This window comes from Styela clava, chromosome 2 (genome assembly GCF_964204865.1).
Source record: "Styela clava chromosome 2, kaStyClav1.hap1.2, whole genome shotgun sequence".
NCBI lineage: Eukaryota > Metazoa > Chordata > Ascidiacea > Stolidobranchia > Styelidae > Styela > Styela clava.
In genome coordinates this window covers 10,194,303-10,338,481 of record NC_135251.1, presented here as the reverse complement: position 1 = coordinate 10,338,481, position 144,179 = coordinate 10,194,303, and the positions used below count along the sequence as shown (strand labels likewise).

The 144,179-nt window shown below is 34.0% G+C and overlaps 8 protein-coding genes across 10 annotated transcripts; 4 read left to right on the top strand and 4 right to left on the bottom strand.

Moving 5' to 3' along the window:
- Window positions 1-1,445: 1,445 nt before the first annotated feature.
- LOC120336154 (uncharacterized) lies at window positions 1,446-5,794 on the bottom strand. Its single transcript, XM_039403764.2, has 4 exons — window positions 5,543-5,794; window positions 4,582-4,674; window positions 3,237-3,454; window positions 1,446-2,463 (listed from the first exon to the last, which is right to left on the bottom strand). The coding sequence occupies exons 1-4, from the start codon at window positions 5,730-5,732 to the stop codon at window positions 2,281-2,283; spliced, it is 684 nt and encodes a 227-aa protein (XP_039259698.1). The 5' UTR covers window positions 5,733-5,794; the 3' UTR covers window positions 1,446-2,280.
- A 5,222-nt stretch (window positions 5,795-11,016) lies between these two features.
- Window positions 11,017-16,984, top strand: LOC120336419 (uncharacterized). Its single transcript, XM_039404095.2, has 4 exons — window positions 11,017-11,481; window positions 12,884-13,028; window positions 14,830-14,939; window positions 16,685-16,984. Exons 1-4 carry the CDS (start codon window positions 11,158-11,160, stop codon window positions 16,928-16,930), a joined length of 825 nt encoding a protein of 274 aa, XP_039260029.1. The 5' UTR covers window positions 11,017-11,157; the 3' UTR covers window positions 16,931-16,984.
- A 7,628-nt stretch (window positions 16,985-24,612) lies between these two features.
- Window positions 24,613-29,107, bottom strand: LOC120335960 (uncharacterized). The gene is made up of 4 exons (XM_039403572.2): window positions 27,941-29,107; window positions 26,990-27,143; window positions 25,983-26,140; window positions 24,613-24,836 (listed from the first exon to the last, which is right to left on the bottom strand). Exons 1-4 carry the CDS (start codon window positions 29,064-29,066, stop codon window positions 24,736-24,738), a joined length of 1,539 nt encoding a protein of 512 aa, XP_039259506.2. The 5' UTR covers window positions 29,067-29,107; the 3' UTR covers window positions 24,613-24,735.
- Window positions 29,108-36,550: 7,443 nt separating this feature from the next.
- LOC120336240 (uncharacterized) lies at window positions 36,551-45,150 on the bottom strand. Its single transcript, XM_078110261.1, has 7 exons — window positions 44,476-45,150; window positions 43,578-43,799; window positions 42,912-43,103; window positions 41,392-41,595; window positions 40,582-40,710; window positions 40,155-40,296; window positions 36,551-39,601 (listed from the first exon to the last, which is right to left on the bottom strand). The coding sequence occupies exons 1-7, from the start codon at window positions 44,540-44,542 to the stop codon at window positions 39,424-39,426; spliced, it is 1,134 nt and encodes a 377-aa protein (XP_077966387.1). The 5' UTR covers window positions 44,543-45,150; the 3' UTR covers window positions 36,551-39,423.
- Window positions 45,151-47,251: 2,101 nt separating this feature from the next.
- On the bottom strand, window positions 47,252-56,661 carry LOC120336025 (hepatocyte growth factor-like). 2 transcript variants are annotated; one of them, XM_078110280.1, is made up of 7 exons: window positions 56,541-56,661; window positions 55,965-56,072; window positions 54,540-54,663; window positions 54,094-54,230; window positions 49,680-49,787; window positions 49,203-49,344; window positions 47,252-48,334 (listed from the first exon to the last, which is right to left on the bottom strand). In XM_078110280.1, exons 1-5 carry the CDS (start codon window positions 56,605-56,607, stop codon window positions 49,717-49,719), a joined length of 507 nt encoding a protein of 168 aa, XP_077966406.1. In that variant the 5' UTR covers window positions 56,608-56,661; the 3' UTR covers window positions 47,252-48,334; window positions 49,203-49,344; window positions 49,680-49,716. The 2 variants fall into 2 exon arrangements, with proteins under 2 accessions (XP_077966406.1, XP_077966405.1); XM_078110279.1 differs by having other exon boundaries at window positions 49,203-49,341.
- A 15,675-nt stretch (window positions 56,662-72,336) lies between these two features.
- On the top strand, window positions 72,337-86,714 carry LOC120336372 (X-linked interleukin-1 receptor accessory protein-like 2). Its single transcript, XM_039404042.2, has 14 exons — window positions 72,337-72,421; window positions 72,752-72,888; window positions 75,478-75,567; window positions 75,931-76,069; window positions 77,116-77,264; window positions 78,469-78,568; window positions 79,214-79,356; window positions 80,124-80,203; window positions 80,709-80,813; window positions 81,537-81,796; window positions 82,724-82,885; window positions 83,448-83,554; window positions 84,160-84,285; window positions 84,995-86,714. The coding sequence occupies exons 1-14, from the start codon at window positions 72,346-72,348 to the stop codon at window positions 85,217-85,219; spliced, it is 1,899 nt and encodes a 632-aa protein (XP_039259976.2). The 5' UTR covers window positions 72,337-72,345; the 3' UTR covers window positions 85,220-86,714.
- A 5,082-nt stretch (window positions 86,715-91,796) lies between these two features.
- LOC144419893 (uncharacterized) lies at window positions 91,797-142,126 on the top strand. Its single transcript, XM_078110072.1, has 15 exons — window positions 91,797-91,817; window positions 127,368-127,455; window positions 130,218-130,354; window positions 131,286-131,375; window positions 131,767-131,905; window positions 132,784-132,932; window positions 133,746-133,845; window positions 134,549-134,691; window positions 135,469-135,548; window positions 136,055-136,159; window positions 136,881-137,140; window positions 138,050-138,205; window positions 138,717-138,823; window positions 139,422-139,547; window positions 140,258-142,126. Exons 2-15 carry the CDS (start codon window positions 127,380-127,382, stop codon window positions 140,480-140,482), a joined length of 1,893 nt encoding a protein of 630 aa, XP_077966198.1. The 5' UTR covers window positions 91,797-91,817; window positions 127,368-127,379; the 3' UTR covers window positions 140,483-142,126.
- Window positions 96,556-114,583, top strand: LOC120336027 (uncharacterized). Of its 2 annotated transcripts, XM_078110078.1 has the most exons (15): window positions 96,556-98,481; window positions 99,179-99,266; window positions 102,021-102,157; window positions 103,089-103,178; window positions 103,562-103,700; window positions 104,811-104,959; window positions 105,833-105,932; window positions 106,637-106,779; window positions 107,559-107,638; window positions 108,145-108,249; window positions 108,972-109,231; window positions 110,141-110,296; window positions 110,809-110,915; window positions 111,514-111,639; window positions 112,349-114,583. In XM_078110078.1, the coding sequence occupies exons 2-15, from the start codon at window positions 99,191-99,193 to the stop codon at window positions 112,571-112,573; spliced, it is 1,893 nt and encodes a 630-aa protein (XP_077966204.1). In that variant the 5' UTR covers window positions 96,556-98,481; window positions 99,179-99,190; the 3' UTR covers window positions 112,574-114,583. The 2 variants fall into 2 exon arrangements, with proteins under 2 accessions (XP_077966204.1, XP_077966205.1); XM_078110079.1 differs by lacking the exons at window positions 96,556-98,481; window positions 99,179-99,266; window positions 102,021-102,157 and having other exon boundaries at window positions 103,113-103,178; window positions 103,562-103,633.
- Window positions 142,127-144,179: the final 2,053 nt, after the last annotated feature.

Genomic DNA, 144,179 nt, shown 5'->3' with positions numbered 1-144,179 from the left:
AATTATTACTAAAAATATTTTATAACCTATGTGTCCAAACTTTGCGAACACCATGTACATATAGCCTAAATATACATATATAGCCAGGCAAATATACATATACAGCCATTGAAGTAAGTTTCATTCAAAAGTCAATATCATATGCATATTCATTCAAATCAATATAAACAAACATCCGTTTAAAATATATTGGCTGTGTATGAACATAATCTGAGTTGACTGTGCAGTATGAGCATATTTTGGAATTGTATTCATATTTTTTACCAACCAAACTCATGACTGTATATGCATATTTGGTTTGCTGTATATGTAAACTCCTGGCTGTATATGTATACTTCTGGCGGTATATGTATACTCCTGGCTGTATATGTATACTTCAGGATGTATATGCATACTCCTGGTTGTATATGTATTGTATGTTACCAAACCTATGTGACAGTATTGAAAAAGAACCATGAACGTATGCTATTATCGATGACAACAATTCCATGTGATGTTGTATTACTTCAAACCGTAACTTTCAATTTCATTCTTAGTTAGATAATTTTCAATTTTTAATTTTATTTCAACATTAATTATGCTACCTCATTACCCGGTAATAAACAATTTAATAAGCTGATTGTAAATATAAAATGTATATGCCACATTGTCGAATGAATTTTTATAGAGCTTTTAGGAAACCGTTTTTGCCCTTTTCTGGTGACTAATGCCACAAATTGGAGAGTAGATTAATTTTACAAGTGATGTTTTTGTAAAGTGTATGTGGAGTATTCATGAGCTTTGCAGAAGTAGTACCACATGTATACTCAGGGCAAATTGAATAAGCAGTCTGTATTAAATATAAGAGTACATACAATAATAATAAACAAATTCAATTCAAGTCAAAATTGATAAATACGTTATAGCAAACATACATTTAGATAGTTTCGGTAAAATTAATTGATCAACAAATATTTTAGTAAGACTGCGAAAAGCGTGCATAATAATACGAATAGGAAAATCATATTTTGCTTACTCGTGTATAGGAAATGCACGGGGCGAGGTAAAGCTCATATCAATACGATACGAAGTGACAAATGGATTGTATTGCCAAATTTTTGTTGTTGTTGTTGAGGTGACATTTATTGTTGAGCAACAATCTCTTTGACCCCATAATGGATTAAGCGTTTTTGGATTTAAAGTGTTCAACAATTTTAATTCGCTAAAAGGCTATTAATATATATTATATTTTTCGAAATTTCTCTCGCAAAGTTCGTGCTCACGGCTTAGCTGTGGTCAATACCAGGGGTATGCGATTTTATTACGGAAGGGTCGTATACAAACACCGGGGTGAAACCACGGGCCACACACTTTTATTTAACGCAGGCTTTTTAGTCGTTGCACTTATGACATTCGATGTTCTCTTCGCTAAAGTTAGCTGTCAGGGCATTGAACGTCATAGGCATATAAATTGAACTCAGATATAGGGTTTTCAACGCAAATGGATTAAAATTACTCGCACCTACCATTACTATTAAGCTAAATTAAAAACTCGTTTTGCGGGCCACACAGCATTCAAAATTGGCACTTTTCCGCCGGCAGCACATTTTTTTTCTTGTGGGCGCATATGACCCTCGGGCCGCAAGTTACACACCCCTGGTCTATACGGTATCTATGTGAATTACTGCAGTGATGAGACTCAATTTGCCATTTTAATTTGAGCTTTTCAATGGCCAGATAGTAAGTAACAGGATCTATCTAGCCGCTAGCGGATTATACATCGGATATTTAGTTCGATTTGCTCTCTTGTTAGATTTCTGTTTTAAATAATAACCTTCTTTTTTCTGCCACTAGTTTCGTTGCTCTCCATCTTATTTATTTTATTATGTATTTTAGCAAAATTGCGTTTGGCGTGAATTTATGTTCATTTATATATTATAATTACATGTTATAGTCAAAATATGATCACCATCAAGACTATCGCATAGTTAATAGTCGTATCATATGCAGTTATTTTTACACCAAACCAGTAACAGCGCTATAGGTATTGCTGCTTGAAGACCTAACGAGGTCCCTCGCGACCTCTGCAGCAACTTTTGTGAATTTGTCTTTCGTGACGGCAAATAAATAATCGATTGACTGACTGACTTGTAATATGAAGTTTTGTCGCTTTTCACTGAACGAATGCTGAAATAATATTTCATGATTTTTAAAACAAAACCACATTCTTCAGTTGCACGTGAGATATCTTACAGAGAAATTATTTTTTGAAGTTGTTTTTGTGTTGAACTAAATGATATTTTAAAATTCACAAAGTACACCATTCGATCTCGCCATGTTCTCTGCAACATTGTTAAACATTCCCGAGAAAGTAGGCAAAATAGTGTATCTCAACATGCTGTGTTCTTTCAGGGGATATCCACCGTCAGGATACCAATGAACATATGGCGCTGGAGAACGATTGTACAGGAAAACATTCATGCTCTGGAAGAAAATAGATATGAGTTAATTCATATAAGTCAGCCCGGGACTTACTGTAAATTCAGAGAAAAGTAAAACCAAATTCCAAGTGGTTCAAGAAATTGACACTGACTCCGAATGCCGATTTTGGGTTGACAAACATACCGTAGAGAGAGAGAGAGAGAGAGAGAGAGAGAGAAATTTAATATTTGTCAACCAGAAAAACAAGCTTTGCAACTATAATACAAATATACAACAATATACGCAATGTTATTCGGTATAGACTGGAGAGAGCCATACGAACATACGGTCAACAGAGTCAACTCCCCCGTATAGTCGTCTTTAGCTTCTGACGCCAAAATATAACATTTTCGACTTCAAGAACTTTGGAAAAATTTATCCAAAGAATATTTTGCCACCAGTTACCGATTTTTAGAATGTCTCTTATTGTTACAAATCCGATTCTCAATTCCGACTCAAGATTTCGATTCTTGCTTCACAGAATTTAAAAATAAGCTCAAATAAATTAAAAACGTCAAACTCAAGTAGTAGACTTTTTTTTAGAATTTCTCGTTTTTTTACGTCATCTAATATATTCCCTTTACCAAGGAATGACTCGATTTTTTTTCTTAATAAGGATTTGAAAACACACCAATCGGAACATAAAATGTTTCTGTGATCTGTTTTCTATCCCATCCAAACAAATGATATTTCCAGAGAGTAGCATTATTTAAGTAATGCCAAATCTGATCTGATCTGATATATGTTCACTTGTTTGAAGTTAGAGGTATACTTACTTTCGTATCGATAGTCATTCCAATGAAGAAGAAAATAGGAGTCGCAGCATTTTTCTTGATATATTTCACAACTTGTTCTTCATGTGCTTTGTTGTAGATATTTCCGAGATGTCCACCAATATCTTCGCATCTCTTCTTCGCTTCACCATACGTCATTAGATTAGATTTGAAAAATGTGAAGCATTTCCTCACATATTTCAAATGACAGAATCGTTCATCTGTTAACATGTAATCCTAATTAAATTGTATATCTTATTTAAAGTCTTATTCTGATATAAGTAAAAATCCGAGCAATGAAGCAGTCGACCCGGAGACTTCATCTCATCGAATGTATGAAAAGTTGACTTAGATACGAAATAGTAAAATGTCCGCAATTTAGGTGACCCATTACTTCCAGTATAGCTGCCTTCATGTGAGATGTTGCTACTACAGAAACTTTTTCGGGCTAATAGTTTGTTTAGGACACATTATTCATGAAATTGCTGACAATATTAAAAAAGAATTGGAAATGCTTGTGGTGTACTTCGTGATTATAATTTAGTCTGTTCTTAACATATTTTTCCGTTTTTGATTTCTAACACGACTGCGGACTGGAAATGCAGATATTAAGATCATGGATTTCGTTAACGTCTTATATTGAAATGCTTTTCTTTGATAGGTAAATGTTAGCGCAGCTTCGAGTACTAACAGCGCCGTGAAGCAGTTGTGTGGCGAGTCTTTAGTTTCTAGTTTAATGAAGTCGAAAGACTCTTATCTGCCAGCTCAATTGACAAAAAATGACACATAGGTTCCAATAAAAGTTTGCCAAAAGTTTTTAAATTATATTTTTCCTGAATGTTTTAAAACTTTAAAGTAAGATACGAAGCGTTCACTTAATAAATTCACGTTTAGTTTGAGGTCAGTTCAAACTATTATTTCGATAGGTGTAAACTATGTGATAGAAACCATGTAAAGCTCGGACAGGAACCTTTCAGAGATACTGTTATCGTTGGATCCATTTGATATTGGTGACATCACATTTGCACTCACGTACATTTGCACCCATAAACTGCACCAACGACATTTGCACCTGCATACTTTCGAACCCACCGAAATTTGCTCCCACGGACATTTCCACCCATAGATTTTTCCACCCGCATATAGATTGCACCCGCGGACATTTGCACCCATGTACATTCGCACCCACGAACATTTGCACGCATAGACGTTTGCCCCAATGTGACTTTTTGTGAGGGGTATAAAAATCGCTTAGAACCATCAATTAGAACCATTAGACCAACCATTAGAACCACCAATTTTAAATTAAAAAATTTAAAGTTAAAAAATTAACATCCGATTTTAGTACCTTTAACCACTGTTTCTTCCACTGGTGCAGTCGTAGATTCAGTCTCATTCATAAATCTTTCCCAAAGTCTCTGTGACAATTTATCTTCAACTTCTGTAAATATAACAAACAAACAAAAAGTTATAAAATTTAACAAAACGATGCGTTCAGAAGATATTGGTGAATTCAATATTTTATGATATGTTTATACAAGGGGCTCTCTATTGGGGGTAAATTTTGGATAAAATTTACTCGCCCTTGGAGTAAATTTCACTTGGAAGTGAAAATTGGCTATAATATGGGCATTCACTGTATAATCGCAATCAAATATAGGTGTAAGCGTTATTATACATTTAATAATAATAATATAAAAAATTGAAATTGATTTTTCATTTGAAATTTGTATAGGAATAAATGAGAGAATAAGGATTGAGAACCCTCGGTTGTTATACCTTAAGGCTTATTCCGATAATATGTACACGTTGGTAATATCCCAATTTTGATTTGATATTTAAAACATTATACCATAATTATAGAGACAGCCTTCAGGAGAAAGGCAATTAATTTTCCAATCGACTCAAAATTATAAATATTATTTTTGTATTTGATGAAAATATAGTTCGCACCTAGTAGATTCAAAACTTGACTATTCAATGTTGTGCTGGGTCTATTGTAATTATTTGTTCGTGACTTATGAATGCATGCTTTCTAGCGTGCTTATTGGCCACAGGCTGATCAATAGCTGTTCTCTGCTCAAAAGTATACGTCAACCAATACTAAGTTGGACTGTATTGTGCGTAATCCATTACGCAAATCTATATAAATTCTGTATATATATTGAACTTGACTCGGGCGGAAGTGACTCAATCATTCACAAGTGTGAACTCGTGACCTTGCTTTGAGGAAAATTGTTAAAATATGTGACCAAAATCATTATATTTAACTAAAACACCGAATATATTTTTTAGTGAAAGCTACCCACCCTTCATTTTGACATCAATAAGTGAGTTTATTGCTTTGATCAAATCATCATTGATATCAATCGAGGCACTCTGCTGCTGTTCTTCATCCGATTCTGGTTTGCAAATGAGACGTTTTTCTTCGGCCCAGGTTAATTCAATGAAAAGTAAAAGACTGACAAGTGTAAAAACCTTGTATGTCCTACCAAGCATTGTGGTTGTTAAATTGTAATTCCACTGAAGATTTAGGTTACCAAGAGAATTGATTATATTTAATGATGAAGCTATTAGTATTATCAAATATATGGACACGAAAGCCTAACCGAAGGATCAGTCTAGGCTTAGCTTATACAGCACCTTACTTAGTCTACTGTATACGCACAGTCAAAAAATTCCGACTTTCGCGTAGCGCGAGAGAGGAGGCAGAACCGCTACAAATGATTTTTATTAGTTTTGAATTGGTCATCACACAAAATTTTGATATGCATAGGAGCCCACGGAAAGTTTTGAAATAAATAAAGATAATTGTATTTTCCAGCGAAAAATATAATCTTCAACCACTGAAAATTTGAAGCGATTGGTCCAGGAGATTTTTCATAACAACAAGAAGAAAAAACAAACAAAAACAACAACACGATCAATATGTACATTTTCTGTCCAAAAAACCTAAACGAACGTCAGCTACTTCAAAATTATTGCTGGTTTGTTTTATTGCAATAAAGTAAACTGTACATCATAAACTGGAATGGGCACTCGACATGGACTGGCTTACTTTTCTAACAGTGATAGGGTGCTTCCTTTTCTATATTTGCTACAATTTTTTTTGTTTGCCACACATTACGACATTGTTAAGGAATATAATGATAGAACAGACATCAAATTCAACATCGATTAAGCGTCCTAGACTCTTCATATTTACCGCATAGATATAAACTGTTTCTTCCGACCTTAACTGAACTCTGAAGCTCCAACTATGGCCATTATAGTGCTAAACTTGTTTCTGTCAGTAACTTTTTTGTAGTCACAATTATTTTTCAACGCGAGTTCTGTTTTGAAGTGTTTTCCATTGAACTACGCTTTTAAAATATATGTTTTCCATAACTGAAATTGCACTTCGTCAAAATCAATCGATAACGTAAATCTTGATATGTTGGTTTACGACTTTTAGGTAGACAATGTATGAATGACTCTATGACGTACTTCATGTGTAAAATGAGTTCATTCCTTATCAAAGTTTCTAAATGGCGCTCAATTACATATACATTAGGTGATTTCTACTACTAACTATCCAGCGTAATCAATCAGTCAAAAATTAGAAAACGTAACGCTATAGATTACATGAATAAGTGTCACGAAATAACCTTTGTGGAAACATACTGACCGACATTTAATATCGACTAGAAAATGGCCTTTTGGCATTTGCAAAAAAAAATTGTGACCTATTGTGTAATATTGCAAGTGGGGTAATTGTTTTGGAAATTGAAAATGTTGGACGCTTTTCAAAACTGTGGTTCCGTGATATTCCATATGTACACGTGTACAATAACTTACAATATTTCTGATCTCGCCTTCTGGGTGAAAAATCTTCATGAATTTGTGACTTGGCATGGTGTACATGAAACTCGAAATAAAACTGAAATATAGAAAATCGGAATCAAAATATGGCATAACCCTAACCTGGTACACATACTGCGTGAATACCTTTTTTGCTGTTTCGTATCTAAGTCAATTTTTATGCTTTGGATGAGATGAAGACTCCAAGTCGACTACTTCTTTACTAAGATTTTTACTTAAACTAGAATAAGACTTTTAACAGGACATACAATTTAATTGATCACTCATATTAACAGATGAACGATTCTGCCATTTGAAATACGTGAGAAAATGCTTCACATTTTTCAAATCTAATCTAATGACGTATGGTGAAGCAAAAAAGAGGTGTGAAGACATTGGTGGACATCTCGGAAATATCTACAACAGAGCACATGAAGAACAAGTTGTGAAATGGATTACAGCTGTAATTATACATGTGTTTTATGCGCATTTTGTATATCGTTGTTTGCTACAAACGTTTAGCTATGTACTGTTCTTATATGGCTGTTATTTATCCTTGATTATTTCATATTCATAGGTCAACTTTCAAGTAAAGTGCCTTCCTCTTTTTGGTACGATTCACTAACTATCCACTTTCTTGGTAGACAATTTGCTACAAAGCTAATCGATGCTCAAAATAGCCAAATAAATTTGGTTACAGCGTAACGCATGATTTATACCAAATAAAACTTGGCGCTAAAAATACTTAGGTTCGATGGAGATATTGGATTGTAAAAGGCAATCCTCTAACTCTCTTGAGGCTTGTAGTGATACCCAATGGCTATATAATAAGTAGAAAAAACTTGAATATTTGGGCTGTCACATTTTTTATATCATAATTTGGTAAAAGGTGTTTGTTCTAACAAATAAATCGTTATTAAACGCATCTTATTAATTTTATTCTTCAGGAATCATTGGCTTACAAATAACGATGAATATCAAATAAAATATTGAAACAACCTTATGTTATTTTGATATGCATTGTTTTGCGTTTATCTTATACTTCCGTTCTAATTACTATTCACAATCTTTCAAAATAATCTCACACATGAGCCTTGCAACGCGAAGACTAATTTCAGGAATGTCACTCCCTTTCATTTGCCAATAAACAAATCTTAACCCGGAATATTAACATGGTTCACCAAATTCTGAGCGGCATAATATTAATATTCAACCGATTACCCCTTCAGCTTTGAATTCACATTAAAAATTGTGTCACGCTAAAAGCTATTATAAAATACGTTGAATCAAGTGTTATTTTATGTTTAATCAATTGCGTTTATCGGTAAGTTTTGTATCCTGTAATAAATAAGTGTATCACGAACAAGAACTATTCCGTGTCCAGAGAATATTATACAGTAAATTCAGAAACTGGTTTTGTGACAGTTACTTTATCGTTTAATCCAAGAACATTTAAAGTAATGATCTAACGCTGCTCTACCAACGGGTTAATCCTCTTCCTACTTTGTTATTACGGTATCGATCGTGGTATAGTGAGAGTTATAAACACACACGGCTGCACGAGTTTTTACTCCGTTGCTTTCGTGTCAGGTTACTGAACTGCTTCACAGCACATTAGCCCAGATTACTATTAGTCATTTATAAGTTTTCTACATCGCAAGGGGCGCTGAATTATTTTTTATACGTTGAAAAGATTTATATTACAGTATTATGATTCAATATTTTTTAGTTGAGTTTGTAAAGCAGCTTGATCTAGTTTCTCGCTTTGAGGTGAAGACGATAATCGTCGAATTTGAGCAATAAATCCTGATTTTAGAATGATCTCTGTGGCTATTTTGAATACCAATCTGCAGTGCGACATGAACATGATCGATCAGCTTTGTCGGGAAATGTAGATATCTTGTTTTTTTCTGTTAGCTCAGGATTATATAATCAGGCCGTGTTTAGTCGCGGGTCGTGAAGTTGATTCATGTACTGCTGTATACGGGCCCTACTAAAAAGGTAGGTATCATAGGTATCACTCACTAAAAAGGTAGGTATCAGTAGTAAATGACTAAAAAGGTAGGTATCAGTAGTAAATAACTAAAAAGGTAGGTATCAGTAGTAAATGACTAAAAAGGTAGGTATCAGTAGTAAATGACTAAAAAGGTAGGTATCAGTAGTAGATGACTAAAAAGGTAGGTATCAGTAACAGGTTAGGGTTAGGCGACAATTTTTTTCCAATTTTCCTTATTTTGGTCCTATTATCAGTTCGAAGACTAGCCAAGGGCCTCCCGTAGTATTTATACCTAAAATTATGGCCTAACCCTAACCTAGTACACATATTACATTCCGATGTCCGCCATCTTGGTTCGCATACTTCGGGAGCCCCCTTTTTAGTCATCTACTACTGATACCTACCTTTTTAGTTATTTACTACTGATACCTACCTTTTTAGTCATCTACTACTGATACCTACCTTTTTAGTCATTTACTACTGATACCTACCTTTTTAGTCATTTACTACTGATACCTACCTTTTTAGTCATCTACTACTGATACCTATCTTTTTAGTTATTTACTACTGATACCTACCTTTTTAGTCATCTACTACTGATACCTACCTTTTTAGTCATTTATTACTGATACCTACCGGTATTTTTTTATGGAGTGATACCTGTGATACCTATGATACCTACCTTTTTAGTAGGGTCCCTGTATACATATATGGCCTCCATTAGTTTTAATAATATAAGTTACCAAATACCAGAATTTCAAGTCTGTGATACAAATATTATTAAAATTTCGCTAGAGCATAATCTAACTTTTTTAAACCAAATCCATACTTGATTAAGTTAAACCATATTTTAGCGACAGCTTGGAGCATCATTTTGATGGAAATCATTTGTTGTCACAGCCTATGATGACGGGTGATTTTCAAATTACTATTTCCAATAGCTTAATACATGGAATCCGGATTATATTCATTACTGACCTTCGCGGCCCCCTAGAAAGGGGGTCGCGACCTCCAGGTTGGGAACCACTGGTCTAGACTGACAAACGATCCTATAATAACTTCCACAGTATGCAAAAATTATTGTCTCACCCCAAGAGTAGTGCAATAAATTTTATTCGCAATGGTAGCTGTGGCATCAAAATGCCCAATTCGTTCTAATTCTGAGCAAGCGAAGAATCGCGTTTGGAGGAAATTGTAAATTGGATACTGAAGTTTGAGCAGTCATGTAACATTCATGGTTTGAGAATATTTATTTTACGCTGTTTGGATATTACTTGGCAAGGTTTCTTGAAGAATTTTCAACACTTGCAACTAAAAATTAGGCACGCCCTTTATTTGAATTGTATGATTTAAATAAATCTTAAATGAATAATGAAACGTTTACTCCGGGTACAATTAAATATTCAAATCAACAACTTGAATGGAACATATAAAATACAATTTTTGTGTCGATGCGATTTTTTTTCAAGCGTGTGTTCAGTAATCTGCACATTCAGTGTCCATTCGTTTTTGTGTAGGACCTTGTTATCGATCAGTCGATCGTGATCTATTTTGAAAATTTTAGTCGATCGCGGTCGGAAGCAGTTTGGCCACCCCTGGTATACTCTACTCCAGGGTGGTGCAAACCTAGCGAATAAGCATGTTGGAAACCACTCACATTTCAATAATTTTGTTTTTGAATTTAATATCTCTATAAATAAACGATTAAGATCTATCGAGAAGCTAAAAGTTAAACCCCCCCAACCCCATTTCAACTCAAACTAAAAATTTACCTTTCTTGTTTGGCCATCATAGCACAATCTATATATCCATGGCCAAGAGCGAACTAGCCCAATCAAAACCTCTTTAAATCTCAGTGTGATGTACTTAAACGAGAAATTTACCTCTCTTGTTTGGCCAACTATGAACCATCATAGAACAATCTATATATCTATGGCCAAGCGCGAACTAGCCCAATCAAAACCTCTTTAAATCTCAGTGTGATGTACTTACTATTCAGGGTGCTAATAGTCGGGTTGAATGGAAATCGACCGGCGATAAATAGCCCTAAGGGTTTATTTTCACGCCCGAACGAACACTGGAATACGAATGCTAGTTAGACATTATTCAGAGTGTTGGAATATACCGAGAAAGACCCATCTTGATTCAGTTTTAATAAGAATGAAAATTTTGATTGTTGGATTCTGTAAAACCGGGACAAAATCAGTTGAAAAAGCTCTGGAGTTTCTAGGATACAAGGTTGCAGATTATTGGTCTGTTAATGTGAAACATTACGAAGTATGGAAGAATTATACAACTGGAAAAGGTTGCCTCGATGACCTAAGATATATGTATGCTGGTGTGGATGTGGCAAGTGATCTACCTGCTTATATGTACTGGGAAGATTTTCTTAAAGCATTCCCAGGGATAAAGGTGAGACACTTAAAATTAAAACAGCCTCATGGTTTGGTTGATTTTGCTGTTTGTTTGGGTTTGTCATGATAGCTACACGCAATTTGCGTGACATTTTAGTTTGGATTTGAAGACCTGTAATGTACGGGATAATACTTGTTCGCATTCAGCACTTCTATCTATGTCATTCATAAGACTGGCTGTATACTAATACACATTCAGTTCCGTAACGTTTGGTCTCGTCAAGACCGTGATATGCGCATGGATCCATCGGCCCAAACTAACTTATATTCCATGTCAAAAGATGAGGTTGCCCGTGCAGTACTGTTATGTCTTATTTTAAAACTTCAGTTAAAGTTTTGAAATCTTTCCCGAGGTTTCGTCCCGTGTGTTTTTTTCTATATTGTGAATACTTTATACAACGGTAAGAAAATTACCTTAAAAACCGCGAGGCCCACTTCAGCACTACTTCTGTAATACTTGTATAATTAATTCACCCAATATAAGGTAATATCTGTTGATAGCATATCTTTAGCGTCATAATACTATATTAAGCGGGAATCCAGTCGTAATTGAATTTTAGTTTAGTCTTTTTTTAACAGTATACTTTATGCTTCAAATCTGTGTTACTAAAAACCATTTAAACCACCAATTTAAACTCAAGCTCATCGTGTATTTTGGTAACAGCAATACGTAGCTGTTTATGGGATAAAAAATCAATATAATTGTAAACGCCATATGTTAATTTACTGCGACCGTTGCTCGAGTAAAAATCTGATTTAATATTGCATAGCCTTGCGGGCCGACCGAGCGTCTCCACTCGTTTCCTTGCGAAAATTCGCTTCACGGATTGGTTTACCATAGAGGGCGCGTCAGAAAGGAGAGACTTCCCACGCATCCTACATGAAATTTTATCAATGGCTTCGGCAAATTGAAGTTCAACTGAAGTGCGCTGATCACGTTACTACCACGCGTGTACGGCGAAAGCACGGAGCATTGTTTTTATTTGCGTTCACGGAGAGGCCCAAAAAGTCTCAGTATCAATGTCACATATACATATAATACCACCATGATCTGCGCAATTGTATCGTATAGAAATTCAGTTAGAAGTCTGCATTGAAGATTATTCTTGGTGCTTAAAAGCTTATAACCCGAAGAGTGAAACCTCAAAAACAGTTTAGGAAAATATATCAGGTTATAAATAATATTGTGAAGCATATTAGAGCTCAAAGAAGGAATTTTCATACTTCTACGTAATGCAAGCTTCGAAGTCGAAATGTACCTATGCGGGTACATGTGCCCAATTTCGGTAACCCCTACTTTGGGGCGTACAAAGACAATGAATTATATTAGTTATAGATGTACTATATAAAATCTGCTTTGAAACACCCTATTTCATGTTCCCTATTCGCCTCCTTTTCAGCTTATATTTATGACTAGAGACGAAGACGGATGGCTGAAGAGCTGGCATAAGCATTGGAACGAACGCAACTCAGGAATCTTATCAATGCCTCTTGCTTTATTTTCACCAACGGCAAGGAAATGCATTAAGATGTTTCACCTCGAAGGTACGAATTATACAAGTCCGTTTAAACTACCACGTGTCTTACTTTGGGCTGGGCATTTTCGAATACCTTATGGTTTCAGAATCGAATCGAATATTTCTTTTCGAATCGATTTTCGAATACTTGGAAGATATATAATTGTATGCCACGTTTTTATTGTAATTGGTCCTGTCAATAAATTTATTACTGGAAACATAGAATACATCAATCAGACAGATTGCAGAGCGTTCACAAACAATGAAAAAAACGTTTTATAAATAACTCACTGCAGAAAATAGTTTTATGTCTGAATTGCGTTGAGAAAATATGGCTCCAGAAAAAGAAAATTGAGAAATTCATCTCGACTATTGTTTATTTTGTTCTTAACTTGAAAGATAGTGGTTTCATGCAATTTCGATTAACATTAAAACATTAAATTTTGCCACCTACGTCCTTGGAAAGCGAGGTATTACGAATAAATTTCAAATCTCCGACGCCATGTTATACTGGACTTACAAATAAGTTAAATTTCCTTTATTACTTATCGATCTTTAGATCGATAATTAATAGATATTTGTCAGTTTGTCTGTTTGTCTGTTAGATGCACGCGATATCTCGCGTGGTTGTCCAAATTTTGCATGTGAATTCATCATATCTTGAAATAGAAGCCTATTGATTTTGGATGAATTATGTCGTATAATTAGCGAGTTATTAATTTATTAGTGATGGGACACGCGGTGTCACTATAGAGGCATGAATCGAAACCGCAGTTTCGATCGATAAGTCTTCGGTCTCCGACCGATATCCTCGTTTTGACGTTGATTGAGGCCAGAAAGTGTGTTGGAGTTTAAATGTTCCATGTAACGTGCTCTAGAATTTTTACATAATTAAGCTATCGGGTTGCCATATGATACCATAAAGATTGACCAAAACGGCACGTTTTCAATTCAATAATTCGAAACTAACGACGACATTTTTAAAATGCCGGAAGTAGGTGTAGGGTTCAGAGATTAAATGAAAAGGCCCTCGTGCACCAGTGGCTTGTATTTGTTCCGACTGATTACAAACAGAAAACCATAAAAAGAATGTTGCTCATTTTTATTGCTAATATGATAAATACCTCGCATTAAAGCATTTTGTGCAGGATAGTCCAGTGTGCTCGATGCAAAATGAAACATTTTTATATGTTGACGCGCACTGGATCAGAAGTGTTGGAGATTGATGTCTAATCGATATTGAGCCTCACGACCACTGTAGAGCTAAGAGGCAAGAACCAAGAGCGTAGCGAGCCCCAAATCATTTCTGTATAATGACGTATTACGACGATCACTCGGGCTTTTTGCTCCGAACAAAACCGGATAAAAGCAGCCACGGTTATCTAACAATATCTTAAAGAATCTCTCTACAGACTTACTTTGCTGTCTAAGTTCTCCAAGCTATATAAGCACGCATTTTTATCTATCTCGGTTGGTTCATTTGATGAAACGATTATTGATAGCAAGCCAGGAAACGTCTGGTTTTCAGTAAATCGTCCAAGAATAATATAGACTGGTGTTCGAAAAGGCGTTACAATTACGTCTCACTGCAAATGCCGCAAAGTTGCATCAAAAATTTGAAAATTTTGGGAGATGCCATAGCACATCAGCATTCCCAGTCCCACCCCCCTGGGTCCCACGCTTATGGCAAGAGCTACCGAGACTGTAACGACTTAAAGTTGTGGACACTGGCCATTGCCTAAAAGTGGTTTTGAATCCTGACAGTGATTCTTTTATACTTATTTTTTCACATTCTTGATTTATTTCCTCCTTTGTTTTGATATATAAAGGTTACACATTTTTTAACGCTCCACCTCAATCATTTCGAAAGTCCTATGAAGGAATTCCAGATGAAGTTTTAAAGAAAGTTTACAGAGAACACAACAAGAATATATTAAAGGTATAACGAATAAATATGTTGAATCTTTCTTATCTTCTTTTATCCTTTTCTGATTCAAAATACAGGGTTGCGTAAAATCCCTTCACAACTTCAATTTTGTTACGAAGTCAGTCCTCAATATATCTTTACCAGGTTTGTCGTTTTTAATCAGTAATTGTTTAAGTATTTTTACTTCATTTGATACATTTGTGATGGCCAAAACAATATATGGTATCCATGAATTCCCGTTGCAATTTTAAAAAATTTTCAAGACTTGAACAACCTAATATTGGCTTAATTACACCAAAAGTAGCAGTTGATCGTTATGGAGTCGTATTTAGGTTCTTTTACAAATTGAAATACGTCTAAAATCATCATTCTGTGAGTTTATTTCGAAAATTATCGGGAAATTAACCAATTGATCCCTTTCAGTCAAATTTGTGAGCAAATTTATTCAAAGTCGTTATTAAACTCTCAAAGCAGTTAGCGCGTGCCCATGTTCATATAAAATCGAGTAATTTTAAAAATGGAATGAAATGTACCCCTGTATTCTATATGAGGCAATACTCTCATGAATAACGACTTAACTGATACACATCAGTATACGCACTACACAGTCTAATGGGAAACTTTGAACATCGTCCGGAGCCCACCGGCGCCCAGGTATTTTTGTTATGGAGCTCCTCTCTTGATTAATTTTAGAGTTATCGGTCGCTTTTGTTATTTTCGGTCATTATTCAGACTAAACTTAACCCAAACTTTTTGGGCGCCCCCTTTTTCGAATTTTTCAAATTGTACCCGGAGTAAATGTTTCATTATTTATTTAAGATTTATTTAAATCATACAATTCAGATATAGAGCGTGCCTAATTTTTAGTCATTAAAATTCTTGAAAAAACCTCGTCAAGTATTATCTAAACAGCGAAAAATAAATATTCCCAAACCATGAATGTTACATGACTGCCCAGTATCTAGTTTACAATTTCCTCCAAACGCGATTCTTCGCTTGATTAGAATTAGAACAAATTGGGAATTTTGATGCTATTGCGCATAAAATTTATCACACTACTCTTGGAGTGAGACAATAAATTTCGCATACTGCGGAAGTTGTTGTAGGATCGTCAATGTTTGTCAGTCTAGACACGCGATATTCGGCACTTCATTTTTAATCCTTGGCAGCGGAAAAAATTGCATTTGTTATACGTAATAACATGCTTTGCACTGCATGTGTATATTGTATTTTGCGTATGTAAAGTACTGTATTCTTCCTGTTGCAAAACAAACAACTGGTTCGAGGCAATTTTTTGGGGGTATTTCAATAAAACACACTCAACATCAGACGCGATCGACTGCTCGAGACGTGGCGAACGGCCAGTCGATCGCGATCGACGTGTTGGCCACCCCTGCTATATAGTATAAACAACAGATAGTATTAAGACGAAACTATGTTTTATTCTAAATGCATGTTCAAAATACCTGGATGGAACGTAAATATTGAAAAGGATAAAAAGTTTTGGAATGTAAATATCCAAAATAAGGCGGACAAGATCAAATCTAACGAATATTTTTAATTTTTAATTAGCTTCGCGCCCCCTCAAAAATTGTCTACGCCTCCCTTAAGGGGCCCGCCCCACATTGAGAACCACTGATTCAACCACTGTTCAACGATTTCGAACTAAATTTGCTCTAAGCTTGTAAATTAACAATTTACAAGCTGTCGCGCCCTGTACGCATATAAAATTTCAACTAAAATGTTAATAATTCCAGAATGCCCCTCGAGATCGCCTACTTGTCCTTGGATTGAAAGAAGGATGGAAACCATTGTGTTCATTTCTGGATAAGCCAATACCAGACATTGAATTTCCTCATTGCAACAAAAATGGTGGACTGATAAAAGATCAAGAAGCGAACCATCCTTTATTTAAACAAATGTATTTTGAAATGTACGTGACCTGGACAATTTTAGCAGTTGTTATAATTTTATTATTGTATTTTTTATTTGGAAATTGTTGATTTTATTATTTTTATTGTAATTTAGAAAAGTGAATAAAATATTCAATATGAATATGTGAATTTGCAATTGCATCGTTTCTTAATTCATTTCGTATTAAGTAAGGGACCAAAATTCACACAGGTTTCGCTGGTGTGTGGCAATACGAGGTGGCGTGAAAGATCATTTGTGCGATGTTACATTCCTAATTAAAAATCGTCGCATTAACAATCGGATTGCCCTTATTTCAGATTTTAAATTGCTTTATTCTTGAAAATATTGAAATAAGAAAAGGGAGCGGACGGAATGCACTTGTAAAACTCTTGAGTACTGACTGACATTGATCCTGACTGTGTCAAAAATGTTGACAGAAAATGTTCACAGTTACAGCACGGATTCGTGTACATAAATAACTAGAAGGAAATAATGTTTTCATCGGAATTGCGTTTTCAAATTTTTGTTTTTTGTGTATTCCTAAATCCACGAATGCCATATCAACTAGTTTACCGTCCCCCTTTCTCTTTTTCCTCTTCTTAACCCATTACCCCACCCGCCCCCATCAAAGTTTTTTTTAATTGTACATCGGCTTCGCAAAAACAGCTTTTGATGAATCTTGCATTTTTTTCCAATTTGAACTTCTTTATTAAAGGAGGAATATTGCACTGGTTCGACGCACCACGGAGCTGGTATCGGTAATGGTAGATACTGTCGGGGATGATCCAGAGCGCTATCCGCCACGGTAACGTAAGCGACCGGTCCGGTAGAAAGTTTTCGGTCTTGTGGTATTTAAAAGGTGGCACTTCTACAGGATGAGCTCACCTACGAATGTTGAAACAGAAACAGCATTGACCAACAGGATGAGATTTTTTTCGAAATTCATATAAATGTTCCCGGCGTATTTTTAATTCGTGGCATTCCTCTAGTATAGGATGATAACCCCTACTTTTAAGTATCTGAAGAGCATGAGTGATGGTTTGGCCGTCTCTGTCGTCGATTGACTTTTTGTTTTAAAATAAAATTATATATCCGCGAGGGTCACGCGCCACTTGCCGAGTGGCATGATTTAATTCTATTTCATTTCTCTTCCATTTCCTTGAGGAGGCTTTCCATGTTAGAAATACCGTAATTCTTTCTTTCTTTGACGTGTTTACATTTCAATACGTGGTCAATTAATTTCGCTTATTCAGGTTAAAATTTCAGTTATATATTCATTTTTATAAACACGGTTACATTTTTCGAGATTTGAGACTAAATCGTATATGAAATTTATCTGTGATTGAACACAAAAATAGAGGCATGAACACTCATCTATAATAATAATAATAAACATCCTAAATATATTTTATTTCTAATTCTTTCATAATGCAGATGTGGAAACTACTCAAACATCTACGAAAGTTGAAGCAACAATAATTTATTTGTAATTCTGCTTGAATTGACTTTAAAGACTTTAGGAGAAGTAACTTCATCATCATCTATTATTCAAACGGGTGTGCAAACAAGTGTTTGAAATTCATACAAGAATGACGAATGCGATTAAATTCGCATTAGAAACGCATCACGCTAGAATTGTAGTAAACTAATTGAGCTATACCAAGGTGCAATTTCGTAATTTCGATGCCAGAATGTTTTGAATTAGACACAATAGTCACGATGGGCCAACGCTTTTTCCAGAAAGAAAAGTTGCTGTTATTTTTCGATACATTTATCTCTTTTTGTTGTTGCAAGTTATTCATCATTATTTACAGACTTTCGTATCTGCTGTAAGTTCAAATTGCGTTCGTGTACTCAGCCCTGGAACCCAAGAACTGCAAGAAAATTCCATTCAAATGGGAAGTAAAAGTATTTCAGCGTAGATGATTTTACTGTCCAACATTTTTGCTATGAAATGGACATAGATTCAGTGCTGGGTGGCTGTTGTTTTAATTTTGACGACTTTGTGCAATAGGATTCTGTTGATAAAGTTGCTTGAATAAATATGCATCGGAGAAAATTTTTAAAAAATGAAATGAACCTATGGATATTTTTGTTATTTTGTTGTTGCTGATCATCATGTTAGTATTTCTTTACTTATTCTTCTTGTTGTGAAAAAAACATCGCTTTTTATATTAACTTGTGGACCAATTCATTTGTAAAGAGTGTATTTTTGCTAGAAGGCCATTACTTTTAATTATTTATTTCTGTGACCTCTATGAAATTCTTTTTTTGTATGCGATGACGTCATCAAATTTATTTATTTCGCTCTTTGTTTTATATCCAAATATTTTACAGCAATACTTATGTGTGGAGGTGGACTGCAAGTTATATTTTCTATTTATGCAATAGAGTGTGATTGATGAGGTTGTTTATTCAGCCAAGGAATATATTTTTTTAATTTTCAAATATTTTACAGCGAACTCATGAAGCGAATTCGAAATTGCCTAATTTAATATAGAAATAACTCATTTTCACGATACTTTGTTGATTGCTACTTTTCAATCAACGGCTCAGAGTGGGATTTAAAATTGATAGTGCGTTGAGGAAATAAATAAACGTAAATTGCTTGGAATACTAGAAAATTATACCTGCCCCCAGGCAAAATTGTTTATCCAAATCTGCGAAAATGGCCCAAATTATAAGATTGTCGTAAAATAAACCAATTATGTTACAAAGCGTAGCAAAGTTGTTTGAATTTTGTCTTCCATTTGAAGTTATTTTGTGCAATTTGTGAGTTTTAAACATATGCAGTTTATATGAACGAAGCTGAAAATGGATACTTGAGCCAATTTTTTTTAAAAAGATAAATAAATAAATAAGCAACATATATTCATGAGAAATAGTTAGATAAAAATCGGAAAAAAATACAGCAAAAACGTAAACTCTGTTCACATATATGACTGTGGCAACTGATTTTGAGCTGCATTTCTTTGCTCGCTCGTACACTGAGTAATCTTGATTTTTTACTATACCTATTATATTGTAGATTGTTATAATAAAAGCACAAGGTGCTACAATTGTATCCTAGGTGATATTTTTAAAAAGAAAAAGGTTTAGTAAGCTGAGTTTTTAGAGACAGAGGGTAAATAAGGTTACAGCGACCTTAAAGTGATGAAACCTCTTAAATTCTTCCATTTCATGTTGCTTCAGTACAAATGTATTCAATAGGTGCTATAGGGAAGGATAAACAGTTTATATGATCATATAATCAGAAGTTCTAACTTTTCACTGTATATTCAAATTCTGTTCAGCAGTATGTCTATTTATTTATAAAGTTCTACAATATTTTATATGTGACTAAGGTTTCAGATTGCCGTTGTGATGGTCATAACATGCATGCGATACGATTTTTCATACGTATACGATTTTTATTTACTCCACAGAAATTTGGTTGAATTTATTTCGATGTTTTTTTATTTCAAGATTTATTAGGAATCTTGTCGGTAACTCTAAAAAAAGTCTTCTTTTATTTAATTCAGATCAGCACTTTGTGCAATATTATTTCTATTGTATCGGTATTTTTAAGTTTATATTGCACCGAATTTGGATAATTTGTGTTTTGTTATGGTAAATGCGTTGGATTGCTTTTCAAAGTTCAATATAATGATTTTGTTTTTCATTTTTGTGAAATATTAACAGTGTGAAAAAATAGAGTTAAACAATGAATTCAATTGTCATTCAAAGAGATGGAAATACTGCGACGCTTATGAACAGTTCTGATCATTATCAGCATGCATCAAATTCAAGCGAACACAAAATTCATCCTTATAAAACCGCACAGTGGATTATATGTCAATCAATTTATGTGTGTGTGTTTGTTCTCACATTCATAGCTTTCATTGCCATGATAAAGTATGGTTTAAATAAAAGAAATTTCTTCCGCGGAAAGCGACGAAAAACATTAGTGTTTTACGTTCTGATATTTTGTACAATGTTTTTAACTGTGATGAGATGTGGAACAATGCAATCCATGTTGCTTACGATGTTTGTGACGACAAATGACTTCGTATGTTCCGCCATGATTTTTACAAATGCGTCATTATACGTCATCAATATTTTTATCTGTTATTTCACCTTGTGGTTTCGACAATACATGCTCTACTCAAAACCTAACATGCAAAGGCTAGTTCCAAATTGTTTTCACAAATTAAGCTTTGTGTGTTTGTCTTTAATTGTAATCAGCAATGTATACAGTTTATGTACAGTGTATACATTAACAAAGACAGTGTCTATAAATGGCAAGTGCGTTGAAGACGCGAGCAAAAATTCATTACTTGGAGTGATATATGCAGTACAAATTATCATATCGTCAGCAAGTCAAGGAATCCTTCTATTTCTGTTTATATTCCCTCTTTGGCGACAGATGTTAAAGCAGAGATCATGCCCACAAGTCAAAGAAAATATTGCAACAATATTTCAAACAAGAACAGTGGAAAACATAGTGGAAATCCGCAGAAGTTCTTCATCATCGGAGGACATAATCGCGCGCCCGACAAGTGAACACGGGACTATACAACAGCAACGCAAACAAAGTCTGAAACCGCCGAGATCAATTATTTCAGTACTCAAGAAAGCTGCGATTTTGTCTACAATTTGCGTTGCATCAGATATTTTTATTTGCATCTTTTTCATATTTTTCAAAAATCATCCTGATGATCCAGATCTCTTAATAGAAAACTACGTTTATGGAATGGTCTTTGAACTGAACGCATTTGTGAATAATTTTGCTATATTTTTTATGTTAAAGGATTGGAAATTAATTTTTAAATGTTTGTTTAACTGTTAGATTTGAATATATAATATGTCAATACAATTCAACGAAATAACCTTTTGATTGGATTATAGATAGTGTAAGTTGCCAAATATTTATTTGGTGATGCACAAGTTCCACTTAGTAATAATAATTAGGTCTTTGTTGGGCGCGATGTGAACATGAATATCATCTACTGGACCGAAGCTTTTATTTTTGCTAGAAGGCTATCACTTATTTTAAAAATTATTGTTGGCTTTAAGGAATTTGTTCCTTATGAGCGATGACGTCATTAAAATTAATTCAAAATTCGCACCTTGTGGTGGTTACGCGTTCGCGATCTGGTGGTCAGGCGAAGTCGCGAAGGTTGCGGTGTCATATTCTCGAAAACATGATTATTTTTGATATTTTTTTCACATTAGGCATTTCCACACGTAGACTGAGACAGGGCTCTTTACAGGTCAAGATCATACTTCCTTGAACACTGATAATTATATAAGGGTCTCTTCAGAGTTTTTGATAAATCTGACGCTCATGTATAACGCATCGCCGATGCTGTTTTCATCACCAAGAACCGAGATTTATGTCACAACAATATCCAAATCAATATCTTGTTCAATGCGCCGTGAATTCATCGCTCAAGTCACGATATCTCAGTTAGATGTGTGGGTTGCAAGAATCGGTACAAAACAGGCGTAGCGGCAAACCACTGTGTAATAGATTGGATATGCGATGTCTGGTTTGAAAGGTTCCGATTTTTCCAAGAACATTCCCCCCATGCATAACAGTGGCTGCATATACAGTTCGGAGATACCGTGTGGTAAATCCATACGAAAATAATTTATCTTTTCCCAAAACGCATTGCATGCTTTGAATCAGTGAAGGTGCGCGTGACCAAGTCTAAAGAGCTTGATGAGCGATAAGATATGAAATAAATTTTTGTTCTTAGAAGGATTTTGACAGATAGCAATTAAACCAGTGATTAGGGATTCAAATCGTTAAAAACAGCTTCACTTTTATTTTGACCTCAGTAACAATGGATTTTGCTGATTTCAGAAACTTTATATATGTCACTACGCAAACTACATTAGAATTACACGTTTTACATATATCTAATTTATAACCGGCTAGTATAACGCCAGTCCTCAGCTGCGGTGGACGTTAATTATTCTCTGCGGTCGTCTGGCGTCTAAAATAAAACCAAGAACGGGTTCGCTGATTATCGCCACATTTTGAGAACGGTTCGCATTACTGCAGTTTTTCCCATCCCATGGGTCGAAACCCAAAAATGGGCCGCCTGAAAATTTCATTGGGACGCTTGTTTTTTTAACAGGAATTTATAGTTACTATAGTTACTACTATAGTTACTTTATTAAGTTAGCGACACCACGATTTCAAAACTCGTTTATGGCAAATAAGCGCAGCTTTTTCGTTGAGTTAAATTTTGGGGAAATAAATTTTATGTAACAACATTTTTTTTGTATTAGTTAATTAATTTTGTGACCATGTAAGGGATGCATTACATACCGTCCAGTATTTCAGTATATCCTTGGATTTTAGATATTTTAAATATTTCCTGTCACTTGGAAAAAGGTTCGGAATACTGCACTACTGCATGAAACCCACCACCAAAAAAAACCCAAAAAACTACAGAATAAACATGTGTTAGCTTGTTTAGCAACGGGACTGAAAATAGGGTTTCATCACTGGTAATCTACAACACACATGTCATTAAGCTTGTTCACCTGATATCTGGGAATTAACTGTGACGCCTGATCCTTAGCTTATCTCCACTTGAACTCGTGATGAGAGTAATTAGGAATATTACTGTTTAATTGAGAAAGTTATAGGAGATGGAATTTAAACGTTGTTTTGGTGGCGTATACAGAACTTGGTACTCCTGAAGTATACGCACCAAGATGTCGCACAACCTGAACCCTGATCTGGTACACAACCTGAGTTCAAGTTCAGGTGCGCATACTCCAGGAGGTCCCAGAACTTTGTAGAGTCAGAGTCATGGCTTTGACTGATATATTGCCCAATGAGTCAGAATTGGCTATTCATGTTTGATTCCGAGCACCTCTGCTCGAGTGACCGTGTTTTTACACGCCGTTTTATCTTCTTGGTTTGATTTCCGTCAAGGTAGGACGCATTTTCGTTATTTAATATTTTATGTTTAATCCATGAATTTCTGTTATGAAATTAAGTTTTTTTACGTGTTTCATGAGAGTATCGCAGCTTACAGCACACAGAATGAATATTTTGAGGGTTTTAGAGACTTGGCGAGCATACTTATTTGTGAAACCGGCCGTTGCAATGGAAGTATCGATAATGCAACTGCAGGGCGTAATGGCTGACTTTTTGCGACGGTGTGTTACCATAGTGACCAAGATAGCTACACGGTGATATGCTACCGTTACAGCCATGCAACATATCTCATTGAAGCTGGTTGTGTCGAATAACACTGTTTACACGCTATATTACGAAAATAAAAGTTATAACGGCAATTATGATAACTTGCGGCTCATGAACAATTGTTTTTTAGGTTGCGGACCTTTCGTTCATTTGAGTTGTGCAGGCCACTCGTCATGCCACTGGTAATTTGTTTCAATTTAATGGACTTGATGGTGGAATAAGCCGTAACGCACCAGCGATTGATTTGAACCACCCTAATGCGGCGTGGATTCCATTCGAACCTGAGAAATTCGGAGTAATCAAAAACTGCTTATTTATTCCAAACATTTTGCATGATTTTTGTATTTTTTTTATATATTTTTCTGAGTAAGAGTACACCGTATTTTTCTTGCACAAGTGCTTGGCTCTAAAGAAAACGTAAATTTTTCCCGTTTCGAAACGATTCGAATGACCAGTACTACTGAAACTGATTTCTGTATTTTTTTTTATATATTTTTCTGAGTAAGAGTACACCGTATTTTTCTTGCACAAGTACTTGGCTTTAAAGAAAACGTAAATTTTCCCTGTCCCCAGGGTGCTGAAAAATAGAAATTGGGGAAATATATAAATCAAAAATGTACACAATATTACAAAATTAGGATTTATTACAACATGACATCAATTCATTTTACATTCGATTAGAAATGTTTAAAAGTAGTTATATATTTCATATAAATCGAACTGGTCTTCTTCAGCAATCGTGTCCACATCGTCTAAACCGTAATAAAGAGCTGTCGTTTCATCGGAATCTAAAAGAATATTAATATTCCATATTCAGGTTGATTTAACTTATCTATAATATGGCATATTATATACAATAGTGATACATGTAAGAGAAGAAAGCAGACCATGAGATGCACGGATTTGGGCACTCCAGGTGTGTGTGTACCAATATGGAGGTAATTAATTTTGTTCGCCTACTTTACATCAAGTTATGTGAATGAACAGAAGCCTATGGGCAGGCGATATATTCACTTGGCTAACACAGACAGTCCCCGAACTCGCAATAGAACTATAATAAGGAAATCGAAATAAAATTGTGGCCTAACCCTAACCTGGTACACACACTATGGGAGTATCCGGATTTTTATTACAATCGTCATCTAAATTTTATCATCTGGAGATGAGTATTGGGCAGATATTTAACAACAATTGGTCAATGAGAAATAGTGCTTACTATCAATCATGTGCAAGCAAATTACGAAACTTGTTCTTGTTGTAACGAATCCAAGTTTCATCGATTACACTGACACGTTTCACATAAGTCAAGCCAAGTATATTTTTTCCCAACCAGTTGAAAAAACGAATCGTACACAAATAAAAAAGAATTGAACAGAATTACTGGGGAAGCCACTAGGCCAAAACTGGTTATCAAGCAGAGACACCCAAGGTTCTAACCTATGAATTAACAAAATTGGAAATTTCAGAGAATAATTTTGTACCCGGAAGGCCCCATCTAGCGGTGGGATATTTCGTAGACATTTTGCTTCCCAATTTCTATCAAACCTAGTCAGGTTAATTTCTTCCAATCAGTAAAAATCGAACGTACACAAATGCGGGAAAACAAGTTTGGACATGGTCTTGCTGGACAACCAAAGCCGCTATGAGCAAGCGCTGGTTTTCGCGATCGGACTTTCCAAGTTCTAATTGTATGTTAGAAGATCGGGCACTTTAGCTTCGTATTACTGTTGTTGTCCGTGAGTATGGCTTTGGCGAATCAACCGACCAGCATAGTAAGTTTCCACTTTTTAATCACATTTAGATTTCATTTTCAAAGTTTATTTATCATCATTTATATATACTCATATATTCTCATATTTGTTCACAATAATGATAATAGCGGTTTGATCGACGTATTTAAAGTGTCTCGCATTGTAAAGTCTTGACTCCCAAACCTTCGTAATAAAAATCCTCAGAATCTCCATGACTCTCATTTCCCAGTTCATCCCCGATTCCACGATCTCCTCCATCATCATCGTTGTCATCGTCATAGAATCCTCCAATTCCTTGCATTGTGTCTTCTATTTCCATCACCTCCTCCTCGTAGGCTGAACTGCAGAACGTAGAATGAACAAATCATGACACGGGCCAAGAGCGTAATATGAGGCCAAGAGCCTAATATGACGCTTAATCGTCTTATTTGCCCCGAACAATGTTAGATAATAGCGGCCACTTATATCTAACAATTTCTTAAAGAATCTCTGTTTCATATAACTCGATTCGCTCATTAGATGAAAAGATTATTCATAGCAAGCCAGGAAAAGTAATGTTTTCAGTAAATCGTTTAAGAATAGCAGAATAGCAAAAAATGGTACTGAGAAGGCGTAAGAATTTATGGAGGGCATGTCCAGGCTATGCGTCTTAGCGATTGAATCTTAAGAGTTGGCATTGCAGATTTCACATTTCGTAATCAAATCTCTTTCCCGCTAATTCACCCAGGATGTTTTGGAAAAATTCCCGTTTTCTCAACGATTTTATTGAATCCCTAAATATATATTAAAGACTGCCTGCAATGCTACTTGTTCGAAACAAAGGCCGTGAGAGTCGTATAATCAAGAGCTCACAGATATGGACACGAAGTCTAAAACAGAGTATTTTTCGTACCGTCCATACCGATATCTCCGGGTTTGGTTTGATTCAACGGTTTCGCGGTTTGGTTTCGCGATTTATAACTTGAAAGCAAATTTGTGATTTTTCAGTCAGCGTTTTTAATTAATTGCTTTTTAGAATTACGCATGGCATAACAAAAGATGAGTTTTAAATGTTTTCTCCAATGCAAATGATATACTAAACATTGGAAAAAAGTCGATTGTCAGTAAAAACTCCGTCTCGCTCAGCTGTTCTGTAAGAAAATTTTGTGCTTTAACGCGTGCTAATGCAATTAGATGTGAGTAGCCCAAACCTAGCAAAGCTTTCTCCGTCAAACTCTTCCGAACCCGAATCAGAATCATCTCCGCCATCACTGCCGTTTTGAGCACTTGGCGTTGAAGCGACACTGTCGCCCAGTTTGCTGTCTGTCTCTGATATATCGTCGTCTAGGTCTGTGTCGCTGCCACCTGAAAGTCAGATTTATAAGGAATTATTCATAATTAGGTTCTTGAGACAACACTTTCGAATTTTGCTTCAAGAGATAGTGAGATAAATATAAAACGGCTACTGCTTACGACAATGAAGAAATTAAATTTATCTATTCTCTGACTTATGTAATAATTGAAAAATTTATGCACTCATGTTTATATTGAATTGAAACGCGTGTTCTTCATATGAAAACATAGCATATTGGTTTCACAGAGAATAGTTGATAAAATATTCTTATTTCATTGCTATTATATACCTAAATATTCATTTAATTCCATCATTACTAGCGTTATTATTAGCTATCATTATTTATCGTTTTACAGACGGAAAACATAAATTCTGGAGCAATTCTTGTTCCTGTTGCAAGTCATAGGCATGGCTGCATGTCAAAGTCAGAGCGGAGAAATGGCAAACAGGAACTTATAAAAAATCGAGGGTTGTTATTATAGCTCTATTAGGATTTACATATTTATCCCGGGATAATATGGCGAACCACGGCCTCTCGTCTGTTCACCAGTCCAGGTCGGTTATGGGATTAGTCAGCCAGTTATTTGTTTTCGGAAGCATGGGCTTGATGGTGGAGGAAGCCGTAACCGACCAGCGGTTACGTAAACCACCCTACGGCGGCGAGGAGTCCATCAATCCTCTCGCACATAACCGCCCCCGCATGGGATTCGAAACTGCGAACCCCACGCAGGGTAATTAGAGATGCGGTGGCGAGCGTATTCCTAACGCTTAGCACGATGCTAAGCTAGCTACATGTTTTTCTGCCTACCGTCGTCATCGCTTGAAGTGTCTCGAGCCTTTTGTGTTCCCTTCGCTCTTGACGTTTGCGCATTTTCCGTTTCTTCGTCCTCGCTATCGGAATCATCAGAATCGTTGTCCAAACAAAAACAAATTCCAAGAGTTACCCAAGGATCGAACAAAGACTTTGTTGATGTATTTGACCGCTTCAGTCTTACCGGAGAAGCTGATCTTGCTTTTATAGCTCGTCGTTGATGTCCATTTGAAATTTCGTATATCCTTCGATTCATTGGTTGTTGAATATAATCCTTACGACATTCGTTCAATAATTTTGGTTTTGAATTAATGTTTACTCTGCACTGAGAGACAGTGTTAAGTGGATATTTATTGTGAATGGGTTGTCTGTCCAAGACTCGAAACCTATTTATTTCACGAGGTTGCAAAGAAGATATATATCTTGTTCTTTCAGCGTAATACTTGCGAGACTGTTTATATAGCATTTCGTTACGTGTTGGCAATGACCTATGGACCACATCAACTCTGTTATGTGTGTGTAGGTAAGTGCCCTGAGAATCAGAGGGAAAGTTTTTGGTACATAGTTCTTTTATTATTTTTGGAAGTTGGTTGTCTTGGGCGTCACTGGTTCTCTCCTTTGGCAGCCTCCAAATATATTTATCAATATGTTTGTTATTATTATTATTAAAATCAGTTTGGCTTTTAACCCATTGTCCTGTCGATTCCATTCTCTTCGGGTTTGATTTTCCTTTCTCGCTACAACTTTGTCTCTTTTCACAATTCCGTTCATTTGCAAAACTACTTGTGGCAGATGGACAGGATTCACTTGATTTTGTAATACACATTTTATGGAACATTTCGATTGGAACGAGTTCGACTTTTATTGTTTGTAAAGTTCTATCATGTTTGTTAATATTTTTGGATATTATGGCATCTGGATTGTGGCTAAAATACCGTTCTTTACATATATCCGATATAGTTTCTTTGTCTATCCCGTTTGTCATATCACGGCCGTCGCTCTTCGGAAGCACGTGTTGCGCTTCTCGTTGGTTTATGTTCGTTATCTTTTTTTCTTGAGGTTTTTTCCAAAGTTTGTTTGCCTCGATGCATATTTTGTCTCCCGCAAATGAACTTAGATACATTAATGATAGATAGAGTTTATAATAGTATCTATTTACTTTAAAAAAGATTGTAATAAAGGCGTTTTGATTAAGAATTAGTTTGTTATTTGAGCAAAAAGAAGATTTCGATTTTGTGCTAAATAAATGTAAGTCAAATCAAATATACGGATAAGGGAAGTATTTGGAGAATGTGTATAAAACTGCAGGTCATTTCTCCTTGTCTACTTTATACTTCGAGAATCCGTATCTGGCAATTATTCGTATTATTCAAATCAAATAATTATTCGATATATATATTGCTAACAATTAAATGCTTCATAAAATAAAAATACTTTTTTCTTATATAGTTCCGCTACAATAAAATACAAATAAATATTTCTAGATGGATTTTCTATTTGTACTAGCATATTTGTTCTTGCTCAAGGCATGAATATAAACATGATGAAGCCAAACTACAGTATTTAAATATCAAGTCTATATGAAATGACTCAATGAGACAATTACCAATTATTTTTACTTCTAACTTTAATCAATTATAAGCATAATTGATGACCCCTATTTATTTATTTTCAAAGTTTGTACAACAAGATACTATGAGAATAACAAGATACCTGGAGAAAGAATAGAAATTTATTTGCTTCCTCTGTGTACCACTGTGCGTGAAAGTCAATTATTTAATTGCATTCTACCCAATTATTTCCAAAGAGAACTAAAAAATTCCTGTCTCTGGTTCCCACTTGTGAAACTACTTCAATATAACTCCATTATAAGCATACTTGGTACATATTACAATTATTTCATTCATACAAAAGGATACACCGAGAATAATAGATAATTTACCATAATATTTTTCCTATTTCTGTCCCCCCACCTAAAAGTTCCAACAACGCCAAATGGTTGCCAAGTATCAGTTTGTTGTATTTTATTCTGTCATTCACTATCAAGCTAATAAAATCGTGAACCTCCTACGAGTCGGCTCAATATTGTGCAGCACACAAGGGACGTATTGTATCATTAGGCCACATTGAAAAGTTATAAGAAAACTGCAATTCCATTAAGTGATAATCAATATCATTTGAAAGGTTACTGTTCGTTTCATAATCCGTTAACGCATACAATAGCAAAAAGGTTTGTATGGAGTATGGACCAGTGGTTCCCAAGCTTTTTATTCGTGGCTCATAGAGGTTGACCTTTACTGCTATTGGGAAATCAAAAATTTGACTTTGGTAACATTGGTAATATATTACCTATTTGTATTGCCGGTTAATTCAAAATAATTAAAATGGTCGTGGTTATTATTATGGCCAATAATATTGGGGTTACTAAATCAATGGAGGCGAAATAACTGGAAATGTTACATATTCATTATGATGAACATAGCACAAACACTCACTTATTTTTCGATTTCAATGCTACTAGGTATGAACGTTCTCTGAGCGTCCTCGTCTTAAAATGTTAAGAATTAAAATTCAACAATTTTCCCAACTCAAGATAGTTATACATTGATCTACAATATTTTGTTTATCTCTCATATATTATGAAGACCTTGATTGTTCGGCTATTTCGAAGCATATAAAACAGTATGGAGATAACTAATTTTGTTCACTTACTTTACATCAAGTCGTATAAAGGTACTGAAATCTATGGGCAGGGGGTATATTCACTTGGCTAACACAGACAGTCCCCGATCTTGTAATAGAACTAAAATATTCTCAGTTCAACCGGAAAGCTTACGAAAAATCGTAACCAAACTATGGCCTGAACCTAACCTGGTACATATACTACGGGAGTACCGATTTTTCTATAAACTAAATACTCAACTCTGCAATATATTAACTATTTGCATAGATAGGTAATTCTAAATATTTAATGTCTTAGTTATTAATATGGCCGACAATATTGGTTTTACTTCATCGATCGAATCGCGAAAGAACAGCCAAGGCCAATTCATCACAACCAGCACTATTTTTCGATTTCGGTAAGAATAGGCAAGAAACACTTCCTGGTAGTTTTTGTATTTAAATTTGAAGAACTGAAGACAACTTGCTAAAATACGAGTCTTTCGTTATTTATATTTAATATACTAGATATACTAAAAATTTGGACAATCAAAATACAACTTCCTAGCATACGAGTGTTCCATTGAATAAAAAATATACTATAAATGATTACAGTTTCCATTTTGAAAGTAATACTAAATTTCTACAATTTTTTATATTCTATCGACGGATCTACAGTTATAACAATATCTTGAATTGATCTTTTAAAAATTGTGTAAAAACTTTAACGTTTAGGCCAAAAATAACGCGTTGAAATTTTTTGCATCATTGCATTTACCATAAAAACGACTGCCTTACTTTCCGCATTTTTCATTGTAAACAAGATCAACAGCTTTTCGTAAAGTCAGAATCAATATTAACTTTTATTAAACCTCTTGCGACAAACGTCTTTTTGTTAATTGTAATCCTGATTTAATCTTTAACAGATTAACTTTAGTTAATCAAACGAGCATCTTAACGCGCGTTACAATCGATCGATACTATTTAAGGGAACCACTTTCGGATAATTGATTGACTATTGTTTTTAATTGAGGTGCGTTTCCTCTAGGAAGGAGATTCGGCGATGCACAACGAGTAAGTGAACAATAAAGTGCAACTAATGTACAACGTATATCATTGTCAACAGGTATATTCATGTTGAGAATATATAAAGCCGGACTGGTGTTGGCAAAACGGTGTAATATTCCGACATTTCTACTTCCACACAAGAACTTCATCGAGGCATTGAATACAAATTAAAAGTCACTCTAATTATTTATTTGCATGGAACCTATACTATAAATGAAACTAAATCTTTCAATAACCATAGAAATTTTTGATAGGTTGTTGCCCACCCAAATATGTCTCTGTGGCCCAGCAGTGGTACATGCCCATCGGTTAGGAACAGGTGGCATAGACATTCAAAACATTGACTAAACTGGGTCTTTTGCTTAGTACCAGTCAGTTGTGTGCATGCATTACTATCAAATAAGCCTGTGAACAAACACTATATCACTGTAGCCATTTTGCCTCTTTTATGTCTCCTACTTAAATCGTATCGATTTTTCAAATTTAAATATTATTTTTGCTAAGTAGGGTACTGCTGATATTGATACTTGTTGATCAATACATTATCGCGCCAACGTGGCTTAACTTTGTTTACGAATCATTATCAAAAAATTGTTGTGAATTAGCTTTACAGTTTATCCCGAATAAATATTTAATTGTGACGTATAAATTACGTAACAAAACGGCTTTAAACAATTTCTAATAATTCAAGGTTTTTAATCTTAATCATCAGGTTAATATTTTTTCTTTTTGATATTTCAAGACAAAAACACTTCAAAAATTAAGACAATTTTGTTGTCTATTGATTGGATTGTAAACTATTGATTGGAAATGCTTAATACTCCTCACAAGTAAATCTCGTTGTTCATCAATTGTATGAAATGCAAACCTGATAAGGTAGATTACATTCCAGTTCATACGTGAATATCCGTCTAACAATGTTGCTGCTTGTGACACGCGCTGCTTTTGGTTGTTTAATTAACGGTCTTATTTCCAGCAACATTTAATGAATGAATATAAATTGGTTCACAATATGGGTGAAATATTCCTTCAAACACAGCTGAAAGAGGTAAGTATTACAAGCGTTCATTAGTTGAATCACTTTTGCGAAGAAAAAAGACGCTAGCACCATTTTAATTGTTACTAAAAGAGTACTCCCGTAGTATATGCACCATTTTAGGGTTAAGCCATGATTTTTTCCATTTTCCTTAAGCTTTCCTTAGCTGAGAATATTTTAGTTCTATTACGAGTTCGGTTTCTGTATGTGTTAGCCAAATGAATATACCCTGCCCATAGGTTTCAGTTCCTGTATACCACTTGGTTATACCAAGTTATAGAGTAGGCGAAAAAAATTAGTTACCTCCATATTGGTACATACACTTCTGAAGCGCCATTTTGCAAAAGTGTTCATTGATCCATTAAATGGATGTGGATGTCAAATTTTGACATTGTCAACAACTTTTTCATTCAATTGTGCTGAATAATACAAAATGCATCTGTTAACCTACTGACTTACTTCCTGTTTGACTTCCTGATTAATTTTATAATCTATCTTTAAAGGCGGAAAACTTACAGAATATTTAGAAGGTTCGGCGTACTAAAATAGAACCTTCAATTGTATCACTTTGATCCTCAGATTCCCGTGAAACATACAATTTGACGCTCGTAACATTTATGCGTAGAATTTGTTGTGTCAGGAATTCCCAAAGAACGTTTCACGGGTATCGAAATTTTCGTTTGAATTTTAAATTGTCTTTCATGGTTTTCAAAAATTTGTTTTTGCATTAAACGTATTTATATTACCTAGCTTTTTGAAGTAATTCAATACGAACTCATCTCATATAAAAATTACCGCTTATCAATGTTACACCACGGGGGAATTCTAAATAGTATTGTCCGTGTAGTGAAGCCTTGAATTTGAGGTTTGATCCAATGAACTATGTTTTAAATTGTATTTGTATATACTTGATATGATATATTTCCCACTTAAGATTTAATCAAAATTGTGACAAGAAATATGTTTGGTCATTAGCGTAAATTACTATTAATTTAATGTTTATGCCAAGCTTATAGTGAAAATTATAAACTAAAATTCAGTCGGCACCTATGATCTTTATAACAATGTTTAACTCAATTGCGAGTAAGACATAGCCACCTGTCACAGTTTGAAACCAGCCATATAGGCCTATATACTAAACTACGCCCATCTGCATTTTCTGAAAATGATGCGAAGACCCTGTTTGGTTTTTACTGTACGAATTATTTATTCTCTTGCACGATATATTCAGTTAATATTGTTTCATGAGGAAAATCACATTGTAACCGTCTTGAGGCAATTTTTTTTTAAAAACAGTGCTATTTTATTCAAATCAAATAATTTATAACTTTAAAATAAATAATATTTTTTACAAAAATATATAAATATATAATAATTTTGACAATCCCGTTGTGTTAAACAATTTTATTCTAATATACGGTGATTAAGCTTTGGAGGTACTGTAGTAAAAATAGACTTCGTACTGCTTAGAGAAACATCAAAAAACGAAAAGAAAAGAACTGATACGTTATGAGGTAAACATCAATAATTAAGTGATTATATCAATCAGTTGAATGGTTTAGCTTGCATGCCGTAGTGTTCTCGACGTATGATTGATATCATTGGGGACAACTCTAAAATGTTTACCTCTAACAATTTTATAACGCTGTGCTACTCTTTTGCTTTGCTAATGCAATGACCAGACTTTGTTTCGTTAAAAACTTCGGATCTTAGATCTATTAAATGAAACGAATACGACTTTTTAATTTGGATTGTCAAAATGATAACCTTCGTTGATCTCTCACAAAACTCATTTTGTTATACATAACTCTCTTCGTCTAATTCAAAGTAACTATCACTTGGGTTTACACAAGACTAACTACCATCTTTTCTTGCTCTTGCCTTTGCGCTATTGGATCCGTATGCGAATAATGCACGGATGCTGTAGCAAAAAATAAAGACGACTATTCTATTTAATCAAGCACAAAAGATTTGATCAACATGTATTTTTGTAACGTTGTGCCTGACCGAAGTTAGACTTCTTCAAACCAGCAGCATCTAATATGGAACTTTTAAACCATGTACTATACATAAATCTCTGTCATCTATAAAGGACACTATTTGTAATTCAGCAATCCTCCATGTGCTACTCTTCCTTCTACCAGGCTGCGGGGACTGCTAATTTTAATTTATTCAATCGTTGTCGCATTATCAATTGCGGTGGGTAAGCCAGATTTTAGGTGTCAGCTTTCAATCAATAACACTCGTTTTATTAGTACGGTGTTACGATGCTAACAAAAACCAGCAAAATTACCCAATACATAAAAGTACATTTTGCAAATTTAGGGATTTTCAAACGATCAAAAATGAGCAATGAAATGGCAATTTTTTTCTACTTTCTGGAGTAAAGCATATCTAAATTTCAGATTTTATTATCATACATACCTAAAAAGGTAACTAACTGGATCTATTATGACAGTACATAGCAAACCGCTATGAACAGACTATGTAATTGGCCAGTTAGTAATAAAAAAAAACTATCTACAATAATGAACTTTCCGTAACGGATAAAATATATAAATACTGTCATACTTAAATACATGAAACATTTACCTATTTTTAAAAGCATCGATTCTTGATAGGAAAAATCAATAGTAACAAGCACACTATTAAGAGTTTACGGTAATGTAAAACAATTTTGAGGTAAGTTGTGCGATTTATATTTACTCTATTTATCTGAAAACTTGAGAGACGTGGCAAGGTTTAAAAAGTGAGCGTTATAGAATCAAGTCTGTGAAGTCGTAATCGGAGCTTACAATGACGATAAAATAGTCAAAATATTCTACAGAAACCCAAAAGAGCGATTAGTTTACTGAGCATTTTAAACGCTTGCAGCGCTAAAATTTGATGTTTTTGATATGATAAAAGTGTAATAGTACCATTTAATTTTTTATGTGATCTCGTAGGGTATATATATAAATATGGAAGAGATAAGACAAGCAATAATGGCTTATTAAAAAGCCATGTGAGTGAGTGGCATGGATGCTTTTTCAATTGTGATTGAGTCTACAAGAATACTATATTGGTATTACGCAAAGTTTTCAAAAGGAATGAATTCCTTACGTATTAGGTAATTATATCATGATTCAATTTCAGTGCACAAAATCTAGCAAAGTTTTAGTCTCGAAATCTCTGGCGGATTCCTGCAATCCAATTTGAGCTTACTTTAGAAAAATTTTGACATTTTCAAGAAATTCCCAATACTCGAAAAAGGAGTTATTCCAACATCCATCCAGCAAATAGCGCCAAATATAACTAAACGACAAACTCATCTCTAATTCTATTTTGATGGAAAATGGAAACATGTTAATTCGCGAAACAACAGTGTACGTAAGCCCCGATACAATTTCAGTTTAATATGTTAGTACATTCCCGAGCTGTGTCCAACAAGAAAATTCATTAAAACACATGGGGGAAGTGAATAAGAAATTTTCGATTAAATTAATAACTTGTTGGCTTGTCCTAAAATAGACGGGAACGAACAAACAACACCACAATTCAATATACCGGAAAAGTTGTTTCATGTCCAAAGGTATTTTAATATTATAAGTCAGCAGATAGAATGAATATTAGTCGAAGCAGTCATTTCCTTGTTTTCACATAAATTTAGATGATGATGTTCACCTACCCTATATATGCCAATAGACAAAGAGTCTAAATACCTAATTTCCCAGAACCTGCTGCATTCAGATTTACTATAAAATGACTAGTTTGCATATGTTCATCACCATTTAATATTTTATCGATATGTTATCTAACTATATTTTCTGAATTTTTATTGAGTAATTGTGAGTAGCATAATAATAGTGTAGGCATCATGCTGGGTGCAACATTGTGAAATACCAAAATAAAAAAAACGATAAATTTATTACGAATTACATCTGATAAACTGAAAAGCACATAAATTGATATCATATCAGAGTATTACACATTTTGAAATTTCAAATGCAAAATTGTCAATGTAAATTTGCCATACACATTTGATCCACCTTTAGAGTATATAGTTTTGCGGAGTAATAGGCTATATATTTCACTTCAAAAAAAGGTTATTGTACACTTTAACAAGTGTGGCTTTTTCGTTCAAAGTTTAAGTGAAAATCGCTCCGCACGACATGAAAGTAAATGCTTATAGCAAAAAGATCGAATAACGTAAACAGCCAAATATATAGGGTACTATTGAAATAATAGTATTCGTTGAGCATTTTATTTCCTCTCGGGGGATTTTCAAACCCGGTTTTGCTTTCATGAAAACATGATATTTACATTGATATAAGCCGCGAATGTCTAAATATGACATTATGAATAATTTATTTTTATACACTTCAGAAAAAAAGATGTGAAATAAATGCCTTTTCATCAATTCCATTTCGGTGCTCTAGAAGTGTACCGTGTACCAATATGGAGATAAGTAATTCTGTTCGTCTACTTTACATTGAGTAGCGTAAAGGGATTGAAACCTATAGGCAGGGGATATATTCACTTGGCTAACACAGACATTCTCCGAACTCGTAACATATTTAAAATAAGAGAAAATCGGAAAAAAATTATGGCCTAACCCTATCCTGGTACAAACACTACGAGAGTACCTTCATTTCAGTGACAGATACACAAAACGAAACAAAAAATGATTCGGATTTATTAAATATTTAATGTTAGACCCATCAAATAAAAAAAGCACAAAAAAAAAAATTTTCTAATACTTTTCCTCGAGTAAATTTGTTTTGCCAAAGGAAGCAAAAGTCAGTTGACATCGTGTTGACAATTCAACACTTGCATAGAATCAAACTTTACCACTTTACCTCAATCATCAATTTTTTTGAACATTAAAAAAACAATAAAAAGTGGAATCACAATAAAAAATGCATATGGTGCATTTGTAATAACATGAGAATATTTTTTTGTGGAGACGAAAGGAAGCTTTTCTAGAATCAAAATAATTAAAGTAGATTACATATCAAATAATCACAAGTATGTTGGAAATTAGATAGTCTTTCGCATGGCGGCATTTCTTGTTTACAAACCAACTACCCATGGCCTGTTTTTTTTTAATTCAAATATATTTAAATCTAAATTCGAACTAATAGAAAAAAACAATTTTCTCACTCTCGTTTGAAGGCGGTAACAATACAACGTCAACTTTTTGGCATATACACATGAAAAGCTTCGAAATTGCCAGTAACCACCATGCATATACTCGGTACAATACTTGCATAAAAAGCGTTTCTCAAAAAATGAAACAGTCAAATTAATGTGAATATTACTGCAACAGTGCCAACCAATGTTATAGATTTCCTCCAAATTGTTAAAACCAAAAAATTAAATCGTTTTTCACCCCATCCCGAGAGAATGCTTCAAATTTTTTAGGTAAGTCCAAGTAAAAATTCCTTTTCTCAATAAATGGTGGTTTCCAGGCGGGATTTAGACGATGAGAGGCCTAAGCCGTGCCATTTGTGAGGTCCATTTTGACGTTATTTACATACATTATGACCTCATTATGAGTTCTTAAATCAAATTGGCCTAATTTTTGTTAAATAAATAAAAACTGATAAATAAAATTTTTATTCCATTTTTGAAATAATCATTAACATATTTTATTTTTTAGGACTAAGGAAGTGGAGTTTTTCAAATTCATTTGTACGACGGTATTTGAGGATTTGATCTGAAAAACGGTAAATAGTGAGGAAAAAGAATTATTAATCTGATTAAAACATCAAACAAATATCAGTTTTATAATTCAAACCGGTTTTATTCTGGAACAAGCCTTTACGATTTAGAAACTACTCAAATTGAATGAAGTTCAAAATTGAATGTCGAGACCCCTAAGGCTTGAGACTCATAGGCTTCAGTCTACTCTACATCATGGTAAATCCGGCACTGGTGGTTTCGTAGTTCCAACAAGTGCAATAAAATTGTGGTTGGAGGTTGGATAAAAAAATTCCAAACTCCATTTCCTGCTAGCGAATGTGATAATATGGTAACCCATTAATGCTCATTAATTTTAGCATATATAGATTTTCATGATTACGGTTATTATTCAGTTTAAAATTTGTCTAATAGACAATGCCATGAAGGTCTAAATCAGGGGTGTGCAACCTGCAGCCTGCAGCCCGTGAGGAAAAACTGTGTGGCCCGCGTAGAAGTGCCAATTTTGAATGGTGTGCGGCCCGCGAAACTAGTTTTTATTCACTTTAAACTGGTACTACGAGTAATTTCAATTACTTTGAGTCTTATTCATTATCTATGCCTATGACGGACGTTATAATCCCGAAAAATCTAGCTTGTGAAAAACGAACAGAGCATGTCATAAGATTACTCAACAATATTTTTGTGCTTGCAACTACTAGAATGCCTATGTTATTATTGTATTTGACTCTTCTGTATTATAGGTTGCACACCTCTGGTCCAAATGATTACACTCCACATTGCTCCACTTGCCTTGTCACTCATGTTCTAGGTAGTTATATATTGCGGGACAAGTGGTCAAAGTGAACAAGCAAATCAGAATACATAATATGTCCTTGGTCAGGATAAATAAATTATTTTGACAGACAGGCAGTTTTTCTTGTTTCATTCATGATCATCTTTTCATTCAGTTTGCTAAATATTGCCCTTAATGCCGACACTCGTAAAACATCAAATCTTCAATATAAATTTTTATGTCCTCGAGTTGGAGTGATCACGCACTTCCATACAATTCATTTTCAACTTCTATTTTTTCATTCTGTTGTTGTAGTGAATCGTACAATATATTATCAACCATTTCTGGACTTGTTTCTGCTTGATCGAAATTAGTTTGTTCATACGCGTTGTTAACCGTCGTCTTTGCACTCGATAATGCATTCAGATGTCTCCTTCTGTGACATAAATTAAAAAGTTATTATGAAAGTAAAGAGTATGTTCTACCTCCTAGGAGGAAAAACTATTGAAATAACATCAGGCATAGCTCATGAATTTACGTGAAAAAGGATGAGTCACCGTTTTGTGCCTGTATACTCGTCACTGAGTAATGCTTAGGTCAAAAACGTCATCGCAATTCAAACACGGTATTTTATTTTCGAGGCCAGGAAAGTACAGGAAACTTAAAGCACATCAGGTATATATAAACAAAATTCAATACTGAATCCAACATCGAATGAAATCATTTTCGGTTTAAATTTTAGCAATATTGGAAATCAAAACGCGCTAATATATTTAGAACATACTGGGGAAGTAACCTGAACCCTAACCTGGTACACATACTATGTATGGTATGTCAGTGGTCGAACGGTTGCATGGGTTGCAAATAATACTGAAATACATGTCAATTAGAACTTTTCTATCGCTCAATTAATAGTCGGTGCGGGGGTGGGTCCATCACCAATCCCAAAATTTAAATTCGATATTTTAATTACAGAAAAAAATGCTCACCGTTTAATCACAATAACTGCCACTATGATGAGCAATATAATCAGTATTGCCCCAATGATTGGTAAGACGATGGTTAGTGTTTTATTCCCTGTTTGCTTTCCGGCGTCCATGTCTGCTGCGGTCCCGGTAGGTGGCGTAGTCGCTATCAAGAATAAAAATATATTGATATACAAAAAATATGCTAAAATCTAGTGAAGCTCATAAAATTAGGTAACAAAGATTTTGTAAAGATTTTACAAGAATTTTTAATTTTCTGAATAAATAATAGTTGAGTAAAATTTTATAAATGTAAGAAATTTTATCGTGAAATTTAATACTGGCGCTGTTGGTAGACATTCATGTACCGAAAATATTGGGAGAATTATTCCAAATAACTTGCCATGACAGCAGTGATAGAATAATGGAGGTAGTATTCAAATTTGTTCACCTTCCTGTGAACTCTTCGTTTCTGTTGAATGCTCTGAAATTGTTTGTTGAGTCAACGAGGTTATATTTTCATGAACCGCAGTCTCTTGTGTTATCGTTGTGTCAATGGTAGTTTTCGCGGCCGTTGTAGCTTAAATTAGGAAACGACATGAGTTACAATGTGTGTAAGAATAGCTTGTAGATATATGATAAATAATTTCGCTTTTCGAACGCGTACCGCAGCACTTATACTTTCCTTTGCTTATTACTCAGGGTTACTGTATTTAAATCAAGGTGTACTATACAAGCGACGGAAGCTCAAACTACATCAACGCTGAATTTGTTTAAATGTTTTAAGACATAATTAAATGTTGTTATAATTATCACTCAAAGATGAAAAAAACTAGTAAAACTCTATGTAGGCTAATTACACTACTGGAATAAAAAAATACCCATTATTGATACTTACCATACATGCTAATCAAGTGATAACTATGAGTTATCGTTGAAAAAATTATTCAACAACTTCACTGATTTTCAACCAAATTACTCTTTCTTACTAATTATCATTTTATCATGAATTCAGTGTCATTCATAGATAAATAGTAATTCAACTCAACGCACTAGAACTAATTCGTCACGCTATTCCAAAGGATTAATAACCTTTTCTACTATGTGACTCCCTTTGTCAGGGTTTCGTCAAAGGTTAACATCCGGTCCAGAAAATGGATATTTTCAACAACAAAACTTAGATATCTTAAAATATTTTGAAAAAATTTCCCAAAAAGAAATTCAGACTGTTTTAGGTTTGGGAAGAAGGCTGAAAAATCACCTGTGGATATAACTGAGTCGCTTTTCGCACACGGTATTATATTGTACGTTATATTAAATGAATTTTCCAAATTGGTGTTGCTGTACATAATAAACGCATCAACATTTCTTTGTTTTAGTTCCTCATCACAATTTTCACTTGATTCAAACTCTGCTCCACAATTGTTATAGCAATACTTTTTTCCGTGTTTGAGATTCGTTGAACCTGCAAGCAACATAAAATGAAATTAGTCTTTGAAAATTTACAAATAGAATGTTGCATTCTCACTCGTGAAATTCAACGATATTCTCCAACTTTCCTACACCAGGGAGAATTCGAGCCGGTGGTGATTTTCGATGTGCTCGGGGAGAAATTTTGCCCTGTATTTGCATTTGTATCACTAATATTCCTTTGTTCTTTGGTATTACTAATATGTGTGTGTTACATTCTACAAAAGGTATTGGAGCTTAAAAAACACTAGCTTAGGATCTATATAAGATTGAACAAATATCGGAAGCATAATTTTATAGTGTTAGAGCAACATGTGGTACGCGGGAGCTTTTCAAGTGGTACGCGAGCAGATTTGAACTATTGCAAGTTGCAATTAGCCTTTCAGTTGGCTAAAATATGCCGGCAACGTTTTATCTTCCCTGCTGTATGTATTCGCTGAGCGTTTATGGATGTTTTCCCAAGCTTCAGTTTCTTTGTTTATTTTCGTAACTATAACCAATCAGCAATAAGTCAATAATGACGCAACAGGGAACAATTGCAATTTTTGCAACCAGCCGCTCAGACACTTTTGTCGCCCAAACAGATATTCAAGCATGGTTGCAAACATTGCCTCGGTTTTGTAGTTTTGGGTGATATTGTCAGTTTTCAGTTGTGTTTCAAAAAAAGAATTGTGAATTCATTAACTTAGTTGTCATTATGTCTTCCGCGGAGCTTTAATTTAGTTGCAGTAATTAAAAATGAATCTCGCAAATGCTGCGATAAACAAGGCTAAACTTAGCTATATATATCAGTACCTGCAAACGGCACATGGTTGATTAATTTCAATACAAATGATGGTTTCAAACACGTAAACCGGTTTATATGCGCCAACACATCAAAACACTCTCAGAATAAGTATAAAGTTTGCAATAGTAAAGTATAGGGATAATTTTTCCGGGGTTAATGGTCGGGGAAACGTCTATAGCGCTGGTGCGCTACCAGTCCTTGACTTTAGAGATCGCCCTCGCCCGCTATTGCCCACCTTAAATGAAGCGATATGGGCATGTTTTTGTCCGTTTTGCATGTTACGCCACAAGGGATGTAGTGCCACATTATAAAATACTCCCATAGCACGTTTCTGGTGTCTTTTTCTCACTCCAAAAAAGGGGCTTTGTCGGTGGTACGCGGCCATAGTAAAAAAACAGTAAAGTGGTACGCGGTCTGTAACAGGTTGAGAACCACTGTGTCAGAGGAACAAAGAGTTCCAAAATAGGCCAAATTAGGATGATTTTTAAAAAGATTGGGAACCGCTGATATAATCAATAACTTACCACTACCCTCACATGGGATACATCTCGACTTTTTCGACGTTCCATCTACTAAACAGTATTCGCGCGTCCAGTACCGCCAAATAAGCCATGACCATTCTCTAAAGCAGATACCATGATATTGTTTGTCTTTGTATTCGTAGTACTCTGAGCAATAGCCATCTTCTGCACATGCAGTTTCTCTAATTTCTTGATCTGTTTAAAGTAGTGAATAGATGGAACAATAGTAAATAAATATTTCAGTCGATAATAGGGCTTTATTATGTGGAAAATCACATCCAATCTGTCTGCAAGCCTCGGATATCTGGTTATCTAATCGGTTATCTAACAGCCATAGACAGATTGGAAACTCATCCGCAATGGACAAAATGGTGGGAGAAGTGTAGAAGACAGGCATTTAAGTGAACCGTATTACATTAACAGTATAAGTCCAATAAGCTAATTATTCTCACAAAATTCGTAACTGCGAATTCACGATTGGGTAATTAGTAGCACACTTTCATTATTTTAAAATAATCACTTTTGAATCTTCAAATTTTTTACCTACTTAGAAAATCTCGATGTAACTTGCATAGAATAGTAGAAGTGTGCATAGTACAGCAGAATAGTAAAACTAAAACATTATTTGGTCCTGTCTGTACGTGTTCTTATTCTAAAATAAGCTCTCACCTATGAGATCTATTTTAACTTCCCCTTGACCGTCGTCTATATCCACTGATAGCTCAACACCATAGGTTTTATTAACCGGCTCAAACCGCCAATAACAAGCTTTATTTGTTTGATCGTTCTCAGGTACATATATGCTCGGGACATGTATTGTTCCTAGAGTGTCATTAATCACAACTGATGTTCCATTTTCTGAGCAGATATTTTGTCCGCCTGTAAAGCTGCCTGTTATTGACGTACAAATAGGTTATATTTTGTGTCGAACTCACTAACAACAAATTTTTTCATTTAAAAAAAAAACCTTTCCAGGCTTACAAGCTCTGAAAAATTACATCAGGTTCGCTGATATCACGTTATTCCAAGAACGGGTTCGCTCGACCCCATGAATCCCTCCATCATATATAATATTAATCACATAACTATAATTTGAAATTATATAAAAGTTTGCTCAAAGCACTAGCAATTTACTAAAAAGAGAGCGATGTTCAAATATTTGAAATAACTCATGACCTTCTGACGAAAAATACAATCTTTAACCACTCAAGAAATTGGTATCATAAAGACTGAGATGCCAATTGACAACGATTGATAAGTAACATTTTTACATTTCAAATCAATCCTGAATGGTAAAAATGCACCTTATACCCGCGAACTAGCGATTAATCTCAATATTAGATTCTAATTGAACAACCAATAACCCTTTTGGTGGAAACGAGGGACGAACAACTTAGTAAGGTCCCATTCCGTTGATACTAAATATTAAACATGAGCCTGGTTATATTTACAATTTTCTTTTGAATTCTATCACGCAAATTAAGTTCTGAAGTATTTTAAACTTTTTTGTTATATTTTTCGAATATCTTTATCAACTGATATTACGAGAAAAAAAATTTTTTCTTACCTTTTTGGCTGATTAGAAGAAATAATGTAGTCAATACCAATGTAATTTTTGCCATCATCATGTACATGCTTACCACCGATAACTTCCACAAAATCAGTAGACTTTCTTTGGTGTGTACGTTACCCTTGCGTTAATAGCTATTATAATATGTGAATGTATTAATCATCGAGCATCGACTTCCTTGATTACTTCCCTAATATTGACTAATGAGCAAAATATCAACGAGGACGTGACAACAAAATTTTAGCAACCGTTAACAAACTTCATCATTCAGACCAATTTTCTGGTTGTATTCATCGTATGGACTTGAACAAATTAGTACTGCCTAGTATTAGTCCTAGCGCTGCCTTATTCCATTTTTCTTAATATTGTGTTTCTCCGCCTCACATTTTAAATGGTCCAAATTTTTTCCACTCACGTTTGACAAACTTTGCATAACATGCCTTAACATAAATGCGATATCTTTTGCCTCAGCCTTAGGGAGAAAAACACTGACTACTATACCTTACGATGGTCGAAGACCTTTGAATGTAGAATGAGGACAGCATACTAGCTAATCACACCATAACCTTTTAGAAAGTTTTTATATATTGAATAGAACATGATAAACTTACTGATCTGGTTGTGATATAATATTACTCAATAATGAATCAATATATAACGAAACAGCCTCGACGGACATGACACAGCGCCACGACGAAAAGCAAGAATGAATGATGCTTCTATCGATATATTGTTACTATAATATGAGCTTTCGTCAGCACTTCCTACACTGAACATCTATCATAGTATATTTCGATATTACTCATCAAGCGATTGTGGTACTGTAGTTGTGGTATTAGTCAAGGCCCGGTTAAAAATCGACAGAAATCGAAATGCTCCACATCAGGGACGTGCAATTGTTTAGCGCAATGGGCAACAAACTACAATTATAGTGATACCGGGGGCCAGACCATCGAAAAACTCATTATTTTTATGAATAATTTATTAAATGGAAGAGCACGTACAATCAATTTATTAATTAGGTAGGTGATTACTGAGATATCTGATATCTTGCGCCTTTCATATTCATATTTCCTTTTCTTAGACATTTGGTAGACATTTGAACTTTGTTAAGCTTTTTCGCATAATAACCTGCAGCCATAAAGTAAGATCACGTACCACTGCCAGAACAAGGCAGTTTTCATACAATGCAAAATATGCTGCAGCAATGGGGGGTTTGTCACAATACCGGTACTGTTGACGAAATTGAATCGCAGTGTGATGAAGTCTTATAGACTTACACCGTAGTCAAAAATGCCAATGATGCCGTTACAATTCAGAAGAAGTTTTTGAATTATTAGGATATGAAGTCAGTGGCGGGCCACGTAAATAGGTACCGCGGGCCGTGCTGTGGCCCGCGGGCCGTATGTTGCACGCCTCTGCTCTACATTGACAGACTTGATAACTACAATTTATTCTTTTTGACGAAAATTTATTGATATGACTAAAAAAATTGTTTGCACTCAGAGTAATATAACGAACAGAAATAATTTACATATGAGGCACTGAGAATTTTAGTTAGTACCGACGTTTCAAATCGACAAGAATTGAAAAATACAAAATGAATTATATTGCTTGCCGACTTGGTAATAACAAATTATATTTTTTGAGCAAAATTTATTTGTATGATTAAAAAAATTATTGGCACTTAAAGTATTATAACGCACAGAAATAATTTACCTATAGGTCATTGAAAATTTTAGTTTTTTTTATTTCAATTCTTCTTTTAATTCAATTTTTTTTATACGACAAGGATCAAAAATACAAATTGCACTACATTACTGGTCGACTTACAATTATGGCTTGATACTGCGCCAGAATCACGCGGCGGAATCATATTGTCAGCTCACGCACGACTGGTGTAATGTATTCTTATTAAATGTCAAATTAATTTGAAACAAGTAGTTTTTTATTCCAACCTTTACCAGCAAACTGGGTTTGCTTTTTTTTTGCTTTATTAATACTAATATCTTTAGTTTTTTGTTACTATTAAAGTACTTATTTATGCACATATTATCAATATTTGAAATATTTGAACTGTACAAAAGCGGGAGAGCGACTTGTGCATAACAATATAGCTAAGAATGCATGAAAGATTAAATAAATAATTAAAGTAGATTTAACGCATAGTGAGCCAAAGGGAAGCATATGTTCATCACGATTTAAGGTATTCTAATAATGTTTTCTAAATTTTTATTGACGAATTGTGAATAGCATAAGAATAGTGTAAGCTTCATGCCGGGTGCAATATTGTAGAACACAAAAATACCAAAAAGATAAATTCAAATTACTATGAGTTTCAGTTGATAAACTAAGAAGCACATAAATTAAAAATACATATCAAAGTAATACACATCTTGAAGTTTCAAATGTAAATCCGCCATACACACTCCAACTATTTTTGGAGCAATCAAATAGTATCACATGTACTAAGTTATATGGGGCTTGTAAAATCACAAATAATCTCAAGTATGCAAGAAGTTAGGTAGTCTTTCCCCTGATAGTATTTTTTGTTTACGAACCATGGATTTTATTCGTCCTAAAATATGTATATATATATATACAGAGAGAGCCATCTTATAGCCAAATGATATAACATTGGATTAGCTGAATAAGATAAATGGTCTTTTCATTGACCAAGTGAACCACTGTCTAATATAAAATTAAATTCAAAAATTATATTATTTTAAATATATATATTCGTGATATTTGATCAGTGTTTTTTTCTAAATTTCAGATCTCAACCCAGCATATTACAATGTCAAAGTTCAACAATTCTTTCAAATCGTTTATCACGCCAGCCGAGGTAATGCTTTGATTTATTTAAGTGAGTTTTGGTAAAAATTCATTATCTCCCATGTGGATTCAGACGCTGAGAGGCCTAAGATGTGCCATTTGTGAGGTCTCTTTTATCGATGACGTAATTTGAACATATTATGACTAAAATTATCCCTATTCATGATAAGTAAACAAACACTGATAAATAAAACTATCATTCCATTTTTAAATAAACTGGTTTACGACACAAAAACAATCTGAAATCGTGAGAAATAATAATCATTCTTTGATTCGTTGTGCCTAAATAGATTTGTGTAATACCGATATTTTCTGATCTTTTTAAAAAAAAAAAACGAAGGCATTATTACACTGTTATCATAATTTGTATTAGCATATTTTATTTGTTAAGACTAAAGAAGTGAAGTTATTCAAATATATTTGCACAATCTTATTTCATGCTTTAATCTTTTGAACGGTGAATATTTGAGAAAAAGAATTATTAATCTGACAAATATCAGTTTCATGATTCAAACCGGTTTTATTTTGGAAGAAGCCTTTACAATTTTGAAACTACTTTAAATGAATCAAGCTCAAAATTGAATGTCGAGAACCCTAAGGCTGATGGCCCATTGGCCCAAATTAGGAACTGCTTATCCTGGCAAGCGGTATAAGTAGTCAAAGTGAACAAGCGAGTCAGGATACATGCTATGTTCTTAGTTAGAATAAATATAAAATATTTGGACAGGAAATTATGCAGTTTTTCATGTTCATCTTTTAATTTAGTAGCTAAATATTGGATTTAATTGCGCCACTTCAAAATCAAATCTTCACTGAGAATTCTTATGTACCCGAGCGGAAATGTTCATGCACTTCCATACAATTCCTTTTCAACTTCTATTTTTTTATTCTGTTTTTGTAGTGAATCGTACAATATATTATCAATCATTATGGACTTGTTCCTGCTTGATCAAAGTTAGTTTGTTCATATGCGTTGTTAACCGTCGTCTTTGCACTTGATAATGTATTCAGACCTCTCCTTCTGTGACATAAATTAGAACGTTGTTTGAAAAAAGTAAAGAGTATTTTCTAGGAGGGAAAATCTATGGATTAACATCAGGCATGGCTCGTGAATTCACGGAAAAAGGATGAGTCACCTATTTGTTTATGTAAACTTGGCACCAAGATCAATAAAAGGTCATAAAAGCTGAATAAAGTGAAATTGAAATCGCATCACAATTCAAACACATTGAATTTCTTGAGGCCATAAAAATCGAAAAACTTAAAGACCATCAGGTATATACAAAATTCAATACCGAATCCAACATCGAATGAAATCCTTTTCGGTTTAAATTTTGGCAATATTGGAAATCAAGACGCGCTAAGATATTTAGAACATTAATTAGCACGAGTCAATGAAATATAAAACATGGGATCTAGTTACAAAACGTGACGTCATCATTGATTGCTCACGTGGTTATTACGTTGATCCTAGCTAAGTGTGCATGTAGCTGGGTTTGTATCATGAATTGTAATACAATTTCTACAAAATGAGCGTTCTATCATCCTGTTACAATGCCATACAAAGCATACAAGAATGTAAAGATAGTATTCGTTTATTTATTCGAGTGTGACGAATTGTCTCACCCTTCCCTAAATATAGTAGCCGTGCTCCCTTTTCAAGTCTCGTTGATGAAATTAAAACAACCCACTACATATAAGATATACCATCACAACATACTATTTATGAGAGGTTTATCATTCAAATATTAGGTATACCAGTGGTCGAACGGTTGCATTGGAATACGTTACAATTAGTACGTTTAAGAGCCTGGTGTGGGGTCGGGTCCATCACTAATTCCAAAATATAACTTCGATATTTTAATTGCTTCAATCCAAAAATTGTTTACCTTTTAATCACAATAACTGCCAGTAGAATGATTAAAATAATCAGTATTGCCCCAATGATTGGTAAGACGATGGTTAGTGTTTTATCCCCTGTTTGCTTTTCTGCGTCGCTGGCTTCTGCGGATCCGGTAGGTGGAGTAGCTGCTATCACAAAAAGAAAAATAGTAATAATATAGAAAACTTGCCAAAAAGAATAAATGAAGTCCATAAAATTTAGTTACAAAAATTACTCCAAAATTATTGTTTTGTCTGTAAATTCAGATAAAATGGTAGTTGAGTAAAAAGTTAATAAATGTATGCAATTTTATCGTGAAATATATACCTACGCTGTTGGTAGACAGTCATGTACTGAAAGTATTGGGAGAATCTTACAAGGGGTTTTCAATTCATAAATTATTTTTTATCTTCCGAAAAACTTGACATGACATCAGTGATATAATACTAGGAGCAGTATTCAAATTATTTTCAATTTTTTTTACCTTTCTTTATTTTTGTTGCATGGGCAAAAATTGTTTTTTAAGTCAACGAGGTTATATTTTCATGAACCGCAGTCGTTTGGTGAGTGGTAGTTTTTGCAGCCGTTGTAGCTTGAATCAGAAAATGCCATAAGTTACAATGTGATAAGAATAGTTTATAGATATGATAAATAATGATTTCGCTTGTCGAACGCGTACCACAGCACTCATTCTTTCTTTATTACTAAGTGTTCGTTTATTTGAATCAAGGGTATATTATACAAGCACCAAAACCGCAAACACAGGTGTTCAAACGGTAATCGTACATTTGCACCCATGTACATTTGAACCCATACATTTGCATCCGTATATCCGCGGGTTCAATCTATATGCGGATGCTAAAACTCATGGGTTAGGGTTAGTATGGGTTCAAATATCCGAATAAAAAAAAATTCATAGGTGCAATTGTATGCAGGTGAATTCTCGTGGGTTCAAATTGCGGCTGCAAATGTCCGAGGGTGCAAATGTAATGGAACCGTTCAAACATGCGACACACCGGCTAAATTTGTTGTATGGATTTTAGGTGACAGTACATTTGAACCCATACATTTGCACCCATAAACTGCACCCAAGACATTTGAACCTCCATACGTTTGCACCCACCTACATTTGCACCTACGGACATTTGAACCCACACATTTCCACCCATGGATTTTAGCACCCGCATATAGATTGAACCCGCGGACATTTGAACCCATGTACATTTGAACCCACGTACATTTGCACCCTGGAAATTTGCACCCGCGCACATTTGAATCCATGTACATTTGCACCCACGTATATTTGAACCCGCAAACATTTGAACCCATGTACATTTGAACCCACGAACATTTGCACCCGCGGACATTTGAACCCACGAACATTTGCACCCGCGGACATTTGAAACCACGAACATTTGCACCCTTCTCATTTGCACCCTGGACATTTGCACCCGCGGACATTTGAACCCATGTACATTTGAACCCACGAACATTTGCACCCGCGGACATTTGAACCCACGAACATTTGCACCCGCGGACATTTGAACCCGCGAACATTTGCAGCCGCGGACATTTAAACCCACGTACGTTTGCACCCACGTACATTTGAAACCACGTACATTTGAACCCGCGTACATTTGAACCCAGGTACATTTGCATCCGCTTACATTTGAACCCGCGTACATTTGAATCCACGTACATTTGAACCCGCGTACATTTGAATTTTGAACCCACGTACATTTGCACCCATGTATATTTGAACCACGTACATTTTCACAAAAACTCACGTGGGTGATCTCCAAAACAGACGATGACCTAGAAAGCGGTATTTCGTAGAGGAAATTACCTGAAACCGGGGCGAATATGGAACGAATATGTTATCGCTGTTTATTCTCCAAAATTCACAGACCCATGAAGTCTCAAATGAGGGCCTTACTAAAACTAGTCTTACAGTAAGATTTTTAGTGGTCAACTCCTATAAATTTGTTCTGAAATTATTGTCCTGAAAGCGCCTACTATGGAATCACGCCCAGCATGAGATTTGGGAACTCTGTGTCCATTTCATGTTTTTCTTGCTAGCCTTCATATTACAAAATTGTAATATGAAGGCATACACGACCACGCTTTAATGTTGAAAATGAGTGTTGTCTCAAATCAGGTTTTGCCATTTTTCTGAAACCAATCTATAAATTGAATACTATTGTCGGTGTATAAATAAATAAGCGCACAGATTCTTCGTTTCTAAGAAAATATAGAATTAAGATATTGAAACTATGCCATTTTTGTAACAACATGTTCATAGCCAAATGCCAGTTTTATTAAAATATTGTTTCATTAGAATGTCAGAATAAAACAATACATAGAAATCGTAAGTCATGTAAATATGTTGAATATTCGAAAGCGAAGAAATTTTAAAAATATTAAAATCATTATCGTGACCAAAAATTGTTTTTGATGTTTACGCTATTTAGAGTAGATCGAACATAATCAGCAAATAGGGTCTGCCAAATACGATACCAAAGTCATAATCAAAAAGACTGCATTTTAGCTATTGAGTGGAGATACCTCAGCCTGTCTGTTTCAGTTCCATACGAAGAAACTTTAACTGATAACCTAACAGCAAGTTGTACATACTTTGATCTTTGGTGGGCCGTAACTCCTACATGAGCATTTGCCGCAATCAGTTTGTGGACTGCAATGTCTTTTCGTAGGCCATTCAGCAAACCACATATACTCGGATGTTTGCATTGGAACATTCCTTGTAAGGCGTTGTGAAATCCTTCTACAGCGTTTGTTGTTCTTGGAGCTGAAGGCATCATTTCAATCTCATCAGCATAGTTCCACAATCGAGGGGGAAATCTTGCTTCTCTTGGACGTGAACCCACTTGAGGTCCACGAATGTAGGTGGATTCGAAATATTGCAAAAGTTGATTGCATTCGGGCGAATCTTCGAAGCTGTCGAAAAGCAAGGTGAAGACTTCGGCAACCTCGGTAATGGGAACAAAGGCCAGAGCCGCCAAACTTTTGATTTTAAGATTGAAAAAGGGTAGACAATTAAACTTCTCTTTTAATTCGATAGAACCAACTTTTCGAAGTATAGCTTGTGACAGGTGAAAATAACATCGTTTAATTTCGGCCCTCGGAAATTGTGCATGGAATGCATTGATAGCTGCTATTTCAAAATCAACAATGATTTTGATGGGGTTAGCATTTGGGAAAATGATTTTCAATACTTCCAACATCTGAACGTATATTTCTTGTCGCTTGTCACGTAATAGGAAATATGCGCAGGGAGGATAGGATGCCCCCGCTTCACAGTGAATTGTATACAACTGGAAGAAAATATTGGGCACCACATCAAATGTACCGTCGCCAATATATGTGATACTATCTAGATGTGCAAGTAGTGAACGATCTCCAATGGCAATTATTCGATGACGATCCTCCGGGCCAGTGTCATGCAGCATGATATCTAAATATTCGGTCGGAATATTAGAGCTAGCACTTGTAGGATTCGTACGAGAACAATTTTTCTGTCGTCTTACTCTTCGTATATTTGCCTCCAGGGTCGACTTGCTTGGCAAGCGCATGAGTACATCTGTTGATCTATTATTCAATATTTCTCCTAAAATATATCTTGTCGATGTATTTGATGGTGTTGATGCTGCTACTTTTAATGTTGCACGAATGATCCCAACTTCTGTGAATGACTGTGATATCCTAGTTCTTTTATTACATTTTCACCGATCGTAACAACAGTCGATTTACATCGAAATTTCCTAAACTGACGGCAGCGTCAATGAATAGCATCTAAAACCCGATCATTTCGCCCGCAATATTCGTGTCCTTTGTAAATCGGTAAGTCGTTTCCTCTTGGAAATCTTGGAAAATTCAGGCGCAAAGGGACTTGTCATGTTTGCATTGCATTGGTGCGAGGAAAACCTTTGCGCGGGATCGAAATAACACATCAAATAAAATCCCTACTCGATTGGCACCGCGCAAGAGTTGTCGACCGTTCAAAGCACAAATCATAATAATCCCAAATTTGGCTCGCATTTTCCCGTGGAAGATTTTGTCGATTGAGTCTTATAATATTGACAATTGCGATGACAATGACAGACGGAGTATAATATAAATATATAAGACCAGAAAATAGTTTTAATAAAGCATTCGAGTATATAATCGAGAATTCCATGGTTATAATAATTGTTTTCGCAACGTATACATTGGGAGAAAGAATACTAGGTAGCATGGATGAATAAGGATGTATATGTAAATACGCTAATATCTGTAAATGCAAATGCCCATGGGTATAGATGTTCATGGGTGCAAATGTCTGTGGGTGTAATTGTACGTGGGTGTAAAAGTACGCGGGTGCAAATGTATGCGGGTTCAAATGTCCGTGGGTGCAAATGTAAATGGGTTGAAATGTCCGCGGGTGCAAATGTCCAGGGTGCAAATGTTCGTGGGTGCAAAAGTCCATGGGTTCAAATGTCCGCGGGTGCAAATGTCCAGGATGCAAATGTCCGGGGTGCAAATGTTAGTGGATTCAAATGTACATGGGTTCAAATGTTCGCGGGTGCAAATGTACATTGGTTCAAATGTACGCGGGTGCAAATGTACATGGGTTCAAATGTCCGCGGGTTCAATCTATATGTAGGTGCTAATATCCATGGGTGAAAATGTATGGGTTCCAATGTCAAATGTTCAAAATGTGTAAATGTATGAACACTTTTGATAAGTACAATACATTTCAATCAAGTGATAACTATGCGTAATAGTGCAGAAAAATATTCAAATTCGACCAACTTCCGAGGCTTTCGAACTTATTTTATAGTATTTTATTTGTATATTTTATTATTATATCTATGAATAAATTATATTTAAACTCAACTCACTTGAACTGCATTCGGAAACGTTACAATATTGCCATCGTTCTTCCTCGTCTGTTGTATAACACCACGGGCCATCCTCCCCGTCGGGGTTTCGGCAGAAGTTAGCATCTAGCCCAGCAAAAAGATACACTTCTGCAGTTCTAAAATGTAAAATTGAGAATAAAATAATTTTAATTGTCTCAGTATTTTGTGACTATTTTCATAATATATAAATTTGTTTGTTATTTAAAGACATCTTTTATAAAATTTGAATACCGAACCCCAACATCATTCGAATATGAAAAGTTAGAAAAAGTTGTTGTCAATTAATATTTTAGTAAGTGTAAGATAAAATAGTCATCAAAAATTATCTATGAAAAGCATTTTCGTTCATCAAGAAACAATCCAATAGCATGTAAATTTTATGACATAGTCACTTTGTCTTCAACCGTCAGCAACAACGGTCTCACCTTGTATGTTCGTGGGGATGCTGCTCGTTCCATCGCTGACACTCTATTCCAGATTTTGTTACCGTAATCTTTCCACGGTAACTTCCACCTTTATCTTCTTTAGTGAAACATTCCGATTCTTTTCCTAGAATCGTACACCAAAACATATATATTTTTTAATACACTCCCAAAAAATAATAGTTAATAGTAATAAAAAAAATTAATACCTATTTCAGTGTTTATGCTGGTAAAGGGAGTTGGAAAAATACCTGTGGATACATAAGCCTTATCTCCGTTGCATGTAATTATTTTGTACGTTATATTAAATGATTTGTCCAACTTGGTGTTGCTGTAATTAATATATGCATCAACCTTTCTGTTTGGATGCATTCATGTACCGAAAGTACTGATAGAATCTTACTAGGGGTTTTTAATTTATAAATTATTTTTTATCTTCCGAAAAACTTGCCAAGACAGCATTTATATCCCCTTCAGTCACGCACATATATCCAATTCAGAAAAAAATTATTTTTTATTACAAATTGACTCATTTTTGGTCATCTTTGACAAAAATATTGAAAAAAAAATTTTTCTCCCCCCCATATGCAAATTAGGGGATGTGTACAAATGTACACTTTGTGTCAAAGTCAAGAAAAAGTTGCTGAAAATTGAAAGAAATCAACAAATGAAAATTCTTGAAAAAACATCGAGTTAATTTGCAATCGTCTTAAAATTGTCTTTTGTTGCACAAAAGTTGTGAAAACGACCAAAATAAATGATATCTTGATTGAAAAATCAAGTTTCTAGAGCACAGATCTGTTAAGATTTTTTTCAAATTTTTTCTTTTCAAAAGTTCACTTGTTATGAAAACTCAAAAAGCAATTCTTCTCTTTTGTGAGGCACAAAAAGACGTTGCACTTGTTGCATTTAACTCTACTTCTTCCATTGTAACCCTCGTATTTGCATCTCTGGCCTAATCCATTGATGCAAGATGGAAAATGCATAAAACCATCATATCTAACATCTCCAACAGGTCGCTCTGATGATTTGCGCCTCTTAGCCAAATGTGGCACTTGTCTTTCTGTTTGAACTTGTTGTGAAGTAGAACGCGGTCTTCCGACAGTGGGACTCTTCACCAATACCGTGGTAAACACGTTAGCTTTGAGCAAAGCAAATGCAACCTCGCTTCTGTATTCCAGTAGGTCCATAATGCGTGACCTTGGAGTTCCATTTGCTCGTTCAATATCGCGATATTCTAGCCACGAGTTCGCTAGCGCAAAATCCATGAAGTGGAAAATTACTCTAACTGGCCACTTCTTTGTTTTAGCTTTGGTCCTGTACAGCGAAATGAGGAAATCTAGTTTATCGACTCCTCCCAGAATATCGTTGTACACCTGAAGTAGAAGCAGTAGAAGCAGTATTCAAATTATTTTTAAATTTTTTTACCTTTTTTTGTGTTTGTTGAATGGGCAAAAATTGTTTTTTGAGTCAACGAGGTTATATTTTCATGAACCGCAGTCATTGTGTGAGTGGTAGTTTTTGCGGCCGTTGTAGCTTCAATCAGAAAATGGCATAAGTTACAATGTGGTAAGAATAGTTTATAGATATGATAAATAATGATTTCGCTTGTCGAACGCGTACCGCAGCACTTATTTTTATATTTTATCATAAAGACTAAGATGGCAATAGACAAGGATTGACAAGTAACATTTTAACATTTCGAGTCGACTCTGAATAGGAAACCTGCAGCTTATACCTGAGAACTAGCGGATAATCTTATTATTAGATTCAAATAGACCAACTAGAAACTATTTTGGCGGGAACGGGAGACGAACAATATAAACTTAGTAAAGTCGCATTCTGTCGATATGAAATATTTTACAAACATGATTCTGGTTAAATTTACAATTTCTTTGGAATTCTATCAGGCAAATTAAGACCTGAAGTTTTATAAACTTTTTTGTGTACATTTGGATATTTTTAAATATCCTAATCATCTGATATTGGGAAATATACATATACCTTTTTGGCCAATTAGAAGAAATAATCCCGTTAACACATATGTAATTTTTGCCACCATCATGTACATGCTACCCACCGATAACTTTCATAAAATCAGCAGGCTTGCGTTGGTGTGTTAAGTACGCTACCTCTGTGTTAATTGCTATTATATTAAATGAATGTATTAATCATCGATCATCGACTTCTTTGATTACTTCCCTAAGATTGAGTAATGAGCAAAATATCAACGGTGACATGACAATCCTGGTATGGTCGTATTCATTGGCTAGCTTTTGTGGTTAAGCTATATATTTATCAGTTATTAGTGATCTACCTGAAATTTAAGTTTAAATCAAACAATTCAATGGTCAATTAGTTGCAATATTAAAATAGTAATCGCGAAAAAGCGGTGATATTTTTAACCGGCTGGCGGTTAATTATTTTATATTAATATGATTATTTGGAATATACGAAGCAGTTTGTAAGCCCAAATTCGCTAAAACACCATCAAAATAATGGAATGGTAAAATATAGGGAATTTTTTTAGGGGGCAATGTTCGGTGAAATAATATATATCAATATATATATAAATAAATGAATCAGTCTCTTCCTATAGGTATGCCAAATATTTGGAAATTGTTTATGTAATTTTGTTACGAATTAAATACATAGTGAAATTTCGAATTTAATAATTACATGTTTACATATCTGTCCCTTTATAGCTCCAACCTATTACCTCGGGTATATATTGCTTGGGGTAAAATGAATATAACATGACTTGAACAAATTGATGCTTTCTTGTCGTAAATTATTTGGTTTGATACATTTGCCTTATTCCTTTTCTTGTTTTTTATAGATTGTGTTCCTCCATCGCACATTTTGAATGAACCAACTTTTTACAACTCACGTTTGACAAACTTTGCATAACAGTCTTAACATAAATGCACCAAATTGGCAATCTATATCTTTTGTCTATGCCTCAAGGAGAAAAACACTGGCTTCTATAGATTATTACGGTAGCATCCTTTGAATGTAGATTGAGGACAACATACTAGCTAATCCCAAATCACAACATGAGGCTTTAGAAAGTTTCTATATATTGAATAGAACATTGAATAGAACAAACCAATTTGAACAAAACTGACAGGATACACACCAAAGCACGAATGCTCTTATCAATATACTGTTACTACTGGAATGAGTTTCCGTTAGCACTTCCTACACTGAACATCTATCAAAGTATATTTCGATATTACTCATCAAGCGATTGTGGTACTGTAGTTGTGGTATTAGTCAAGGTCCGGTTTAAAATCGGCAGAAAACGAAATCCATTACATTGCTGTCCGACTTGATAATTACAATTTATTATTTTTAAGCAAAATTTATTCATAGGACTAAAAATATTGTTTGCACTTCGAGCATTATTATCCACAGAAATAATTAACATATAGGTCATTGAAAATTTTAGTTTGTACTGATGTTTCAATGCTAGAAGAATCAAAAATAACCGTTCAGATATATTATTTAGTTTATTTCCCCTGAATACTACATATACACTGACATCAATTAAATATAAACTAGCAATAAATACGTTCGTGGGGCATATCCTGACTCTATTCAACACTACAACACTACATTCTGGCATTCCAAATCGAATTCCCATTTGATACTAATACGTGTGGTCTGGGTCGGCTCTCGCTAAGTGAATCATTCAATATCATGAAATTAGAATTGTTTAACAAAATTTTACCCACATTCCAATAAGCCGCTGTAACGTATACTGCCGCTCGTAGTATCTGTAAGAGTGGTAGCAAATCGGTATAATGCTATATTTTTAATAGTTTCGTGTTGATTCCACGCTTGTCCAGTGTCGTCTTGATCAGCGGTGCCCAACCCTCGACCCGCGGGCCACCTGTGACCCAACGGTGCAATTTGTGCGTTCCGCGGAAATTTGTTTTGCTGATGCCTAATCAACTGTTTAAGACTGAAGGACAGACAGCAAACGGGGAGGAATTCCTTTTAGGGGAGAAATCTCGCTTTGACTTTGTATTTGCTTTAGGAATACTAATATTTCAAGGTTTTTTATCATTACTATAGCACTTATTTATGCCCATATTGTTACTACTTGAACTGTACCAAAGAGAGCGACTTGTGCCTAACACTATAGCTGAGGATGCGTGAAAGATTAAATAAATAATTTAAGTAGATTTAACGCATAGTGAGCCAAAGGGAAGAGTTTAACGAGAGAGTTTGGAAAGCTCTGCTTTATCCCATGTGTACTGTAAACAGCTCCGGAATATTTACAATTTGAACTCATCGATCTCCAGGCAACTATAGATTTGAGGTGCTAATTCCTGATAGAGAGAGAGAAAGAAAGAGAGAGAATTGGGTGGTAATTTGGTATACGATCTCAGCGGTTGTGTGAGTATGATCCTAGAGATTTAGTTAGGGTTAGAAACTTATATGAGAGTGTCTTCATGCGATTGAGAAAACGTTAAACAAGTGAGATCGCATACCAGAGTAGCACCGAATTTTTTTATCAAACTCATGTTGTTGGGGATAAGGAAAATAAGTAAAATAACAATGCATGTTGCGGGGGCCATAGAGACAAACCTATTAATTGTGAACCGTTCTTCTTAAGAGTGAAAATTTGCATATCACAGTCTCAGGACGTGGTAATTACGTTGCACAGTATCAAAGATGCTAGTAAATATTGAAATGTTGAGAAATTACATTCCAAAACGCTCTAATTATTCTAAACATATTCTTTCTATATTCTATTGCTGCTTGAAATCACCTATTATTTATTACATTTGCCGTATTCCATAACATTTACCTGTAATTAATGATGAGTGACAATTTATTTAATGCGCGACCCGCGATAAGACTAAAAAATAATTTGTGGCAATAGAATGTTTTTGAGTTATATAAGGCTGGACTTGATAACGTTTTCCAAGAATATTTGGATCTTTTATGGCGCTCCTGAAGTACATGAACCAAGATGGTGTACATCCTGAACCCTAACCTGTTACACATACTATGTTCAGGTTGTGCGCCATGTAATTCAATTTCTTAAATCATTCCCAACCCCAAGTGAATACTAATTTGTTATTAAAAACGTGACGATGGTGTTTTTCTCAAATATCACATTTTTCCGTTAGTGACGGGGGCTTTGTACAAGCGATCCAAATAATTTTTCGGTTAGAAAGTCAGTGCAATTACTATTTATAATTCCAGGAGCTAGAACTGAGCAATCCCGTATGCCATACGATACGTATCACATGTTTTCTGAAGCAGTTTAGAAACTCCCCATAGAAAGACGTAGCTACTTTCCTTGTTTATTTCATTCTCTCTCATTTTGACTCTCTTTTTTATGGTATGACGTCACAGGCCCACTCGTGCGTAAAGCGAACCTACGTATTTATCACGAAGTTCAGCTCGCAGTGCGTAAGCGATACAGCAGGCTGGTACAGTGTTCGAGTTGGCTTTTTACCAATAGATTGATTTTTAGTTACAGGTTAGTAGCGGAAAAGGCTGATTATATTGACTAGGTTGAATCTGTTATAAAGATGTTATTGTAAAGCTGTTTAGTCGATGAGTAGGCCTGACAAATATCTCGTTGTTTAGTTGTAGTGCTGTCAGACTGTACAGCTGTTTTAGTTCAGCTTGAGATACGGCCAACTTGATACTTCAAGCTGGTGAAATCGTCTTCGCAAAGATACAGCGAGTTAGATGTATAGCAGAAATACTCTGTCATATCCATTAGGTTTATAATACAAGACGGAGTTAAAATACTGAAACATTTTTTATTTGGTAAAAATAAACTTTTGCCTCAACGAGTTGTGTGAATTGTTTCAGTTTTAACTGTTCACTAAAGCAGTTACCAGATTTCTTAGCGCGAAGTAGTTGAGCCTCGAGGCAAAATTCATTAATGGTCGCGCCTGAAATTTGAGGTAAGTGACTAAGGCATAAGAAATACCGAAAGTAAAAGGCTGTATTTTCATGGCTGGTAAAACTGCAATTTCTATCAAGTTTGATCTTCCGTGCTATGTTGAATTTGTAGTGCGGTGTAGACATGGCCTCTTTACGAAATAGCGGTTATATCCGATAAACAGTTGAGTCTCAGCAGGTCATCAAGTCCGTGTTGATTAAGACTTGGTGTCACATCAAGTAATTGTTCGTTGAATTATATTTGAAGATTTCGTTAATACTATTATTCCTTAACAAATTACTCAGTGAGATTCGACTATCTGACTGTTATTCAAATAATAATCATTATTGTATATAAGAATTGGCACTTGCGAACCTACTTAGCCAAATTCAAAAGAGTGTAACAAATAATGTTGATTTATTATTGACTATTTGATTACAAAGTGTTCCTGATGTGCGTGAAATGGCCAACTGTGACCACTGTGTTGGTAATATAATGGACTTCCGCTCATTCACTATAGGCGTATTACTTATTCTTTTCCAATCAAATGTTACTGCTTTTGAACACTCATATACAATAAATTAAGTACCGATTTACCGACTGGGTTAGTGGAATGTAACCTTAAAAAGTCTCTATTTTTTTCTTAAATGATTTTTATTCACATCTCTATTACAGCAAGTTTTTATGAGGTTTTTAACGTTCCCCTTCGGTTATTAGTATTTAGACACCAAACTGCTAAAATATATGCAGTATACAAACATCGTATGCTTTAATTCTGAGGTTATCAGGCAGAAACATATGAAATTGATAAATTAACAGGCGATAAAAAACAATAATTACAATGAAGTTTAAAGTTTATGTGAATTGACAAATTTTGATGACAGTGTAGGTAATTATAATCGATTCTTTTCTGGCGTATGCCCATTCGCTATAAACGTATTACTTTTTTCCAATCAAATGTTACCGCTTTTGAACATACTCGTATACAATAAATTAATCAATGCAAACTTTGAATTTCTACATTTTTTCTAGTTTTATTTTAATTGCATCTCTGTCACAACAAGTTTTTTTTACAACTCTCTTCCGTTAATGGAATATAAGCTGCTAAAATATACGCATGATTGTAGTTATGTAAATCATTTTTTTCAAAAAATCAGATTAGCAACCTCATAGACACAAAACTGAAAAAAATGGAATAACGTAAAATATCCCTTTACAGGGGTGATTTTCAAATTGACATCAAATCCATTTTCACAATATGACCTTCAAATCATTTCGAATTCAATAGATGTAGCAGTTCCAGCAGATTTCTAGCTATCCTCGTACATAGGGATGGGCAATATAGAATAATTTACTATTCTAGAATATTCTAGAATAGTTAAATCGAATCCAGAATACCGAATCCTATTCTATTTTCATACCCATTCAAATAGTGGGAATTTCCACAATTGTAAATGTATTACTATGAATTATCTTTTATTTGGAAATGTCCTGAACATTTGTTTCCATTTGATATTAAACAGGCATTTCCCAGGACAATAAAATTTAGGAATACTACAATATTTTTTCCTTCAATTGTTCCAAATGTATGTAATCCCTAAATACTGAAATGCTAAATTAAGACACGCTTTACACACTTTAATAGTAAGCGGTTAAATACAAAAATAGATATGAAACGGCGTTAAATCATTTTCAATGTTAGTCTGCCGAGTTTACTAAAACATACCCGCTGAGAATTAATTAGATGCAGGACCAGCGTGTGGCCACTGCAACCTATGCGGCCGTTGTGAAATATTAAATTTAACCACTATATTATATCAAAATCAATTTTTTATTCTGTGCTAGCAAGACTCGTAAAACCAAGTTTCCGTAAACGCGATTTCGTACTTAGTTATTAGGTAATAACATCTAAAGACTAATTCCTTTTCTATGATTATCATTACATATCATTATCTACCCAGACTTGGCCCTACTTAAACTCAATACGTCACTATCTTCGCCAGATGCGGCAACTTTTTCTTTAAATTTTCGGCGACTAAAATACTATGAACACTTGATCAAACGTGCGTCTATCTTGAACGATAGGAACGGACCGAAAAATATGTACCGGTAATCATTTGAGAGTGATATTGAAATGTGACAGATTTTCGCGTATTGCGATATAACTTTATATTTCGGAAAATGGTGTACTTAGTTATTAGGTGATAACATCTAAAGACGAATTCATTTTCTATGATTATCGTTACAGAATATTATCTACACAGACTTGGTCCTAATTAAACTCAATACGTCATTATCTACGCCAGATGCGGCAACTTCGTCTATCTTGAACGATAGGAAAGGACCGAAAGAAATGTAATGTTTTGAGAGTGGAATTTAAATGTGACAGATTTTCGCGTATTGCGATATAACTTTGTATTTCGGAAATGGTGTAATAAAATTATTCTTAAATAATATTTGATCTAAATTAATCGCAAGCAATGTTATAACATTTGACGCCTGGCTTTTGTTTACATGCATCATTTTTTGGGAAAACTCGCAAGTCGCGAGATATCATTTAATGTAAAATGAAGCAAGGCACGTCTGTAAACAATTAAAGATTGTTGCAATCAGATTATCGCTAGTAAGTCGGCACAAATAATTAATAATATTATGCGTTAGCTATACACTAAAGCAAATCAGTAAAAACGCAAAAATGTTGCAATAACGGGTCTTCGCCGACTTCTTGTTCTGAATATGCCGATTGAGATTAGTGTTTAATGTTTACCGACTTTATGAGCAGACGCAAGTAATAATAAACGAGAGAGATTTCCACGCGAGAAAAAACGCTCGTGCGATATCCACGCGAGAAAAAACGCTCGTCTTTAATTGATAAATTAGAAACCCGAAATACAAAAATTGACGCTTGGCGCCGGAAAGGCGGAAACCGAATCCTGATATCGGATCCCGTTGGATTCGAATACTTTGGGATTCGAATCCTCCGGATTCGGTATTCTATATTGCCCATCCCTACTCGTACATTTACAAGCTATGTGATTCGTGAATGTGTAATAAGTCGAGGAAGTGGGAAATCGCAGTCGTTTATCAACATTTGGCATTAGCATGATGACGTCATGCAATATGACATCAAAATATGTCACTCTTAAAATTGAAATCGTTCGAACCCGGAAGTTTTCTCAACTCCGGAAATGAGTGATCAATTTCGACCTTTTTTAGAAGTTTAATCATTTTCATCCCATTTATGTATTGGGACATGTATAATTCTAGATAGCTTTTAAAATCGTAAATTCCGACTATTTGGGTAGGACATTTCGCAACCACTTGCAAAATCGAACCCTTGTGTCAATTCATTTGCATTTTATTATGATTTCAGCAGGGGTGTCTTTGTGGTTTCTATATAATTGAATTCAATGCAAAGAGTGATTCGTAAATTTAAATATTACTTTTTATTTCTATCTGGATTCACCACGTTTTAAAAATTACTCAAAACGATTCTAAATTAGATTATTGCCAAATATACTGTTCATTAAGTCTTGCAAAAGACGTGGTACGTGTTCGCTCACCCAATAGTATTCAATTAAATAAAACACGCACGCACACACATACATTTACGGAGACATAATATAATCAGAAGATAAATGAAAAATTATTTGTAATAAACATTTCTAGTAAAACAAATATTTTGAGATTGATACGCGAGCGATTGTTGCCTCGGTTAAATGAACAGGAACAATCACGATTAATTCCTTGTGGTTTTATTTGTGCCGTACACATCGCATGGTTCGATTTATCAATCCTTGCCGCATTGAATTTTCCACATGACATACGTTCAATTTTCCTCGGATATATTATTCACGCTATGGATTTTTTGTGTGAAATTGACCATGTGTTCGGGTCAAAAAATTTAATTACGTTTTAGCAACCTAATTTTTATGACAATGTTTAGTAATAAAAAATAGGCGTATAATAAGACGAAAATTAGTCCATGCGTGTCAGAATAAAGTGATGTACGGTTTATGATGCGTTGTAGAATAAATGATATTAATACATCATTTTTATAGTGTCTTAGAAAAAACAGTAGAAATGAAGTTTTTAACATTCATGTAAAGAAATTTCGGATTCACGAAAGATATTTTAATTATTAATTCTTTCTACATCTGTCAGTTGTTAAAAATACAATGAAAACATTATTTATTTGCGATTCACCAATGATGACACCTTAGTGAGGACATTGCTATAACTGTTTTTAACTTATTATAGTTTATCTTAATTTGTGATTTTAACAGAACACTGCTATAGTTATATCGCTGCTTTCTGTGGAGTTACAAAGGGATCATAGCGAAAGTATTGCAACATTAAAAACAACTGGGTTCATTTTTATTGACAGATCAAATGCCAGCACAAGTTTCAATAGTATAGGGTGTCCATGCGGTCATAAAAAATTTTGAAATTGCAAAGGGAATTTATCGATGCCATTTATTGTTTTGGCCCTCACAGATCTATCAAGTGAAGTATAAATACTTGAACAATTATTGATTAAAAACAATAAACCTGGTTAAGATATATTGAGAACTGACTTCATAACAAAATTGAAACTGTAAAAGGACTTTATGGACATCCTGTATTTCCAATTTGTTCCATTGCATTGCAAATGCATTTCACATTCTGTATAGGCCACTTAGAGCGCTAACATCAATGTTATGTCTGATCTTACCTGAGGCCGGTATTCGTCTTATCCACGTTAACAATTCTCTAGCATTTCCAGTTTGAATATTTTACTTATCAATAATTCAGACAAAAAGTTTTGTGCGTCCCTGACACCTATATCGATTTCTGTCTTATTCATACCCACATATGACGCAGGTTCCGCCATTGTTTAAAGTAAGAAAAGTGAGTCTTGGACACTTATTTGGCGTTTACGCATAGTCGACTCATTAAAATTTTACGCGATTCCCAGATGATCTATGCTCTATGGGGCTCTTTGTGTAGGACAAATGGTTTGAGTGATGCTTTTGCACAATTGCGCCAATTTTGAACATGTCTTGTTTTGTGTAGAAAACCGCTAAGACGTCATGGAATATATTTTAATATTTACCCCTATTCACATGTCATTTTAAAAAAGATTATATGTTTTAATAATGGGTGTTTTAAGAAATTTATACTTGGCATTACGATTTAAAAATCGTTAAAATCCTAATTTTTTCGTATATTTACGTCCCCAAAGACCATTACGACCTGTAAAAAGCATCAGGGATTCCCAGTGAGGATAGCTAAGAGTATTGATGTTGTTAACATTTGAATCTTTGCCAATCATTGTTTTTAATGCTGAAGATCTCTCCTTTTATTAGTTCACTGGGTATATATAATCTAATTCTCAGATTTTATTGCAGAGATATCATGTTGGTTTTTACGGATCACCGTGTAATGCTCGAAACTACTCTATCTAACATCGTTATCTGGGACTAATTTTTTCAATAGACTTTTTCTTTGGTTAACCCTACTCGCTATTTTTTTTATTGTTAACAAAATAATCATTTAGATAAATATACATCTCATAGTCCTATTCATCGAACCCGAAAAAAACAAAAATCGTCTATTTTTAAGCAATTAGATGATAATTCCGTTTGCTAAATTCTTGAACAAAATCATGGGAATGGTTTTTCGCATTCGGGTTATAAGGTAGCATAAAATCGAGTGCTTCAATTTGTTGACTGTTAAGATCAGTTTAGGAAGGATGCACGATATTATATGTAGGTAGATATGTAACAACAAATCCAGTGACGTCAATATGTTGCGTTAATAAGAATGACAGAACTCGGTGTCTATTGGTTTTACGAACGGTGGGACGCTGTTTACTGAAATTTTGCGTTAAAACAAGGGAGAAATTGTTCTGCTTATATATATTGATGTTTCTCTCACTACGAAATAATGGGCCTACAATTCAGATTTTATTAGTACGTGGAAATATACTTTAAATCTAGTGTTATATTTTCTGTGGACTGAAATGCTATTTGACATAAATGAAGGATTTCTTCAGAATTTGATGTACGTTCGACTAGGGGCATAAATATCAATGGTAGGTAGTTTGTACCAAATCGTTGTTTGGAAATGAAATACTGAGTACCCCAGAGGACATGGATTTGATATTACAGGGTGGTCGCTAAAAAGCAGAAAATTTGAAGGTCAGACGAGAACACGAATAAAATACGTACTACTAATTTTTTCCGATACGCTTTTATTTCTTTTAGCTTCTAGGTTGTTTTAGGTTGATACCTTTTAAGTTTTATTTGATTTCTGTAATATTCTGAGTAATATAACATATGCCTTCGAAGCAGTTTAACAAATTTTCTATTTTTGTAGCAACCATCCTGTAGTTCCTTTATGTTCAGTAATCAGTTTTTATACGACTTCTATTCACGTCTTTTGCACGTAACACGTCCCTATATGCAACAACCATCGATAAACCAAAGAATTTATTGTAAATTAATCGGTGCGCATTGTATTCAGTCCTTATTTACTCAAATAGCCTATGCAAATATTTTGCAGGCATAGAATCTACTAGACATAAAATTGTAACAAGCTTTTGTAGCTTTCACAGGATCATCCGTTACATGTTATGCTACTCTTTTAACGGTTTTATTGCGTTGTAATTTTTGATATCCTGTATAGCAGAGATAGTCCGTTATTCGGTATCAATTCAGGCCGCGTGCCTGTCTACCTTGGTCTTTTTTTGTGTGAAATTGACCATGTTTCCTGGTCGCAAAATTTAATTACTTTTGTACAACCTAATGTTCATGCCGATTTTTATTAAAAATTAGAGGCCGATAATAAAACGAAAAGAGCCTATGCGTTCTCGTAATGGTTCTAATAATACGCTAATTTCATGGTTCTTCAACTTTTTTCGTCCCTTCGTCTATTTTGGAACTCTTTATTCCTCTGACAGATTTCTTCAATCTTTTTTTTTATAGCAAGAGTTATACGCAAGTCGCACTTCCGCCTTCGTACAGTATGGGAAGTTTATAATCTGTGCTTAAGTAAACATTATAGTAATAATGAAGAACTAAATTATATTAGTAACTATACAGCAGTTACAAAATGAAACTCTTCCCCCAAACCACAAAATTTCTCAATTCTTGACTCAAAGCACCTACTTTCCTGGGACTACAGGAGAAAAGCCTCACAAAAACGCGTTGAATTATTGCTTTATTACGGATAAATGTTGAAAGATAATATTCAGATAGGCAAGTTGAAAAAGAAAATTTCTTTTACTAATATATTAATGGAACTTTACAATATCAAGAAAATAGTATCGTGAGTTGGTTTTATTTACTTTTGATTAATAGCGATGTTTTTTCCTTGTCGTAATCAGTACCGAAACTAGTTGGGCGACAAACTTAACACCAGAGCAGTCATACCGGATAAATATAGGAAAGATAATTAACAGACAGGCAAAATGAAAAAGAAAATTATTTTTACTAATCTATTAATGAAACTTTGCAATATCAAGAAAATATAATCCTGTACGTGTACTGATTTGATCAACATTTGAATAACAGCGACGTTTTCCCTCTTGTCGTAATTCATACCGAAACACTAGTTGGGCGACAAAGTTCATACCAGAGCAGTCTGGTATCGATTCGTCTTGGTGCCAGGTCAATCAATCAACTCGGAAATTTGGTATGAGTACATTGCGTATCAGAAAACAAAAGAAAATGGCTACTGTAATCAATATCATACAATAGATATGGATAATCAGTCTAATACTGTATCTAATTAGTAAGTACTAGGAGACGAATTTTCAATAATATCTAGTTATGGAAGTATTATTTTGTTAAAATTTTAATCATATAATATTGGATATGTATGTATATATGAAATGAGAAAGAGGAGTATAATGTTATTTTTATCATTAAATTGCATATTGGACTCGAACTGGGCGTATGGTCCCCTTTATCTAACTTTTTATAGTTGTTCTTGCTGGGGTTCGTGTGGGGTTTTGAAAAATCGTTTTTTGCAAAACAAATGAACCTATCGTTTTCCATTTTTTAGTACTCAAAGATAGGATTTGCGAGAAAACGTGGGCCGATACTTTATCTCAAATTTTTTGTTTTTTGCTCAATTCACTGGCACACATTTATATGGCTTCCGATATAACGTTGCATATGACATTTTTGAGTGCAATACTTTTACATTTTGCTGATATTGTATTTCCGCTTGTTAAGTGACGTTCGTGTTCAGGTTCTTGAGCATTACTCTGTTCCTGTGTTATGTTGTATTGGAATAATGTATTTTAAGTTCGTTTTGTCCATAACTTGTTGGTTTAGATTTATATGAAAACTGAACATTGGATATAATGCATAGCGCTCAAAATTATAACGTGCATCAAATGCTTTATTCATAAAATATTATCAAATTTCATATGTTTGGTATATTAAAAATATTCTTCCGGAAATTCCCGACATTCCGACTTTCGCGAAAAAGTATTTTGTCGCTGATTTATTGTCGATAAATCACAAGCTCTATTATGTAGTATAAAGACTCGCTGAAAAAGGATACCGATTTATTGTTCAACCATTTTCTGCATGGTACTGACTCCTGATATTTGACTCGCCATTAAAACCGTTATACAATCTCGGGGAAATTTCGCTGATTTATTTCCTTCCATTCAAGATCTAGAACTACAGACGGGATTTTTGAATTTTGATACGTCATTGTATGTAAGATGTTTTGCAAAGTCTGTTCTAGGAATTGGCGACTATGTAGTTTCGGTTTTATGGTCAGAAGCCGAAATAATTTGTTTGTAAAGTTTCGTGTCAGGCTTTGGAATAATCTGAGCATTTATGCCCTTTAAGCTGTTTATATCCCTGTGGTACGCCATTACTGCCAATGAACAAATATAGAAAAAAGGTTGAAAGTACATAGCCTTCGCTTTAAAATAAACTTTAAAAAGTAAGTCTTCTTCGATGCATATTTGTCCATCATATTTGTTTATAAAATCACTCCAAAATACATGATAAATTAAATATAATAATAATAAAAACGAAACCATGTGTTACACAGATGTGTGTCATCGTATCATCGAACTGAAATTTCGTCCTTTTTTCAATATAGAACCACATTAAAATTGTTGAAATCATTGATAGTTACTTCAGTGTCGATTTGCAGCCTGAGTATAATTTTTTTTTTGTATTCTCCTTTTCAAATCCCCGTTAATCATGTTCCAGCCCAAAATGGTATTTTAAATCATTTTCTTTTTTTCAATTATTTTCGCCCATCAGTAGAAAGTTTTACATACTTATAATGATCAAGAATTGTGGACTTTTATTGAAAGAATTCCAATATATGTCATCATATACTTTTTAATTACTACGTTTTGCACGAAAATTACCAATGATTTGAAGATTGCATTCTTATTTGAATAGAATTCCCCCGTATTAAAGATCGATCGAAATTTGAAGTCATTTTAACCATAATTATAAGTGCCAAATTGTTATTTGTTTTGAATACTGGTTTTTGTCTTCCAAAAATTTTGTTTAATAATGTTCAATAGCTATTATTTTCTTCGCAGTTGGGCCATGTTGTCATTCTGTGAATTCCTCTTCTCTACAAACTCATCGAAATTCCTTGTAACTTATGTATGGATTGCTCTAAGAATTACCAATACCTCATCAAGATTCCTTACTTTATATTTGGAAATGCCCTAATAATACAGTTGTTTTGATAAGATCTAATTCCTAAAATAAAGTGTGATAAACAGATGATTCACTGTTTTACACTTTACAATATTTGCTATATATGAAATAAGTATGTGGATAATTCCCAATAGGATAATATATATATCAGCAAATGAAATTAGAATAAACGCTGGGATCGCTTGCCATACTGTTTAAGTAATTTCGATGATAAACGCTCAGGGTGAAGATAAATTGTATATATTTGAAGTTTGTTTAAATAATGTACAATGTAAATTAAACAATATATAACCGGGAATTTTATAAATTGTATATATTTGTAGTTTGTTTAATTAGTGATGATTAGTTTGACTTTTATCATGTCTGAATGATTGAACATGCTATGCTCAGTGTGAACAATATTGGATAGGTTTTGATAATTTGATTGACTATATTATTAAATTCATTTGTACAGATGTAAAATATATTCGTCGATCCATGGTTCACCCGTGTTAGTGCTTTTTGACTTTTCTCAAATATACTAGTAGAATATTTAGTTAAATAAATAAGTTTAATTGTATATGCTCAGCCGAAGAAATCAGTCATTAAAGTTTAACACAGAACGATGAAACCAATGATTTTCATTCCATGAAACCGTCTTCCGTTTGTACTTCCTTTTTAAATATATTTTGACAGGCTAAAACTATACTCTTGTAGGTTTCCAAATAATAGAAAATAACTTTGATTATTAAATTTATTAGATTTTAAAATACGATATTTTGTCAGACAAATATGAAAATTCAAAGAATGGTTAAGAAAGATCGCTTCTAGTTATATATTGTTTATTTTACTTATTGTATAATCCGCTTTTCGGTATTAATCAATCTAAACCAGATCTTTCAAATAAAGCGGTGCTTTGTGTATTAAATGATTCAACTTAATCAAAAAGTATGAAAACAAATAATGACGACAATCAATGACGACAATGTTTGCTTAATTTTAATTTGTCGTACATTTACATCGTTATTAAAAAACAGAAAGAAATTGGTTCTTGTATTAAAAAATATTTAAAAGAAATGAAAAACTGACAAAATGGCGCATGGAATTTAGTTCGAAAGTTCATAGTTAGTCTAACTCTAAGTGATCCAAGGAACCTGCTATGCAGTAACATAAATATATTTCTGTAACGTTTCGTATGACCAAGGTTAGAATTCCTTAGACATACATAATACTACTATACTGCATATAATTCAAGTAATACGCATTCAGTTCAACAGGCGCAAAAGCATAGAATGATGATAGTTGAGTTCACAGGAACTCAATTGATAACCCCGTATAGTTAGTGTGGTGGAAGAAACATATTTCGATTTCTGGAAGTTTTGAGTTGCAAAGTTTTGTGAATTTCCCGACCTGATTAATATTTTAAACAACAGTTCATGAAATGACGGTAAGTTTTTGACCGCAAGCAATAGACTTTTAATGTGCTGTTTCACTGATTGAAATCTAATGGTGCTTTCCAGGACTTATGAATAAAAGAGTTGCGTTTTCAAGAGTGATTTAGCTTTCTTTCCACTGTTCGGCGACTTGAAGATAGCTTTGGAATCGAACAGTAGAGAAGAATGCATTTCAATTTATTTGCATGAGAGCCATACAGTAGTTTTCCAATTGTCAACGAATAACGACATAAATAAAAATGTGATTGATGAAAAATGTGGATTTGTTTTGTACAACGGTCAATGTCACTTTTCATAGACTTGTAAAATACATTATGTCCTTGATTCTCTTGAAGAATAAGGCAGAAAAAAATAACAAACTGTTTTATTTCATATATTTCTTTTTCGTTAGACTACTTCAATAACAAATTGAAATTTTTTTTTTTTTTTTATCTTTATTAAAGTGATTTTTGGTGGAATTTGAAAAGAAATACGAACGGGTTTAGATTGCAAAAATAATTTAAGCTGGATAGAGAGAGATGCTTTGAATTGGTTTGTTTTATAGGATATATGTGATTTTTTAAATACCTGCACATCATTATGTATTCAGTTGCAAAATTTCATGAAGGAAGCATTATAGAAAATACATGGAAGTTGAAGTAGTATATATATGAGTTTTGTCACATTGAACCGAAGTAAAATAATGCCGCATTCTGATTTAGACTTAAATTGTTTTCATCTATATTTGCTTCAAAATATGTTTAAATTCATTTTACAGAACTAACGTTATAATGAAGCATAATTCTTATTTTTCTTACATCCTACTTTCATTGTTTATGTATTTATGGAGTTCAGTAGACGGAGAAGGTTAGTAATAAGTTTTTTTGGTGGTTAAAGTTAAAATCAGCATTTTAGATTTTAAATTTTTTTATACTAATTAAATAACCGAATTATTGAAATAATAAATAAAGAACGTCTACTTTTATGATATTGCACTAATATTAAATACAGCGTGTTCTGTTTTTATTCGGAGATAATGCATTCTTGATTACAAGTTTATTTATGATATCAAATTCCAAACACATTAAATATACATTAGACAAAGCTTTGTTGCCCGCTAGAAAGACGTACTCATGAAAGAAATAAATATTTTGCCGCTTTAGGAATAAAATAAAGAGATTCAATATTCTATTGCAGCTTTCAACGGAACATGTCAAACTCAAAATTCAACAACAAAGCAAGCGTACATCAACTGGCCATTCAGTGTCAACTGTGATTATTTGAAATCTATTTGGAAAACGAAAACACAGAATATTGATGATGATAATATTCAAGTAAGTATGACACAAGACTTAATTTCATATGGAGAAATCCCCCCCCCCCCCCCTCACAAATATTTTACCGTCGTATAACTTTTTGAAAATCTATTTTGCAGCATTTACAGTTAGACACAAATTCGTAAGTCTTTTCCAGCACTATTTTGCTCCATTCGTGAGCGATTCACTGATAACCCGACATTTTTTGCTTACTATCAATCCTTTTTCAAGCAAACTAACGGAGGTAGATCGAATTGCGCGCTTGTATAACTTGGACAGTGAAGTAAGTCTGTGTGCGTTTTTTAGAAATATCATCAGATATCAGTGGCTAGTTCTATCTGAATTTGCTCGGAACGATAAGCACAAATAAGCGTTGTTCAAAAAAATAATTTGATCTTCCACCGCCAATTTTGCTTGTTATGCGCTAGAACAGTGGTTCCCAAACTTTTTCAAAAAAATTGTCCGACGGACCCCTTGCAATTTTGTTTTTGTTTCGCGGCCCTGTGCACTAGTTGACTAAAATAAAACATTATCGAAGAAAGACAGAAAGATATCACATAAAACAAGGTCACAACAAAAATAAATGCTCCACACGGTGTAGTGCAAAACATATCTTCCCCTGCGTTTATCATGATAAAATTACATACGATTATCTCAATTTAAATTTTAGAAGACATTTTGAAATTGATAATACAGAGTTGAAAACGTAAAAATATATGCCTACCGTTACCGTGTGTCAAAGACTAAATTTGACATCTAAAAACCAAAACGTAGTGCCTTTCTGACTGCGCTATACTTAACGCTATCTACCTTTCAAATCAAAAGCGTAAAACAGCATATAGAAACGGAGTGGCATACTTTATCAACTACCTACTGTAATTCTCTCCTATAACATGCAAGCATGCAAAAAGGCAGCGTCGTCTACACCTCCCAGTGCAGTTTTAAGTATTTAGCGGGATTTCCAAACAATGGCCGCTATGGCTGAACGGCGCTCCAGAAGCATATGTACCAAAATGTCGCACGACCTGAACCCTAACCGGTACACAATACCATGTTCAGGTTGTGCGCCATCTTGGTGCACATAGATTACCTCTGGAGCTCCGGTCAAATCACGGCGACTGACTTTTTAGCTGCCCCAAACCGGTACCACGGCAGCAAAATAAAAAATCATGTCGGGTAAAATTTTGATGCCGTAACCAAGGCATGTCGAATGTATTGGCAGGGCTGCCCCTGTTGGTGACAACCAATGAGTAGGTTGGTACTTTTTTTTATAGATACAGTTTTAATGGATTTGATGTTTGGTTCCAGATTTAAGTAGATATAATTCTGTATATTAAACAAAAATACGGCACATGACTTTGTTAATATGCCGATAATACTGATTACTAAATTATAGCGCCATTAACATGGCATGAGACGCCGCGGTTTGTTCGTGGCAGGAGCTGCCATAGCTTTGTGACGTCACAATCGGGAAAACCTAATCGAAACAGAAAGTGAAGAATCAGTGTCCTTAGCAGAGATTGTATGTAAAGCATCATAATGCGATAAATGTGTCTTTCCAAATTTATGCAGTTAATTTTTGCATTATCAAACTTTGAGCCAACCAACAGATTTCTTTCGCGGACCCTCGAAAAGTACTTCACGGACCCCAAAAGGTCCGCGGACCCTAGTTTGGGAACCACTGCGCTAGAAGAACATGCATTCGATTACTTCAATTGCATTTCCTAAATTTTTCATGTAGAAAAACCTCCGATTATATCTATCCACTTACGTATACTCCATTTATCTTATGCGTAGAACCGAAATTGATATCCGGATAACCACACAAACCATATCATTATACGCAGCGTGTTATTAAATTGTCATTACCTCTTTGTAAAACTTGCAACAGCGATCAAATATTTTTACGATCAGAAGAACATTTTTATCAACATATTTATTTCCAATTCTCATTATTTTACAAAATTTAAACGAAACATTTTCTTGAAAGACTCTGTATTTTGGGAATAGTATGAACTATTTTAAATTTACTTTTATTTATAATAATAACTCGATGTTTTTTCGAATACAGCTTTACCCGTGTTTGCTATCGTTTTATTTTTCTGACTAGAAAAATAAACTTGGCTCGCAACAATATGTAATATAAGTAATGTCATGATATAGTGCAAAAATATGATAACGCGTAATATAGTTTCCTGTTTCTAATCGATACTACAATTGACTTCTCAAGCCATTTCACGACTATGTTTGTCAGATTTAGTATGGCGCTTGGATGTCGCGAACCTCACTTCATTTTTTGTGAACATCCGCTCAAAGCACGGTCGCATGACATTTCTCACTGCGGAGTGAACAAAACCCATTCATGAGTAAATTAGAGATCGACTACGGATAAAAAATTTGCAGTGATACAAAATTTAGAAGTTATTATTTCAAAGAAACGCTGCCTGAAGATCTTCGTCTATGTTGAAATTTATATAGTAATAGTATTGTCGTATCACAAATTAATATAGAATGTCTAAAATAATGCTCACTGAATTCGTGGATTATAAATGTATAAACAAAGCTGATTGAATGCTTATTTTGATATGTTCATGTTTTTTGTCACAGTGCATCATAAATCAGGGAGACATCTTGATCAACGACACAATTCTAGAACTAGCATCACTCACTGATAACTCGAACTATACTGCTAAACTGGTAAGTTCAGGTTTTTAATATTATTTCCACTGCATGTCTTTGTTTGTAAGTTGTGTGAATACAAACTTTTATTTAGTTAAGTGGTTGTAAACTGCTTTTCTGGGGAAGTCAATTTTTGGTCAGACGAAACGTTACAGAAATACATTTGTGTAAGTGTGCAGCAGGACTATTAATTGTATATGATATGTCATGGTAGACACGTATTCCTGCTCAGCATCCTTTCATTGTACGCGTATGGGTCCTCCAACGCAAAGACATTTAGGAATGATTGGGAATTAGTCTCGTGTAACCTCTACTGATAGTTTTATATATTTACCTATTTTTTTGTCTCATGATTCTGATAATTTCTTTTACAATTTCTAGATTATCAATAACACTATTTGCTTGGCAAATGAAGTACGAGTTGTTCCTCGACCTTTCCCGGAAGTATGTAAGGAAGTGGTAAATGACGCCATCTTTCTTGAATCAACAATTGGGGATAGTGTGCAATTGAATTGCAGACGTAAGTATAGTTTATAAAAAGAGCTCGCATATTTCAAACCTTTTCCTTGAACAATCCCTTATATGTAATCGTGCATGGATGTGACACTGAAGCATTATATTTTTAACTGAGTTTGCGATTGTACATATTTAATAACGCATTCGTTTTCTGTTAGATAAATACGCTAGGAATACGCTTGTCATCGCATATCTCCGATTACTCTGCCCGGGGTTTCAGATAAGAATCTCGTGGGGGATAACTATGTGCGAGGGGATCGCTGGAAACCACCTCAGGGTTGTTCACGTAATCGCTGATCAGGTACGGCTTCCTCCACCATCACGTATATGCATCAAACAAATAACTGAAAACTGGCTAACTAATATCATAACTGATATGGACTGGGAACCAGACGTGAGGACATGGCTCCCTATGGTTCAGCCGCTTTATCGACTTTCCTTCTCCCGGGATAAGAATGCTATCTTATCATTATCCTACTTATCTGTTGTCGGCTCATAACTTGCAAAGCCCCTTTTAAAATATCATATCACAGGACCAAGGTGCATGCCAAGCAATTTATTCTAATTTTGTTTGTTTTGCACCCGATGAGGGCTATCACAGATAATTATTTACACGCGATCAAATTTATTTTGATAACTTGGTAATACAAAAATAAGAAAAATTTTGCCCATCACTTGTGACAGTTTACTGGGATAAAGCATCAACACATACATCAATACAGTCAGCTAAGAAAACGGCTACCGATTATTTTCATGGCGGAATTAAGTGGATTCGCACGGGTTCGCGCGAGGATCATTATAATTGACGTTTCTTGAGTTATGTATTCTGAAGCGTCTCATGTTAATGTAACTTACGTGGTGCAATACAAATACATTTAGAAATGAGGGAACCCGTTGTCAGTGAGTTAGATATAAAAGAGAACCCGTTCCTAAATTTTAAACCCATCCCCAATGACTGTTGTTAATGGGTTCGATACAAAAGAGAATTCGTTTTTGTACTTTTTTAATTTCACCACTGATTATTTTTGTTATTTTTCTTCTCATAAACAGCTCCAGAAGACGATCCAGATATAATTCCAGCAGGAGCAGATCAATCTAAGTTTAAAACTAGATGGTACGTTGACTGTAAAGATCAAAAATATAGAACCAATAATTTATGGAGTGAATTTCCGGATCCTGGATACCCGAATGGATTGAGAGTGAGTCGAGTATCTTTGGGGATAATACTAATTTGGGGTAATCGGGGTAAATACTCCCAAAAAGTCACTTTGATATTTTTATGGGGATTGTCCTTTTTGCTGACCTGCTATAAAGCTATAGTTGGATCTAGTATATGAACATTGTTACGTCTTAATTTAGTCGGTCGCACGGCTAGCAAAAACGTAATACCAAAGTTTAATTTTTTTAATGCCATTCATCTCTTTGCTGTGAAATATGGTTCACACGGCAAAACGTCATCCATTAAAACAAAATATCGAAATAAGCTCATGATTGACGATGATATGAGATTGTCTCTGTCATACACTTTGTCGAGGATTTAGAGTTTGAAATCGCAGAAACATTACCACCCTTCTCACAGAGATTAAATCAGGACATTGTTGTTGTTGTTATTGAATTTGATACATTGCGCGCGCTGAAAACTTTATACATTTATAAAAAGGATATTTGAGCTAATAGTTTCCGATTTAGGGGTGAATATAATAAAAAGTTTCGGAATCACTGATATAAAGGCTCGGTTTTGGTGCTTTCCAAACATTATTTACTGGTTAACGTCAATTATGGTGTTGATATTTGTCTTTTTTATTTATATCGGATATGAAATTCAAGACTACTGTTATTTTATTTTGCTATATGTATTACGGGAACATACTAAGAAAAATTACCATTTATAAAATAGGATAAAATTTGAATTTGCGTAACTATTGGGTTGTCTCTGTGTTCAAGATTTTGTTTTTATCGGATATAATTGGTGTGACAAGCAGCCCAGCGATTTGTGCAGGTTCTGCCATTAAATGATATTTTTGTAGCCCCCAGCATTATTCGAAAACTATTATAATGGCCTCAACAAAAAAGGAATTTGCTGATACAATATATAAGTTCTTAAAATACCATTTTCATGTGCTTTTTAAATCAGACACTGGAATTGTGAATTCAGCAATTTTTATGATTTCCTGATTCAATTGCATTTTTTGTGATAAAAATAAAGATTTTTTTTTTATCTTTCCATAACTTTTGCAAAGTCCAAAGAATTTCCTGTGATGTTCAGCTATTCAATATGGCTGAATATCTAAAAGAATATAGGCTTCTAGGCACTTCAATTCAAGGCATTTAATGAGCAGGGCGTACAAACAATAGTCGTTTTGTGTTTAATAGAACTTCCGTGACAACATTTTGTATTTTTAGATGCCACGAGTTGATTTCTACGATGCCGCAGACTTTACATGTACAGTAAAATACGAAGGAAAAATATTGTATGCTGTTACATACGCACAATGTATAAAGCGTAAGTTGATCAATACCAAATTACGTTTTTATACGTATAGTTTGCTCTTTCCCGGTGCGGCGATCATAAATTTCTTTTTTAGGCTTCTTTCTGAATACTCGGCCGTTTTCAAGTCAAACCAACCTGTCATGCAAATTTCGAATATAAAACGATTTCCTCTTCATTAATATATTTACATCATATTGATGTGAATTTGTCTTTTTAAACATTTCTACGAAATATTCTGTTATTTTGAATTCTTAATTTGAAACAGCTTCTCTTTGCTTTGCTCTGACAATATAGGCCTATAGAGCTAGGCAACAGCTCAGCGAAAGTCTGGTGGGACGTGAAAATTTGATATTATTATGTACATGTTAGTTGAAACTAGATTCACACTGAACTTTTCTTATCATAAAGAATAAAGTGAAGCTTTACGACCTTTTTCCTTTGTTATATGCGTTTCATATTATATATGATGTCATATAGATAGGCCCAGAACCGGATGAACACGTTTATTAAAATTTTCGAACTTCGAAATTTAGTAAGATGATGTGCATGTTTTAAGTTAGTTGAAAACAAAGATACATTGAATCTTCTCATCCTGATGTATAGTTTGATACGATTTTTCACTTTCTATAAGTCATTCTAACATTCTTAATTCTTCAGAGCGCACCAAATCCATCAATCCTACAATCACCTGTACCAATGACGAGACTGAAGCACTCGGTGATACTGCTGTACTTGATTGCACCGGACAGATAGTATTGGGAACCACGCCGTCAGAACATTTTGCAGCACAATGGAAAAGGGTATGTTGTTGTTTTTCTGATCTTTTAATAAACAAGTGGTTTCCAGCATTTTTGCCAAATTTCTCTTTTTGTCAATTTCGGAACTCCATTCAGCATGTAAAAAATTTTTTTCCATTTGTTTCCCGATATTTGATATTATATTAGCAATTTATGAGTGCATTCAGGGTTTTGTATAGTTTATTTAATTAGTGTTGGGTGAATAATTATCACAGTAATGTTCAATAAATAAAGAATATTATTATTACTACATTAAAAAACCTACTTCTTAAAAAATAAACCCATTGGGGCGATTTCTCCCCCAGTTGGAAACTCTGCTTGTGACTACTCCAGCAATTTAGCTACCTTTTCTCGTAGAAAATTAACAATTTGGAAGAGTATGCTCTTTTTTTTTTTACAAATCAGCATTGGAAGTATTATATTATGAAGAAGGTTACTATTAATAGTGATGAGATATCAATTGTTAGAACGGGTTCTTTACATTGAACTCACAAATTCAGAAAATGTTTGTATTTCACTACGTAAGCTAATTGATATGATACATTTTACACAAATCTAATACATTCCTTTCGAAACGTCATACATAACGCTAGTCATCAGCCGGTGTACACACCCATTATCTGCGGTCGTCCAACACAAAAATCAAATTACAACATTCCAAGAACAGGCTTCCGCGAATCTATCCAATGGTACTATAACTTTTATGTGTGTATCAATAGTATTCTGCCAATATAGTACTTAAATTTAACTAATTTTCATTTAATATTCAGAACGGTGATACAATTTGCGAAAACAATTTTTTCAACCAGACAAGTTTTGGAGTCTTTGACCAAAGACAATCATGCATCGTGTAAGTAAATTTCCATATTCAAATCATATTTGTGAAGCTTCATTTTGTCATTGGGCACGAAATGGTCCTATGAATTAGTGTTGTTAGTATTCTTCTTCTTGGTATCCTTGTTGTTGTAGAAAAATATCTCCAACTGCTCGACCAATTGCAATAGAATTTTCATCTTTTTGTTGTCGCTAGAAGAACATCTATTTTATTTATTTTAAATATTTCTGTGGGCTCTATGGTGTTTTCACTTTGACATCATTTTTCATATTGCTATGGCTGCTATTGTTTCGTAGACCCACTGAAATAAAATAATATTGTGATGCATAATTGTTTCGTCCCAGCGAAAAAACTTCTAATTACCAGCAATGCGTTTAGTGGTAATTTAACTGATAATTTCTATGTTAGCTCTATATGTCATTTTAAGCTTTTCATATTGGGCCTCTTAAAATAATTTACTATTAAAAATTAATTTATATAACCTTTAGGTAAATTACCATTGATTGATTATATTTACCAGGGAAGGCAACAATGACTCTGTTGTTTGTGTCGTTGACGGTGCAAATACGGAGGGTGAGGAAATACAACACGAAAGAAAGACAATCGATATAAAACTCTATATTCGGTAAATACTAATTCATAAATATATCATTTCTCTTAATTTATTTGAAGAAACAAAACAAAAAACAACAACATTGGCATCAGATTATCTTCAAATTATAATTAACACGACGTGTGCTTTGTAACAGGAGCGTGCAACCTGCGGCCCGCGCGCCAAATGCGACCCACAAGGAAAAATTGTGCGGCACGTGGACAAGTGCCAAATTTGAATAGTGTGCGGCCCGCAAGACGAGTTTTAATTTAGTACGTGCTGGAAGTTATTCCAATCCCTTTGCATTGCAAGGATATACTTTTTTGCGAATCGAACAGCGCATGTCATATCATCAATAACCGTTTTTAGCCTGTAATTACTAGAAAGCCGATGTTGAATACAAGTGGACCGCAGTTTCAACCAGTTACACAACCCTGCTCTGTAACGTTCGCTTAGCGTCACTCTTTTTTTTCGTATTTTGTATTTTCACATTTTTATTCCATAACTTGGTTTCTACAAGCAATTTTTGATAGATATCCATTATCCATCAATTATTTTTATTAGTCATATGTTATATGATAAATAGCACATTACTACTAGACATACATTACATTTTAAATGCGGTTCAATTTCATTTCAATTATTGCTGCACACTATAACAAATGTATTTCTGTAACATCTTCAGACGAGCACATTTCTACCGTTGTTTTCACGAAATTTATTCCAAATGATTCATTTCTATTTTTTTAACAACAGAGACCTGAAAAGCAACGATATGGGACAATATACTGTCAACTTGGGTTATTTCGATATATCATCTAACTCGTGGAAGATGGATGAGTGGGATGTGCAACTAAATGAAGACAATACGCCACGACTACTTCGACTCATCATGATTCTTAGTATATGCCTGGGTGTGCTGATATTCATTATAATGCTGGTCCTGCTTTATAAAAGATTTGAGATCTACATTCTTGTTGCGTACAAGAGATCATGGCTATGGAAATATGATAGAGGTAAATTCAACCGCTTTGTTCTTTTTTTGTACTTTATTAAAAATGTTTTATAGAATATAATATTTTCTATATGGTCTTCGAGATATTTTGATATTTTAGCAGTGTTCCTCATTTTGATAGTAATAGAGATTTACACAATAGTCTCGTTAATCTACATAATATGATTTCGAACACTTTTTTATTGATTTGCCTGGAAGATGCGGAATCCTAAATCCTGAAACTAACTGGTCAATTTAACAATAAATAGGTTGTCTCGAACGCGAATACAAAAGCTACTTTCTGTGAGCAATATTTTTACATCAAATGCGTGAGAATCTTATGAGTGTGAATCTCATAGACGCTTACCCTTTTCCTGTGAACCACGGGGTTCAGGGAACCCTAGCTAGCTTCCATAGTTCGGAAATTTTTTTTTTTTTTTGAATAATTCATACCATCCGAGTCAATGTAACCATCTTCATAAACATTTTAGAGAAAGTAGATTTTCGATTGCTATCGAAATTAACAACTGAAAAAAAAAATCGAAAATCTTATATAGGTTATGGCGTTTTTTGTACATATTCTTAAAACAAACGTGCAGTAGGAACTTCTGAATGAGACGCCACTTTCGCAGACCTAGTTAATATACATTATTTAAGTTTTGTCCAGTCTTTTCAAGTTATAGTATTTATTCGTCTTGGCGTTAAGCTTCCGCGATTTGCATATTATTGCTGTTATTGTTGAATCCCAATGAATTTGGATCAAGAATATTCAAATTCAATCAAATAAACGTACATCGATAAATGGCCGTAATTTAATTGATTATCTCCAAATTGTAACAACAGGGTTGGCGCTATATGTATATTTTTGACTGTAAATGTATATCGCGTTACCAACCTCACTCAGTTGTAATGGCAATTTATGAAACATCTATTTTATGTATTTCAACAGACGACAAGCAATATGTCTGCTATCTTTCATATCTATATGATACTGACACACTTTCTGATGAAAGTCTCAAAGCTACATCCACCGTCGTATACGCTATCCAGAACCTGTTGGAAGATTTGAATTATACATACTATGACGAACAAAGGCAGATTGATTTTACAGGTAATATATTAATATTTCCATTACTTGTTTTAGTAATTTCATTTTGGTTTTCTAATTTCATTCAAAAATATACTTGATTAGCGAACTTTTTTATTTGGAATTGTCTGATTGTTGCAGCGAATAATATATAACTTGTAAGTTATATATTGATATGGAGCTTATTGTGGATACAATACTGAAATGAGTTGTCAGTATTTTGAGCTCAGAATGTGAAGTTGTGTTTATGTTTGAAACGGTGCTCACATGGATAAAAATGCATTAAGTTTTTTTTATTCATGTCGCTGCGTCAAATCTTCCGACTTCTGTCTGGTGTTATCATTACTGTAAGGCTATGCGACAAGCTGCAATCTCCTCTCTTATCTTTCCTGCCAAATGTTTTGTGTGGTCAGCTTGATGTCTGAAGTTGGTTATATGGTCCATCAACAAAAATGTTGCACACCCCTGTCTTATACATCAGTTTATGCAGCTTATTTTCAGTTTATTTTATGTTTGGAATTTTTGGTAAAATTATCGAAAAAATATACGTTAGTGCAACTCATAGAAACCAATTTCGTTTTTTCAGTTCAAGTTGAAAGAATCACAAACCTTGTAGAAAGATGTCACCGAATGGTTTTTGTCTTGACTCCTGAATATCTAAATGATCGCTGGATGAGATTTCACGCGGAATTGGTAAGTTTAAGATTTTCTATAAAATGTTTTGTAATTTATTTCAAGAAAACGCAAAACAAGGCTGGTAGAATAAATGTTCGATTAACAAATTAGATCTGGTATGAGAATAGTTGACCGGGCATTTACTCCAGTTTTACTCAAGCCGACGCTGACTCGGCAACGAGGTCCCGCAGCACAATTACAAAAAGTAGAAAGGTGATATTTACGCTAAACACGTTGCGCCAAGTGTAGACCATATTGTGATCACGGAACCCTCACAGTCGGATATAGTGCGTTTTTCAAGCAATTAACTATAACTTTTGAATAGAGTGCTACACTTGCCTATTAGGCCTATTAGGGTTACTACTTTCATCAAATTTGCTGCACTCTAAATATTTTTCTGTCCTTATTAGGTTTGCGTTTATATACATTTATAACTTACATAATTCAGACAATAAAAAACGATTGTAATTCTGTTTGTTTTTTGAATGTTTCATTGGGGTTCCACTTGAAGACCACTGGGTAGATATTAGCATAAGAATGATGCTCTCTAAAAAACATTCTAAGAACAAATGTCACAAACTTTCGATCGAAACCATTGTATTCATTATATCTCTGTTTCACAGGGTTTTCATGGACTTCTTGAGTCTCAAATGGGCCTGATATTTATTCTCACTCCGGGAACGAAGAGAGTGCTGAAGAAACTAGCAAGGACTGACAAAGTTTGGCAAAGGCTTTTGATTGCTATCAAGGTAATATATTTCTCGATGTTTAAGAAATCATTTCATGTGCTTATTACGATAAAGTTAATGGTTTTTTAAAAGTTAATATTTTTTTAGATCATTGAGTTATTTTAGATCAATTTAAAGTTAATATAATTCAAATCTAACAATATTATAAAAAATGCCTCATAGTAAAAGCATTACAACGAATTTAAAGTGATATTATTTGATGCGATACGTACTTCTACTCCGCACGAAGTTTTTGGTGCACCGAATTTAAGCTCCACGTAACTCATTACATTCTATTTCTGTCATGGGCAAACTACCACCCGCGAGCCGAATCCGGCTCGTTGCGTAATTTAATCTGGCCCGCCCGATGATGCCACAACCAAACTGAAACCAAATAGTGATGTTTTACTTGAAATAATAGCTCAAGGAGTTTATTGAGATTGCGATTGGGTTTAGTTTGTTTAATGTAGCATATTGTTTTCCACATTTGCTTTTGTAACACCGTAAGTATTTTTCATAAAATGTAACTTTTTACGCCACGCTTACATGGCCCGCCAGTCCAGGTGGGTAACATTTTTGGCCAGAAACCTCCCCACCCTCGGATAGTCCTATATAGAATTATTGATTTAAATTGTTTATATTTATAATTCTTGAAGTTTTAACAATATCAATACAGATGTGGTATCAACTCGTAATATTCTGCGTGCTAACAATAAATAATTTTTAACAGACAAACCATGTTATAAAATGGAGAGAAGGAATGAACGAAGATAAGTTGAAGAGAAACATCGAATACAGACTTCCAAAACTTGCTCGAAGAATTAAAAAATTACCTGGTTCGGATTCGAGCTCGACTGATGGTTGTAATCCAGATTATACTAGATCTGTGAGCCAAACCACAACTCATACAATGGTGTCGGATGATGGGGCTGCAGAGGGTGACTTAAGACTGTGATGTGATTCTGAACATTCCATGTGAATTGCAAACATGTATTTTTATTTACAATCTTCTAGCAAACTTGTATGAAAGGGAGGGATGGGCATTTTCGAATACTTGATGATTTCAGATAAGAATCGAATCTCAAATACCCTAAGAATGTTTGAATTAATACAAAGACTTTTTCATATGTCCTTCATTATTGTAATGGGTTTATACAGAAACAAAATCACAGAGAACATAGTATCTATCATTCAGTCTGTTCATAATTTGCTATACTGGTTAAGCCAGACTGATATTCGGTAAGTTCGCATTGTTGATTATAATACTGTTTTTATTTTATTATATCTGTTCCACTTTATCTTTTATCGTGTGCCATAGTTTATTAAAAATATATAGTATTTAGTATTATTTCAAATGTGAGGTTGAAAGTGTTTGAAGCTACAATCCTATTTTTTTTTCTTATTTCTATGAGACTGGGCTCTCTAAATAAAATACTTAAGTACTTTGTCCCCAAATAAGCCTTAGTTTATTAGCTTGTATTGCATAGGTTCGATCATAGTTTGGTGAAGTATCACAAATAATAAATCATTGGTTACAAAGTATACCAAAATTTGGTTCTGAAATTACTTGTTATCCGAAATTTAATCCCGTTCTGATTATTTGTTATACCTCATGCATTAGTTAAAATGTGAAAGCTTAAACGTTGATTCTCGATTTGAAAGTTTTTTTTATTTACTGTGTTATTCAATATATTGCAGCCGCAAAACTTCACTCGATTCTAGGAGCCATTGCAATAGTTTTAACTCTATTTTTCTTATATGTTCTCTGAGGAACTACGCGATAAATGATTTATATTTACAGGGAGTGAGGAGCCGTTTTTCATTATATCAAATGCATAAATAATAATTTTCTCATTATTATGAAAGATTTTGATTTAATTTGAACAAATTTAAAACTGATTTATGCAACTATTTTTTAAGGTCACATCTAAATGAAATATTTCCTGGAGACCTAAATGATAAATAAAATATATTAAATGTTCGTTTTGAACACTATTTCTTTCGTGTCGAATGAATAAATGGTGATATATTTTATATCGCCAATTTGAAAAGTGTTAAATTAGGCTGAATGACTGAAAATCGATTTATGCAAGTTTTTTGAAGCCGCAATTTGCATCTGCAAAAATTTCTTTTCATGATTTTTGTGTTCTTTTATTCTAGATTTTTAAGTAATGCATTTTAGCTCAGCAACGTGCGTTCTATTTTAAGTTTTTCTTATGAAATTGTAACCTGTGAAACATTCTTCTGTCCAACAATAAATTGTATAGATACTGATATATTTTGAACTCCATATTCCATCAAATGTGAGATTGGTTGAAATACTGAAATGTTTTTCAATCGTTGTATATCAATTTAATGCAACTACTCATTCTTGTAAATATGCCTTGTTTTTTTCTCACTCTGTTTGAAATATATTTGAAATATTTTTTGAAATATATTAAATCTTAAAATGGGTGTTGTCTCTTTTCGCTGCATAATATTTAACGTGCGTTTTTAAACAATATCTTGGGAAATCGAATACTTCAGGATAATATGACTAGCTTCACGCTTTACGGTACGTCATATTTTGAATTTTACTTGGTATAAGTGGATTCACATGATTTCATTTTGATTTATAATAATCATTTATTTATAATTTTACTGACTTTGTTAAATTCACTTATTGTTCTTGTGGTATGAATCTAGGTTCGATCGCATATTAGTTTCTATTATGTTGTTCCAATTCAGTATACATACCCAAACGTCAAATTAACCATCATCGTGTGTATGCCCCCTTCCTTCCACCGATAACTTTCACAAAATTAGCAGACTTGCGTGTGTTAAGTATGTTACCTTTGTGTTAATAGCTAATATTTAATGTAATAATCATCGAGCATCGACTCCCTTGAATACTTCCCTAACGTTGACTTATCAGCAAAATATCAAAGGTACGTGACAACAAAAGTTTAGATTCCATTCAGACACTTTATCATTCAGACAAGTTTTCTGGTATGGTTGTAATCATTGAGTAGTTTTTTAGGTTTTGCTAGAGCTTTATCAGTTATTAGTGATCTTCCCGAAATTAAGTATACCGTAAATCAAATAACTCAATGGTCATTTTGTCTCCCGGAGAGGTTTAATTGGGTTGCAATAATAAAAAATTATTCGCGTAAAAGCTGTGATACTTTTGAATGGCTGCTGGCGGGTAATTATATAAAATAATATGGTGTTTTTATAAGTAAAGCATTTTATAAGTCTGAAACACTATCAAAATATTGCAATGGTAAAATATACGAAGCAATTTTTGTGATATTAATAAATGAGGCAGTCGGTTTGTTGGTAAGACAAATAATTGGAAAATATATTTTTTCTACAACTTAAACACCAAAGAAAATTTCGAATTTTATAATTGTCAATTCAGTTTTTTAAAATTACTGCTGCAATTACAATTGATTCATTTACTTATCTGTCCTTCACAGTTTTATCCTATTCCCCGGAGTGTATATTGCTTGGGTTAAAATAAATATCACATGACTTGAACAAATTAGCGCTGTCTCGTCCCACTTTATTTGGTTTGGTGCATTTGCCTTATTTCTATTTGCGCTTTTAGTATACACTGTTTTTGTCCATCTCACCTTTTGAATGAACCAACTTTTTATAACTCACGTTTGACAAACTTTGCATAACAGTCTTTACGTAACATACCTTAACATAAATGCACCACATTGGCAGTCGATAATTTTTGTCTTTGCTTTTTAGGGAGAAAAACACTGGCTACTCTAGCCTACTATAGTAGAAGACCTTTGCATGTAGATCAGTGTTCCCCAAACTTTTTCTGCCTGCGCCCCCTTGGTCGACTTTTCACTTAGCAAACGCCCCCTGACAAAAAAGTCACAGCAACTCAATTCTCCGTTTATCATTAGTATAATGTGAAGGCTGAGCCTAGCGAAATGCCACCAGTTTGATAATATCTGGCTTCATTTCAGTCAAAAACAGTCTTAAGTCTCCTCGTCTTACACTGTCCAGGGAATATCTCTTGGTATGTAAAAGTGCGGTCATTGCACTAAATACTCGCTCTACCAAGAATGAGCTGGCAAAAGCAAAAAAAAAACTTTCAAACCCAATTTCACTCGTGAGGATACTTCAGCCTGCTGCTGTTCCTAAAAGAGGGATCATTGAACATGAGTTTGAAAGTATAAACCCAATGGTAGTGGTGCATTTTTGCTCCTGGAAATTCAGGGCTATCTAGGAAACGGAAACCAAAAATTTCTTTACTATCTCCAGTAAAATTATTTAATTTTATTTGCTTTTGAACTTCTGTCTGCTTATGATTATACTCAGCAAGATAAAGAAATGAAAGAGTCCAAACGGTGAATACAGAACATTTGTGCTGAGAAAAATCTGGACATTACTTGAGGGATTGCTAGAGGTGACCAGCAGTGGTTCAAGCATGACGAGGTGACCCCCCCATACATCAAATCAGACCCTTGCTTTCCTGAGAGAGAATTCAGCAGTGACATCCAGTTCGAAGGGAGTTCGAAGGACAATTTGTATCAGAACAATCATCAAACGATTGATGAAGTGAAGACTGCAATTGCGGAAATAAAATAGAGAAATACCCAAAGAAGGGTGATTGACAATGTTGCAAAAGTATGCAATTGTCGGGCATTTGGAACATATTCTAGGAACAACATAATTTTTGTGCGAAACGTCCCAGATTTACCGACACTTTTGGGTACAAACATATGCAAACATAAGTTCAAGTGTAAACAAAATTTTATATTTCACTCCATTTTCGTATAAGTAATCAAGAAATTAATGGTTTCGTTTTTGGGGACCACGCTGTATAATACTGTTTCTAATATAAATCGGTTAAATATGCTGCTTAAGTCAATGTATTCCATATTTTGAACTTACACAATACAAAGGATAAACCAACATTAAACAATGTCAGACACAACATGATAGAACAACAGACTATATCTTTACTTTTCGCCAATTTATGTATTACTTATGTAGCCTTATTATTCAATGACCCAAGAAAATGAACCAGTTAAGTCGCAACATGATGTGGTCCTATCTGACGTACGTCAGTTCAATCAGATGCCCAGCTCTCACGTGTTGCTCTTAACAAAACCAAAATTATAACATAAGGGTGTTGTACTTACACTATCGTTCCAAAGCATCTTATAAACATATTACTCTGAAATATTCTGAAACTCTTGGAGAAAATGTCGGACATGTTTGTAAGTGAATCTGCGCAATCTTTTTTTATCGATTTGTGCCGTAAACAAGAATTTGCTGTGTAGCGCTGTTATATTGTTACTTATCGATCTTAAGATCGGAGATATACGGAGAATAGAATATTCCACATAACAATGTAATAAATGATGTCATTGGATCAAGGAATTATTCGCTATTGTATTATATTCTCACGCATATTTTTATAGGATTCTCTTGTAATTGAAAATTAATGACATACAAAAACAAGTGGAATAAGTTAAAATTTGAAACTAAACTCATCATAGCAAGTTGTTTTACAATGGTATATGATTATCCGATTGCGTTGCGCAGTATCAAAGATGTCAGTAAACATTAAAAAGTTTATAAATGACATTCCAAAACAGGTTACGCTCTAGTTCAGGGGATCTCAACCTTTTTTTGTCAAGTACCCCCCGAGTCACGAAACAATCAACGCGAACTCCCGGTATTCAGACATCGAACAAACTTCGTGTTACAGTCCCTGAACGCACAGTTGAACCCCATGAGGGCGCTGTCGCTTGTATTATGACTCTGTGATATGTTGTGATTTTGTTTTCCTGTTAATTTTGATTCATGTCGCTGACCTGATGACTGTCACAGTCTTTTGTTGCGACTACTTATCTATTGCTGTGAATCTCTCACTTGTATCAATTCTTATGTGTATAATTACATTTGTTGCGATTGTCATTATACACGTTTGTAAATTTCCGTGCTTTTGTGTTGATTCTTGCATGATAGAAATAAATCATCTGAATCTGTGATATATTGACTAACGATTTGTTGAAACAGCAATTTATTGACGAGATGTAACTAAATTAATTCTTCGTGTTGATATTATTGCCCTTGTCCTCCGCCCAACTAATTAATTCTTAAAATCTTTCCCAAGTTTTAATAGGCATAATCACTTTCTCCAATGCTCGCAGTACGCTGTCGTATAAGATTTCACAGTTTGGTTGCAAAGCCGTGAATTTCACATTGTTGCGTCATAATCGTAATAAAGTATATTAATAAAGTATATATTGAAGTATAGTAATAAAGGATATTGAAAAACAGCAACACACAAAAACCCGACTGCCGTCCAAGTACCCCTGGATATCTTCTCGTGAACCCCTGGGGGTTCGTGAATCCCAGATTGAGAACCCCTGCTCTAGTTGGAGAAATAATCGCCTTTGTTGCCAATATCTTATTACTACTTTAAACCACTCATTGTTTTTAACATTCGCCGTATTCTATAATATCAAACTGTGATTCATGATGTGTGACAACTGACAAGTTATTTGATGTGCGAACCTGGGTAAAACTGAGTTATAATTTGTTCTGGAATGTTTAAACGCTAACGATCAAAATGAAAAAATTAGTAATTATCAAGTTAGGGTTAGAAATGCAGATTGCGGTTTAAATTCAAAAAACCCTAACTGGATAATTAGGCTACTAATTTACTATTTAAAAACGTGGCGGTGGTGTTTTTCTCAAATATCACATTTTTGCATTAATGGTGGAACTTTGTACAAACTATCCAAATATTTTTCCGGTTAGCAAGTCGGTGAAAATACTATTTACATTCTAGGAACTAGAATTGAGCTATCCAGTGAGCCACACATAACGTTTCACGCATAACATTGGGAACTCCCCGTAAGGAACAGTGGATACTTTCTTTGTTATTCTCTTTTTATATTGTATGACACAACAAAGCCAATCGTGCGTAAAAATGAACGCATGTTCATTTATCAAGTTCAGCTCGCAGTGCGTGAGCGCACAGCAGATTGGTAAAGTGTATGAGTTGACTGTGTATCCCAATAGACACTTATTTTTAGTTACAAGTTGGTAGCGTAAAGGGCAGATTATTTTGATTAGGTTGGATCTGTTATGTACATATAAATGTAAAGTTTGATGTTAATTTGAATATTTTTATTATTATATATATATATATTAATATCTATATATATATTAATTTATTCAGTTGAAGACTAGCCCAGACAAATGTCTTGTTGTACGGTTTTAGTGCTGTCAGACTGTAGTAGTTCAGCTTGAGATGCGGCAAATACGATGGTGAAATCGTCTTCGCAAATATTAAGCAAGTTAGATCGCTAGCAGAAATGACTCTGTTAGATTTAGAAGGTATATATTACAAGACGGAGGTGAAAATATGTTTTTTTTTTTGATAAAAATCAATCTCAATGCTGCAACGAGTTGTGTTATATGGTTCAGTTTTAACTGTTCACTAAACTGTTAGCAGATTGCTTAGCGCGAAGTTGTTGAGCCTCGAAGAAGGCATTGCCTTTCTCTAGCTATGGTCGCGCTTGAAATTTAAGGTAAGTTCCTAAAGCATAAGAAAGCGAGTCCGTGTTGATTAGGACTTGGTATCACATCAGGCAAGTGTCACGTAAATTATATTTGACGATTCAATGGATACTATGATACATTGACAAATTATTCGGTAAAATACTACTATCAGACTTTTATTCGAATATCGGTACGATACTTATCAAAGGATTATTAAAGGATACTTCTGAAAAAAAGAGTGTAACATATATTGTTAATCTGATATTGACTATATTCTCACAAAATGTTGCTTGTCTTGAAATGACCAACTTTGATCACTGTGTAGGTCGTAGGTAATAGAATGGATTTTTTTTGGTGGCTCATTCGCCGTAAACGTATTACTCGTATTGGCGTCGCAATCAGGGGCGGACACCCGGGGGGCGGAGAGGGGCGGTCGCCCCCCAAATAATTTCGAAAGAAAATTTAATAAATGTTGTTCCCTCCTTACAAAATTTTACAATAACAACTCCTTACAATAATGTAGACCAGAGCGCCTCCGGAGCACCTCACATTTTCGTGAAACATGCGCGCCCGCACGGGTAAAACTCCGTCTTCAAACGCACCGCCGATCACGCGCCACGGTTTTGCACAACTGATTCATCTTTGTACAATTTAATATGGTTTCCTCATTGTCAAAATCTTTCAATAGTGTTATTGTTGGCACTTGCGAGAGAAGTGAAAGAGGCAAACTGTATATCATTACAACAATTAATTATTATCGTTAAAAAATTAACTAGATCTAAAGTTGTTATGAACAAATTTTCAACGCTGGACGTATCTTTTCACATTATGGATTTTGTGCAAGGCCCAGCATAATTTGCGGGCAAAGATCAAAGCATTTACTGTGTGGAAACGCCGATTTGACTTTTCAGATCACAAAAACTATCTAAAAAAGATACCCCCCACCCCTTCTGAATTTTTTTGAAAACTGAAAAAGTCGCCAATAACGCGTGCAAAATCGCTAAAATCGCCGATTGTTTTTCATCATTGTGACCTATTATTTAGGTCGTAAACGCCTTTACGTTGGCGTTTATCCTCTCTAAATCACAAATTTTCCACAAATTTGTGACACGACGATCATAAGTTGAAAAGCGGCAATATAAAATACTAAAATTAAAACTGTGAACAATATAAGTTTTGTTGAGGCCCGCGACAATCTAAAAACGCTTTTCTAGGCATCAAAAATCGCAAAATTCCGTGTGGTTAGGCACAAATTATGTTTGCTTGACCTTTAAAAAACATTTCGTCACTAAAATCAAAACACGGTCAATTGTAAGCGGGATTTACCTTTTTATCCATTAATTTTAAATTGACGTCGAAAATTTTTGTGTTAACATTAAACAAAGCTGAGAACGCGACTTTTTCCCGGTTTGTGATGATATATAAAATAATTAAAGTATAATCGATCAATTTTTATATTTATTTATGTATTTTTATTGTACTGAAATAACTTTTACTATGTGAGAATTGACAGAAAATTTAAGGATTTTTCGAAAGATTTTATCTTTAAAAATAATCGGAGTGACAACATTGCGATTGAGCGGAGCCAGTGTTACAAGTACATCTCGAATGTTTGGAATTCGCAAAATAGCAAAAATACGGATCAAAACAATATATAAACGGGCAGTTTACCACACATTTTTATGTCCGCGGATTGCCGTAGTGTTTTAGAGTGGCTCTTGTTTTGTCGACTCAACCGCAGTTTAAATTGAAGACAATTAAATTAATAAATCTAGACATTTTGAATATGCTCGTATCGGTCTTTGATTGACTACTTTGCACAAGTGAAGAATCATTTTTTGTTGAAAAAGTCGGCTCTTTTAACAAGTGGCGTCATGGCGGCGACTGTTCCGCGTGGATTTCGAGGCCGTGAATTTGTATTTTTGATTTACTAGTATACTTTATAATTATTTTCATTGTATGAAGTAAAATTGTACTATATGGGATTTTATATCAGATATCGAGATTTTTGTAACGGCGATAACGAGTTCGGAAGATTGCAAAAATACGTATCAAAATTAAATACATCAGGCAGCTTATCTCATATTTTTATGTCCCCATATCGCCGTGGTATTTAGTTTAGTAATATTTTTGTTCTGACGTAAGAAGTCGCAACTGCGAGTTACGTTGCACACAATTAAATTAATATATAAGGACATTTTTGAATCTCGTGGCTGTCATGGATTGAATATTTTACGCGACAGAAAAATTATTATACGCTTAAATAGGCGGCTTTTTTAACGAGTGCGTAATCGCGGATTAGAATTTATCAATGTGCGATTTATCAATGGTTACCCATTCATTGCGGAAATAGCGAGGCCGCACTGAATTTTCCACATGACATACGTGCAATTTTCCTCGGATATATTATTCACGCTATGGATTTTTTTGTGTGAAATTGATCATGTGTTCGGGTCAGAATGCGTGTCAAAATAGAGCGATGTACGGTTTATGATAAGTTGTAAAATAAATGAACCTAATATGTGAATGACTTCACACATTTTAATAGTGTCCTAGAAAAAACAGTTCGCGATTCACCAATGATGATACTCAAGTGAGTACTTTACAATAACTTCATTTTGGGACACGCTATTGTTTATCTTGATTCGTGACTAACAGAACACTGCTATAATTATATCGCTGATCTGCGCCGAGTTGCGAGGGGATTAACCAAGCTATCATGACAAAAGTATTGTAACAATAAACACAACTGTGGACGTTTTTCTTCACAGATCAAATACCAGCACAAGTTTCGAAAGTATTTCCAATTTGTTTTGCGTTACATTCTACATTATGTATATTTAGCTCGCTAACATTTATGTTTTATCTGATCTTTTCTGAGTTCGGTATTCGTTTTATTCATTTTAACAATTCCCTAGAATTTCCACTTTCAATATTTTACTTGTCAATAATTTAGACGAAAAGTCTTGTGCATCCCTGACACCTCAAATCAATTTCTGTCATATTCATACCCACATTTGACGCAGGGTCCGCCATTGTTTAATGTAAGAAAAGTGAGTCTTGGAGACTTATTTGGCGTTTAACGCATAGTCGACTCATCGAAATTTTATGCGATTCTCAGAAGATCTTTTGGGGCTATTTGTGTTAGAGAAATGGTTTGAGGAATGCTTTTGCACTATTGTGCCAATTTTTAAATATGACGTGTTTTGTGTACAAAATTGCTAAGCCGTTCTGGAAGACTATTTAGATATTTACACCTATTCACATGGAATTTCATAAAAGCTTTTATATTGATATGATGGAGTGTTTTAAGCGATTTGTACTTGGCCTTAGGATTTTAGAATTCGTTAAAATTCAATTTTTCCGTATATTTACATCCCCAAAAAACATTAGGACCTGTAAACCATCAGAAATTTCCAGCGGTAGATAGCTAAGAGTATTGATGTTGTTAACATTTGAATCTTTGCCAATCATTGTTTTTAATGCTGAAGATTTTATCTTTTATTAGTTCACTGGGTATATATAATCTAATTCTCAGATTTTATTGCAGAGATATCATATTGGTTCTCACGGATCACCGTGTAATGCTTGAAACTACTCTATGTCATATTGTTATCTCATCTGGGACTAATTTTCTCCGAAGACTTTTTCTTCGGACAACCCTACTTGTTATTTTCGTTTGTGTTTTAGAAAAAAATCATTCAGATGAATATATATTCTCAAAACCGAAAACCGTCTGTTTTAAAGCATTTGGATTGATAATTCCGTTTAATAAGTTCTTGAAAAGAAATCATGGGAACGCCTTTCGGCATGTAATAAAGTAAAATAAATTCGACTGCTTCAATCTGTTGACTGTTAAATCATGGGAGGATGCACGACGTTATATGTTGGTAGATATGTAACAACAAATCCAATGACGTCAACAGGTCGGGTTGATAACAAATGACAGAAATCGGTGTGTATTGGTTTTACGGACGAATGACGCTGATTACTGAAATTTAGCGTTAAAACAAGGGGGAGAAATTGTTCTGTTTATATTGATGTTTCTCTCAATACGATATAAGGGCCTACAATTCAGATCGTATTAGTACCTGGAATTATGAGTTAAAATTTAATATTTGCTGTGGACTAAGGTGCTTTTTCAAAAGAAAAAAGATTTTTTTTAACCAGATGTACGTTCGACAGCGTTCCAGAAGTGTATGTACCATCATGGAAGTAACTAGTTTTGTTCGCCTACTTTACATCAAGTTGAGCAAGGGGACTGACACATATGGACAAGTGGTATATTTACTTGGCTAAAACAGACAATCCCCAAACTCGTAATAGGAAAAATAGGAATAAAATTAAGGCCTAACCTTAACCTGGTACATACTACGGGAGTACCCGTTCGACTACGGGATAAATACGATTCCTATTCACGCCCCTTGTTCTACACAACAGCAACTTATGAACCCGAAATGTCTTAACGTTTTGACCGCTAGGCCATCGCGTTTCCCTAGTAACTTGAATTGAAGAATTTATTGCAGTGCGCATTGTAGTCAGTCCTTATTTACTTAAAAAGAGCCTAGACAAATATTTTGCAGGAATGGGATGTCGGAAATAAAATATAATAGACATACAAAATTGGAAACGAGCTTTTGTAGTATTTAGGGTCATTCGTTTAACGATTTAATTACGTTTTCATTTGTGATGTCAGTTATAGCAAAGATAGTCAGTCATTGGGTATCAATTTAGGCCGCGTGTCCGTCTACCTTCGGACTTTCAAGTCACGTAATACGATTTTTCAGTGGTGCCCCAATTTTTTTGTCCCTTTGTCTATTTTAGAACTCTTTATTCCTCCTTCTCTAGTACTCAAAAAATTACTTCATTTGTTCAATCTTTAGTTCTTTAGCAAGAGTTATACGCAAGTCAAGGTCCCGCTTTTGTGCAGTATAGGAAGTTTAAAATGTGTGCTTAAAGAAGTGTTATAGTAATAATAAAGTACTAAATTATATCAGCAACACTATAGCAATTACAAAAGCTAAACCCTTCCAAAAACCACAAAATTCCTTTATTCTTGACTCAAAGCACGAACTTTCCCAAGACTGCAGGAGAAAAGCCTCACAAAAACGCGTTAAATCAAACGCTTTGTTACGAATAAATATTGAAAAGATAATAAACAGACAGGCACGTTGGAGAAGAAGATTCTCTATTCTATGAATAACAGCGATGTTCTTAGTGCTTTGTGTTCTTCTTAGTGCCAGGTCAGTCCATCAACTCGGAAATTTGGCATGAGTACATAGCGGATCAGACAAAAATAATAACGACCATTGTAATCAATATCATACTATAGATGGGGTTAAACAGTCTCTCATACTTTAACAATTCAGTTAGTACGAGGAATTCAATTTTTGAATACTTTTAGTTGGTAATATTATTTTGGTATAATTTCAGGATAACATTGAATGTGTTTGTATATATGAAAAGAGAGAGAGAGAATAGATATGTATTACATCAATATTTTGCATATTCGACACGAACTGGACGTGTGGTCCATTTTATTTTAACACTTTATAGTTGTTTTGCTGATGTGCAGGTGGGGGTTTTGAAAAATCGTTTTTTCCCCTATATACCTATCGTTTTCAAATTTTCGGTACTCAAAGATAGGAGTCGCAAGAAAGCTGCGTAGCCTAATATTTCACCTGGAATTTTTGAATTTTGATACGTAATTGTATGCACGATGTTTTACAGTCTTTTCTAATGATTTTCGCCTAAGTGGTTTCGGTTTGAGATCAGAAGCCAAAACAAATTGTTTGTAATATTTTGTGTTATGATTTGGAAGAATCTGTGCATTTACGCCCTTTAGGCTGCCTATATCCCTGCGGTAAGCCATTACTGCCAATGACCGAATCAACAGATAAAGCAGAAAGGTTGAAAGTACTCAGCCTTCGTTTTAAAATCCACTTTAAAAAATAAGCACGTCTTTGATGCAAATCACAACAGTCCATCATATTTGTTTATATGATTATATTACAATCCTCCCAATTTTCCTAATAACTGAAAAAAAAAGAGACGTGAGGCCATGCATGTCAACGTATCATTAAACTGAAATTTTTGTTATATCATCACTTCAAAATTGTCGAAATTATTGGTAGTTACTTCAGTGTGGAATTGCAATTTAACTGTGATTTTTTCTGTATTCTCATTTTCATTTATGATGAATTTAATCAGGTCTTCGATAGTTTTCAAAGACTGTACATTTATGCTTATCACAAAATTTTACATACCAACATTGATCAAAAATTGAGGATTTCTGTTTTTTTTTTCAATTAAGCGACACATTCCCAGCAACCCTATTTCAACCCAAAATGGTATTTCAAATCCTTTTTCAATCATTTTCGCCCACCATAGAAAATTTTACATACCGGTACTTACAATGACCAGAATTGTGGACTTTTTTTTATAAAAATTTCAACATACTTTATAATTACTGAGTTTTGCTCAAAAAGTACCAATGATTTAAGGATTGCATTCTTATTTGAATAGAATTCCCCCGTATTGAAAATCGAACTTGTCTTGTGAATTTTTATTCGCTGGTTTACTGATTGAAATCGAATGGTGCTTTCCAGGACTTATGAATAAAAGAGTCGATCAAGGGTGATTTAGCTTTCTTTCCACTGTTCGGTGACTTGAAGATAGCATTGGAATAGTACAGTAAGCAGAAATGCATTTCAATTTATTTGCCTGAGAACCATTCAGTAGTTCTCCCGTTGCCAACGAATAAAAAGGAAAATAAAAATTGATATTCATGAAAAATGTGGATTTTTTGTATAACTGTCAATAGCACGTATCAGACTTGTAAAATGCATTAAATCCTGAATTCTCTTAACGAAGTTATTTTCTGTTATGATAATATTGACATGAAGTATGCTCTTGAAAATTGTTTCTCGTGTAACACAACGAAAGAACTAATATTTGGATAATGCAGTAAAACAATAAACAAATTGTTCTATTTCACATATTTATTTTGAATTCCTCTTCATTATAACACTTTTAAACAAATTGAAACAACAACCAATTTTATCTTCATTAAAGTGATTATCGGTGTAATTTGGAGATAATTACAAACGAGTTTAGTTTGCTAAAACAATTTGAGTTGGAGAGAGAAATGCTTCAAATTGGGTCGTTTTAAATGATTGTTACCAGATATCCAGAATCCTGGCATAACACCGTGCTATAATTTCGCAAATGAAGCTATAGAATGTAAATGAAAGATGAAGTAGAACATGAGCTATGAACCAATGATAATCACCAACCTGCTATGAACCAAACAAAGAATGTCGCTACTTGTTTTGTTCCCTTCTTTTACCCATCTATGTTTCTCAAAAATACGTTTAAATTTATTTTGCAGAACAGCGTTTTAATGAAGCATAAATCTTATTTTTCTTACATCCTACTTGCATTGTTTATGTATTTATGGAATTCAGTAGACGGAGAAAGTTAGTAATATTTTTCTTGGTCGTAAAGTTACCGTAGTTTGTTTGTAAACGTTATGGCTTGAAATCGGAATCCTGAAAGATTTAATATATACCCAAATAGGTAAAAGTAGGATTGTGATGGTCTACTAAAAAGACTGGTGTCTTATTCCAGAAACGATTTATTTGGCTATTTGTTATGCGCCGTAGGACAAATTCCTTATCGCTTTTATTATCTCAATCCACCTTATTCTCCATACCATAGCATATTTATTTTAATTTACGCCCGTAATTAGGGAATATTGCGATCCTTTATTTATTGTAATTGATATACATATTGTCACGCTAATACCCGAATTGCGTAAGTCATTTTTAGCAGTTTTGAGAAAAACGTAAAAAACTTCCTAATGATAATGTTATGCCATTGAGAGTCTATAATTTGCCATGGTTCAATTTTTTGATCGTAGCCGGATTTAAGTTAATTTGTATGACGCAGCTAAGTGACGTCATAATGGCGCACTGTGACTCAGACAGAAATGTGTATATGACTTGGGGACATACGCAATTTTGCAACTTTACTTTATGCACCAGTCCTGAAAACTAAACATTCCAAAAACGAATATAATTCTCATTATCTACAATGTATAATCCCCAAAATAGCTAATCAGTTTCAATTACATTATTTTTTATGTTTAAAAATATATATTTCATCAATATAACACGTTCTGCACTGCACACCCACCGAAATATGACTACGATTAAATATATAGAATAAAACAGCAATGCACCCAATATAAATCCCGCCAAGGTGAATTGGACTCGGACAGTAAATATCACAAGTGCACGTCTTCCTATACCATGGATGGCGAACCTTTTTCAATAATTGGGTCAAAAAATTATATTTTCATCGCGGAACAGAAGAGAGTGGGTCACAGATATTTAATCAAGGTTTGTATCTATGAGAAACTTCTGAAAGAAATCTCATAAGCTTCTGATGTTCGTGGTGTAGTTTTGAGCTTTACTTATGCAGGACTTCTATCATGGACTTTTTATGGCACTCAATTTTATGAAATTAGAATAGGAAAACACGCATATGAATTACCAAAAACGTTTAGGATGACGCAGCAAATTATTTTACGGTTTCAAAGAGTTTGGAGGGAATTCCATTCTGATAGTGTTATATTTTTCGATCAGCTTTCAACCACATTAAAGCACTTTTACACTGCCCCCTTGTTATTTCAGATTTCTAGATTTTTATTTCAAGTCTGAAAGATTTTGTTTTCTCAACGGCATTGTGGGCGAGAAACTAATAAAATTCAAAGTAGCATCTAGTTCTCGTATAACCCATAAAACAGTCTGCAGATGCACTTCCTAAGAGACAAGAAGTTTCGAGAAATGAACATTTAATTGCCTTGTTATGTCATAAATAATGTCAGAGCCAATAGCTGAACGAGAATATCGGTCAGAGATCGAAGACTTATCGATCGAAAGTTAGGGGATTCCCCCAAAACACCGCTCTTACTCCATAGTGACACCTTGTGTCCCAACACTAATTAATTAAGAACTCGCTAATTATACGACATAATTCGCCCAAAATCAATAGGCTTCTGGTCCGAGATAAGATGAATGCACATGCAAAATCTTGAGCAGATTCAATCTCACTTTCGTGAGATATCGCGTGCATCTAACAGACATACAGACAAATACCTATCAACATACTTACCGATTAAAATCGATAAGTAATAACGATACACAGCGGTGTAGACATGTGTCCCAAACTAGGAGTTTTGAAAATTACCATCCCGGACTGGAAATTAACAATTTGCATATGGGCGATCGCAGCCCTGACCGCCCAAATGACGGTACATAATATTACATTAGTTATTGTTAGAATAATTTAAAGCCGTTTTTTTTTCAAATTTTATCACTGATATGTTAGCATTTTTTTTTATATATTAATCGTGCCTTGGTGGGTCACGAATAAAATGCGGTGGGTCACTTTGTGACCCACGGGTCAGTGGTTTGCCATCCCTGTCCTATACTGTAGTATAAATTCAAATTAATACGCGCTAAGCCAGAATCCGAAATGCAAAAACTCGAAAATACTTCGCCGAGGTTATTTTGCCTTTGTGACGTCACAATAGTCCTGCGGTAACAATGATAATTCATTATGACGAAACAATTGCACAAATGTGCATGTAATACTAAATCTCCATTTTTATGGGTTTCAGAATTCTTAAAATAAAATCTGAGGTAGCAGACAGGTGCGCAGCATTACATAAATACCCATTTTATAAAAAAAAATCAAAATCGCCAAAAATGACTTACGCAATTCGGTTATTAGCGTGACGATATGTATTTCCTTACATTTCATTGAATCGATTTTATCTTTTATTTTTGTTTATTTCTACATTTGCGCGCAAAATACTAAATGGTACGTACGCACAAATTTAAACACATCATCTGGCCAGTAATTTACTCAATGTTGAAAGCATGAATTTGCACCTCGTCTCGTGCACTGCAAAGAATGTCTACCTGTATGATATTTCACTAATATTAGTATTTAAATGCAGCGCGTTCTGTTTTTATGTGGAGATAATGCATTCTCAGTTACAAGTGTATTTATAATATCAAATTTCTACACTTTAAATATACTACGGGACAATCATCTAGCTTTGTTGTCCGCTAGAAATACGTAATTATGAAAGAATTGAATGATTGGTGACTGTAAGAATGAAATAAAGACTTATGTAAACAAGATTTGATGTTCTATTGCAGCTTTCAACGGAACATGTCAAAGCCAAAATTCAAAAACAAAGCAAGCGTACGTCAACTGGCCATTCAGCGTCAACTGTGATTATTTGAAATCTATTTGGGAAACGAAAACACATAATATTGATGATGATAATATTCAAGTGAGTATAAAATAAAACTTAATACCACACGGAGCAAGAATAGGCGTATCCAGGGGGTGACCCCCTCACCCCAACAAATAACTTTTTCGACGTACATATCTCGAAAAGCAATTTTGTGGCAATTGAAGTGAGGCACAAATTTGTATGGCTCTTCCAATACTATTTTGCTATATTCATGAGCGATTCACTGATAGTGATAACCCGACCTTTTTTGCTTTAAATACTGTCAATCCTTCCTGAAGCAAACCTACCGTGGTAGATTGAATTGCGCGCATGTATACCTGAGATAACATAAAGCGAAGTAAGTCTGTGTGAATCTTTCTGAAGATATCTGTGGCTGCCTATACCTAAACTTGTACGAAACGAAAAGCACAAATATTCGTCTTATAAAAGATAATTTTACAAAATTCAAACAGAAGATTTTCTTGAAAAGATTTCTATTTTGGAAATATTATAAACTTTTCGAATTTACTTTTATTTATAATCATAACTCAATCTTTTTTTGAACACGGCTTCCCTCGTCCAGTAAAATTGTTTGCTATCATTTTATTTTTCTGGCTGAAGAAATAAACTCGACTATGATTATGAATGTGTCTTCCAATATAATATTATATCAATATGTAATATTAGTAATGACATGATATAGAAAATAAATGTGATAACACTCTCTGCGGAGTGAACAAAACCCACTTGTATGAGTAAATTAGAGATCGACTACGAAAAAGAAATTTGCAGTGATACAAAATTTAGAAATTATTATTTTGAAGAAACGCTGCATTAAGATCTTCGTCTATGTTGAAATCTAAATAGTAATAGTATTGTCGTATCACAATTTAATATAGAATGTATAAAATGATTCTCAGTGAATTATAAATTATAAACAAAGCTGATTGCATGCTTATTTCCATATGTTCATACTTTTTTGTTGCAGTGCATCATTACTCAGGGACACATTGAGATCAACGACACAATTCTAGAACTAGCATCACTTACTGATAACTCGAACTATACTGCTAAACTGGTAAGTTTAGGTTTTTTGATATATTTTTGGTTGCCCTATTATACAGAGGTGTTCATGTTCGTAAGCTTTTTTGAAGATCAAATTTTATTTAGTTAAGTTGTTGTAAACTGCTTTTCTGGGGAGGTTAATTTTTGGTCCGACGAAGCGTTACAGAAATACATTGGTGTTAGTGTGCAGCAGGACTCTTGAATTGCATCGCATATGCCAGGATATTTTTATTCCTGCTACAGCACATCCTTTCATTATATGCATACGTATCCTCCAACGCAAAGGCATTGAGGAATGATTAGGAGTTAGTCTCGTGTAACCTCTACTGATAGTTTTATATATTTACCTAGTTTTTTTTGTCTCATGATTATGATATTTTCTTTTACAATTTCTAGATTATCAATAACACTATTTGCTTGACAAATAAAGTACAAGTTGTTCTTCGACCTTTCCCGGAAATATGCAAGGTAGGGGTAAATAACGCCATCTCCCGTGAATCTACAATTGGGGATAGCGTGAATTTGAACTGCAGACGTGAAAAATCGCTTGTATTAAAAATCCCTTATATGTTATTGTACTTGTAACACTGTAACGCAGACGTGAAAAATCGCTTGTATTAAAAATCCCTTATATGTTATTGTACTTGTAACACTGTAACGCTAAAGCATTTTCAACTAAATTTGCAATTGTACTTAAACTATACCTTAATATTTATGTTCTGTTACACGATTAATAAGCGTTAAAAATATGCTTGTTATAGTATCTCTGACTACCTTGCGCGGATTATCAGATTGCGTCTGAAGACAAATAACTGGCCAACTAATACCAAACCCGTCATATACTGGTATAAAAGGGATAAAAAGTGCTATCGTATCCTTATCCTTATATTGTTCGTATATATCTGTTATCAGCGGTTCCATTACATTTGAACCCGCGTACATTTGAACCCATGACAATTGCACCTGTATGCTATTGCACCTATGGAATTTTTTGTGTTTCACGGATAGTTAAACCCATACTAACCCTAACCCATGGGTTTTAGCACCCGCATATAGATTGAATCCGTGGATATACGCATGGGTTCAAATGTACATGGGTTCAAATGTACGGTCACCGTTATCAGCTTATAGCTTGCAAAACCTCTTTTAAAATATCGTATCACAGAGTCGAGGTGCATGCCAGCAAGCAATTTAGTCTAATTTCGTTTGTTCTGCATACGATAAAGGCTATCAAAGATAATTATTTACTCGTACAAAATTATTTTAATATATAGCAAATAAACAGGTTACCTGCGACCTGCGACAGTTAAGAAGCCGGCTAAGAAGCCGGCTCCAAAATATATCCAGTGGCGGAATTATGGGGATTCGCACGCGTTTCTCGAATATCGTGATGATCTTTATATTTAGCGATTCATAAGTTATGTATTGTAAAGCACGTCATGTTAATGCAGCTGACGTAATGCGATACAAACATTTTTGGAAATAAGGGAACCTGTTGTAATGAATTCAATAAGAAGAGATCCCGTTCCAAATTTTGAATCCCTCCAATGACTGTTGTTAGAGAGTTCGATACAAAATGAATTTGTTTTTAAACATTTTGAATCACACCACTGATTATACCTGTTATTTTTCTTCTAATAAACAGCTCCAGAAGGCGATCCAGATATAATTCTAGCAGGAGCAGATCAATCTAAGTTCAAAACTAGATGGTACGTTAATTGTAAAGATGGAGATTATAGAACTAGTCATCCATGGACTGAATTTCCGGACCCTGGATACCCGAATGGATTGAATGTGAGTAGAGTATTATTATATATTTCTTCAGAATATATTACTGAGAAGCTATTGTCAAATTATATAAAGCATTTGTTCCCAAACTGGTATGATTACCCCCAAAAGGGCAATTTGACATTTTATGAGTTATTCATACGTACACTACATTAGCAATTTCTTATGTAATTCACGTACTTTTTGCTGACCTGCAGAAAATCTGGTTTTGCAGTTTTGAGATCTAGTATATGACTATTGTTACGACTTAATGTAGTCGATCGCACGGTTAGTAAAGAAATAATACCAAAGCTTTATTTTTGATTAAAACATTACCATCCTTCTCACTGAGATTAAATCAGGACATTGTTGTTGTTATTAATTGCAAAACTGCACACGTTGAAAACTCAATTTTTATGAAAGGAATAATTGAGCTTATGGTTTTTCGATTTATGGGTAAGTTTTATTCGCTCAGTTTGGTGCTTTTCAAACATTGTTTACTGGTTAACGTTTCGTCCTGACATTCGTCAATTATTATTTATATCTCAGATGGAATTCAAGAGTAGTACTTATTTTGCTTTGCTACATATATTATGGCACCGTACCAAGAAAAACACTGAACACTGAAATATAAATTCGATGTTTTTTTAGTTTCTCAATTCCAATTCTTTTTAAATGTTTATGTATTTTTTGTGACAAAATCAAGATGTTTTTATTTTTCCATATATTTTATAACGTCCAACGATTTTTTGTAATGTTCTATTTAATATGGGTAAATATCTAAAAGAATGCAGAATAGATTTCAATTCAATATACGTCTTTAAAAGGCAGGACGTACAAAAAAGAAAATAGTCGTTTTGTGTTCAATAGAACTTCGGTGACAACATTTTGTATTTTTAGATGCCACGAGTTGATTTCTACGATGCCGCAAACTTTACATGCACAGTAACATTCGAAGAAAAAATATTGTATGCTGTTACATACGCACAATGTATAAAACGTGAGTTAATTATAACAAAATTACATTTTTTACCTATTTTGTGAACTTTGCAAGTGTATACTTCCCTTCCCTCTTTTTTAGACTTCTTTCCGACCCAGCATTTTTCTGCACATCCCGAACAAACGTTTCAGAGCCTAAATTCTTTGAAGTAAAAGATTAAATTTATGCACGATTTCAAATTCAATAATATATTTATATAATACTAATTTAAATTCATCTTTTTGAACATTCCTGCGAAACGTTATATTTGATTACATAATTTGGAAAAACTCCGCATAAGAATGCATTACTATCTGCTTCTGTACGATAATGAGTATTTGGAACAATATTACACAGCATTGTTATGTAGTCCCGAATAGTATGGAGCAAAATTTCAAAATTTATGAACGATTTCAAATTCATTAATATATTTATATAATACTTATTTAAAATTGTCTAATTTAAACATTTTTACGAAATATTCCGTTGTTCTAGATTCCGATTTTGAAACAACCTTTCACCTAATTATATGTGTTTCATATTTAAAAAAATGTCATATATGCTCAATTGAAACGTTTATTAAAACTCTTGTTGAACCTTGAACTTTAGTATGATAATGTACATGTTTAAGTTGGTTGTAACCAGAGATACATTGAACCTTCTTCTCATAAAGAACAAAGTTATTCACCTTGCTATATGTGATTCTAATATTCTAATTTTTACAGAGCGCACTGAGTCCATCAATCCTACAATCACCTGTGTCAATTATGAAACTAAAGCACTCGGTGATACTGCTGTACTTGATTGCGAAGGACAGATAGTATTGGGAAACACTCCGTCAAAACATTTTGCAGTCCTATGGCAAAGGGTATGTTGTTGTTTTTTCTCCTCTTTTAAATAAGTGGTTTCCAACCTTTTCGCTAAATATCTTCTTTTGTCAATTACGAAACTTCCTTCAGTATATACCAAAATCTATTTTCGTTTGTTTCTCGATATTTGATATTATATTAGCAATTTAGGGGTGCATTCTGGGTTTTGTATTGTTTATTTAATTAGTGTTGGGTGAATAATTATCACAGTAATGTTCAATAAATAAAGAATATTATTATTACTACATTAGAAAAGCAATGTAATACACCTACTTCTTAAAAAATAAACTCATTGGGGCGATTTCTCCCCCAGTTGGAAACTCTGCTTGTGACTACTCCAGTAATTTAGCTACCTTTTCTCGTAGAAGATTAACAATTTGGAAGAGTATGCTCTTGTTTTTTTTTTACAAATTAGCATTGGAAGTATTATATTATGAAGAAGGTTACTATTAATAGTGATGAGATATCAATTGTTAGAACGGGTTCTTCTTTACATTGAACTAATTCAGAAAATGTTTGTATTTCACTATACGTAAGCTAATTAATATGATACATTTTACACAAATCCAATACATTCCTTTCGAAACGTCATACATAACGCTAGTCATCAGCTGTGGTGCACTTGCCCATTATCTGCCGTCGTCCAACAAAAAAATTAAATTACAACATTCCAGGCTTCCGCGAATCCATCTATTGGTACTATAACTTTTATGTGTGTATCAATAGTATTCTGCCAATATAGTACTTACTTTCAACTAATTTTCATTTTAATATTCAGAACGGTGATACAATTTGCGAAAATAATTTTTTCAACCAGACAAGTTTTGGAGTCTTTGACCAAAGACAATCATGCATCGTGTAAGTAAATTTCCATATTCAGATCATATTTGTGAAGCTTCATTTTGTCATTGGGCACGAAGTGGTCCTATGAATTGGTGTTGTTAGTATTCTTCTTCTTGGTATCCTTGTTGTTGTAGAAAAATATCTCCAACTACTCGACCAGTTGCAATTGAATTTTCATCTTTTTGTTGTCTCTAGAAGAACATTCATTTTAAATATTTCTGTGGGCTCTATGGTGTTTTCACTTTGACATCATTTTTCATATTGCTATGGCTGCTATTGTTACGTAGACCCACTGAAATAAAATAATATTGTGATGCATAATTGTTTCTTCCCAGCGAAAAAACTTCTAATTACCAGCAATGCGTTTAGTGGTAATTTAACTGATACTTTCTATGTTGGCTCTATTTGTCATTTTAAGCTTTTCATATTAGGCCTCTTGAAATAATTTACTATTAAAAACAGCTGGGCTTTAATTTATATAACCTTTAGGTAAATTACCATTAGTTGATTATATTTACCAGGGAAGGCAACAATGACTCTGTTGTTTGTGTCGTTGACGGTGAAAATACGAAGAATGAAGAAATACAACACGAAAGAAAGACAATCGGTATAAAACTCTATATTCGGTAAATACTATTCATAATTATATCATTTTTTCTTAATTTATTAAAAAAAAAAAAAAATAAAAATAAAAAAACTTTGGCATCAGATTAACTTCAAATTATAATTAACACGACGTGTGCTTCGTAACAGGAGCGTGCAACCTGCTGCCCGCCCCCCAAATGCGACCCACATAGAAAAATTGTGCGGCACGTGGACAAGTGCCAAATTTGAATGGTGTACGGCCCGCGAGACGAGTTTTAATTTATTACGTGCTGGGAGTAATTCCAATCCCTTTGCATTGCAAGGATATACTTTTTTGCGAATCGAACAGCGCATGTCATAACATCAATAACCGTTTTCAGCCTGTAATTACTAGAAAGCCGATGTTGAATACAAGTGGACCGCAGTTTCAACCAGTTACACAACCCTGCTCTTTAACGTTCGCTTAGCATCACTCTTGCTCTTTTTTCGTATTTCGTATTTTCACATTTTTATTCCATAACTTGGTTTCTACAAGCAGTTTTGGATGGATATGCATCAACTATTTTTATTATTCATATGTTATATGATAAATAGCACATTACTACTAGACATACATTACATTTTAAATGCGGTTCAATTTCATTTCAATTATTGCTGCACACTGAGACAAATGTATTTCTGTAACATCTTCAGATGAGCACATTTCTACTGTTGTTTTCACGAAATTTATTCCAAATGATTCATTTCTTTTTTTTAACAACAGAGACCTGAAAAGCAACGATATGGGACAATATACTGTCAACTTGGGTTATTTCGATATATCATCTAACTCGTGGAAGATGGATGAGTGGGATGTCAAACTAAATGAAGACAATACGCCACGACTACTTCGACTCATCATGATTCTTAGTATATGCCTGGGTGTGCTGATATTCATTATAATGCTGGTCCTGCTTTATAAAAGATTTGAGATCTACATTCTTGTTGCGTACAAGAGATCATGGCTATGGAAATATGATAGAGGTAAATTCAACCGCTTTGTTCTCATTTTTTGTACTTTATTGAAAATGTTTTATAGAATATAATATTTTCTATATCGTCTTTGAGATATTTTAGCAGTGTTTCTCATTTTGATAGTAATAGAGATTTACACAATAGTCTCGTTAATCTACATAATATGATTTCGAACACTTTTTTATTGATTTGCCTGGAAGATGCGAAATCCTAAATCCTTAAACTAACTGGTCAATTTAACAATAAATATGTTGTCTCGAAAGCGATTAAACAAGCTACTTTCTGTGAGCAATATTTTTACATCAAATGCGTGAGAATCTTATGAGTGTGAATCTCATTGACGCTTAAACTTTTCCTGTGAACCACAGGGTTCAGTGAACCCTAGCTAGCCCCCATAGTACGGAAAGTTTTTCTAATTTTTTTTAATAATTCATACCATCGGAGTCAATGTAACCATCTTCATAAACATTTTAGAGAAAGGTAATTTTGGATTGCTATCGAGATTAACAACTGAAAATAAAAAAAATAAAAATCGGAAATCTTATATAGTTTATGGCGTTTTTTGTACATATTTTTAAAATAAATTTGCAGTAGAAACTTCTGAATGAGACGCCACTTTCGCAGACCTAGTCACTATACATTATTTAAGTTTTGTCCAGTCTTTTCAAGTTATATTATTTATTTGTCTTGACGTTAAGCTGTTATTGTTGAATCCCAATGAATTTGGATTAAGAATATTCAAACTCAATCAAATAAACGTACATTGATAAATGGTCGTAATGTAATTGATTATCATCAAATTGTAACAACAGGGTTGGCGCTATATGTATATTTTTGACTGTAAATGTATATCGCGTTGCGAACCCCACTCAATTGTAATGGCAATTTATGAAACATCTATTTTATGTATTTCAACAGACGACAAGCAATATGTCTGCTATCTTTCATATCTATATGATACTGACACACTTTCTGATAAAAGTCTCAAATCCATCGTCGTATACGCTATTCACAACCTGTTGGAAGATTTGAATTATACATACTATGATGAACAAAGGCAGATTGATTTTACAGGTAATATATTAATATTTCCATTACTTGTATATTAGTAATTTCATTTTGGTTTTCTAATTTTATTCTAAAATATACTTAATTAGCGAACTTTTTTATTTGGAGTGGCTGATTGTTGCAGCGAGCTTAATGTGGATACAATACTAAAATGAGTTGTCAGTATTTTGAGCTCAGAATGGGAAGTTAGGTTTATCTTTGAAACGGTGCTCACATGGATGAAAATGCATAAAGTTTTTTTATTCCAGTTGCTGCGTCAAATCTTCCGCCTTTTGTCCGGTGTTATCATTACTGTAAGGCTATGCGACAAGCTGCATTCTCCTCTCTTATCTTTCCTACTAATCGTTTTGTGTGGTCAGCTTGATGTCTGAAGTTGGTTATATGGTCCATCAACGAAAATATTGCACACCCCTGCCTTATACATTAGTTTATGCAGCGTTTTATGTTTGGAATTTTTGCTAAAATTATCGAAAAAATCGACGTTAGTGCAAATCCAGAAACCAATTTTGTTTTTTCAGTTCAAGTTGAAAGAATCACAAACCTTGTAGAAAGATGTCACCGAATGGTTTTTGTTTTGACTCCTGAATATCTAAATGATCGCTGGATGAGATTTCACACGGAATTGGTAAGTTTAAGATTTTTTATAAGTTTTTATTATTTTTTGTCATTTATTTCAAGAAAACGCAAGACAAGGCTGGTAGAATTAATGTTCGATAGATCTGGTATGAGAATAGTTGACCGGGCATTTGCTCCAGTTTTACTTAAGCCGACGCTGACTCGGCAACGAGCTCCCGCAGCACAATCACAAAAAGTAGAAAGGTGATATTTACGCTGAACACGCTGCGCCAAGTGTAGACCATATTGTGATCACGGAACCCTCACAGTCGGATATAGTGCGTTTTTCAAGCTATTAACTATAACTTTTGGATAGAGTGCTACACTATTAGGCCTATTAGGGTTATTACTTTCATCAAATTTGCTGCACTCTAAATATTTTTCTGTCCTTATTAGGTTTGCGTTTATATACATTTATAACTTACATAATTCAAACAATAAAAAACGATTGTAATTCTGTTTGTTTCTGAATGTTTCATTGGGGTTGCACTTGAAGACCACTGCGTAGATATTAGTATAAGAATGATGCTCTCTAAAAAACATTCTAAGAACAAATGTCACAAACTTTCGATCGAAACCATTGTATTCATTATATCTTTGTTTCACAGGGTTTTCATGGACTTCTCGAGTCTCAAATGGGCCTGATATTTATTCTCACTCCGGGAACGAAGAGAGTGCTGAAGAAAATAGCAAAGACTGACAAAGTTTGGCAAAGGCTTTTGATTGCTATCAAGGTAATAAATTTCTCGATGTTTAAGAGTTTATTTCATGTGCTTATTACGATAAAGTTAATGGTTTTTTAAAAGTTAATATTTTTTTAGATCATTGAGTTATTTTAGATCAATTTAAAGTTAAAATAATTTAAATCTAACAATATTATAAAAAATGCCTCATAGTAAAAGCATTATAACGAATTTGAATTGATATTATTTAATGCGATACGTACTTCTACACCGCACGAAGTTTTTAGTGCACCGAATTTAAGCTCCACGTAACGCATTACATTCTATTCCTGACATGGGCAAACTAACGCCCGCGATCCGAATCCGGCCCGTTGCGTAATTCAATCTGGCCCGCCGGATGATGCCACAACCAAACTGAAACCAAATAGTGATGTTTTACTTGAAATAATAGCTCAAGGAGTTTATTGAGATTGCGATTGAGTTTAGTTTGTTTAAATTAGCATATTGTTTTCCACTTTTGCTTTTGTAACACTGTAAGAATTTTTCATAAAATGTAACTTATTACGTCACAATTACATGGCCCGCCAGTCCAGGTGGATAACATTTTTGGCCAAAAACCTTCCCCACCCTCGGAGAGTCCTATATAGAATTATGGATTTAAATTGTTTATATTTATTATTCTTGAAGTTTAACAATATCACCACAGATGTAGTATCAACTCGTAATATTCTGCGTGCTAACAGCAAATAATTTTCAACAGACAAACCATGTTATAAAATGGAGAGAAGGAATGAACGAAGATCAGTTGAAGAGAAACATCGAATACAGACTTCCAAAACTTGCTCGAAGAATTAAAAAATTACCTGGTTCGGATTCGAGCTCGACTGATGGTTGTAATCCAGATTATACTAGATCTGTGAGCCAAACCACAACTCATACAACGGTGTCGGATGATGGGGCTGCAGAGGGTGACTTAAGACTGTGATGTGATTCTGAACATTCCATGTGAATTGCAAACATGTATTTTTATTTACAATCTTCTAGCAAACTTGTATGAAAGGGAGGGTTGGGCATTTTCGAATACTTGGTGATTTCAGATAAGAATCGAATCTCAAATACCCAAAGAATGTTTGAATTAATACAAAGACGTTATTATATGTCCTTCTTGTAATGGGTTTATACAGAAACAAAATAGCACTGAGAACATAGTATCTATCATTCAGTCTGTTCGCTGAGTTTTCACACAGCGATGACGGGACTGATTTGAAAAATACAAAGAGCGCCCATAGCTATGAAAGAATTGGACATAGCAGCGATTGGAACTTCCCGACGGGAGATGACTCTACAGAAAATAGAAGGGTTCACCTCAACCTTTGTTGGACAAAAATTCAACAAGATGGCGGAATTTGAATTTCGTCTGAGTTGACTCTAATAATTCATTATTCAATTCGAAATCAAAAGCCCTTATACAATGCAGACTGAACAGTGATTTTTATATGTTGACATTACATACAATGTTGAAATGTGTTTATTATATGAGACTAAGTATTATCTTTATTATTATTTTAATTGAGAGTTGAAAATCTTGGAAAAAGTTTTATTTCCGTAAAACATTTTCCGTACACCATCCTAAGCTGTGAAGTATTTTTCAATTTAATTTCTCTCGCATGGTTTCACAGACTTGATATTCACCATAACACATTGGCATTCCACCTATTTTATTTAGGCTATACTTTGCTATACTGGTTAAGCCGGACTGATATTCAGTAAGTTCGCATTGTTTATTATAATACTGTTTTATTTTTTTTATTACATCTGTTCGACTTTATCTTTTATCATGTGCCATAGTTTATTAAAAATATATAGTATTTAGTATTATTTCAAATGTGAGGTTGGAAGTGTTTGAAGCTAAAATCCTATTTTTTTCTTTTCTATTTTCTATGAGACTGGGCACTCTAAATAAAATACTTAAGTGCTTTGCCCCCCAAAAAGCCTTAGTTTATTAGCTTGTATTGCATAGGTTCGATCATAGTTTGGTGAAGTATCGCAAATATTAAATAATGGGTTACAAAGTATACCAAAATTTGGTTCTGAAATTACTTGTTATCCGAAATTTAATCCCGTTCTGATTATTTGTTATATTTTATGCATTAGTTAAAATATGGAAGCTTAAACGTTGATTCTCGATTTGAAAGTTTTTTTTATTTACTGTGTTATTCAATAATTGCAGCCGCAAAACTTTGTGCGGCATCACACGATTCTAGAAGCCATTGCAATAGTTTTAACTCTATTTTTATTATATGTTCTCTGAGGAACTACGTGATAAATGATTCATATTTACAGGGGGTGAGAAGCCGTTTTTCATTATATCAAATGCATAAATAATAATTTTCTCATTATTATGAAAGATTTTGATTTAATTTGAACAATTTAAAACTGATTTATACAACAATTTTTTGGGGTCACATCTGTATGAAATATTTCTTGGAGACCTAGATGATAAATAAAATATATTGAATGTTCGTTTTGAACACTATTTCTTTCGTGTCGAATGAATAAATGGTGATATATTTTATATCGCCAATTTGAGAAGTGTTAAATTAGGCTGAATGATTGAAAATCGATTTATGCAAGTTTTTTGAAGCCGCAATTTGCATCTGCAAAAATTTCTTTTCATGATTTTTGTGTTCTTTTATTCTAGACTTTTAAGTAATGCATTTTAGCTCAGCAACGTGCGTTTCATTTTAACTTTTGATTATGAAATTGTAACCTGTGAAACATTCTTCTGTCCAACAATAAATTGTATAGATACTGATATATTTTGAACTCCATATTCCATCAAATGTGAGATTGGTTGAAATACTGAAATGTTTTTCAATCGTTGTATATCAATTTAATGCAACTACTCATTCTTGTAAATATGCCTCGTTTTTTTCTCACTCTGTTTGAAATATATTTGAAATATTTTTTGAAATATATTAAATTTTAAAATGGGTGTTGTCTCTTTTCGCTGCAAAATATTTAACGTGCGTTTTTAAACAATATCTTGGGAATCGAATACTTCAGGATAATATGACTAGCCTCACGCTTTACGGTACGTCATATTTTGAATTTTATTTGGTATAAGTGGATTCACATGGTTTCATTTTAATTTATAAAAATATTTTATTTATAATTTTACTGACTTTGTTAAATTCACTTATTGTTCTCGTGGTATAAATCTAGGTTCAATCGCATATTAGTTTCTATTATGTTGTGCCAAATTCAGTACCCAAACGTCAAATTAACCATCATCATGTGTTTGCCTCCTTCCTTCCACCGATAAATTTCACAAAATTAGCAGACTTGTGTGTGTTAAGTATGTTACCTTTGTGTTAATAGCTAATATTCAATGTATTAATCATCGAGCATCGTCTCCCTTGATTACTTCCCTAACGTTGACTTATCAGCAAAATATCAACGGTACGTGACAACAGAAGTTTAGATTCCATTCAGACACTTTATCATTCAGACAAATTTTCTGGTATGGTTGTAATCATTGAGTAGTTTTTTAGGTTTTGCTAAGGCTTTATCAGTTATCAGTGATCTTCCCGAAATTAGGTATAAATCAAATAACTCAATGGTAATTTTGTCTCCCGGAGCGGTTTAATTTAGTTGCAATAATAAAAAATTAATCGCGTAAAAGCTGTGATACTTTTAAATGGCTGCTGGCTGTTAATTATATAAAACAATATGGTGTTTTTATAAGTAAAGCATTTTAAGTCTGAAACACTATCAAAATATTGCAATGGTAAAATATACAAAGCATCTTTTGTGATATTAATAAATGAGTCAGTCGGTTTGTTGGTAAGTCAAATAATTGGAAAATGTATTTTTTCTACAAATTAAACACCAAGTAAAATTTCGAATTTTATAATTGTCAACTCAGTTTTTTAAAATTACTGCTGCAATTACAATTGATTCATTTTACATATCTATCCTTCACAGTTTTATCCTATTTCCCGGAGTATATATTGTTTGGGTTAAAATAAATATCACATGACTTGAACAAATTACCGCTGTCTCGTCCCACTTTATTTGGTTTGGTGCATTTGCCTTATTCCTATTAGCGCTTTTAGTATACATTGTTTTTGTCCATCTCCCATTTTGAATGAACCAACTTTTTATAACTCACGTTTGACAAACTTTGCATAACAGTCTTTACGTAACATACCTTAACATAAATGCAGAACATTGGCAGTCGATAATTTTTGTCTTAGCTTTTTAAGGAGAAAAACATTGGCTACTCTAGCCTGCTATAGTAGAAGACGTTTGCATGTAGATCAGTGTTCCCCAAACTTTTTCTGCCAGCTCCCCCTTGGACGACTTTTCACCTAGCGACCGCCCCCCTGACAAAAAAGTCAAAGCAACTCTATTCTCCGTTTATCATTAGTATCATGTGAAGGCTGAGCCTAGCGAAATGCCACCAGTTTGATAATATCTGGCTTCATTTCAGTCAAAAACAGTATTGAGTCTCCTCATCTGACACTGTCCAGGGAATATCTCTTGATATGTAAAAGTGCGCTCATTGCACTAAATACTCGCTCTACCAAGAATGAGCTGGCAATAGCAATAAAAAAACTTTTAACCCGATGTCACTCGTGAGGATATTTCAGTTTGCTGCTGTTTCTAAAGGAGGGATCATTGAACATAAGTTTGAAAGTATAAACCTAATGGTAGTTGTGCATTTTTGCTTCTGGAAATTCAGAGCTATCTAGAAAAAAACCAAAAATTTCTTTACTATCTCCAGTAAAATTATTAAATTTTATTTGCTCTTGAACTTCTGTTTGCGTATGATTATACTCAGCAGGATAGGGAAATGAAAGAGTCCAAACGTTGAATAGAGAACATTTGAGCTGAGAAAAATTACTGGACTGAGGACATTACTCGAGGGATTGATAGAGGTGACCAGCAGTGGTTCAAGCATGACGTGGTGACACCCCCCCCCCCCCCCCCCATACATCAAATCAGACCCTTGCTTTCCTGAGAGAGAAGCCAGCAGTGACATCCAGTGGACACCTTAATTATCGAACTGGGATTTTGATATGGAGTTCGACGGACAATTTGTATCAGAACAATCATCGAACGATTGGTGAAGTAAAGGCTGTAATTGCGGAAATAAAATAGAGAAATACCCAAAGAAGGGTGATTGACAGTGTTGCAGAAGAATGCAAATGTCGGGCATTTGGAACATATTCTAGGAACAACATAATTTTTGTGCGAAACGTCCCAGATTTACCGACACATTTGGGTACAAGCATACGCAAACATAAGTTCAAGTGTAAACAAAATTAAATATTTCACTCCATTTTCGTATAAGTAATCGAGAAATTGATGATTTCGTTTTTGGGGACCACGCTGTATAATACTGTTTTTAATATAAATCGGTTAAATATGCTGCTTAAGTCAATGTATTCCATATTTTGAACTTACAAAATACAAATGATAAACCAACATTAAACAATGTCAGACACAACATGATAGAACAACAGACTAGATCTTCACTTTTTGCCAATTTATGTATTACTTATGTAGCCTTATTATTCAATGACCCAAGAAATAAAAATGAACCAGTTAAGTCGCAACATGATGTGGTCCTACCTGACGTACGTCAGTTCAATCAGATGCCCAGCTCTCACGTGTTGCTCTTAACAAAACCAAAATTATAACATAAAGGTGTTGTACTAACACTATCGCTCCAAAGCATCATATAACCCGATAGTAAAATGAAGTCGTTATTTGAAACAGTACCATGAAATGTACAGTGCATGACGAAGGAAGCGTATGGCGTATGCGCTATGTATTATTGTGAAACAAATAGGATTTGAAAAAGTCATATAAGGATTTGTAAAAGTCATAATATTCTACGTTGAGTGAGAAATTTCCAACACCGAAATCACAGGCAAACTAGTTTGAACCAAAACATAGGATTATATAGCATGATATATTATACGAGTTCTCGTATTGATGTCAGCGCCCCCCAATTGCCCAAATCGCCATCAGCGCCCCCCCCCCCCCCCCCCCACAAGTTATGACAAACGCCCACAAGGGAGCGTTTTCGCCTACTTTGGGAACCGCTGATGTAGATTGAGGACAGCATACTAGCTAATCACAAATCACAATAAAAAGATTAAGATTGTTTGACAATGATAAACTTATTATGGGGTGTACTAAGATATTGCGTACTGAACTACAAGACCTTCCTTCTTGTTCACATTCGATTGCGGATCCATATGTGCCAGTTGCCACAAGGATGCTTGAACGATAGTATAATAAAGATAAATAGGGATAACCTAATCTCTTTCTACGAAATAGTAAGTTTATTTTTGAGCTTCCGTTAGATCATAGTCTAACTTCCCTCAAATAAAACAATCTGAAGAAGTTAGACTATGATCTAACGAAAGCTCATAAATAAACTCATTATTTTGTGGAAAGAGATTATGTTATTCATATAAACCTATTACTCTGAAATATTCTGAAACTTTTGGAGAAAATGTCGGACATGTTTGTATATGAATCTGCGCAATATTTTTTTATTGATTTGTGCCGTAAACGAGGATTTGCTGTGTAGCGCTGGTATATTATTACTTATCGATCTTAAGATCGGCAAGTATGTTGATAGATATTTGTCTGTTTGTCTGTCTGTCTGTTAGATTCACGCAATATCTTACGAAAGCGAGGTTGAATATGCCTCAAATTTTGCATGTGCATTCATCATAGCTCGGACCAGAAGCCTATTGATTTTGGATGAATTATGTCGTATAATTAGCAAGGTAATAATCAATTAGTGATGGGGCACGCGGTGTCACTATAGAGTCAGAGTGAATGAATGCGGATCCCATAACTTTCGATCGATAAGTCTTCGGTCTCCGACCGATATTCTCGTTTATTTATTTCATACTGAATGTAAGAGATAGAAATTTTTTTTTATCACAAAACTAACGCAGTATCCATTTCATGTGGTATCAGACTACAAAATTTATTTTACATCACTGGGCATACTATTCGGGGAGGCTTTGTAGTTTTAGCATATTGATACTGTTGTGAGAAAAATTGCTCAGAAATGAAGGAAATGTTTTTTGTCTGGTGTGCGATCAATTTTGATCAGCGTAACAAGCAAAGTAGAAAAGTTTAAATGTTAGTTGAACTGTGATAATTCTTCCATACAGCAATTTATTTTAGTATTTAGAATATATTAGAATTAATTTGGCCATATACACACGGCAAAGATTATGATGGAAATCGAAACGGTTTTGTTTTGTTTTCATTTGGGTTGTATGTGTATGAAACGTGTATACAAACATATGAAACGGTTACACACAAGGAAATAGAAAACAAAATCATTATAGGTTGATATATTTAGAACAGATTGCGAGTCGCAAGACCTTATTCAAGTATGTTACTTACACGTAAGAATATAAATAATAAGATTTATAAGCATTTATTATTGAAACAGACTCAGTTTATTAACAGTGATTAATTCGGTGACGAATATGATTCTTATGTCACGCTAATGAAGTATCGCAAAATGATTTTGCACTTATTTTAATGGGTTAATGGGAGCAAGAAGGATTCTGATATTTGGAGTATAATGTTGTTTCAGTACATGAGCTGTTTAATTCGTAAATTCCACTTCCTATTCACGAAAGAGAAGTTACGTTGTCGCAAACGATCAAACGAAATTGAAATTATACACTATACAAAAATTAAACAGTGGTGATACTGTAAAATGAAAACAAACCTTAACAAAGAAATAAAAAAATGAAATGTGGGTGAGACTACTTCAATTTTTATGATGAATTGCTTTCATCCGGTAATTGGTTAACGTATGTATATTTATCAAATATCTCGTTAAATAAGAAGAATATTTATTTATTTTGAAGATATAAGAAGAATTTAAATTATTATATTGGTTATACTTTATAATATTGACATACCGTGTGATGGATTTAACCGACGTTTGACAACTTTTTTAATATTATTTATAATTCTAACTTGAGTGTTTTGGTATAATATTAGATCGTTAGATTTCATGTCAAAATGGAAAATAAATGAATACTTTCTGAAAATTTCATATTTGAAATATGAAGTGACTTGTGGTGCAGTTTTCATAGCATCTGTCTGTATGTTTACGCTTTCGTATATCTAGAGAGAAATATTTGAGATTACTGATTTTTTTATAAGTTTGATGAAGTTTTTAAGAAGCGGTATGAAGGTAAATCGTTGGGCTTGTATCGTGTAGTTGCTGCACATTAATTGTTTTATCGGAGTTACGGAGTTGTTCATGGCGGGTTTGTGACGTCACTTTCAGGGGATATGATCGTATTTTTATGTATTCGCGCATGGACATTGAAGTGCATTTCTGATAAATTTGATGAAATGGTTCATGGCGGCGTTTACAAACTCTATAAGGGAATCTCAGCGTTTGTGTTTAAAAATATTATGGTCGTGCATCGAAGGTTATTTGGTTATAATAAACTTAATTTTATAATTTCGTGAAGTTGCGTGTAGCGTTGTTTTTTAAAATTATTGTGCAAAGAATTTTCCACCTAATTCAGTGAGATGATCAAATTATTTCGTTGGTATGTTCATGCTGTTTATACATGGAACTTGAATGATTCATTAGTACTCAATAAAATGAGGTTGGGAGCTTGGGAGCCGTGAATTCCACGTTGTCCGTCATAATCACAACAACGCAACATCAGGAAAAATCTACGTTTCAATTCTCATTCAGTTTCAATCGACACGCATTTTCCTCTGATAGTAATAAAGAATGTTAAAAAACAGCAACACACAAAAACTCGACTGCCGTCCAAGTACCCCTGGAAATCTTCTCGTGAACCACTGGGGGTTCGCGAATCCCAGGTTGAGAACCCCTGCTCTAGTTGGAGAAATAATCGCCTTTGTTGCCAATATCTTATTACTACTTTAAACCACTCATTGTTTTTAACATTCGCCGTATTCTATAATATCAAACTGTGATTCATGATGTGTGACAACTGACAAGTTATTTGATGTGCCAACCTGGGTAAAACTGAATTATAATTTGTTCTGGAATGTTTTTGAGTTAGATAAGGCTGATCTTAACGCTTTGGAAAAATATTTGGATCTTTTGTACCAAAGTCCTACAAAAAAAAAAAAGCTAACGATCAAAATGAAAAAATTAGTAATTATCAAGTTAGGGTTAGGAATGCAGATTTCGGTTTAAATTCAAAAATTTCAATCATTCCCAACCCTAACTGGATAATTACTAATTTACTATTTAAAAACGTGGTGGTGGTGTTTCTCTCAAATATCACATTTTTGCATTAATTGTAGAGGCTTTGTACAAACTATCCAAATATTTTACCGGTTAGCAAGTCGGTGAAAATACTATTTACATTCTAGGAACTAGAATTGAGCTATCCAGTGAGCCACACATATCGTTTCACAGGGAGTTTCAAAATCGTTTGGAAACTCCCCGTAAGGAACCGTGGCTACTTTCTTTGTTTATTCTCTTTTTATATTGTATGACGCAACAAAGCCAATCGTGCGTAAAAATGAACGCATGTTCTTTTATCAAGTTCAGCTCGCAGTGCGTGAGCGATACAGCAGATTGGTAAAGTGTATGAGTTGGCTGTATCCCAATAGATATTAATTTTTAGTTACAAGTTGGTAGCGTAGAGGGCTGATTATTTTGATTAGGTTGAATCTGTTATGTACATATAAATGTAAAGTTTGATGTTAATGCTTATTCGGTTGAAGAGTAGGCCAGACAAATGTCTTGTACGGTTTTAGTGCTGTCAGACTGTAGTAGTTCAGCTTGAGATACGGCAAACTTGATACATCAAGATGGTGAAGTCGTCTTCGCAAATATTAAGCAAGTTAGATCGCTAGCAGAACTGACTCTGTTAGATTTAGAAGGTATATATTACAAGACCGAGGTGAAAATATGTTATTTTTTGATAAAAATCAATCTCAATGCTGCAACGAGTTGTGTTATATGGTTCAGTTTTAACTGTTCTCTAAACTGTTACCAGGTTGCTTAGCGCGAAGTTGTTGGGCCTCGAAGAAAAATGAAGGCATTGCCTTCCTTCAGCTATGGTCGCGCTTGAAATTTGAGTTCCTGAAGCATAAGAAACTGAGTCCGCGTTGATTAGGACTTGGTATCACATCAGGCAAGTGTCACGTAAATTATATTTGACGATTCAATGGATACTATGATACATTGAAAAAATTATTCGGTAAGATACTACTATCAGACTTTTATTCAAATATCGGTAGGATAATTATCAAAGGATTGGTACTTCTGAACCTACTCGGCCAATTCAAAAGAGTGTAACATATATTGTTGATCTGATATTGACTATATTCTCACAAATTATTCCTTGTCTTCGTGAAATGATCAACTTTGATCACTGTGTAGGACGTAGGTAATAGAATGGATTTTTTGGAGGCTCATTCGCCGTAAACGTATTACTCGTATTGGCGTCGCAATAGATAAATAGTGTATGCTTCAAGTTAGAGGTTATCAGGCAGAAACATATGAATTTAATAAATTGGTAAAAACAAGAATTACAAAGGAGTTTGTCGATATCTTTATAGTCATGTGACCAAATCAACTGTTTCAAAAAATCAGATGAAGAACCTTATAGACATAAAACTAAAAAAAAGGAACATACGTAATATATTCCATTACAGGGGCAATAATACACTTCAAACCAGAGTGGTATTTATCAAATTTAGATCAAATCCACTTTCCACAGTATGACCTTCGAATCACTTGGAATTCAAAAGATGTAGCAGTTCCAGCAGAATTCTAGCTATTTTTGTAGTATTGCGAGCTGTGTGATTCATGATTTGTGTGATATGTCGATGAATGGGGGAAATTCGCCGTCGTTTTTAATATTTATGGCAGTAGCATAATGACGTCATGAAATATGACATCAATAAATGTCATTCCTAACAATAAAATTCTTCGTTCGAACCCGGAAGTTTTCTCAACTCCGGAAATCAGTGATAAATTGCGACTTTTTTAGAAGTTTAATCATTATAAGCACTCATATATATTTATGTATTTGGACATGCATAGATCCAGAGGGCTTTTAAAACCAGATACGTCAATTCCATTTAGCCTACGTATGATATTTCGCGGCCATTCACAAGAAATAACCGTTGTCATTTCATTTGCATTTTAATGTGATTTAATCAGAGTCTATCGTGTCCTGTGGTTTTTATATAAATGAATTCAATGCGAAGAGTGATTTGTAAATTTAAATATTACTCACGCACGCACACACACACACAAACATACAATCACGGAGACATAATAAAATTAGAATTTATCAATATGCGATTTATCAATGGTTACCCATTCATTGCGGAAATAGCAAGGCCGCACTGAATTTCCCACATGACATAGGTGCAATTTTCCCCGGATATATTATTCACGCTATGGATTTTTTGTTTGAAATTGACCATGTGTTCGGATCAAAAGCGAGGTACGGTTTATGATAAGTTGTAAAATAAATGAACCTAATATCTGAATGACTTCACATTTTAATAGTATCCTAGAAAAAACAGTTCGCGATTCACCAATGATGATACTCAAGTGAGTACTTTACAATAACTTCATTTTAGGACACGCTATTGTTTATCTTGATTCGTGACTAACAGAACACTGCTATAATTATATCGCTGATCTGCGCCGAGTTGCGAGGGGATTAACCAAGCTATCATGACAAAAGTATTGTAACAATAAACACAACTGTGGTCGTTTTTCTTCACAGATCAAATACCAGCACAAGTTTCAAAAGTATTTCCAATTTGTTTTGCGTTGCATTCTACATTATGTATATTTAGCTCGCTAACATTTATATTTTATCTGATTTTTTCTAAGTTCGGTATTCGTTTTATTCATTTTAACAATTCTCTAGAATTTCCAGTTTCAACATTATACTTGTCACTAATTCATTAGTTCACTGGGTATATATAATCTAATTCTCAGATTTTATTGCAGAGATATCATGTTGGTTCTCACGGATCACCGTGTAATGCTTGAAACTACTCTATCTAACATCATTATCTGGGACTAATTTTCTCCGAAGACTTTTTCTTCGGACAACCCTACTTGTTATTTTCGTTTGTGTTTTAGAAAGGAATCATTTAGATAAATATATATTCTCAAAACCAAAAACCTTCTGTTTTAAAGCATTTGGATTGATAATTCCGTTTAATAAGTTCTTGAAAAGAAATCATGGGAACGTCTTTCGGTATGTAATAAAGTAAAATAAATTCGATTGCTTCAATCTGTTGACTGTTAAATCATGGAAGGATGCACGACGTTATATGTTGGTAGATGTGTGACAACAAATCCAATGACGTCAATAGGTCGGGTTGATAACAAATGACAGAAATCGGTGTGTATTGGTTTTACGGACGGAGTGACGCTGATTACTGAAATTTAGCGTTACAACAAGGGGGAGAAATTGTTCTGTTTATATTGATATTTCTCTCAATACGATATAAGGGCCTACAATTCAGATCGTATTAGTACCTGGAATTATGAGTTAAAATTTAATATTTGCTGTGGACTAAGGTGCTTTTTCAAAAGAAAAAAGATCTTGTTTTAAACCAGATGTACCTTCGACAGCGTTCCAGAAGTGTATGTACCATCATGGAAGTAACTAGTTTTGTTCGCCTACTTTACATCAAGTTGAGTAAGGGGACTGACACATATGGACAAGTGGTATATTTACTTGGCTAAAACAGACAATCTCCGAACTCGTAATAGGAAAAATCTGAATAAAATTAAGGCCTAAACTTAACCAGTTTCACACTACGGGAGTACCTGTTCGACTACGGGATAAATACGATTCTTATTCACGTCCTTTGTTCTACACAACAGCAACTGATGAACCCGGAATGTGTTGAATTTTAAAGAATTTATTGTAAATTAATCAGTGCGCATTGTAGTCAGTCCTTATTTACTTAAAGAGAAATAAAATATAATAGACATATAAAATTGGAAACGAGCTTTTGTAGTATTTAGGGTCATTCGTTTACCGGTTTAATTACGTTTTCATTTGTGATGTCAGTTATAGCAAAGATAGTCAGTCATTCGGTATCAATTTAGGCCTCGTGTCTGTTTACCTTCTGACTTTTAAGTCACGTAATACGATTTTTCAGTGGTGCCCCAATTTTTTTTGTCCCTTTGTCCATTTTAGAACTCCTTCTCTAGTAATCAAAAAACTACTTCATTTGTTCAATCTTTAGTTTTTTAGCAAGAGTTGTACGCAAGTCAAGGTCCCGCTTTTGTGCAGTATAGGAAGTTTAAAATGTGTGCTTAAAGAAGTGTTACAGTAATAATAAAGTACTAAATTATATCAGCAACACTATAGCAATTACAAAGCAAAACTCTTCCAAAAACCACAAAAGTCCTTAATTCTTGATTCACAGTACTAACTTTCCTGAGACTGCAGAAGAAAATCCTCACAAAACGCTTTAAATCAAACGCTTTATTACGGATAAATATTGAAATGATAAAAAACAGACAGGCAAGTAGGAGAAGAAGATTCTCTATTCTATGAATAACAGCGATGTTCTTAGTGCTTAGTGTTCTTCTTAGTGCCAGGTCAGTCCATCAACTCGGAAATTTGGCATGAGTACATAGCGGTACATGAGTACATACAATATCATACTATAGATAGGGTTAAAACAGTCTCTCATACTTTAACAATTCAGTTAGTACGAGGAATTCAATTTTTGAATACTTTTAGTTGGTAATATTATTTTGGTATAATTTCAGGATAACATTAAATGTGTTTGTATATATGAAAAGAGAGAGAGAGAATAGATATGTATTACATCAATATTTTGCATATTCGACACGAACTGGACGTATGGTCCATTTTATTTTAACACTTTATAGTTGTTTTGCTGATGTGCAGGTGGGGGTTTTGAAAAATCGTTTTTTCCCTATATACCTATCGTTTTCAAATTTTCGGTACTCAAAGATAGGAGTCGCAAGAAAGCTGCGTAGCCTAATATTTCACCTGGAATTTTTGAATTTTGATACGTAATTGTATGCACGATGTTTTACAGTCTTTTCTAATGATTTTCGCCTAAGTGGTTTCGGTTTGAGCTCAGAAGCCAAAACAAATTGTTTGTAACATTTTGTGTTAAGATTTGGAAGAATCTGTGAATTTACGCCCTTTAGGCTGCCTATATCCCTGCGGTAAGCCATTACTGCCAATGACCGAATCAACAGATAAAGCAGAAAGGTTGAAAGTACACAGCCTTCGTTTTAAAATCCACTTTAAAAAATAAGCACGTCTTTGATGCATATCACAACAGTCCATCATATTTGTTTATATGATTATATTACAATCCTCCCAATTTTCCTAATAACTGAAAAAAAAGAGACGTGAGGCCATGCATGTCAACGTATCATTAAACTGAAATTTTTGTTATATCATCACTTCAAAATTGTCGAAATTATTGGTAGTTACTTCAGTGTGGAATTGCAATTTAACTGTGATTTTTTCTGTATTCTCATTTTCATTTATGATGAATTTAATCAGGTCTTCGATAGTTTTCAAAGACTGTACATTTATGCTTATCACAAAATTTTACATACCAACATTGATCAAAAATTGAGGATTTCTGTTTTTTTTTCAATTACGCGACACATTCCAAGCAGCCCTATTTCAACCCAAAATGGTATTTCAAATCCTTTTTCAATCATTTTCGCCCACCATAGAAAATTTTACATACCGGTACTTACAATGACCAGAATTGTGGACTTTTTTTTATAAAAATTTCAACATACTTTATAATTACTGAGTTTTGCTCAAAAAGTACCAATGATTTAAGGATTGCATTCTTATTTGAATAGAATTCCCCCGTGTTGAAAATCGAACTTGTCTTGTGAATTTTTATTCGCTGGTTTACTGATTGAAATCGAATGGTGCTTTCCAGGACTTATGAATAAAAGAGTCGATCAAGGGTGATTTAGCTTTCTTTCCACTGTTCGGTGACTTGAAGATAGCATTGGAATAGTACAGTAAGCAGAAATGCATTTCAATTTATTTGCCTGAGAACCATTCAGTAGTTCTCCCGTTGCCAACGAATAAAAAGGAAAATAAAAATTGATATTCATGAAAAATGTGGATTTTTTTGTATAACTGTCAATAGCACGTATCAGACTTGTAAAATGCATTAAATCCTGAATTCTCTTAACGAAGTTATTTTCTGTTATGATAATATTGACATGAAGTATGCTCTTGAAAATTGTTTCTCGTGTAACACAACGAAAGAACTAATATTTGAATAATGCAGTAAAACTATAACAAATTGTTCTATTTCACATATTTATTTTGTATTCCTTTTCATTATAACACTTTTAAACAAATTGAAACAACAACCAATTTTATCTTCATTAAAGTGATTATCGGTGTAATTTGGAGATAATAACAAACGGGTTTAGTTTGCTTAAACAATTTGAGTTGGAGAGAGAAATGCTTCTAATTGAGTCGTTTTAAATGATTATTACCAGATATCCAAAATACTTGCATAACATCGCGCTATAATTTTGCAAATGAAGCTATAGAATGTAAATGAAAGATGAAGTAGAACATGAGCTATGAACCAATGATAATCACCAATCTGCTGTGAACCAAACAAAGAATGTCGCTATTTATTTTGTACCCTTCTTTTACCCATCTATGTTTCTCAAAAATACGTTTAAATTTCTTTTACAGAACAACGTTTCAATGAAGCATAATTCTTATTTTTCTTACATCCTATTTGCATTGTTTATGTATTTATGGAATTCAGTAGACGGAGAAGGTTAGTAATATTTTTCTTGGTCGTAAAGTTACCGTAGTTTGTTTGTAAACGTTATGGCTTGAAATCGGAATCCTGAAAGGTTTTATATATACCCAAATAGGTAAAAGTAGGATTGTGATGGTCTACTAAAAAGACTGGTGTCTTATTCCAGAAACGATTTATTTGGCTATTTGTAATATTACGCGGGGTAGGACAAATTCCTTATCGCTTTTATTATCTCAATCCACCTTATTTATTCTCCATACCATAGCATATTTATTTTACTTTACGCCCGTAATTAAGGAATGTTGCGATCCTTTATTTATTGTAATTGATATACATATCGTCACGCTAATAACCGAATTGCTTAAGTCATTTTTAGCAGTTTTGAGAAAAACGTTAAAAACTTCCTAATGATATTGTTATGCCATTGAGAGTCAATAATTTGCCATGGTTCAATTTTTTGATCGTAGCCGGATTTAAGTTAATTTGTATGACGCAGCTAAGTGACGTCATAATGGCGCACTGTGACTCAGGCAGAAATGTGTATATGACTTGGGGACATACGCAATTTTGCAACTTTACTTTATGCACCAGTCCTGAAAACTAAACATTCCAAAAACGAATATAATTCTCATTATCTACAATGTATAATCCCCAAAATAGCTAATCAGTTTCAATTACATTATTTTTTATGTTTAAAAATATATATTTCATCAATATAACACGTTCTGCACTGCACACCCACCGAAATATGACTACGATTAAATATATAGAATAAAACAGCAATGCACCCAATATAAATCCCGCCAAGGTGAATTGGACTCGGACAGTAAATATCACAAGTGCACGTTTTCCTATACCAGGGATGGCGAACCTTTTTCAATGAATGGGTCAAAAAATTATATTTTCATCGCGGAACAGAAGAGAGTGGGTCACAGATATTTAATCAAGGTTTGTATCTATGAGAAACTTCTGAAAGAAATCTCATAAGCTTCTGATGTTCGTGGTGTAGTTTTGAGCTTTACTTATGCAGGACTTCTATCATGGACTTTTTATGGCACTCAATTTTATGAAATTAGAATAGGAAAACACGCATATGAATTACCAAAAACGTTTAGGATGACGCAGCAAATTATTTTACGGTTTCAAAGAGTTTGGAGGGAATTCCATTCTGATAGTGTTATATTTTTCGATCAGCTTTCAACCACATTAAAGCACTTTTACACTGCCCCCTTGTTATTTCAGATTTCTAGATTTTTATTTCAAGTCTGAAAGATTTTGTTTTCTCAACGGCATTGTGGGCGAGAAACTAATAAAATTCAAAGTAGCATCTAGTTCTCGTATAACCCATAAAACAGTCTGCAGATGCACTTCCTAAGAGACAAGAAGTTTCGAGAAATGAACATTTAATTGCCTTGTTATGTCATAAATAATGTCAGAGCCAATAGCTGAACGAGAATATCGGTCAGAGATCGAAGACTTATCGATTGAAAGTTAGGGGATTCCCCCAAAACACCGCTCTTACTCCGTAGTGACACCTTGTGTCCCAACACTAATTAATTAAGAACTAGCTAATTATACGACATAATTCGCCCAAAATCAATAGGCTTCTGGTCCGAGATAAGATGAATGCACATGCAAAATCTTGAGCAGATTCAATCTCACTTTCGTGAGATATCGCGTGCATCTAACAGACATACAGACAAATACCTATCAAAATACTTACCGATTAAAATCGATAAGTAATAACGATACACAGCGGTGTAGACATGCGTCCTAAACTAGGAGTTTTGAAAATTACCATCCCGGACTGGAAATTAACAATTTGCATATGGGCGATCGCAGCCCTGACCGCCCAAATGACGGTACATAATATTACATTAGTTATTGTTAGAATAATTTAAAGCCGTTTTTTTTTCAAATTTTATCACTGATATGATAGCATTTTTTTTTATATATTAATCGTGCCTTGGTGGGTCACGAATAAAATGCGGTGGGTCACTTTGTGACCCACGGGTCAGTGGTTTGCCATCCCTGTCCTATACTGTAGTATAAATTCAAATTAATACGCGCTAAGCCAGAATCCGAAATGCAAAAACTCGAAAATACTTCGCCGAGGTAATTTTGCCTTTGTGACGTCACAATAGTCCTGCGGTAACAATGATAATTCATTATGACGAAACAATTGCACAAATGTGCATGTAATACTAAATCTCCATTTTTATGGGTTTCAGAATTCTTAAAATAAAATCTGAGGTAGCAGACAGGTGCGCAGCATTACATAAATACCCATTTTATAAAAAAAATCAAAATCGCCAAAAATGACTTACGCAATTCGGTTATTAGCGTGACGATATGTATTTCCTTACATTTCATTGAATCGATTTTATCTTTTATTTTTGTTTATTTCTACATTTGCGCGCAAAATACTAAATGGTACGTACGCACAAATTTAAACACATCATCTGGCCAGTAATTTACTCAATGTTGAAAGCATGAATTTGCACCTCGTCTCGTGCACTGCAAAGAATGTCTACCTGTATGATATTTCACTAATATTAGTATTTAAATGCAGCGCGTTCTGTTTTTATGTGGAGATAATGCATTCTCAGTTACAAGTGTATTTATAATATCAAATTTCTACACTTGAAATATACTACGGGACAAACATCTAGCTTTGTTGTCCGCTAGAAATACGTAATTATGAAAGAATTGAATGATTGGTGACTGTAAGAAAGAAATAAAGACTTATGTAAACAAGATTTGATGTTCTATTGCAGCTTTCAACGGAACATGTCAAAGCCAAAATTCAAAAACAAAGCAATCGTACGTCAACTGGCCATTCAGCGTCAACTGTGATTATTTGAAATCTATTTGGGAAACGAAAACACATAATATTGATGATGATAATATTCAAGTGAGTATAAAATAAAACTTAATACCACACGGAGCAAGAATAGGCGTATCCAGGGGGTGACCCCCTCACCCCAACAAATAATTTTTTCGACGTACTTATTTCGAAAAGCAATTTTGTGGCAATTGAAGTGAGGCACAAATTTGTATGGCTCTTCCAATACTATTTTGCTATATTCATGAGCGATTCACTGATAGTGATAACCCGACCTTTTTTGCTTTAAATACTGTCAATCCTTCCTGAAGCAAACCTACCGTGGTAGATTGAATTGCGCGCATGTATACCTGAGATAACTTAAAGCGAAGTAAGTCTGTGTGAATCTTTCTGAAGATATCCGTGGCTGCCTATACCTAAACTCGTACGAAACGAAAAGCACAAATATTCGTCTTATAAAAGATAATTTTACAAAATTCAAACAGAAGATTTTCTTGAAAAGATTTCTATTTTGGAAATATTATAAACTTTTCGAATTTACTTTTATTTATAATCATAACTCAATCTTTTTTTGAACACGGCTTCCCTCGTCCAGTAAAATTGTGTGCTATCATTTTATTTTTCTGGCTGAAGAAATAAACTCGACTATGATTATGAATGTGTCTTCCAATATAATATTATATCAATATGTAATATTAGTAATGACATGATATAGAAAATAAATGTGATAACACTCTCTGCGGAGTGAACAAAACCCACTTGTATGAGTAAATTAGAGATCGACTACGAAAAAGAAATTTGCAGAGATACAAAATTTAGAAATTATTATTTTGAAGAAACGCTGCATTAAGATCTTCGTCTATGTTGAAATCTAAATAGTAATAGTATTGTCGTATCACAATTTAATATAGAATGTATAAAATGGTTCTCAGTGAATTATAAATTACAAACAAAGCTGATTGAATGCTTATTTCCATATGTTCATACTATTTTGTTGCAGTGCATCATAACTCAGGGAGACATTGAGATCAACGACACAATTCTAGAACTAGCATCACTTACTGATAACTCGAACTATACTGCTAAACTGGTAAGTTTAGGTTTTTTGATATATTTTTGGTTGCCCTTTTATACAGAGGTGTTCATGTTCGTAAGCTTTTTTGAAGATCAAATTTTATTTAGTTAAGTTGTTGTAAACTGCTTTTCTGGGGAGGTTAATTTTTGGTCCGACGAAGCGTTACAGAAATACATTGGTGTTAGTGTGCAGCAGGACTCTTGAATTGCATCGCATATGCCATGATATTTTTATTCCTGCTACAGCACATCCTTTCATTATACGCATACGTATCCTCCAACGCAAAGGCATTGAGGAATGATTAGGAGTTAGTCTCGTGTAACCTCTGTCCTCTACTGATAGTTTTATATATTTACCTAGTTTTTTTTTGTCTCATGATTATGATATTTTCTTTTACAATTTCTAGATTATCAATAACACTATTTGCTTGACAAATAAAGTACAAGTTGTTCTTCGACCTTTCCCAGAAATATGCAAGGTAGGGGTAAATAACGCCATCTCCCGTGAATCTACAATTGGGGATAGCGTGAATTTGAATTGCAGACGTGAGTATAGTTTCTTGAAAAATCGCTTGTATTAAAAATCCCTTATATGTTATTGTACTTGTAACACTGTAACGCTGAAGCATTTTCAACTAAATTTGCAATTGTTCTTAAACTATACCTTAATATTTATGTTCTGTTACACGATTTATAAGCGTTAAAAATATGCTTGTTATAGTATCTCTGACTACCTTGCGCGGATTATCAGATTGTGTCTGAAGACAAATAACTGGCCAACTAATACCAAACCCGTCATATACTGGTATAAAAGGGATAAAAAGTGCTATCGTATCCTTATCCTTATTTTGTTCGTATATATCTGTTATCAGCTTATAGCTTGCAAAACCTCTTTTAAAATATCGTATCACAGAATCGAGGTGCATGCCAGCAAGCAATTTAGTCTAATTTCGTTTGTTCTGCATACGATAAAGGCTATCAAAGATATTTATTTACTCGTACAAAATTATTTTAATATAAAGCAAATAAACAGGTTACCTGCGACCTGCGACAGTTTACTCAGATAAAACATCATATTTTGCATCAATAGAGCCAGCTAAGAAGCCGGCTCCAAAATATATCGAGTGGCGGAATTATGGGGATTCGCACGCGTTTCTCGAATATCGTGATGATCTTTATATTTGGCGATTCATAAGTTATGTATTGTAAAGCACGGCATGTTAATGCAGCTTACGTGGTGCAATACAAACATTTTTGGAAATAAGGGAACCTGTTCTAATGAGTTCAATAAGAAGAGATCCCGTTCCAAATTTTGAATCCCTCCAATGACTGTTGTTAGTGAGTTCGATACAAAAAAGAATTTGTTTTTAAACATTTTTAATCTCACCACTCTTTATATCTGTTATTTGTCTTCTAATAAACAGCTCCAGAAGGCGATCCAGATATAATTCCAGCAGGAGCAGATCAATCTAAGATTAAAACTAGATGGTACGTTAATTGTAAAGATGAAGATTATAGAACTAGTCATCCATGGACTGAATTTCAGGACCCTGGATACCCGAATGGATTGAATGTGAGTAGGGTATTATTTTATATTTCTTCAGATTATATTACTGAGAAGCTATTGTCAAATTATATACGTTCATACGTACACTACATTAGCAATTTCTTATGTAATTCACGTCCTTTTTGCTGACCTGCAGAAAATCTGGTTTTGCAGTTTTGAGATCTAGTATATGACTATTGTTACGACTTAATGTAGTCGATCGCACGGTTAGCAAAGAAATAATACCAAAGCTTTATTTTTGATTAAAACATTACCATTCTTCTCACTGAGATTAAATCAGGACATTGTTGTTGTTATTAAATTTGCAAAACTGCACACGTTGAAAACTCAATTTTTATGAAAGGGATAATTGAGCTTATGGTTTTTCGATTTATGGGTAAGTTTTATTCGCTCAGTTTGGTGCTTTTCAAACATTGTTTACTGGTTAACGTTTCGTCCTGACATTCGTCAATTAATATTTATATCTCAGATGGAATTCAAGAGTAGTACTTATTTTGCTTTGCTACATATATTATGGCACCGTACCAAGAAAACACTGAACACTGAAATATAAATTCGATATTTTTTTAGTTTCTCAATTCCAATTCTTCTTAAATGTTTATGTATTTTTTGTGACAAAATCAAGATGTTTTTATTTTTCCATATATTTTATACTGTCGAACGATTTTTTGTAATGTTCTATTTAATATGGGTAAATATCTAAAAGAATGCAGAATAGATTTCAATTCAATATACGTCTTCAAAAGGCAGGACGTACAAACAAGAAAATAGTCGTTTTGTGTTCAATAGAACTTCGGTGACAACATTTTGTATTTTTAGATGCCACGAGTTGATTTCTACGATGCCGCAAACTTTACATGTACAGTAACATACGAAGGAAAAATATTTTATGCTGTTACATACGCACAATGTATAAAACGTAAGTTAATTATTACAAAATTACATTTTTTTACCTATTTTGTGCTCTTTGCAAGTGTACTCCCCTTCCCTCTTTTTTAGACTTCTTTCCGACCCAGCATTTTTCTGCACATCCCGAACAAACGTTTCAGAGCCTAAATTCTTTGAATTAAAAGATTAAATTTATGCACGATTTCAAATTCAATAATATATTTATATCATACTAATTTAAATTCATCTTTTTGAACATTTCTGCGAAATGTTATATTTGATTACATAATTTGGAAAAACACCGCATAAGAATGCATTACTATCTGCTTCTGTACGATAATGAGTATTTGGAACAATATTACACAGCATTGTTATGTAGTCCCGAATAGTATGGAGCAAAATTTCAAAATTTATGAACGATTTCAAATTCATTAATATATTTATATAATACTTATTTAAAATTGTCTAATTTAAACATTTTTACGAAATATTCCGTTGTTCTAGATTCCGATTTTGAAACAACCTTTCATCTAATTATATGTGTTTCATATTTTAAAAAATGTCATATATACTCAATTGAAACTTTTATTAAAACTCTTGTTGAACCTTGAACTTTAGTATGATAATGTACATGTTTAAGTTGGTTGTAACCAGATATACATTGAACCTTCTTCTCGTAAAGAACAAAGTTATTCACCTTGCTATATGTGATTCTAATATTCTAATTTTTACAGAGCGCACTGAGTTCATCAATCCTACAATCACCTGTGTCAATTATGAAACTAAAACACTCGGTGATACTGCTGTACTTGATTGCGAAGGACAGATAGTATTGGGAAACACTCCGTCAAAACATTTTGCAGTCCTATGGCGAAGGGTATGTTGTTGTTTTTTCTCCTCTTTTAAATAAGTGGTTTCCAACCTTTTCGCTAAATTTCTTCTTTTGTCAATTACGAAACTTCCTTCAGTATATACCAAAATCTATTTTCGTTTGTTTCTCGATATTTGATATTATATTAGAAATTTAGGGGTGCATTCTGGGTTTTGTATAGTTTATTTAATTAGTGTTGGGTGAATAATTATCACAGTAATGTTCAATAAATAAAGAATATTATTATTACTACATTAAAAAAGCAATGTAATACACCTACTTCTTAAAAAATAAACTCATTGGGGCGATTTCTCCCCCAGTTGGAAACTCTGCTTGTGACTACTCCAGTAATTTAGCTACCTTTTCTCGTAGAAGATTAACAATTTGGAAGAGTATGCTCTTGTTTTTTTTTTACAAATTAGCATTGGAAGTATTATATTATGAAGAAGGTTACTATTAATAGTGATGAGATATCAATTGTTAGAACGGGTTCTTCTTTACATTGAACTAATTCAGAAAATGTTTGTATTTCACTACGTAAGCTAATTGATATGATACATTTTACACAAATCCAATACATTCCTTTCGAAACGTCATACATAACGCTAGTCATCAGCTGTGGTGCACTTGCCCATTATCTGCGGTCGTCCAACAAAAAAATTAAATTACAACATTCCAGGCTTCCGCGAATCCATCTATTGGTACTATAACTTTTATGTGTGTATCAATAGTATTCTGCCAATATAGTACTTAACTTCAACTAATTTTCATTTTAATATTCAGAACGGTGATACAATTTGCGAAAATAATTTTTTCAACCAGACAAGTTTTGGAGTCTTTGACCAAAGACAATCATGCATCGTGTAAGTAAATTTCCATATCCAGATCATATTTGTGAAGCTACATTTTGTCATTGGGCACGAAGTGGTCCTATGAATTGGTGTTGTTAGTATTCTTCTTCTTGGTATCCTTGTTGTTGTAGAAAAATATCTCCAACTACTCGACCAGTTGCAATTGAATTTTCATCTTTTTGTTGTCGCTAGAAGAACATTTATTTTAAATATTTCTGTGGGCTCTATGGTGTTTTCACTTTGACATCATTTTTCATATTGCTATGGCTGCTATTGTTACGTAGGCCCACTGAAATAAAATAATATTGTGATGCATAATTGTTTCTTCCCAGCGAAAAAACCTCTAATTGCCAGCAATGCGTTTAGTGGTAATTTAACTGATACTTTCTATGTTGGCTCTATTTGTCATTTGAAGCTTTTCATATTAGGCCTCTTGAAATAATTTACTATTAAAAACAGCTGGGCTTTTATTTATATAACCTTTAGGTAAATTACCATTAGTTGATTATATTTACCAGGGAAGGCAACAATGACTCTGTTGTTTGTGTCGTTGACGGTGAAAATACGAAGAATGAAGAAATACAACACGAAAGAAAGACAATCGGTATAAAACTCTATATTCGGTAAATACTATTCATAATTATATTATTTTTTCTTAATTTATTAAAAAAAAAAAAAAAAAAAAAAAAAAACTTTGGCATCAGATTATCTTCAAATTATAATTAACACGACGTGTGCTTCGTAACAGGAGCGTGCAACCTGCGGCCCGCGCGCCAAATGCGACCCACAAGGAAAAATTGTGCGGCACGTGGACAAGTGCCAAATTTGAATAGTGTACGGCCCGCGAGACGAGTTTTAATTTATTACGTGCTGGAAGTTATTCCAATCCCTTTGCATTGCAAGGATATACTTTTTTGCGAATCGAACAGCGCATGTCATAACATCAATAACCGTTTTCAGCCTGTAATTACTAGAAAGCCGATGTTGAATACAAGTGGACCGCGGTTTCAACCAGTTACACAACCCTGCTCTTTAACGTTCGCTTAGCATCACTCTTGCTCTTTTTTCGTATTTCGTATTTTCACATTTTTATTCCATAACTTGGTTTCTACAAGCAGTTTTGGATGGATATGCATCAACTATTTTCATTATTCATATGGTATTTGATAAATAGCACATTACTACTAGACATACATTACATTTTAAATGCGGTTCAATTTCATTTCAATTATTGCTGCACACTGAGACAAATGTATTTCTGTAACATCTTCAGATGAGCACATTTCTACTGTTGTTTTCACGAAATTTATTCCAAATGATTCATTTCTATTTTTTTAACAACAGAGACCTGAAAAGCAACGATATGGGCCAATATACTGTCAACTTGGGTTATTTCGATATATCATCTAACTCGTGGAAGATGGATGAGTGGGATGTGCAACTAAATGAAGACAATACGCCACGACTACTTCGACTCATCATGATTCTTAGTATATGCCTGGGTGTGCTGATATTCATTATAATGCTGGTCCTGCTTTATAAAAGATTTGAGATCTACATTCTTGTTGCGTACAAGAGATCATGGCTATGGAAATATGATAGAGGTAAATTCAACCGCTTTGTTCTCATTTTTTGTACTTTATTGAAAATGTTTTATAGAATATAATAATTTCTATATCGTCTTTGAGATATTTTAGCAGTGTTCCTCATTTTGATAGTAATAGAGATTTACACAATAGTCTCGTTAATCTACATAATATGATTTCGAACACTTTTTTATTGATTTGCCTGGAAGATGCGAAATCCTAAATCCTTAAACTAACTGGTCAATGTAACAATAAATAGGTTGTCTCGAAAGCGATTAAACAAGCTACTTTCTGTGAGCAATATTTTTACATCAAATGCGTGAGAATCTTATGAGTGTGAATCTCATAGACGCCTAAACTTTTCCTGTGAACCACAGGGTTCAGTGAACCCTAGCTAGCCCCCATAGTACGGAAAGTTTTTCTAATTTTTTTTAATAATTCATACCATCGGAGTCAATGTAACCATCTTCATAAACATTTTAGAGAAAGGTAATTTTGGATTGCTATCGAGATTAACAACTGAAAATAAAAAAAATAAAAATCGAAAATCTTATATAGTTTAAGGCGTTTTTTGTACATATTTTTAAAATAAATTTGCAGTAGAAACTTCTGAATGAGACGCCACTTTCGCAGACCTAGTCACTATACATTATTTAAGTTTTGTCCAGTCTTTTCAAGTTATATTATTTATTTGTCTTGACGTTAAGCTGTTATTGTTGAATCCCAATGAATTTGGATTAAGAATATTCAAATTCAATCAAATAAACGTACATTGATAAATGGTCGTAATGTAATTGATTATCGTCAAATTGTAACAACAGGGTTGGCGCTATATGTATATTTTTGACTGTAAATGTATATCGCGTTGCGAACCCCACTCAACTGTAATGGCAATTTATTAAACATCTATTTTATGTATTTCAACAGACGACAAGCAATATGTCTGCTATCTTTCATATCTATATGATACTGACACACTTTCTGATGAAAGTCTCAAATCCATCGTCGTATACGCTATTCACAACCTGTTGGAAGATTTGAATTATACATACTGTGATGAACAAAGACAGATTGATTTTACAGGTAATATATTAATATTTCCATTACTTGTATATTAGTAATTTCATTTTGGTTTTCTAATTTTATTCTAAAATATACTTAATTAGCGAACTTTTTTATTTGGAGTGGCTGATTGTTGCAGCGAGCTTAATGTGGATACAATACTAAAAGGAGTTGTCAGTATTTTGAGCTCAAAATGGGAAGTTAGGTTTATGTTTGAAACGGTGCTCACATGGATAAAAATGCATAAAGTTTTTTATTCTTGTCGCTGCGTCAAATCTTCCGCCTTCTGTCCGGTGTTATCATTACTGTAAGGCTATGCGACAAGCTGCATTCTCCTCTCTTATCTTTCCTACTAATCGTTTTGTGTGGTCAGCTTGATGTCTGAAGTTGGTTATATGGTCCATCAACAAAAATATTGCACACCCCTGCCTTATACATTAGTTTATGCAGCGTTTTATGTTTGGAATTTTTGCTAAAATTATCGAAAAAATCGACGTTAGTGCAAATCCAGAAACCAATTTTGTTTTTTCAGTTCAAGTTGAAAGAATCACAAACCTTGTAGAAAGATGTCACCGAATGGTTTTTGTCTTGACTCCTGAATATCTAAATGATCGCTGGATGAGATTTCACGCGGAATTGGTAAGTTTAAGATTTTTTATAAATTTTTATTATTTTTTGTCATTTATTTCAAGAAAACGCAAGACAAGGCTGGTAGAATTAATGTTCGATAGATCTGGTATGAGAATAGTTGACCGGGCATTTGCTCCAGTTTTACTTAAGCCGACGCTGACTCGGCAACGAGCTCCCGCAGCACAATCACAAAAAGTAGAAAGGTGATATTTACGCTGAACACGCTGCGCCAAGTGTAGACCATATTGTGATCACGGAACCCTCACAGTCGGATATAGTGCGTTTTTCAAGCTATTAACTATAACTTTTGGATAGAGTGCTACACTATTAGGCCTATTAGGGTTATTACTTTCATCAAATTTGCTGCACTCTAAATATTTTTCTGTCCTTATTAGGTTTGCGTTTATATACATTTATAACTTACATAATTCAAACAATAAAAAACGATTGTAATTCTGTTTGTTTTTGAATGTTTCATTGGGGTTCCACTTGAAGACCACTGGGTAGATATTAGCATAAGAATGATGCTCTCTAAAAAACATTCTAAGAACAAATGTCACAAACTTTCGATCGAAACCATTGTATTCATTATATCTCTGTTTCACAGGGTTTTCATGGACTTCTTGAGTCTCAAATGGGCCTGATATTTATTCTCACTCCGGGAACGAAGAGAGTGCTGAAGAAACTAGCAAGGACTGACAAAGTTTGGCAAAGGCTTTTGATTGCTATCAAGGTAATATATTTCTCGATGTTTAAGAAATCATTTCATGTGCTTATTACGATAAAGTTAATGGTTTTTTAAAAGTTAATATTTTTTTAGATCATTAAGTTATTTTAGATCAATTTAAAGTTAATATAATTCAAATCTAACAATATTATAAAAAATGCCTCATAGTAAAAGCATTACAACGAATTTAAAGTGATATTATTTGATGCGATACGTACTTCCACTGCGCACGAAGTTTTTGGTGCATCGAATTTAAGCTCCACGTAACTCATTACATTCTATTCCTGACATGGGCAAACTAACATCCGCGAACCGAATCCGGCTCTTTGCGTAATTTAATCTGGCCCGCCCGATGCTGCCACAACCAAACTGAAACCAAATAATGATGTTTTACTTGAAATAATAGCTCAAGGAGTTTATTGAGATTGCGATTGAGTTTAGTTTGTTTAAATTAGCATATTGTTCTCCACTTTTGCTTTTGTAACACTGTAAGTATTTTTCATAAAATGTAACTTATCACGTCACACTCACATGGCCCGCCAGTCCAGGTAGGGCAACAATTTTGGCCAAAAACCTTCCCCACCAACGGATAGTCCTATATAGAATTATGGATTTAAATTGTTTATATTCATAATTCTTGAAGTTTAACAATATCACCACAGATGTAGTATCAACTCGTAATATTCTGCGTGCTAACAATACATAATTTTCAACAGACAAACCATGTTATAAAATGGAGAGAAGGAATGAACGAAGATAAGTTGAAGAGAAACATCGAATACAGACTTCCAAAACTTGCTCGAAGAATTAAAAAATTACCTGGTTCGGATTCGAGCTCGACTGATGGTTGTAATCCAGATTATACTAGATCTGTGAGCCAAACCACAACTCATACAATGGTGTCGGATGATGGGGCTGCACAGGGTGACTTAGGACTGTGATGTGATTCTGAACATTCCATGTGAATTGCAAACATGTATTTTTATTTACAATCTTCTAGCAAACTTGTATGAAAGGGAGGGATGGGCATTTTCGAATACTTGATGATTTCAGATAAGAATCGAATCTCAAATACCCTAAGAATGTTTGAATTAATACAAAGACTTTTTCATATGTCCTTCATTATTGTAATGGGTTTATCCAGAAACCAAAATCCCAGAGAACATAGTATCTATCATTCAGTCTGTTCATACTTTGCTATACTGGTTAAGCCAGACTGATATTCGGTAAGTTCGCATTGTTGATTATAATAATGTTTTTATTTTATTAGATCTGTTCCACTTTATCTTTTATCGTGTGCCATAGTTTATTAAAAATATATAGTATTTAGTATTATTTCAAATGTGAGGTTGAAAGTGTTTGAAGCTAAAATCCTATTTTTTTCTTTTCTTTTTTCTATGAGACTGGGCACTCTAAATAAAATACTTAAGTACTTTGCCCCCAAATAAGCCTTAGTTTATTAGCTTGTATTGCATAGGTCAGATCATAGTTTGGTGAAGTATCGCAAGTAATAAATCATTGGTTTCAAAGTATACCAAAATTTGGTTCTGAAATTACTTGTTATCCGAAATTTAATCCCGTTCTGATTATTTGTTATATTTTATGCATTAGTTAAAATATGAAAGCTTAAACGTTGATTCTCGATTTGAAAGTTTTTTTTATTTACTGTGTTATTCAATATATTGCAGCCGCAAAACTTTGTGCGGCATCACTCGATTCTAGAAGCCATTGCAATAATTTCAACTCTTTTTTTATTATATGTTCTCTGAGGAACTACGCGATAAATGATTTATATTTACAGGGGGTGAGGAGCCGTTTTTCATTATATCAAATGCATAAATAATAATTTTCTCATTATTATGAAAGATTTTGATTTATTTGAACAATTTAAAACTGATTTATACAACAATTTTTTGGGGTCACATCTGTATGAAATATTTCTTGGAGACCTAGATGATAAATAAAATATATTAAATGTTCGTTTTGAACACTATTTCTTTCGTGTCGAATGAATAAATGGTGATATATTTTATATCGCCAATTTGAGAATTGTTAAATTAGGCTGAATGATTGATAATCGATTTATGCAAGTTTTTTGAAGCCGCAATTTGCATCTGCAAAAATTTCTTTTCATGATTTTTGTGTTCTTTTATTCTAGATTTTTAAGTAATGCATTTTAGCTCAGCAACGTGCGTTCTATTTTAAGTGATGCTTATGGAATTGTAACCTGTGAAACATTCTTCTGTCCAACAATAAATTGTATAGATACTGATATATTTTGAACTCCATATTCCATCAAATGTGAGATTGGTTGAAATACTGAAATGTTTTTCAATCGTTGTAAATCAATTTAATGCAACTACTCATTCTTGTAAATATGCCTTGTTTTTTTCTCATTCTGTTTGAAATATATTCGAAATATTTTTTGAAATATATTAAATCGTAAAATGAGTGTTGTCTCTTTTCGCTGCAAAATATTTAACGTGCGTTTTTAAACAATATCTTGGGAAATCGAATACTTCAGGATAATATGACTAGCCTCACGCTTTACGGTACGTCATATTTTGAATTTTACTTGGTATAAGTGGATTCACATGGTTTCATTTTAATTTATAAAAATAATTTATTTATAATTTTACTGACTTTGTTAAATTCACTTATTGTTCTCGTGGTATAAATCTAGGTTCGATCGCATATTATTTTCTATTATGTTGTTCCAAATTCAGTATACATACCCAAACGTCAAATTAACCATCATCATGTGTATGCCTGCTTCCTTCCACCGATAACTTTCACAAAATTAGCAGACTTACGTGTGTTAAGTATGTTACCTTTGTGTTAATAGCTAATATTTAATGTATTAATCATCGAGCATCGACTCCCTTGATTACTTCCCTAACGTTGACTTATCAGCAAAATATCAACGGTACGTGACAACAGAAGTTTAGATTCCATTCAGACACTTTATCATTCAGACAAATTTTCTGGTATGGTTGTAATCATTGAGTAGTTTTTTAGGTTTTGCTAGAGCTTTATCAGTTATCAGTGATCTTCCCGAAATTAGGTGTAAATCAAATAACTCAATGGTCATTTTGTCTTCCGGAGCGGTTTAATTTAGTTGCAATAATAAAAAATTAATCGCGTAAAAGCTGTGATACTTTTAAATGGCTGCTGGCTGTTAATTATATAAAACAATATGGTGTTTTTAGAAGTAAAATATTTCAAGTCTGAAACACTATCAAAATATTGCAGTGGTAAAATATACAAAGCAACTTTTGTGATATTAATAAATGAGTCAGTCGGTTTGTTGGTAAGTCAAATAATTGGAAAATGTATTTTTTCTACAAATTACAATTGATTCATTTTACATATCTATCCTTCACAGTTTTATCCTATTTCCCGGAGTATATATTGTTTGGGTTAAAATAAATATCACATGACTTGAACAAATTACCGCTGTCTCGTCCCACTTTATTTGGTTTGGTGCATTTGCCTTATTCCTATTAGCGCTTTTAGTATACATTGTTTTTGTCCATCTCACATTTTGAATGAACCAACTTTTTATAACTCACGTTTGACAAACTTTGCATAACAGTCTTTACGTAACATACCTTAACATAAATGCAGAACATTGGCAGTCGATAATTTTTGTCTTAGCTTTTTAAGGAGAAAAACATTGGCTACTCTAGCCTGCTATAGTAGAAGACGTTTGCATGTAGATCAGTGTTCCCCAAACTTTTTCTGCCAGCGCCCCCTTGGACGACTTTTCACCTAGCGACCGCCCTCCTGACAAAAAAGTCAAAGCAACTCTATTCTCCGTTTATCATTAGTATCATGTGAAGGCTGAGCCTAGCGAAATGCCACCAGTTTGATAATATCTGGCTTCATTTCAGTCAAAAACAGTATTGAGTCTCCTCATCTGACACTGTCCAGGGAATATCTCTTGATATGTAAAAGTGCGCTCATTGCACTAAATACTCGCTCTACCAAGAATGAGATGGCAATAGCAATAAAAAAACTTTTAACCCGATGTCACTCGTGAGGATATTTCAGTTTGCTGCTGTTCCTAAAGGAGGGATCATTGAACATAAGTTTGAAAGTATAAACCTAATGGTAGTGGTGCATTTTTGCTTCTGGAAATTCAGGGCTATCTAGAAAACGGAAACCAAAAATTTCTTTACTATCTCCAGTAAAATTATTAAATTTTATTTGCTCTTGAACTTCTGTTTGCGTATGATTATACTCAGCAGGATAGGAAAATGAAAGAGTCCAAACGTTGAATACAGAACATTTGAGCTGAGAAAAATTACTGAGCTGAGGACATTACTCGAGGGATTGATAGAGGTGACCAGCAGTGGTTCAAGCATGACGTGGTGAACCCCCCCCCCCCCCCCCATACATCAAATCAGACCCTTGCTTTCCTGAGAGAGAAGCCAGCAGTGACATCCAGTGGACACTTTAATTATCGAACTGGGATTTTGATATGGAGTTCGACGGACAATTTGTATCAGAACAATCATCGAACGATTGGTGAAGTAAAGGCTGTAATTGCGGAAATAAAATAGAGAAATACCCAAAGAAGGGTGATTGACAGTGTTGCAGAAGAATGCAAATGTCGGGCATTTGGAACATATTCTA

Bases quoted from the DNA above. Each gene is read 5' to 3' on its own strand.
- LOC120336154 (XM_039403764.2), bottom strand. From the start codon at position 5,732: ATGCTTGGTAGGACATACAAGGTTTTTACACTTGTCAGTCTTTTACTT. The intron at 4,675-5,542 runs GTGGGTAGCTTT...TTATATTTACAG, and splicing joins TATTGATGTCAAAATGAAGG to AAGTTGAAGATAAATTGTCA. The intron at 3,455-4,581 runs GTACTAAAATCG...ACATGTTAACAG, and splicing joins GGAAGAAACAGTGGTTAAAG to ATGAACGATTCTGTCATTTG.
- LOC120336419 (XM_039404095.2), top strand. From the start codon at position 11,158: ATGCTAGTTAGACATTATTCAGAGTGTTGGAATATACCGAGAAAGACC. The intron at 13,029-14,829 runs GTACGAATTATA...TGATATATAAAG, and splicing joins TAAGATGTTTCACCTCGAAG to GTTACACATTTTTTAACGCT. The intron at 14,940-16,684 runs GTATAACGAATA...TAATAATTCCAG, and splicing joins ACAACAAGAATATATTAAAG to AATGCCCCTCGAGATCGCCT.
- LOC120335960 (XM_039403572.2), bottom strand. From the start codon at position 29,066: ATGTATCTAAGTTCATTTGCGGGAGACAAAATATGCATCGAGGCAAAC. The intron at 27,144-27,940 runs GTAGGCAGAAAA...TCTGACTTTCAG, and splicing joins CACTTCAAGCGATGACGACG to GTGGCAGCGACACAGACCTA. The intron at 26,141-26,989 runs GTTTGGGCTACT...TACGTTCTGCAG, and splicing joins GACGGAGAAAGCTTTGCTAG to TTCAGCCTACGAGGAGGAGG.
- LOC120336240 (XM_078110261.1), bottom strand. From the start codon at position 44,542: ATGTACATGATGATGGCAAAAATTACATTGGTATTGACTACATTATTT. The intron at 41,596-42,911 runs GTAAGTTATTGA...TGTTGCTTGCAG, and splicing joins TATCCCATGTGAGGGTAGTG to GTTCAACGAATCTCAAACAC. The intron at 40,297-40,581 runs GTGAACAAATTT...TATTCTTGATAG, and splicing joins AACGAAGAGTTCACAGGAAG to CGACTACGCCACCTACCGGG.
- LOC120336025 (XM_078110280.1), bottom strand. From the start codon at position 56,607: ATGTACATGATGGTGGCAAAAATTACATATGTGTTAACGGGATTATTT. The intron at 54,231-54,539 runs GTGAGACCGTTG...TTTACATTTTAG, and splicing joins CATCCCCACGAACATACAAG to AACTGCAGAAGTGTATCTTT. The intron at 49,788-54,093 runs GTGAGTTGAGTT...TTCTGATTCAAG, and splicing joins CGTTTCCGAATGCAGTTCAA to CTACAACGGCTGCAAAAACT.
- LOC120336372 (XM_039404042.2), top strand. From the start codon at position 72,346: ATGAAGCATAATTCTTATTTTTCTTACATCCTACTTTCATTGTTTATG. The intron at 78,569-79,213 runs GTAAGTTGATCA...TTAATTCTTCAG, and splicing joins ATACGCACAATGTATAAAGC to AGCGCACCAAATCCATCAAT. The intron at 84,286-84,994 runs GTAATATATTTC...AATTTTTAACAG, and splicing joins GGCTTTTGATTGCTATCAAG to ACAAACCATGTTATAAAATG.
- LOC120336027 (XM_078110078.1), top strand. From the start codon at position 99,191: ATGAAGCATAAATCTTATTTTTCTTACATCCTACTTGCATTGTTTATG. The intron at 103,179-103,561 runs GTAAGTTTAGGT...TACAATTTCTAG, and splicing joins CGAACTATACTGCTAAACTG to ATTATCAATAACACTATTTG. The intron at 104,960-105,832 runs GTGAGTAGAGTA...TTGTATTTTTAG, and splicing joins GATACCCGAATGGATTGAAT to ATGCCACGAGTTGATTTCTA.
- LOC144419893 (XM_078110072.1), top strand. From the start codon at position 127,380: ATGAAGCATAATTCTTATTTTTCTTACATCCTATTTGCATTGTTTATG. The intron at 136,160-136,880 runs GTAAATACTATT...TTTTAACAACAG, and splicing joins GGTATAAAACTCTATATTCG to AGACCTGAAAAGCAACGATA. The intron at 137,141-138,049 runs GTAAATTCAACC...GTATTTCAACAG, and splicing joins GCTATGGAAATATGATAGAG to ACGACAAGCAATATGTCTGC.